General features: G+C 52.2%; 5 protein-coding genes across 5 annotated transcripts in view; 2 read left to right on the top strand and 3 right to left on the bottom strand.

Annotated features, from left to right (window-relative positions):
- The window catches only part of Srrm3 (serine/arginine repetitive matrix 3), a 24,851-nt gene extending 9,310 nt beyond the window's left edge, over positions 1-15,541 (bottom strand). The window contains exons 1-10 of the mRNA XM_042686906.1: positions 15,309-15,541; positions 14,097-14,198; positions 8,795-8,926; positions 8,639-8,719; positions 8,369-8,398; positions 7,910-7,972; positions 7,731-7,766; positions 5,694-5,744; positions 4,717-4,821; positions 4,348-4,525 (exon numbers count right to left, since the gene is read on the bottom strand). Coding sequence (XP_042542840.1) covers positions 4,348-4,525; positions 4,717-4,821; positions 5,694-5,744; positions 7,731-7,766; positions 7,910-7,972; positions 8,369-8,398; positions 8,639-8,719; positions 8,795-8,926; positions 14,097-14,198; positions 15,309-15,541 — 1,011 coding nt within the window. The remainder of the gene's footprint in view (positions 1-4,347; positions 4,526-4,716; positions 4,822-5,693; positions 5,745-7,730; positions 7,767-7,909; positions 7,973-8,368; positions 8,399-8,638; positions 8,720-8,794; positions 8,927-14,096; positions 14,199-15,308) is intronic.
- Positions 15,542-42,050: 26,509 nt separating this feature from the next.
- Positions 42,051-53,058, bottom strand: Mdh2 (malate dehydrogenase 2). Its single transcript, XM_042686907.1, has 9 exons — positions 52,911-53,058; positions 49,884-50,052; positions 48,425-48,508; positions 47,684-47,793; positions 46,017-46,142; positions 44,222-44,299; positions 43,786-43,885; positions 43,428-43,579; positions 42,051-42,325 (listed from the first exon to the last, which is right to left on the bottom strand). Exons 1-9 carry the CDS (start codon positions 52,974-52,976, stop codon positions 42,194-42,196), a joined length of 1,017 nt encoding a protein of 338 aa, XP_042542841.1. The 5' UTR covers positions 52,977-53,058; the 3' UTR covers positions 42,051-42,193.
- Positions 53,059-53,214: 156 nt separating this feature from the next.
- On the top strand, positions 53,215-79,935 carry Styxl1 (serine/threonine/tyrosine interacting like 1). The gene is made up of 10 exons (XM_042686936.1): positions 53,215-53,219; positions 62,375-62,484; positions 64,623-64,684; positions 65,667-65,775; positions 65,938-65,988; positions 71,288-71,433; positions 72,847-72,992; positions 74,872-74,969; positions 76,980-77,092; positions 79,797-79,935. Exons 2-10 carry the CDS (start codon positions 62,379-62,381, stop codon positions 79,923-79,925), a joined length of 960 nt encoding a protein of 319 aa, XP_042542870.1. The 5' UTR covers positions 53,215-53,219; positions 62,375-62,378; the 3' UTR covers positions 79,926-79,935.
- Positions 79,936-81,600: 1,665 nt separating this feature from the next.
- Positions 81,601-87,909, top strand: Tmem120a (transmembrane protein 120A). The gene is made up of 12 exons (XM_042686607.1): positions 81,601-81,773; positions 83,066-83,184; positions 83,325-83,441; positions 86,300-86,359; positions 86,476-86,571; positions 86,703-86,792; positions 86,864-86,929; positions 87,018-87,079; positions 87,168-87,260; positions 87,344-87,408; positions 87,520-87,588; positions 87,654-87,909. The coding sequence occupies exons 1-12, from the start codon at positions 81,693-81,695 to the stop codon at positions 87,765-87,767; spliced, it is 1,032 nt and encodes a 343-aa protein (XP_042542541.1). The 5' UTR covers positions 81,601-81,692; the 3' UTR covers positions 87,768-87,909.
- Positions 87,910-88,035: 126 nt separating this feature from the next.
- LOC122113577 (NADPH--cytochrome P450 reductase) lies at positions 88,036-133,813 on the bottom strand. Its single transcript, XM_042686606.1, has 16 exons — positions 133,716-133,813; positions 105,968-106,160; positions 95,917-95,965; positions 93,675-93,803; positions 92,875-93,024; positions 92,508-92,632; positions 92,021-92,110; positions 91,703-91,801; positions 90,617-90,733; positions 90,426-90,544; positions 89,703-89,884; positions 89,273-89,422; positions 88,901-89,171; positions 88,681-88,826; positions 88,523-88,608; positions 88,036-88,439 (listed from the first exon to the last, which is right to left on the bottom strand). Exons 2-16 carry the CDS (start codon positions 106,111-106,113, stop codon positions 88,295-88,297), a joined length of 2,004 nt encoding a protein of 667 aa, XP_042542540.1. The 5' UTR covers positions 106,114-106,160; positions 133,716-133,813; the 3' UTR covers positions 88,036-88,294.
- Between the last annotated feature and the right edge of the window lie 5,382 nt (positions 133,814-139,195).

The raw sequence follows: 139,195 nt of genomic DNA, 5'->3' as shown, positions 1-139,195 counted from the left end.
CTGTTTACTTTTGTTTCCTTTTTTTTTTTTGATTTAAATTTTGAACAACAGGCTCCAATAGCAAAGCTTTCCTTAATTCTTTACACAACCAAAAACAAAACAAAACAAAACAAAAAACCCTCCAGAGGGCATGCAAGAAGCAGCTGATGAGAGGCAGAACTACAGGGTGGCTAAAGAGGGACTGGTAGCATGGGAGAGAGGCCCATGGCAGGAGGGAAAGAGATGGAAGGGGAGAAGGACAGACAGACACAGAGAGAGACAGACAGAGATGGAGACACAGAGGGAGAAAGAGGAAACAGAAGGACAGGAAGCATGACAGAAGGAAATAGGCATAGAGAGGCAGGAAGACAGACAGGTGGATCCAGACAGAAAGAAGGAGGCAGTTTAAATGAGGTCAGGGAGAGGGGAAAGCGTGTGTGTGTGTGTGTGTGTGTGTGTGTGTGTGTGTGTGTGTGTGTGTGTGTGTGTGTGTGCATGCGCGCGCTCATTTAAAAGGGAAGGCAACCAAATGTACAATTTGGAAAGGAGGAAGGGCGGAGCCATCCCCCTGAGTGACCCTTGTGCTACTACTTCAGTCACTGTTCTTGCCTGGGGAAGGGAGTGTGGAGGCCTGGGGCAGGACAGGTCAGGAGTGTCTCACTTCTGAGGCTGCTTCTTGGGTGAGCAGGAGACAGCCGAAAGGGGAGGAGACCTGGTATCCTGTCTCAAGGGCCTACCATTGAGTCTGCTCAGTGAGGCTGGAGGAGCACTGAACAGGGAGTCACAAATCTAAGGACCAAAGCTAGGTTCTTCACCAACCTCCTGGAGGAGATCCTGGACCCTTCGGGTCATCCTAGGCTGCTCATTATGTTAGGAAATTTGGGTCAGAGAAGGGCTTTGCTCATAAGCCATCTCTGCTGCTCTTACCAAGTGTCTTACCACTGAGTTATAACAGCCCTTCCTTGGCATTGCTGATGCGAGAGCCAGGACAGGTGGGAATACTGTGTACCCTTTGGTGTGGCCAAGTGCTAGGCTTCAAAAGGGCAAAGCTAGCACCAGCCTGTGCTTGTGGAGGCTTGCCAGGAGGCCAGCCAAGGTTCCAGGTGACACTGCATTTAAGAACCTGTTCCATGAGGTCTGCTGGTTAGCAGCTCATGGCTGTGAGGCTCCTTCTAGTAGGGACCCCTCAGAGTCTGTGCTTGCTCAGTGCTAGTCTATCACAGTACTTTTGCCATTTTATCTGCAGATGCACACAGGTGGGGTGGGGAGACTGCTCAGAACCCCAGGGCCATTATTCGTTTCTCCAGATGGATTTCCCTGCATGTCTATTTTCCCACAGGTCTCTCTGCTTCACAGTAATAACACCATAGCATAAGGACCACCAGTAATTTGGACTTCAGCAAGGAAAGGTCCTGGCCACAGGGAATAGGGAATAGGGATTCATGCATGGGCTTCTGGAGGGTCTCTGTGGGGAAGGAAGGCATCTTCTCCTCCTCTCAAGTCCTTGTCTTTCTGGATGTCTTCCCTTCATTTGCTATCTCTTTAGAGAGGGTCTTCACATCTGAGGGCTGGGGTCTACTTTGCATCTTCCTCTTAAAAAGCTGTGCAACCTTGATTGAGCTGGTCACTGTGTATCTCTGGACTGTAGTGCACCCTTCTGTAATCCCAGAGGGATTTGCTGGGAGCCAGCACAATACAGAGCCAGTCTTAACACTAGGATGCTGAAGGGCATGATTAGCTGACCCCTTCACCCATCCCCATCATACTTAGCCATATTTTATTGAACTGAATTGAGGAGTCTCAATGAGTGGCTTTTGGGAAGTTCCCTGGGTGAGTCAGGAAAAGTCTCTTCCCCTCTCCTGCATGTCCTGGCTTCTTTCAGGGTTCTGCACAGACTCAGAAGCAAGGAATTTTGTTGATTTAAAAGTTGAGACAGTTCCAGGGTGCCCCAGGGTTGAGGAATTTCTAGTGGGCAGAGTTATCTTCCCTTTTAAATTCTGATTCCAAAGAAGGGAAAGTTAAGTATAGAGAGATGTGTATATGATTAATGGTCACTTGAAACTGAAGGAAAATAATCATCTCTGCATTAGGAAGGAAGGTTCCTATAGTAACACACACAAAAGCAAAATTCTAGAACAACACAGAAGATGGGGGGGAGGAACTCAAGAGAGTTTGCATTTCTGTACATAAAAAAGGGAAAAATCATGGAAAGAAAATGCCAACAAAAACAAAATAATAGGAAAAATGACATAAATGTCCCCACCCTCTTCCCTTGCCAACTAAACAAGAAATGGAATCACAATATTACCACGTTTCAAATGGGAGGCTAAAAAACAAACAAAAACATAGACGGGGTTAAAAAAATGTTGAGCTTTTCTTTTCTTTTTCATTTGTTTCTTTCTCTCTCTTTTTCTTTTTAAAGGTAGCATCCACCCCCAATTCTTTTGCCCAGACATTTTTTTTGTTAATGGCCAAGCCTGTGACACCCCAGTCCCCTCCTCACCTCTCTAGATATGAGAAATCAATCTGATTTAATTCTTCAAAAATCTTTTTTTTTTGCCAGTCTGAGCACTGTCCCTGAGCTTCTTTTTGCTCAAGGCTAGCACTCTACCACTTGAGCCACAGCACCACTTCCAGCCTTTTCTGTTTATGTGGTGCTTAGGAATCAAACCCAGGGCTGCATACATGCTAGGCAAGCACTCTACCACTGAGCCATATTCCCAGCCCCTCTTCAAATATCTTTTTCAGGCAAAGAAGAGGATCTGAGTGCATCTTAGTGACTCAACATGTTCAAGGCCCAAGACATCCCAGGGCCTGAGGGTTTGGCATAGGATTTACATTTGTAGGCAGGTTCCATTTTGGGAAGAAGACACAATAAAGGTGCTACGGAGGTTCCTTACCCCGAGGAGGCCAGATGCTAGGTGCTTTTCCCCAACTGATTCTCATCACCAATCTATCTAGATGTCTTTGCTGTTTTTGTCTGATCCTTGCTACACTGAGGGGACAGAAAGGAACCTACTTTCAGGCCTGGCTTGAGAGAACCTGTGATTCTGGGTCCCTCTGGAGGCCCTAGAAAGGCGTGACACTCAGGAGAAGATGTTCGCAGCATCCAGCTTAGGGCTCTGCGTTCAGGCAGGCAGAGGGTGGCCACACTCTTTGGGGTTGGCCTGTGGGTTCTCTTCCATTCCCAAGACAGACCCAGGGACATCAGTGTGATCCTCCCCAAATGGCCAACCACACAACAACCCCCCGCAGCCACCCCAGTAACCTGGCACCCTTTCTAGATGGGAGGATATAGAGACAGATCATGCCCTACGAAAAACTCGAGACCAAGAAGCCTCTTGTCAGCTGCCCTGGACTTTCCTCTCTCAGGCCAGGAGTAAGGGTATTTCAGAAAAGAAAGGGAATAAAGGAAATAGCCAAAAAATAAAAATGAAACTGACCAACACATACATGTCTGCTGGTGAGGCCTGGCCTCAGGAGTGGCAGCTCCCCTGCTCCTGGCTAATGGTTCTGGGGACAGTCTGCAGGACTCCCCATCCCACTCCCAAGCTCATCCAGTGCCCTGGTGCACGGCAGCTCTCTCTCTCTGATGGGCCTCGACCCCATACGTCATGACCAACAGACAAAAAGGGTCTGAACCCCCAGCCGCATGGGGAAAGGCTGCTTTATCACCACCACTGCCTCTGTCTGCAGGTCTGGAGGCTAATGTGTCCCCCTGGGGTTTTGAAGACGATGGAGGTGTGGAGCTCCTGAATGAGGGCGCTGGGAGGCAAGTTGGGGGGGGCAGGCTTTGGGAAGTGGCCGAGGTGGGGGGCACCGTCCAGGTGTGGGCAGTGCCTCAGGGCTGAGAGACAGGGAGGGGAAAGGCTTCGAGAGGGGTGAGGGCTGTGTGTGTGTTGGGGGTGAGGTGCTGAGGGCCTACGTGGCTGCTCGCCTCCAGCTCCTGTCTGCCCATCCTAGCGACGTCCACACCCAGACCCCCCCAGTTCCCCTGGGGGAAGCAGGCGGCCTCGGTTCCTCCCCAACTATGGGTCCCCCCACCCCGTCGGCCGCCCTCCACTCTTCACTTCTTCACCAAGCGCGAGGGTGGGCCAAGTCTGCAGCACCCCTCACCCTGCCGCAAAAACTAGGGGACCCCCACGACCGACCAGGGACTATTGCAGCCACCGACGCCCTCCTCGGGTGGGCGGAGGCTGAAGCCCCGCCCCCACGACGCAAAGGCCCCGCCCAGTGATGTAAGAACCACACCCACACGCTCTGCCCCGCCCCGTGACGCGCCCGAGGCCCCGCCCCTCCCCGTCCCCGCTCGCACGCGCGGCGCCCACCGGCGCGGACCCTCTGCGAAGCCGAGCGCGGCGTACGTACATCGGGCGGACTGTGCGCCGAGTCCGGGCGGTCGCCGTGCGCTCCGCTTCGCTGCCTGCCGCCGCCGTTCTGCTGCGGCGATGCCCATCCGCTGCCGCCCGACGGGGAAGGCGACCGGCTCCCGCTAGACCGCTGGCTGCCCGTCCTCCGCGCGTAGCCTCGGTGTTTGGGGCTCAGCCTGGGGTGGGGCGGAGGGGCGCCGGCGTGGGACGCCCCTCCGCAGACCGCCCCGTCCCCCACTGCCCGGCAGCCCCGGGCCGGCCCGCCCAGACCTCCACGGGGCTTCCTCTGCGAGCTCCCCACCCCAAAACAGCACAGCGATCGAAGCCCAGCCGGGGCACCCCGGGCCCTCCGGGGGGCCCATCCTACCTGCCCGGCGATCCGGAGTCAGTGCAGGGAGAGGACCCCGAGGGGCTGTGGGAGCTGCCGCTGCTGCGCCGGTGGAGTCTCCGGCCCGGGGACTGTGGGTGAGGCCTGGCGGGAGCAGGGGGAGTCAGCCTGAACATAAGCTCTGCTCACCTGGCTCTGGGGTTGCCCAACCTGCCCGCGGGCATCCAGTGCAGGCCTGTGTCTCCTACAAAAATCATCTGAGCAGGGCCAAGGCCAGGGCAGCACCTGGGTCCCTAGGCCTGGTGAGAGTTTGGAAAAGGGCTTTCTCTTCAGACAATCCCAGCTTCCAAAAACATGCTCACCTCTCACCTGCTGCTCTCCTGACAGGTGTGGGAGTGGGGTGGGGGTGGGGGGAGAGGATGTGGCTGGGAGTCACAAAGACCCCAACTATAAAGAGCCCCAGACTAAGAGAGAGGTAAGGGTCCTGAGTTCCAATTCTAGCTCTGCCACTGGTTCACAGAAGCTTCTGGCTTCCTATCCAGGTCTTAACGCTTACTCTGGGCAAATATTTTTTGTGTGTGTGCCAGTACTGGGGCTTGAACTCAGAGCCTAAGCTCTGTCACTTAGCTTTTTCGCTCAAGGTTGGAGCTCTGCCACAGCTCTGATTCTGGCTTTTTGGTGGTTAATTGGAGTTAAGAGTCTCATGGACTTCCCTGTCTTGGCTGGCTTTGAACCATGATCCTCAGATCTTAGCCTCTAGAGGAGCTAGGATTACAGGTATGAGCCAACTGTACCTGGATTTTTTTTTCTTTTCTTTTCTTTTTTTTTTTTTTTTTAACGATAAGGTCTCACTATTTGCCCAGGCTGGCCTGGAACTCTCCATCCTCTTTCTTCAAGTGTTGAAATTACAGATGTGGTCCACTATGCTCATCCTAGGGAGTTGTGTCTAAAGGCCTCATTCTGGGATGCTAAAAGGCCAGGTTTGCAGGGAGGAGATGGGGTAGGAGAGTGCTCACCTCTTTCTCTCTTTGTTCTTTTCTTTTCTTTTGCTCTTGGGACTTCGAGATCTACGGAAGCAGAGACCAAGTCTGATTAGGGCTGGGTGGATAGGGCCTTGGCACCCAGGAGCCATGCTGTGTCCAATGTATGGACCTGACATTTGTTCTTTCAGGCCTAAGCCCTCTGATTGGCAGGCATCTGCCCATCCCTCCCTGTCGAAGAGGGAGGGATTTGCAGGTTGAGCAGCCTAAGTCCTAAGCTCTGGCCAGATAGGAAGATGACTGGCCCTTACCTATGACATCAGTATTGCGACAGACTCCTGTGTGTCCTGGGCCTCCTTCTCTCACACTGACCAACCCAGGGCCAGCTCACCATGGATTTAGGGAAGAAATGTGTTCTTTCTTGGTTTTGTTTTTGTTATTTTGTTGGTAATAGAGATTGAACTCAAGGCTTCCAGCTTCCTAGACAGGCACTCTAAGGCACTCTACCACTTGAATCATGCCTCCAATTCTTGAGTCATTTTTCAGATAGGGTCTAATACTTTTTCTCAGGTTGACTTGAGGCCTAGATCCTCCTACCTACTACTTCCTCAGCAGCTGGGATTACAGATATGTGCCACCATACCCAGTCCTATCTCCCTGCTTTTAAGTGATTCTTCTGTATACATGTCTGGGGCTGCCCCTCTTCCCTTACATCTGTCTGGGGGCAGATTCCAAAGCCTCACTCTTTCTGCCTTTGACAGAAGGATGGTGAAGCTTCTGATTAGGCCTCAAGAGCCCCCCCCTTCCCTAACCCTCTCACTAGGCCCTGGTCCCACCAGATTTCTTTACTCCTTCTGAGCCAAAATAAGAAATTCAAAGATGCACTGACATGTTCTTTTTACTGGAGCAGAATGTGTGGGGCAGGCCTGAAAGGCTGAGGGTGTGGGCTCTAAAACTGGCAGCCTTTTTCTGGGGTTCCCCAAAAGGCTGTTCGAGCTCCGGCCCTTTCTGGCAGAGGCTCTGTGCAAGCAGATGGCCACCACTGGGGGGCAGTAGAGACCCACATCAACTCAGACACTGGATTGGGGAGGGGGGGAGAAGGGGATGATCTAAACTGAGGAGACTGGAAGGCAAGATTAGGTGTTCAGTCTCTGCTTCTACCTAGCAGGTGGCCTCTAACAAATTCTCATTACGGGGAAGGGGCTTTGGACTCTGCCCCTCTTCAGGGCTAATGGGAGGTGGACTAGAGGGTCCAGCTCCAAAGCTGTTCCTGAGAATGTGATTGGTCCATGACTGTCTCCCATGCTGGGCTTTCTACTCTGGAAGCATCCATCTGCTCCACTCTGCCTTGGTGTCTTCCCTCTCCTCTACCTCCGTCTTTCTTTCCTCCTGCTCCTCCTTCCTCTGGTATGGGGCTTGAACTCAGGGTCTTGAGCTCTGGCTTAGTTTTTTTTTTTTTTTTTGTTCAAGGCTGATTCTCTACCACTTGATCCACACCTCCACTTAGAAATAAAATAAATGAGAAATTAAATTAGAAATAAGGGTCTCAGATTTGTCTGCCCCACGCTGGCTTTGAGCCAGGATCCTGAGATCTCAGCCTCCTAAGTAGCTTAGAATTAGGCATGAACCACTGGGGCCCAGATCCCAAAGAGTTCTGAATAAGTCACAGTCCTGCTTGGGGCCTCTTGTGGTCTAGCCCAACTTGGGTGAAGGCCAGCTCCAGGCCTGGCCATCAGGCATGTTGGGGTCTGGCACCTACCTCCAGGAACTCCATCACTAACTGTAGTCTGCTGGCCCTGTCTCCTACCCAGTGAGACTCAGCTCTGGGAGGCCCTGTCTAGCATGTCCCTTTCTCTGATAATTCAAGGCCCTTCTGTCTGGGAAAAGGGCACCCCCACAGCCACCCCCAGACAGTGCACTAGAAGTTGTCTAGAAGTTCTTAGGGCCACCTAAGACTCCTGGGGCAAGGCAGCGTTTATAAACATGGTGTGTGAAGCTCTACTTCCCCCACCTGGAACGGAGACTCCACCCTCTCCATCATCAGCCTCCCCCTGCTCTGCAAGCTCCACTTACCTGTGCCGTCTTTTCCTCCGAGACCCAGAATCAGACCTGGAGGGTGAGAAAGAGGCCTGAGCCTGCCTGGGGTGGCCTGGCGGGGTGGGGTGGAGGTCACTGATGGGCACAGCCCAGGACCTAGGCCCAGGGTGCGGAGAGGAGGTGGCAGGGCAGGAGGGGGAGGGAGGAGGGAATACCTGTCTCTGCGGTGCTTCTTCATGCTCTTCTTCTTCTTGCGCAGGGGTGAGGTGCTCCCACAGCTGCGGGCACAGGGGTAGCTCTTGTGAGCTAGCAGGGCAGCTGGGAATCCCTGACATGGAAGTTGGGAGGGGCTCCTGCCTCCCCCATTGTATGGGTGACCTGAGGCCATAGGTGAGACTGGCAGGGAGTGGTTGATGGTACTGCCCATGTTGCCCCTTGGCACCTTTCCCGAGCCCCTTGGCATCATGAGCCATGGTGGTTTCAAACCTGAAGGTTAGAGGCCCTAGTGGTGGGATTTCTGGTCTTGGTAAGCAAGAGCTGGGCCCCTGTCTGTGTCTAGAGTCGATGCCCTGGGGTGCCCAGGTCTCTTGCTCCTGGAGGTGGCCCTGGCACCCTGCCACGCACTGCCACCCTCTCCCAGGGCCCCAACATGCCCTGCCACCCTCCTCACTGACCTGCACTCCGACTCTAGTCTCTTCTTTTTGCTGAGAATGGATGCCAGGGAGGAAGGACAGAAGGACAGGGTTAGTCGGGGTTCTAGAAGGCACACTGGGACTGGGAATGGAGGAAGTTGAGATGGGGTAGGTGCGGATGGGGCCCAGTGAACACCACCCTCGGGGAAGAGGGCACTGTCGGTGGTCCCTGGAGGGCTTGCGGTGGGGAGGGGGAATCGACCTTGGTGGAGAGGGGCTGGGCTGGGGCTGGGAGGCTCGGGCCTGTCTCACCGGCTTCTCCGGTGGCCGCCCTTCTTCCTCTTCTTCTTCTTGGGTGGGGGCGAGGTGGAGCTGCTGGACCAGTGCTTGGTCCTGGGGAGAAGGGTTTGGGGTGAGCGGGCATGGCCCACTCTGCCCGCCCCACCCCTGGCCGCGGCAGCCGCTCACCTGTACCCCCGGTGCCCGCGGTAGCAAGCGGCCGGGCAGCCGCAGTCCTCGGGGCCCTCGTCCTCCTCTTCGAAGGCCTCGTACCCCAGGCTGGGCTCGGCGCCTTCGGCCAGCCGCGGGGTCTCCGCCAAGCTGCCAGCGACAGGGACGCTGACCACCCGGCACCCTGGGCCGCCCTGCACCCAGAGACCTGCAGGGGGAGCTCTGGGGGGCCGGGAGGGAGCGGGGATCTGCGGGACAGTGCCCACACAGCCCCCAACCTTCTGCGGGGGAGGGGATGTTTTGCAAAAGGTAAGAAGGAGCACCCACACAGCCATCTTGGCCTTCACCCTTGGGACTCCTCCTGACTCCCCTCCCTGCCCTCCATCCCCTTCTGAGCCCTCCCAGAGCCCCGATTCTGACCCCTGCATCCCTAGGTCCCGCTGCCCTTCCTGTCCCCCTTCCCATCGCTAATCCCTTGTCTCAAAGAGCCTCTTTCCCCTGCCTTAGGGCCCCCAGCTTCACCCTTGTTCCCCATTTTGTCCTCTTCCACTCCTTCCCTCTGGTTCTCAGCCTCTGAAATATTCATAGCTTCTCCCCTCCTCACCCTGCCCTCCCTTCTGCAGCCCGCGGCTCCTTTCCTGATGCCAGCTGCCTCCATCAGTCACGCTGGTGGCAGGGGGTGCAGGAGGGTGTGGCCCCTCCGCATCCATCTCTGAGCTTCCAGTGTTCTCCGCAGGGACCCCCACCTCCTGCCCTGTACCTCCTGGCCAGCCTCTGTCATGGCTGTCTGTCCCAGTGGCTCTTCTTGGTTGCTCCCTCCCTTACTGGGCCTAATGCAAGAGCTTCCAAGCCCCAGAGCAGCCTTTACCCCATTCTGTATGCTGCGTGACCTGAGTCTGCCACTCCCTCCCTGAGCCAACCTTGCAGTTGAGTGGGGATTGAGAGGTGGGAGGATTTGCAGAGGTAGCAGGTGCTGGGCAGCCTCCTTTTCTATTGTACAAGTTTAGAAGTGACCTCCACAGCCCAGGCTCGGGGGTAGTAGGCCCGAGGGTGGTAGCCTCCATCTCCCAGGTCATTAGGGCTGGCTTCAGGAGAAGCCCCTCCCTTCCAGGGGCTGGCCCCCCATCTCACCCTTCCCTAGACCTAGGAGGGAGCCCAGGGCTTGGAAGGCCAGGTGTCAGGATACCAGCTTTGGAGCACACAGACTGGTGTGAAGCCAGGCATGACCAAGCTGGCCGAGCCTCAAGGTTCTTACTCTACAAGGAGGAGGATATCCTAGCTTTGGGCAGAGGATTAAGGGAGATTGTTGTGAAGCCCCTGGCCTAAGGCCTGGCTGTGACTGTCATCACACACATGGTGGCCGTTATCGGGCAGCTGGCCTCTGACAGCTCTTGAATACCACTAACTCCTCTTCTAGGGGAAAAGAGGCTGCACTTCAGAGGCAGAGACTCTGCAACCTCTGCCTGGAAGACCCATTCTGGCCTTCGAGGAAGGTCACAGCTGCAGAGTAAAAAACCAATTACATCAGAGTGGTAGGGCTGGGAACGTAGCTTAGTGGTAAAATACTTGCCTGGCATACATGAAGCCCTCAGTACCACATACACAGAAAAAGCCAGAAGTGGTGCTGTGGCTCAAGTGGCGGAGTGCTTCCCTTGAGCAAAAAGAAGCTCAGGGAGTCTAGGAAGGTGGCTTAATGGTAGAGTGCCTGCCTTACATGCATGAGGCCCTGGGTTCGATTCCTCAACACCACATAAGCAGAAAAAGCCGGAAGTGGTGCTGTGGCTCCAGTGGTAGAGCGCTGGCCTTGAGCTGAAGAGCTGAGGGACAGCGCCCAGGCCCAGAGTTCAGGCCCCACGACCGACAAAATAATAATAATAATAATAATATAAGCTCAGGGACCAATGCCCAGGGCCTGAGTTCAAGCCCAGAACCGCCCCGACCCCCCACCCAAAAAAATCGGTGTGGTAGTGCACACCTGTAATCCCAGCATTTGGGAGATGGCAGCAGGAGGATCATGAGTTCAAGGTCAGCCTGTGCTATATCCAGCTGGGGATGTAGCTCAGTGGTAGAGCATTTGCCTAGCCTGTGCAAGACCGTGGAGTACCAGGGAGGAATTTCTGGAGTGATGGAGAGATTCTATTCTCCTGCCCCCACAGGACCAAGCCGCCCCTACCTGCTTCAAACCTTTTTTATTTTTATTTTTTATGTTTTTCTTCTGTCTACTGGGGCTTGAACTCATGTCCTGGTCACTTTTTCACTCAAAGCTGGCACTCTACCACTTGAACCACAGCTCTACCTCTGGCTTTTGTTTTTGGGTCCAGTCGTGGGGCCTGAACTCTGGGCCTGGGCGCTGTCCCTCAGCTCTTCAGCTCAAGGCTAGCACTCTACCACTTGAGCCACAGCGCCACTTCTGGCTTTTTTTCTTTTTGCTCATGTGGTGCTGAGGAATCAAACCTAGGGCCTCAGGCATGCAAGGCAAGCACTCTACCACTGAGCCACCTTCCCAGCCCTTTGTTTTTACTGTTACTTAGAGAAAAGAGTCTCATGGACTTTTCTGCCTAGGCCTGCTTCGAACTGCAAGCCTCAGATCTCAGCCCTCTGAGTAGCTAGGATGACAGGCGCGAGCCGCCTGTGCCCAGCTTACATTCCTCTTTCTGAAGCCTGAGACCCACCTCCTGTCCCTGTTCTGGAATTTCTAACTCCCTTGGCTGACATGTCCAACCCCCATGCTTCCACACACCCTCCCCATAGCTCATCAGCTACACAAATGCCTGACACATAAAATATAGCCTGTGGCAAAATGACAAAGTGTATGGACAGTAAGGAGTGTGTAGGTGAGCGGGGGTGGGGGGGGGTGGGGGAGGGGAGGGAGCCTTAGCTGATCCAGACACAAAAAGACCAAAGCTATTTACAAAATAAAATCGCTTCTTTGTGAGTAGCGTCTTCTCCCTCCAGGACCTGTTCTGGCCTGAAAAATGTTCTTTTCTTTTCCACTCCCTCCATTCCTCTCTCCTTCTCTCCTCCCTTCTTCCCTCCATCCTGTCCTTCACAGGGCCTCCTGTGTGCTAGGCAGATACTCTGCCCTTTGAGGCACACCTGTAGCCCAGTCCTGGCCTTCTGAGTTCCCAATTCTGGACTTGGCTGAATTTCTTTCCTTATTTTCCCTTTTTCTTTTTTTGCCAGTCCTAGGGCTTTAACTCAGGGTACTGTCCCTGAGCCTGTCTGTGCTCAAGGCTAGCACTCTACCACTTGAACCACAGAGTCACTTCCAGCCTTTTCTGTATATGTGGTACTGAGGAATCCAACCCAGGGCTTCATGCAAGCTAGGCAAGCGCTCTACCACTAAGCCACAGTCCCAGGCTGAATCTCTTTGACGGACCACTTTCTCCCTGTTCTTCTTTCCCTTCTCTGAACCTTCCAGTCTGTTCCCATTGACTGGAGCATACCAATTGGCAGGGGGTAGAGTTTGGAGAGGAGGGGGGATTCCAGGTGAGGGGTCTTCCCTGTCTGCCTTGCCTGTCACAGGTCCCCGTGCTGGTGGGATCAAAGATTACCCAGACCTTGGAGTCACTCATCTAGCATCTCACAGTGCAGGGCAATATGGCTATGTGACTAATGTGGCTTGCCAGGCAATATTCTAAACACTTTATGTGAATTTATCTCACTTAATCATGGAGCACTCAGAACAAGCCTAGGACATCATTAATATTTCACATGTGAAAAAGATGAGAAAATGAGCTTCTTGCTGGGTTGGCACTCTACCTCCAGCCCAGTTTTTGATTGTTATTTTGGAGGTAGAGTCAAATTTTTCGGCCTGGGCTGGCTTTGAACTGTGATTCTCTGGATCTCAGCCTTGTGAGAAGCAAGAATTATAGGTGTTTCACTGGTGCCCAGCACATTGGTTATTATTATTTTTGTCAGTTGTGGGGCTTGAACTCAGAGCCTGAGAACTGTCCATGAACCTCTTTGTGCTCAAGGCTATGGTTCTACCACTTGAGCTACAGTACCACTTCCAGTTTTTGAGTAGTTAATTGGAGATAAGAGTCTTACAGAGACATTTCTGCCTGGGCTGGCTTTGAACCATGATCCTCAGATCTCAGCCTCCTGAATAGCTAGGATTACAGATGTAAGCCACTGGTGCCCAGCTATATTGGTTTTTCTTTTTTCTTTTTGTCAGTTATGGGGCTTGAACTCTGGGCTTGGGCACAGTCCCTGTGCTCTTCAGCTTAAGGTGGGCACTCTAGCACTTGAGCCACAGCACCACTTCTCGTTTTCTAGTGTTTATTGGAGATGAGTCTCACTGAGTTTCCTGCCTGGGCTGGCTTTGGACCGTGAGCCTCAGATCTCAGCCTCCTGAGTTGCTAGGATTACAAGCGTGAGCCACTGGTGCTCAGCTCAGTTTTTCTTATAGCATAAATATGGATAGGGATTTGGGATGTCAACAAGATTACTGCTCTCCAGGCTGGTTCTACTGCTAAGGCAAAAGACCATCAGCCTTTGCGTTGGCATCTCCTCTAGCCTGTTTTGCTTCTAGCCAGAACAGCATGGGGCATTTGTGCTGGGGGAAACAGGTCTAATTCAAGGACAGTTCTTCTGAGCTGGAGCCAGCAGCAGTCCCTGAATGCATGCCACCTTCCAGGCATGGAGCTAATCCACCTCCTGTAAGGGTTGGACCAATGAGAGAACTTGGCACCCCTCCTTCTAATGCAGCCTTGCTCCACCCCCCCCTCACTCCCCCTTTGTGTGCGCCTGGGTACTGTCCCTCAGCTGCTTTTGCTCAAGGATAGTGTTCCACTATTTGAGCCATAGCACCACTTCTGGCTCTTTCTGTTTATGTGGTACTGAGGAATTGAACCTAGGGTTTCATGCATGTTAGGCAAGCACTCTAGCACTAAGCTACATTCCCAGCCCCATCCTGTGTTTATTTATTGTTTTGATGGTACCAGGCTTTGAACTTCAAGCTGTATTCTTGCTTGTTAAGCACTCTACCACAGTCACACCCCCATTGCCAGTGGTGTGTGGGTTTCTACCTTTCAGGACATATTTACAAGTGGGAATAACAGGTGTAGAAGGAGCTTGATTGGGGTCCGCTGTAATGACAATGTTGGCATCCTGAGCTGAGATCTGAACAGTCTTCCCTCACCCTCTATTGCTAAGCCACAGACAGAACCAAGGTAGGCCACAGGAGATGCTCAGACCCTGGCAGTGGGGCTGATAGTTCCTTTCCTGCATCCACCCTAGTTCCAACTATCTGACAGAGCACCTAGAGAGACCTGTGGTTGTGGACTGCTGCCCTACCCCCACCCAGGGGAGCACTCACGAGTGGGCCCCGGGCCGGTCCTCCCTGGTGAGCACTCCCTCCTTTTCCATCAGCATCTGCCGGAAGGTCCCCACCTTCTGCTGGATCTCCTCCTCTGAGTACCTGCAGAGAACCAGGATTGTGAGGGCTTCTGTTCCTGCCCACAACCCCCTCCCTTCCTCCTAGCCCACTCCAAACCCCTCCCAGCACTGGCTCAAAGGCCCACACCCAGATTGTGATAACTTGGCTAATCCTCATTCCTGAGGACCCTCAAGGCCTGTCTTTTTTGTACCAATTCAATGAACCAAACAAACGAATACACAAACAGCCAGAAAATAAACAGCTTGGATGCAGAGGCAGGAGGATCTGGGGTCTCTAGATCCTCAAACAAAACAAAAACAAAATGAAGGCTGTGAAGCCTGGACACTGTTCTTAGTTGTTTTTTTTTTTTTTTTTTTCTGTTTTTGGCCAGTCATTGGGCTTGAACTCAAGGCCTAGGCACTGTCCCTGAGCTTCTTTATGCTCAAGGCTAGCACTCTACCACATCACCACTTCTGGCTTTTCCTGAGTTTATTGGAGATAAGAGTCTCATAGACTCTCCAGACCAGGCTGGCTTCAAACTGTGATCTTCAGATATCAGCTTCCTGATTAGCTAAGATTTCAGGCATGAGTCTCCACACCCAACCTTGTGTTAATTTTGGTTTTCCACAGCAGCCATGATTGCTGGATTGAGACCCCTACTTTCCTGAAGGCCTTTGCCTATCTCTGAGCCTCAGTGTCTTCCTGAGCTTTGGGAGCCCAGGAGTCGGGATGGACATATGCAGAGGTTATTCAGGACAACTGGGCGCAGGTTGTATTTCAAATCCTTAGGGCAGGTGCAAGAGAACCAGCAATCTCTAGTTTTCTCTGAAACTACATGAATGGGTTCTGCCTTGTTCTGTTTCTTTGTCTCCATTTTCCAGTGGTCTTGAAAAGAAGAAGAAATGTCCCTAAATCTCTACTCAGCTCCATCACACCTGCCCCACTCCCGACCCCAGCCGGCCCTACTCCCAGCCACAGCCAGATCCCGCCCCCAATCCGCCAGTTCCCTCCCTACACACGTCCGTACTGTACCTGCTCGGGGCCATAGCCCCACCCACATCCAACCGCGTCCAATCGAGGCTAGGCCACGCCTCCATTCGTAGTCAGGTCACGCCCCCGCAATCTGTGTGGCGCCAGGCTCCGCCCACTCACCCCTGCTCCTCCATCATCTCCTGCAGCTCCATGCACTTGAGCTCCACGCGCCGCTTGCGCTCGTGGTCCAGGATCTCGCGGTGCGCGCGCTTCGCCAGCCCCGGCTCGGCGGCGCGCAGCTCCTCGTCCGCGCGCGGCCAGGCCCCGGACGAGGCGCCGGGCTGCGGGAAGCCGTTGGCGGCGTCGGGCGGGGCGGGCATGCCGGCTGCCCCGTTGTTGACGGTGGAGGACATGGCCTGCGGGCGACACCGACGCTCTGGTTCACCTCCCGCCCCGCCGGCTGAACGCCGCTCGCCCCCGGTTAATCTCGGGGATTTGAGGCCGGAGTCGGCGCTAATCCGCCGCAGAGCCGGGCACGCCGTTGGCCCTGGGCACACCCAGGTGCGGAGGCCGTGGCCTGCCTGGCCTGCGAGGGGGTGGCTGCACCGGGGTGCCCCGAAGGCCCGGCCGGCCCCGCCGCCGCAGCCCGTGCTGCGGGAACCCCATGACAGAGCTGTTATGGCCTTCAGGCTCACTCCCACCCCAGCCTACTGACCTGCCTGGTCCAAGGGGTCACGGGTGCTTTTGCCTCTTGATCAACACCGGGCAACCCTTCTCCACCCCAGGGTGGTTTCCATTCCCATTGCGATCTGGATGGCTTCTCCAAAAGCCCAAGTTACGGTGGGTCTGACCTAGATTAAAGCCCGCAGGACTGTGCCCTCCTTAGTTCAGGAAATACTGCTTTTCATGATAGGACCAAAGCGGGCACTGACACTCTTCAGGTGACCAGGCCCCACTGCGGGCTGGGAGATGGAGTAGGAGTCAGCATAGCTTGTAGGAAAAAATGCCCTGCCTCTGGGTTAGGCCCTAAGTAGAGCAGACTGACAGATGGACAGACAGATAGATACACACGTGCACAGCACACACACGTGCACACCAAAGACCTCTAAACAGAAGGAGATGCCTCTTGAGCTATTTCTATTCCTTTCTCCAAGGCTCTGTTAGTTGCTAAGCAACAGGAAGGCCTCCTTCCCAGGGAGTGGGCTGGGAGGGCCAGGAAGGGAGGAAGAGAAGGGATGGGGCTTGTCTGGACTGGGTAACACTAGCCAGACAACACTCCCCACCCCCATGCCCTTCCCTCTCTGGCTTCAGAGTGTTGGGATTGGGGGCACTTGAAACCACAAACTGAAAGGCAAGAAAAGGCTGAGAGACACAAGAGGTTTGGGAGATGACAGAGTGGCAGTGATAATGGGGACATAAGCTCCTTGCATGTATTCTTTCCATGAGTTCCAGGCCAGGCCACTCCATGCCTAGCTGTGTGTCCCTGAGGATAGCTGTGCCCCTCTCTGAATGTCTGGTGCACCATCCTGACTCCCCAGGAGAGGTGAACTCACATGGGAAACTCTTATGCCAAAGCTGCTGGCCTAAATCCAGTCTCTCCACCTCCAAAGCCTTCTGTCTTCCTGCCTCTGTCCCTAGACTAGCCCTGTATTCCTCTTCTGCCAGAGCTCCTCCTGAGATACTTAACAGGCATTGCTCACTCACAGTGCCTCAGGCTTGGTGAGCGGTTTGCTACTCTATTGGGGTCATGGCCTGGCTGGTGGGAAACCCCTCAGTCTGTTGGTCACCTGAGTCAGGCAGGTGTGGAGTATGGAGACTCTCAACGCTAGCCCTAGGTAGCTCACTTGTCAAGTTTGATTGCTAAACTTGATGTGGTGGTAGCCACCTGTAATCTCAGCACTCTGGAGAAACACAGCCAAGAGGATCAGAGTTAAGTTCTGCCTGAGCTACATCTTCCGCTTCCCTGGCATCTAGGCCATCCAGTTGTTGGTTGCCCCCTCTCTGGGATGCTCTTGACCTGGTTGTCTTCCAAGTCCTGGCTCATAAGCATCACCTTCTAGAGGCTTTCCTTCACCCTTCTGGCTGGTGCCATCTCCCAGATCATCTTCCTTTAGTTTTAAGATAAGAGCTTGCTTTTCTTTTGGTGGGGGGAGGGGTTGTGGCATGACTTTAGGCCTTGACCCTTCTAAGTGGCTAGGATTATCATTATAAGTGTGCACCACTATTCTTGGCTGATAGATGGATCTATATTCACAAGGTTTATTAACAGGTAATCTAGATGGAAAGCCACAGTACTCCAGCCTCACCCATCCCAGACCCAGTATGGATCCAGTAGCCTGAAGGTCAGAGTCACAAGAACACATCAGAGGCTTATGGACAATAGAGTCCGAATCTATAAGAGTTCAACAGATGGGAAAAAAATGGAAAGACTACGATGGTGGGAAGGACAGAAAGAAATACCACATGCTGAAGCTTCTTCCCAAAACTAATGCTCTAAATTTGGGATGGTGGAGACATAATTTAGAAGTGGTCTATTTAGGAAGGATTTAGGGATTTTCAAAGACTTGGTTTGAGTCAATGCCATGGTGTGGGTGCCTTCAGTTACGTCAACAGAAGCAGGATGCCCGGAGGAGAGCTTAAACCATACAGGATGCTCAGAATCCCTCTCATCTGAAGGACTGAGAAAGGGTTCGGATTACACCTGCTTGAGACTTATGCTGAGAACTTCATTAAGCATAGAGATCTCTGACTGGGCGTGGTGATGCATGCCTGTAATCCTAGTGACTCAGGAAACAGGTGGCATATCTTTTATTCAAAAGGATGGGGGAGGTTTGAAGCCAGCCTGGGCAAAAGTAGGTAAGACCCCATCTCAACCAACAAGCTGGGGGGGTGGTATGTGTCTGTAATCCCAGCTATGGGGGAGAAGGAGGTAGGAGTTTACTCTTCTTTCTGCGGGCCTCTGAAGTGTCCTTTCCCTCCCTGGCTACGCCTCGGGGTCCAGCACCACGGACAGCTCCCCTCGCCGCCAAGCCTTCACCGCTTCTCTTGGCCACGGCTCTGGGTTTCAGAACCACGGACAGTACCCAGCTTCCCCAAGCCCAGGGACTTTTTTCTTTTCTTTCCTTTTTTGGTCCGGTCGTGGGGCCTGAACTCTGGGCCTGGGCGCTGTCCCTCAGCTCTTCAGCTCAAGGCTAGCGCTCTACCACTTGAGCCATAGCGCCACTTCTGGCTTTTTTCTTTTTGCTTATGTGGTGCTGGGGAATCGAACCCAAGGCCTCAGGCATGCAAGGCAAGCGCTCTACCACTGAGCCACCTTCCCAGCCCCCCCCCCCCACTCTTAAAGGATAAGAAGCCTTAGGCAAGAAGTACTGGACAGAGAGAAGACCCATGTGAATTTCAGCTCCCCCACTTCTGCCCAGTGTGTCCGTTTTCCCGTCTGTAAAATGGAGATGGCCAAGTGGGACTACTTATTCTTCACTATTTTAGCCACAAGCTGGAGATGGTGACGGGTCCTATACTGCTCTATCCACGCTCCTGCCCCATGCTGCAGGACAAAGGAGGGTACCTGCCTTTGCCTGGGCTGGCAGGAGAGGTCTTACAAGGGGAATTGTGTTTGAATGATGAATCTTCCCCAGGTAAAGCATGAAGTCCAGAAGCAGAGCTGCTCAGGCTAAGCCCCAGGGTGTAGTAATCTCTGGAGGGAGAGTATGAGATGCTCTTCCCCATCCCCTCAGGACTGGGTTTGAACTCAGGGTCTTGTACTTGTTAGAAAAGGGCTCTGCCATTTTAGCTATACCTCTAGCTCTCTTTGCATCTCTGTGTGGGAGTGCATGTGACACACGCACGTGCACAAGTGCACTATGCAGGCGTATGTCCTGCTTTTTGCCTGGGGGTAGCCTCAGACTGTGCTCCTCCAATTCTTTTTCCTCTCGAATAGCTGGGGCTGGCTACAGATGTGCACCACCATGCCAGGCCAGGAGGAAGGCTTCAGGTTGGAAGCTGGGACCATGGACATTGGATGAGACCCTTGTAATGGCAGAGAGAGAGAGAGAGAGAGAGAGAGAGAGAGAGAGAGAGAGAGAGAGAGAGGTGGGGGAGGGAGAGAGAGGGAGAGTGCATGAGTACAGACACTCAGCCTACTGAATTTCCTGGAGAGAAAATATTCTTTGTACCTGTCAGGAACGTGACAGAACTGACAAACACAATACAACCGGGTACTTAGGTGTGAAAGGGAATCTGGGTCTTGTAAAAACAAAAAACCCAAGTCTGCAGTGACAGTGGTTTGTCACGATAGTATATCAGACTGGAAAAGGAGAACTATCTCCACCGAGGCCAAGGAATGTGGGCGAGTTCCCTATGCCCAGTCCTTGGCATGGAGGCCAGGCTATGCCAAGACATGGTCATGTTCTCTGAGGGATGCCCCTGCCCACACCCTCTGCCAGCCTGTGAGAGGGAGTGGGCCCAGCCAAAGCCATGTGACTGGAGCCAGGGCACATTGGCCTTCCCTACATCCCCAGCCAAGAGTCAGAGGCACAGCACCTGGAGATGGCCCGTGAGCTCAAGGCTGAGGCTGACACTCAAGACACGCCTGTACCTCAAGTGAATGAAAGATGCAGGGGAGAGGCACTGATGCTTAAAATTCCAGACTGGGGACATGTGACGGACACTTTAGACTGAGCTGGGATGAGTGAGGAGGAGCAAGCTGGTGGGTCTTCTGGAGCTTGAACTCAGGGTCTTTTACTCTTGCTTGGCTTTTTTTTTTTTCCAGACTGGTACCTTACCACTTGATCCACACCTCCAATTCTGGCTTTTTGGTGGCTATTTGGAGATAACAGTCTCAGACTTTCTTGCCCGGGTTGGCTTTCAACCTTGAACTCAGAGCTCAGCCTCCCCGAATAGCTAGGATGACAGATGTGAGCCATGGGTGCCCAGTTTAGAGGAGAGATTTTTGAGTCAGAGTAAGTGTTGGCAGGACAAAGAAGGAAGAGGAGACATTTTGGCAGAGGGGGCGGGATGTGAGAGGCAAGATGGCAGCATGGTTGTAGGGCAGCTGAGCTCAGGGCCAGCCAGGAGGGGAGGCAGGCACGAGGTGTTCAGAGCCAGTCCATCCCCAGCAGACAAGAGGGAGGGAGCCAAGGAGGGTGTTGAGCCAGGGAGGTCATGAGTCTGGTGCCCTTGCCTTGGGTGGCTCCTGCCCTGTGGAAAGAGGTCAGATCTCATATAAAGCAAAGTCCACAGCAGCGAAGACAGCTCTGTGCACATCAAGCAGCCAAAGAGCCAGCCCCACCTCCCGAGGGCCATAACACCACCTAGGTGCTCTGACTTTACCCCTCAGTTTCCTCATCTGCACAATGGGTTGCTCCCTAAGCAGTGAATATACATACAATGCAGTGTCCCGGCACAAAATATACCCTATGTTCTTGTCACCTATAAGCTATGCCAACCAGTGAGGCCAGTGTGGGTTAACAACACAAGAAATACAAATCTCTAGCCAGCATCGGTGGCTCATGCCTGTAATCCCAGCTACCCAGGAGGCTGAGATCTGAGGATTGAGGATCACAGAAGAAAAGCCATCTCCAAGTTAGGCAGCAAAAAGCTGGATGGAGAGCTGTGGCTCAAGTGGTAGAGTATCAGCCTTGAGTGGAAAAAACAAAGGGACAGTGCCCAAGCCCTGATTTTAAGCCCGAGGATGGGCATGAGCCATGCACCCACACCCACAACAGAATGGAAAAAAAAAAGAAAAAGAGCTACAGATCCCAATAAATCAGGTCGGGTCATGGTGGCATCATTCCACAGTGGCACAAACGCATGGAAGCTAGCCGACCAACAGGATCACCTTTCACAGACTCCAGCCAGCCCAGTCCCCTGGAGACCAGTCTCTGTTTAAGACTCAGCCACGGGAGGCTGGAGGCTGGGGCAGGAAGGCTCCAGTGGCCCGTCCGTCTCCTGGGAGGCGCTGGTGCTGTTACCCAACACTGCAGGAGATGTAGCGGGCAGGCGGCTGGAAAGGGAGAAGCACTGAAAGCCTTCCTTTAAATAATTCAGCATCTGGAGCTTCCGGCGCCCCTGCTGGAGCCAGAGGAAGGCCTTGGAGGGAGCCCCTGAGTTGAGCTGCCTGAGCCAGGCTGGGGGAGGGGGGCGGGCGAGCAGGAAGTCCTGCCTGTGAGCGCATCAGCACCGCTGCTTCACCTCATCCACTGTGACTCCCCCTCTCCTGTCTGCCTCTGTCCAATCTAGGGCTGGCTCAGCTGGCCTGTCCCTTCTTCTTGGCTGAGCTAGCAGGTTTCCCAGAGCCAAAATGGGCACTCAGGGTTGGCTTGCATGGAAGAAAGGCTGTTTTGTTGGCATGTGTGTCCGGGCAACCTGTCCAGCCTCAAGCAAATTCCCATCTCGTTCCACCCAGGAATCTGATGGCCCATGCTGTTCCTTGTGCCCAGAATGCCCTTCCTCCTCCCATCCTTGCAAGACCTCCAGCATCACCTCCTCCCAGAAGCCTCTCCTGATTTACTGGAAAGACATCTGCAAGGGACGCCTCACTCACTGACTGCCATGGGGCTCCTTGGCTTACTTTATTCTGCTCTGTTCAATCCCAGATGGACTGAGGCCATAACTGGGCTGGTCTATGTTCCTGCTCCTAGCACCATGGCACAGGGAAGCCTTTTGGGACTGTCTGCTCAGATGGCAATCTCACTACTTGTGTTTCCCACACCATCTCCAAGGTTCCCAGTGGGAAACCTTCTTAGTTCCTGACCCCAAATATGCCCAGTCTGTTGTGATTTGCACAAACCACATGGGGGCCCAGCTTCATCTAAATAGTAGGAGGGAGGGAGGTTTTGATTTGAATTCCCAAGCCAAAAATCTGGGTGGCAGGTCCCCAGGGATAAAACCCACTGCTATGCACTGCTTAACGAGGCCCCAATGCCAGGAAATGTAGCCCAGGTGAGACCAGCACAGGCCCCAGCAGCCTGGACAGGCCACCGAAGCCTTCGGTTGGCCAGGCCCAGCCTGCATCTCAGATGAGCTACAGCACTGGACAGCAGCACTCCTGGCCCACTGAGTGGGTGGAATGGACCAGAACAGGCAGTACTAGCTACTGAAAACAGACCAGTTGAGGCAGAAGAGCGCTGGGAAGCCAGCATCCATACCACAAGAGCGACTTCCATGCCCCCCTCCCTGCACTCTCATGGGACAAAGGGACCTAATCCATAGCCAACCCACCCTGTTTCTCCTAAGAGCCTTTGGTTGCCTTCCTGGAGGCTTCCAGAGCTAGAGGGGGTTTAGGGATGGGCTCCTGGCCTTGGAGGAAGGTCTGGAGATGCTGAACTGAGTCCAGGAGGCAGCATGCATGCCAGAGGCCCTGGCACAGGTCCCTGAGTTTCCTGAGGCCCAGCCATGCTGGCCTCTGGGGCTGACCCTGTCATCAGAGGAGCCATGAACTCTCCCAGCTAATACAGCCCCCTTCCCCTCTCCCCAGGACCAGCTCTCCCAGGCAAGATGGACTAGATACTGTATGTCCAGGTCTCTTTTCCTCTTCAGCCTCAGTTTTCCTCATCTGGACCCAGTGTCAGGACCTGGATTAGGGATTCATGACTCTGAGTTCCTCAACAGCTCAAGATTGAAAAGATTCAAGTTGAAAGGCACATGTGTCTACTCATGTGCTAGGAGCAGAGAGGTTGGGGGCCAGACAGACAGCTCCCTTCCAGCCTCCAGCAAAGGGTGCTGGGAGAAGCCAGGGACACAGCTCTCCAACAACTATGCCATCTCATTCTGGAAAATTCCTTCTATTGACTCAGCTCTAATCAGGCAGGCTGCCTTGGGCATCTCCCCCCAGGTTCCTGCTGGGCTGGCTGAGATCAAAGAGAGACAGAGAGAGCTGGGCTGGGGGCTGGAGCATTGCCTGTTTTCCCTATCCATCCAGATGTGCCTCTTGTTGCTAGGCAACAGCCTCTAGTCTCTCTCGGTCCTTCCTCCCCCCAGGGGCTGCAGGATTGGGCAGTAAAGGGGGAGAGAGAAAGAAAGGGGGGACCCCATATTCATCCGTGTGTCTTTTCGTAGCACACTAAAGGCTTCTGTCACCAAGCTGGGAGCCTTCCTTGCTGAGAAATCACTTCCCTCCATGTTGGGGCAGGGAGAGGGTTGACCCTCCCTTCCAAAAGGACCACTTTCTTTCTTCCTGCTTGTATGTGTCTCAGTATACTCAGAACTCACCTCCTGTGTCCCATGCACACACATCACTCTCTTAGGAAGAGAGACAAAGGACTTGTCACTTGGGGGACACAGAGGCCTAGCCAGGGGAAGGGACCCCAGGGGGTCACTGGGAGAGTCCAGACAAGATTACAGAGTAAGCTCTGGAACCCATATGGGAACCATTTGGTTTTGAGAAAATGGCTCTGAAGATATTCGCACTCTTATTTTTGAGTGGGTTGCCTTTTTTTTTTTCTCCTAAAACGTAGGATGCGTTTCATAGTAGTTTTTTTTTCTTTCTGTTGTTGTTTCAAGTGCTATAATTTAAAACTGTAAGTTGTGTTTTAAAACAGGCATTAAAATGTACTGTGGGCTGGAGGGGCTGTAACTGACTAAATAATGCAAATGGAATCATTTGATCACAGTTTAATATTTGCATATTTTATCAACCCTATATTGCTCATCTCTCTCTTCTGTTTTTGGACTGAATATGTGTACTGCAACCCAGCCATTGTTATGTGGTGACCTACTTACATCACAGCTTATTTAGGATTTTAAGATCTCTCCCCACTCAAAAGGTCTTTATGGCTTTTGGGGATGTAGGACAAAAATTCCCTCCCTCCCTCCCTCCCTTCCTCCCTCCCTCCCTCCCTTCCTCCCTCCCTCCCTCCCTCCCTCCCTCCCTTCCTTCCTTCCTTCCTTCCCTTTTATCTTTCCTTCCTTCCTCCCTTCCTTCCTTCCACAGGGTTTTGCTATGTAACCCAGCCTGTTCTGGAATTCAGGGTTTTTCTCAGTGCTGGGATTACAGGCCTCCACTACCACACCCAGCTGACAATCTTTTCTTTTTAAGCACAAGGGCTCATCTCTGAGTGCTGCCCTTAGATGGTCAACCTTCGGCAGCAGCTCTGTTGCCCTTGGTCCTGCCTCTCTTGCTAACTGCTCACTGCCAGCTACACTGCAGCTCACTGAAGCTCCTCCTAACCTCCCTGGCCAGCACCCCCTGGCACACACTTCAACTCCAAGAGGCACAGCTTTCCAGGGTCCTTGACAAATGGCAACCAATTAATGTCAATTAATCTGATTAGCCTAAATAGTTAATTAAGCAGTTAATTAACAACATCATTGACAATAACCCATAGCTCCTGAGGGATTGGGGTGATGATTTGGTGAGGGGAGCCCTTCAGGTTGCACTGGGAGGGGAGACTTCTTATGTAGAGTGGTCTCTCCAAGCCTCCACCGGCACTGCCATCAGTTCCAGAGTCTCCATCTGGGAACTGAACCCCACTCCAGCTAGCAGCTCCTCCCAGGTCCCTGGCCAAGGGGGACAGGCCCACAGAGGAGTAGGGCCTTCCATCTGAGGCACGCAGATCCTGGAGTGGAGCCCCTGCATCTGCTGCCACTGCCTCTCCAAACCAAGCACCTTCTAGTGTACCCCTCCATCAGGGCCACAGGACTTCTGCAGGCCGCAGAGCAGTGCTAGAAAGGAACGGCACCTGAGCATGCACTGTGACCTCCCACAAAGGGCAAGGCAGATCCCTCATACGCAAAGAGCAACTGGCCCCATGGCAGCACCACTTCTGAGCTGAGAAGTGTGGAAGACATTGCGGGGGGGAGTATCTCTGTGCCTCAGTTTCCCTCTGCTGTGGCTTTCCACTTCACAAGATGCCCTGAGGAAGAGTGAGATGTGTCAACGCCCACAGCAGAGTCTGACTCTGGGAAGATTCCAAAGGAGATCAAAGTCAAACATCGAGTCAGTTGCCGGTGCTCATACCTATAATCCTAGCTAATGAGGATCCCTTTGAACTGAGAATCTCAGTTCAAAGCCAGCCTGGGCAGGAAAGTCCACGAGACTCTTATATTCAATTAATCAACATAAAGCTGGAAGTGGAGCTGTGGCTCAAGTGGTAGAGCCCTAGCTTTGAGGGGAAAAAAAGCTAAGGGATAGTGTTCAGGCCCTGAGTTCAAGCCCCAGGATTGGTGTGCATGAGTGTGAATGCACATGCACACGCACACTCACATACGTACTCGGAGGACAAAGCTTGAAAAAGTGCAGACCTCCAGACCCAAGCTTAGATCCTAAACCCATCCTTAGGAGTATGACCTAGGAAACTGCTTATCACAGATTGTTGTAGAAATACAGAAGCAGGGATTCTGCATTTTCAGATCAGGGCTGTAGTGGTTTCTAGATGTCCCGGGTTGGTCCTGGGCCACGTGACCTGTGTCCTGAAAACACACCCCTGCCCCCCCTCCCATTCTCTCCATCTGTTCAAATCACGCTCACCCTTCGGGTGTGACTGTCCTGAAACAGCTCTGTGCCAGGAACATTCTTTGTCTTCTAAGCTGTCTGCGGGAGAATGAGGTTTGCCTGGCACACATGATCCCCATAAGGCCTTCCTCTCCAGCTGGGTCCCTGGATCCTTGGCCCCACCCTTGACCCTCCCATGCGGCTTCATTCTTCAGTGCATGATGGTGATCTCTCCTCCTCTCTCTGCTCCTTCTGTCCCCTTGCCAGACATGCTCCCCTCTCTCGCCCCCCAGCTCGGAAGTCACCCAGGCAGACAGCCCTGGCCCATGCTCTTGCACATTGCACATTCCCATACAACCCGCACCTCACCCACCACAAGTGTTGTCAGTGTATCAGCCTCATTTCCATCCTCCTTCCTCTACCCAGTGTCCAGCACCGGCCAAAGAAATGACAATGGAGGGTTTTGGTTTTTTTAGTTCAGAGTTTGATGAATCACCACATGAAGCTATGAAGGCCCATACATGCTTTCTGCTGTCCAAAGAGCAGAGGACAGACAGTATTCAAGAGGAAGAGCTGAGAAAGTACTCTGGGAAGAATAATGGTGGGTCACAAGAACCAAGACCCATGTGTCCAGGTCAGATGAGGGAGGAGGCGGGACTTCCTGACAATGGGACCACTGAGAGTCTCTCAGCTTAGCTCCCGCCCCTCAGAAGCCCCCTCTAGAGCCCTGATTGGGTGGACTGGTGACTCCTATAAACATGACGACCACTCTGCCAACCTGAGGCCTCAAATGGGGGTGGGCTAGAGGTCAGGTTGCCATCTCCACCCTACGCCTGCCCTTCCTTCTGGCCCCACGCTTGGGTTGTCCTTCCTTCCTGGACACCCTTGTCTGGAGCCCTGCCTGGTCAAATCTCCCAGGGGTCCATCTCTTCCCGTCTTCAGTTGTGCCACTGCCTCCTGTCCTGGGTGTCCCTCTTGTTCTGTCTCCCTAACCTGGCCACTTATGACCTTGTGACTTTCTGTGTGACTTTGCTCACTTTCCAACTCACTTTTCCCAGCTCCAACAGGATTCTCAGTGTCCTTGGAGGCCCACCCCAGCCTGCTGTCCCCACCTGCTGCCCTCTATACCCTGGCTTTTCCCTGCTCTAATGGCATTAGATAATTCATTCTCCCCTGCATCCAGCTTTTCTATACTTTCCCACAGCCTTCCATACCACCTCATTCATTTATTAATTTTTTTGTGGTACTGTAGTTCTTGAGCTGCCTGGCACTTGAGCCATGCCCCAAGTCCTCTTGGTTTGCTTTTCACATAGGTTCTTTTGCCCTGGCTAGCCTTGGACCAGATCCTCCTACCTCCATTTCCCAAACATCTGGGAGTACAAGAATGTACCACCATGCTCAGCTGGTGGGATTCTTGGTGGGTTTTATTTTCCTCTTGGTTTTTGTATGTCTCAAGTCTTGTACAATGAAAACCTCTATCTTGCTCCCCCCTCCCTTCCTGTGTTTATTTCTTCCTTTCTCCTGTACTCCTTGGAATTGAACCCAGGGCCTCATACATGCTAGGCAGTTACTCTACTACTTGGGCCATATCCTAGGCCCTTTGGTGGCTTTTCTTTGTGTTAATCCCAGGGCTTGAACTCGGGACCTGGGTACTGTCCTTGAGCTTCTTTTTGATCAAGGCTAGCACTCTACCACTTGAGCCACAGCTCCACTTCTGCCTTTTATTTTTGGTGGTTAATTGGAGATAAGAGTCTCATGGACTTTCCAGCTTCTGCTGGCTTTGAACTGTAATCCTCAGACCTCAGCCTCCAGAGTAGCTGACTGCTGCTGAGTAGCCAGAACCTGACTGCTGTATTTTGTTTTTGAGATAAGGTTTCCCTAACTTTGGACTATCCTCAAACTGGCAATTCTCCTGTCTCTGCCTCTAAGGTAGCTGGGATTATAGACATGACTCTCTCCCTCTCTCTGCCCACCCTCCCCCTTTTTGGAAACAGGATCTTGTTATGTAGCCCAGGCTGGCCTCAAGCTCATGACTGCTGGGATTTCAATCATGTGCCACAACACCTGGTCATCTATAAAATCCGAAAGAATTCAACACACCTGCTTTGGCTTGCCTCTGTCCTGGGAAGTCTGGGAACCGAGGGCAGGAAGGGGGCTCAGTGCCGTAGATCCCTGCCAAGGAAGCTGCCTGGACCCCAGGGCTCAACCTCCTCACAGCCCTCAGCGGCTCTGGCAGATGCTGAGGGAGCTGGGCACTGCCTGACAGCTTCTGCTGGCACAGTGGCCTCTGCAGTGGGCAGGAAGCCAGGGTGAGGGCGGAGGAGGTAGAGGCCAGGCTGCCTGCTGAGGAGGCGGCACTGCAGACCAGACTGGCAGGCTGGTGGCTTCTAGCTACAGGGCCATCTCTGATGTCAGCGCATATGTGGCTGCTGAGGTCTTTCTCCAGAGCCAAGAGTCCACCTGGGCCTAGATCCCTTTAGAGAATATGGGCACAAACATCGCAGTCACCTCCTGTGCTTGTGGACAGAGGAGAATGAAGGAGGAGGGCAGAGGTGTCGTCGCAAGAAGAACCTAGGCCAGGCTGGTGAGGGGCTTCACACCCTTTTTCTGATCCCCCCTCCCTGGCATGCTCAGCTCCCACCCCTTCCCCCTTTCACTTCACCCCAACCTCTAACCCTAGTGCTCCTCTAGGTACCACCTCTCTGAGTCCTTTCTCCTCACCAAGCCTCTTCTGTCTCTTGAGGGTCCCTGTACCTCTGGGATTCCAGCCCTTTGCTGGCCTCAGTGTTGGGACTAGGCAAGAAGCTCTCGGTTGCCTTCCGGTCATTCCCAATCCTCTGGACCAGCTTCCCTGCCAGCTCTACTCAGGCCCTGTGTCCCCAGACAGACCTGCAACATCCCCTTTTATCCTCCATCTGTGCCTCAGGCCTGTCTGCCCCACCCTGCTGCTCCTGCATTTGTGCATGCAGGCAGATGCCCTAGGCCTGGAAGGCACCTTCAAGGTCCCCACAGCTCACCCAAAGACAGGACCATGGAAGATCTGGTCTTGGCTCAGCTGGAGGGCTTTCTCAGACAAGTCCCAGGCCCTCTCCCATATTTCCCCCTTTCATTGGAAACCCAAGTCAGCCATTGGGAGGGACAAGTGAATTTGAGATCTCAGTTGGGACAAATCAAAGCTTGAAACACTGACTCAGATATCTGCTGAGGAAACCACAGGTTTCCTGAGGTACAAATCAACAGAGCAAAAAATCTGGAAATCTAGGTGCTGACAGGGACTTTGGGAGGATTGAGGCAAACCCGATCACCTGAGAGTCAAGCACACTGGGATCATTTAATGATAGACAGGGACATATTCAAGGTCAAACAAGAAGTCAGGACTGGATTTCTGCCCTAGGACCACTCAGGTCCCTATTACATGCCTACTCTGACTCCCATTGGCACGGGTGGCTGCCGCCCCAGAGCACCTGCAGAGCTGAGGTTGGGGGGAGAGGGGGCCCAGTATTGTGGAAGTCACCTCAGGGGGCCCCTGAGGCAAGAGGCTTAGGCCATACCCAGACTTTGCTCTGCGACCTTTGGAAAGTCACATCACACCTCTCTTTATTTTGTTTCTCTGTGAAGAGGAGACAGGGGCACCTTGGCACCAGGTCACATGAGGACAAGATGAGAGCATCGTTGTGAGAGTCAGGCTGTGGGCAGCTGGGCAGGGCTAAGGAAGAGGAGCCAGGCTCCCCTCGTCTCCTCATGGCTTCTGGGACTGGAGCTGCTCTGACTCTATCCTGTGGGCAATAAGATGTGGCCAGAGAGGTGGGCAGGGAGGGAGGCTCCAGTGGCACTAGCAGCTGCTTGTGACCATGAGCCATTTCAGGGAGTGAGGTGGAACCACTCAGAAAGGAACAATCAGTCACCAGCTTGTGCGGGTCAGCAAGAGGCAGCCAATCACAGGAGGTGGGGTGCAGGTGTGGCAGTGAGCAGATGGGCCTACCCACACTCCTCTTTTGGAGGGGAGATAACAGCAGGCATGGGCATCCAGATGCCAGTGCAAAGCTCTTTCTACCTTCAAGTCTTCCAGTGACCTTGTGGAGAGCCATGGCTGCGCTCGCTCTCCTGTGTGCCTCAGGCTCCCCACCTGTAAAGCTGGCGCCATGCATCAAGAACATGACACTTAGCTGGGTCTTGATACCTGCTTGGGGCAGGTTATCAGAAATACTTCTGACCCCAGGGGAAGGCAGCTGGGCTGGCTTCATGACCTTGAAAAAGTCACTCAGTTCTTGGTTCCTCAGTTCCAGAGAGAAGGGGGGAGGGAGGGAGGGAAGGAGAGAGGGAGGGAGAGAGAACAGTATCTTTTGTGGGAAAGCTTTTGTGCGGACTCATAGAACCAGCCCATGCCAGCAGTATGCCTGGTGTGGAGGCTGGTGTGATGCCCTCAATCAGTGTCAGCCTCCTCTGGAAAGAGCAATGGTGTGCTTCAAACAGTATCCCAAAATTGCGGCCTTTGCCAGCTCCAGCTCCTCCTCTTTCAGGGATTTTTGTTTTTAAGACAGGATCTCGCTATGTAAACCAGGCTAGCCTCAAACTCATGATCCTCCTGTTTCAGCATCTGAGTGCTGGGATTATGGACATGTACTACCATACCTGTCAATAAGGCCTTACTTGTATTCTGTTTGCTAAACTTACCAAGCATCTTACAGCTTACAAGGAGTTTCCCACCCCTCATCTGGGTGATGTGTTTCCACAGCTAGGTCTCTCTGACTTCAGAGTTCATGACTGTCAACCCACCCACCCACCCCTACCTCTGCAAATGCAGCCCACTCTTTAGTCATTCTTCAAGCATTCCTCCTCCACCTGGCACAGAAGAGTGGATGGGGTGTAAAGTTAAGGCATCCAGAAGCTGATGTTGTGTGGGAGCAATTTCCTAGCCAACTTGATCCTATTTCTGGCTCAGGAAGAATCTAGTACAAGCTAGGGCCATGACCTTAAGATGCCCCTTGGACTGGAGAACTCTCCTCTCCATCAAAATACCTGCCTTTTCTCTTGACACAGAACAAATGACCAGCCCAGACTGGCGTGAATGCAGATATCTCATAAGAAGTTATAGCTGGAAGTTTTACTTGAAATACCAGATCGGCCCTGGGTGTCTTTCCCTCGGCTTGAGCCCAGAGCTGTTCTCACAATGGATCTGCTTCCAGGGACAGAGGCTGCCAGGCAGCTTCCACACCGTCCAGGCAGGAGCCCTAGGAGGGCGGGAGGTAGGAGGCGGCAGCAGCAAGGCCCAGGCTGCCTCTCTTCGCTTCTGAGCCTTAAGAGAACCCTTCTCCCCAACTTGCACTGGCAATCTCCGCATCTGCGTCCCTCGCTCGGTTCTCTTGGCCCTCTCCCGGCTCCCCGGGGGCGTTCGGATGGCTGGGAAAGGGGCCAGACTGTGCCCTATTGCGGGCACCCCCTGCTGGACAGAGGCCCAGCATCCAGGAGGGGCCGGCTCCCTCCTCCCTTTCCAGAATATCCCCAGGATCCCTGCATCTCTCCCTCCCTTCCCTGGGGAGCAAGTGCTCCCCCTTAGCTGGAGGAGAGCCTGGATGGAAGCTGGGGTTCCCTTGGCACCCCGCGGGCTAGACTGGTGTCATTCACACCAGGACCGTCCTGTCCCTCACCGCGCAGGGCTGCCACTTTATCCCTCTAGTGAAAAGAACATCGGTCCTCGTCTCAGTTCCCCAAGTCCCCCAGCCCAGGTCCCCGGGAGCCCCTGACGCCCCCGCAGCCCCCCCCCATACCCACCCGCAGCTCCGGGGCCGCGGTCCGCACTGCTCCCCCCCACCCCCCGCAGCTCTGCGGCCTGCAGTGTCCGACCCGGCTCCCAGCGGGGGCTCTCACCTCCCCTCTGATCGCCGCGCTCCACCGGGCGCCGGAGCTGGGTACTTCGGCCCCGCTTCTCCGGGGCGGCCGGGCGGGCAGGGCAGCTCCGCGGCCCCGCGGCCCCACGGCCCCACGCCCGTCTTCCCGCCGCCGCCGCTGCTGCTGAAATGCTGGACAGCGCACCGCCACCGAGACGGCCTCCCGAGCCTTCGGAGGGCCAGAGAGGCCTGGCAAGCGGCGCCCAAAGCACCCACAGCGCCCCCGCCGGCTTGGAGGACCGCTTGCGGCCAGGCGCTGGGCCGACTCGGCCTCTCCCACCCTTTGCCTACCTAGGGTCGAAGGAGGCCGTTAATTTGGGATTGGGAACGACACTATACTGAGTCTCTGGTGGGACTTTCACAGCCTGGACTAGAACACCTAATTGGGACCGGATGGTGGTGGTTCACAAATGTAATTCTAGCTGCTCTGGAGGCTGAGATCTGAAGATTACAGTTCAAAGCCAGCCCAGGCAGGAAAACCTGTGAGACTTATTTCTGATAAACCAAACAAAAAGCCGGAAATGGAATTGTGGCTCGAATGGTAGAGTTTCAACCTTGAGCAAAAGAAGCTCGGTACAGCATCCAGGACCTGAGTTCAAGCCCTAGGACCGGCAACAACAACAACAAAAACATTGCATGATGCTGAGTGCCATTCCTGGGTCTGAGTGCATTCGCGGTGAGTCTTTGCATGCAGGTCTGTGTCCAGCTGTGTGTGTGTGTGTGTGTGTGTGTGTGCGCGCGCGCGCGCGCGCGCGCGCGCAAGTGCACGCACGCACGCGTGCTCCTCTGCTTCTGCAGCTGTGACTTCTTGGAATCTCTGTGCCCTCCTCTCCTCCCCTCTTCCTTTCCCCAGGTGTCTTTACCCAGAGGCATCTTTGGAGCATGTGTGCGTGTATGGGCACATGTATAGCTGGGATCTCTCTACACAGTTGCAGAACAAAGGTTGGGGGTGGGTTCCAGCTGCTGCTGCAAGCATTGCAGCCTCACAGCCCCCAGGGCAAGGCCTCTGCTGGTCTTTTGCCTTCGGGCTACATGAATATTTGATTTGTTGGGGCTTTGGGCTGGCCAAGCACCAATCAATTTGTCGCCCCCCTCCCCCCTTCCAGAGAAGAGGGGCTGCCCCTTCCGCCTGGCTGAGCCTCTCAAGGCAGAGCAGAGGAGATGTCAGGCAGATCAAGGGCTTGGAGAGGGCTTCCAGAAGGCCTGCAGCCTGGTTGTGTGCAGAGGGCTGGCGGAACGCCAGGGGAGGTGCACACAAGGGGCACCCTTTTATCCAACACTGGAAACCAATCCTTAAGTGAGAATGACTTTATGAACCCTTGCCCCATGAACTCCATTCCTGACTCTCCTTGACTTCAACTCTCTTTGGAACTCCTGCCTGGAAACAGTGTCCCAGCTTGGCCTTCTTTCTCTGGCCTTCCCTTCTTCGGCCTCTGCAGCCCCCCGCAGCCTCCTGCCTCCTCGGCTTTGCAATGGGAACTGTTTCTGGGGTCCAGAAAGCCGCTGCAAGCAAATTTTGCTAGCTAGAAGCCCGGGCGGTATCTCAGTCCTCAGTCTTTCCTGGCAAGCCTCATCCTCGCGCTCCTGTCATGGGACCTGAATAGAAACTGGCTCCCACAGGCTCCTGGGTTCCAGCTAGATCCCCAGCTGGTGGTGCTATTTTGGGAGGTGCTGGCAACATCAGAGGCTGGGGCCTCGCTGGAGGAAGTGGGTCACTTGGGGCATGCCCTTGGGGACTGGGTGTTGCCCTGGCCCCTTCCTCCTGGACACCAGGAGGGGCTGTGCTTGGCCACACACTTCTGCCGCCATGTTGCTCTACAGCAACCACAAGCCTGCTAACATCCCCCAAATCACTCCTGCCCCTGGTATTTTGGAGTTTGAACTCAGGGCCTGGGTGTGGTCCCTCAGTTTTTATGCTCAAGGTTTAGAATTAAAAAAAGAAAAAGAAAAAGAAAGGCAAAGAAAAACAAGCTAAAAGTCAAAGGAGTGGAGGGTGGCTCAAAAGACAGACTCAGTGTGAGGTCCTGAGTTCAAATCCCAAAAAGTCTCTTTTATAGCTAGCTAAGGAGGCTGAGATCTAGAGAACTGATGTTCAAAGCCAGCCCCGGCAGAAAAATTCTGATCTGCCTTATGGAGGCATGGTTCAAGGGGAAGAGCACCAGCTGAGCAACCTTAAGGCCCTGAATCAAGCCTCAATACCAGAAAAAAAAAAAAAAAAGAAAGAAGAGGGACTTTGCTGCAGGGCCTGCAGAGCATTTGCACTATGAGTGAAAGACTAGTAATTTGGTGCCTTATATCTGGAGGAGCACAGAACTGGAGCTCCCAGGGTCTCCCGGTACAGTTCCTGCTGCTGGCCTCCCTCTCCTCCTTCAGTGCCCAGCACCCCGATGGTACACATTGTTCTGTTCTCCAGGGCCTCTAGGCACACATTGTCCATTCAGCTCTTTTGCAGTGCTGGGGATGAGACCCCGGAATTGCACCTGCTAAGTAAGCCCTCCACCATTGAGCCACACCCCCAGCCCTTGTCTCTGCGCCTTGTCTCTGCTTAGCCCCATCTGGCCTCTTCCTCTCTCTTCTCTCCACTCTCCTCTCCCCTCATCTCCCTTGCCCCCTCTTCCCCTCCCTCCCCGCTCCAGGACCTGGGAAATTGAGGAGTCCCTTGTGACAGCTGTTCAGGGCTGACCTTGAAGAAGATCTTTAATAAAAAATGAGCAGAGGCGGCAGGCTCCCTCCGCTCCCCTCCCCTGCACTCCCCTCCTCTCTCCCTCCTGCCCAGCTTCATCCTCTTCGTTTAAAAACTCCTCATGGGGGCCCTGGCACTGGGTTAAGATGCCCTCATTAGGGTTTTGGAATGGTGTCAATTTTTCGGACAAAGGAATGTAAGGATCCAAGGATGGGGTAGGAGGGAGGAGGCTGCTGTGCCGGCTGATGCTTTACATGTTTTCTGGGACCCTATTATTCTCCTCTGGACACTCTGTCCCCACTTCTGGTTTTGGGGGGAGATAAGAGTCTCAGACTTTTCAGCTCTGGCTGGCTTTGAACCACAATCCTCAGATCCCAGCCTCCTGCATAGCTAGGATTACAGACATGAGTCACTGGCAAGGGGGGGGCAGGGATGCCAAGACCAGCTTCTTGGAGAGGTGTTGAATTCTAGAGGTCCTGAATCATCTTAATCACTGCAGATCCTCACAGAAAGCCCATAATGAGGGACCACCCCTCCATCTTACTGATGAGGATACTAAAGCCAGAGTGGCTCAGGACACAGCCACACAGCCGGAAGCAACCAGAGTAATGCCTTGAACAGGATCTGCATGACTTAACAACCACTGGCCTTGGAGTTGTGCATAGCTCTCTTTTCTCTGAGTCCTAGACCTCTACCCTCAGCCTGGCATGAAAATCCCTCATCCCTTCAGAGCCTGGCCCTCAAAGATGCTAGAGAAGTGGGCCTCTCCAAACCATATCACCAGTTGCCTTCCTGCCCCTTTGTCTGGACCTGCGAGCAGCCACCCGTGTGCTGTTTGCATGGTGGTCACAGGCCTCTGCCTGGCCCAGCTGTGACTGAGATTGAATGGGTCTTACAGGAAGTGCACAGGTGAGTGTACACAGATGGGTGAATAGATTATGTGTGAGACATAGGGGGAAATGAGCAAAGGAAGAAATTCTTGAATGAAATTACAAAAAAAAACACATAAGACACAGTATGGTGTATAACATGTGAACACCGTTATATGTTATAGACTGTGATAGACAATTTGCTCCAGGAAAGTTAGAATGAACTTGTGACTTTAAATGAGCATCATTATTCCACAATACTGTGAAATTCGGGAAATTATGTAATCACTTAATCACAATAATAAAAAAAAAAAAGAACCTCGGGGAAGGTAGGGAGGGAAGGAATGGTAGGGGGAAAACAATGGAGGGGGTAACAATGTTCAATAGGAAGTGTACTCATTACCTCACTCATGTAACTGTAACCCTCTGTATAGTATCTTTACAATAAAAAAAAAAAGAGAGAAAAAAAAAGAAAAAAAAACACATAAGAATTTACTCAAGGGGCTAGGAAGGTGGCTCAGTGGTAGAGTGCTTGCCTTGCATGCTCGAGGCCCTGGGTTTGATTCCTCAGCACCATATAAGCAGAAGAAAAAAAAAAAAAGCCAGAAGTGGCGCTGTGGCTCAAGTGGTAGAGTGCTAGCCTTGAGCTGAAGAGATGAGGGACAGTGCCCAGGCCCAGAGGTAAGCCCCATGACTGGACCCCCCCCCCCCAAAAAAAAAGAATTTACTCAAATAAACAAGCAATGAGGTATTTTTTTTGGGTCAGTGAAGTCAGCCTGCTAGGCATGGCTGACAAAGGGACTGTGCCTTTCCTCAGACAGGGATATTAAGGTTCCTATGCTAGACATATCCAGCTTCCAGAGGCCTAAGATGTCCATGGGACAAGAATGGCTGTTCCATTCCAACCACATTCCTGGTGCAGATGAGTATGGGGTCATGTGACTAATTCTCACCAATGGGATGAAAGAGGAAGTGAGGTACTCTCTTTACTTTCTTCCCCTGCCAGCTACAAAATGGAAGGAGCCTGGGCTCCTGAATCCTCGTTGAACTATCCATGTTCAACTGCCACTATGTGAGGAGAAATGTTATCATAAGTCCCTGAAATATCAGGGCTTATTTGTTATAGCAGCTAGCATTCCCTTAGACAGAACTCATCAGTGAGGTCTGAAGTTGAGAGGAGTAGTCCTGAAGTTCAAGTGTAGCCCCTAAAAAGGGTCACATGGATGGCTGATACATCCTGTCTTTATGATTTGTTTGTTTTTGGCAGCACTGGGATTTGAACTCAGAGTCTTGGTTTGCAAGGCAGGTACTCCTGAACCATTTAAGGGTGTACCCTTAGTCCTTTAGCAATTTTTTTTTTTTTGGGCCAGTCTTGGGGCTCTAATTCAGGGCCTGGGCACTATCCCTGAGCTTCTTTTGCTCAAGGCTAGTACTCTACCACTTGAGCCACAGCACCACTTCCTGATTTTTCTGTTTATGTGGTACTGAGGAATTGAACCTAGGTCTTCATGCATGCTAGGCAAGCACTCTACCACTGAGCCACATGCCTATCCCAGCTTTTTTTTTTTTAATTGTATTATCTTTAAGTAGTTGTGCAAAGGGGTTACAATTCAATATGATTAGTTTATGAGTACAGTATACATTGACCAATATCACCCTTTTCTGTCCTCACCCATCCCTGCCAATCCCACCCATCCTTGCCCTTCAGCTTTTTTTTTTTTTTTAGGTCCAGTCGTGGGGCCTGGACTCTGGGCCTGGGTGCTGTCCCTCAGCTCTTCAGCTCAAGGCTAGCACTCTACCACTTGAGCCACAGCGCCACTTCTGGCTTTTTTTATTTTTGCTTATGTGGTGCTGGGGAATCGAACCCAGGGCCTCAAGCATGCAAGGCAAGCGCTCTACCACTGAGCCACCTTCCCAGCCCTGCCGTTCAACTTTTAATTTGTTTTTAACATAGGGTCTCCTGAATTTTGCCCAAGCTGGTTTCCGATTGTGATCCTCCTAACTCTGCCTCCTGAGTAGCTGGGATTAAAGATAGGCACTACCACACCAAGTACTCTCTGGTTACACATGTGGGCTCCATCTAAAATCCATTGATCCATGTATGTTCTGGGTGACTTTGATACTTTCTGCTTGTATGATTTCCCTCGATGAATGTCTTCAAAAATGCCCTCAGAGGCTGGGAAGGTGGCTCAGTGGTAGAGTACTTGCCTTGCATGCCTGAGGCCCTGGGTTCGATTCCTCAGCACCACATCAGCAAAAAGAAAAAAGCCGGAAGTGACACTGTGCTCAAGTGGTAAAGCTCTAGCCTTGAGCTGAAGAGCTGAGGGACAGCACCCAGGCCCGGAGTTCAGGCCCCATGACCGGACCACCCCCCCCAAAAAAAATGCCCTCAAAAGTCAAAATAATAGTGAGGAGATGTGATGGTGCTCCCCTGTAACTCTACCACTTAAGAGGCTGAGGCAGGAAGATCAAGAGTTCAAGACATGGAGCTGGCCAAGTGGCTCAAGTGGTAGAATGTCTGCCTGGAAAATGTAAAGCCCTGAGTTCAAACCCCAGTACTGAAAAAATAAAAAAGCGAGAACATTCAAGCGGGGTTTTAGTGGTATCCAGTGTTTTTAATCCTAGCTGCTCTGAAGATTGAGATCTAGAGGATCATGGTCTATTCAAGGTCAGCCAAAGCAGAAAAGTTTGTTAAATTCCATCTCCAAAACCAGCAAAAGGCAAAGCTGAAAGCATGGCTCAAGTGATAAAATAAGCCAGAGTTCAAAACCTCAGTATTGCCAGGAAATTAAAACCAACAACCACCAAAAATTGAGTTAAAGAGCAGCCTGGGCTACTAACCAAGGCCCTACTTCAAACAAACAAAGCGAAAAGGCAGGATGGAAACAAGGTAGGGAGTTTGCTGGGAGGAGAGGGGCGGGGTGACCCTGTCCTTGCCCCATACCTCCCCTTCCTTGGCAGGTTCCATGTCAGGTTACAGACCACCTGGACTCCCCTTATCCCACACAGGCAACTCAGCACACAGGCCCACCCACTGGGCAGGTTGGCCTGGCTTGGGGACCCTGGAGGCTGAGCAGCAGCCTCTATTTGGAGGCTGGGAGAACAGGGCTGGGACAGGACAGGCAGCTAGGGAGGGCTTCAGGATGTGACCCATTTTCATCTCTAGATTTATCTGCCAGCAGAGCAGATGCCAGTCCCCTTAGGCCCCAGGGTGCGGGCGCATGCATGCACGTGCATGCACACACACACACACACACACACACACACACACACAATGTGCACATGCACACAGGGACACACCCTGCCCTGCTCTGTCAAGTGCTCCCTCCTTAAGCCCCTCCTGCTCCATGTGCTTGTAACTCCTCATCTGCGCACTGCGCACTCCTCTGTGAGCATGGGCCTTTAGTTGCCCCTTTGACCAGGTACCTAGACGGTTGTGGCTGCACAGAGGGTTTCATCATGGGGTTCTATGCTGGCTCCCATTTTTTCCATGAGGCCTTCTGTGACAGGCCAGGAGCCAGAAAGCAGCTGACCCCAAGCTATAGAAAGCCCACCTTGTATATGTTGGTAGATTGTGCAGGGCCTTGTGTGGCCACTAGAACTCAGGGCTGGACCCCAGGATTAAATGCATCTTTCCATGTCCAGGGCTGATCTTTCCAGGGTACACCAAGTGCCTATGAGAAGTTAGCAGCCAGAGAACTGAGGTGGGGTCAGCCCTCTCCTCCCCCCCACCAGAAGTTCAAAGAGCCAAGACTCCAGTCCTAGGCTGTGTCACCAAGAGCTTCACCCAGAAATCTGTAATGGATGGTTGTAGTAAGCAGTGTAGCCCATAATGGTGGAGAGAATGTGAGCATGAGGGATCAGCCCAGCAACATGTTTTTTTTTTTTAACCTTTTTCTTGTCTTTTTTTTTTTTTTTTTTTTTTTGGTCATAGGGCTTGAACTCTGGGCTTGGGTGATGTCCCTGCATTCTCCAGCTCAAGACGAGCGCTCTACTACTTGAGCCACAGCGCCACTTCCAGTTTTCTGGTGGCTTATTTTTTTTTTTTTTTTGGGGGGGGGTCCGGTCGTGGGGGCCTGAACTCTGGGCCTGGGCGTTGTCCCTCTGCTCTTCAGCTCAAGGCTAGCGCTCTACCACTTGAGCCACAGGCCACTTCCGGCTTTTTTCTTTTTGCTTATGTGGAGCTGAGGAATCGAACCCAGGGCCTCAGCATGCAAGGCAAGCACCAGGCCCAGAGGTCAAGCCCCATGACTGGACCCCCCCCCCCCCAAAAAAAAAAAGAATCTCACAGCTTTTCCTGCCTGGGCTGGCTTTGAACCAGGATTCTCAGATCTCAGCCTCTCAGTAGCTAGGATTACAGGCATGAGCCACTGATGCTCACCCTTTTTTTTCTTTTTGTTGTTTAAACTCACTTAGCTAACTTGATAGGCTAGTGCTCTACCACTTGAGCCATGCCTACAGTCCAGCTTTTTTGCTGGTTATATGGAGATAGAAGCTCAGAGTTGTCTATTCTGGCTAGTCCTTAAACCCCAGTTCTCCAGATTTCAGCCTCCTGAGTATCTAGGATTACAGGCGTGAACCATTGGTACCTAGCTCATTTCTTTATTTTCAGATAGGGTCTTACTCACTTTTCCCAAGCTGGCTGTGAACTGAGTCCTTCCACCTGTTTCATGAATAGCTGAGATTATAGGTGTGAACTAACGTGTCTGCAGAACATCAGCTCTCTGCAGGAGAGGTACTGCTCTGGAAGGCATCAGTCTGTTGCCAGGATTCACCCCTTTATCGTGGGGTGACTCAGGAGTCTCCAGGGGAAAGGCTCCCCCTGGCAGCAACTGGTGATTAGTGGATTTAGCTGTATCTCTATCTCACTGCTAGATTTGCTGTTCTGATGCCAACAGGCCCCAACTCACCCTCCCAGCCCCTCCTTTTCTGCATCTGGTTTTGCCTGCCCCAGGGTGACCCTTTGTAATCTAGAAGATAATTAAGAGGAAAAAAATATATTCCAGTTGGCTGGTTCTGGTTGCTGTCAGGCGTTTGTCCCAAGCAGCCAAGACCATCCATCCGTTGTGTAGGATTCAGGCAGTAGGACATGGTGGCCTCTCCCAGCTGGTTGAGGGGATCCATTTCTAACCCAGAAAGGCAAGAAGCAGGCGGCCCAGGCCAGCGTCTGCCAGAGCCTGTCCCAGGAGGCTCAGCCCAGGCCAGACCTCTGCCAATGCCTGCAGACACTGCAAGGCAGGCCTAGGCCCTTCCTCCTTGCCACTCAGTACTTTCTGGCTTTGCATTCATTAACCTTCCTCCTTTTGGGGTGTCAAGCCTGTCCTTGTTCATTATCCAGGACACTAGGGACAGGAGGAACGCAAGATTACCCAGTTAACTTATTGTGAAGTGCCATCTTGCTTTTTGTGGGCAAGGCTGACAGGGTGCATGGGGTCTCCTGGCCCTCCTCCTCCAACTCTTGCACTGATATTGAAGCCTGGGCCTTGTTCCCCAACCTGGAAGCTGGCTTCCACAGCTGTCTCTGCATTGGCTTCTGTCTGCATTATCCCTGTCTGGAAGTGGCTGTCAGCTCCCGCCTGGAGAGGAAGACCAGACAGCACCGGGAGCAGGATTGGTTCTGGAATGCTAATATGGCTCCATGGTGACCTAGCCGGGTCTGGGCATCTCAGGCACCAGCCTCTGGCTCCCTCTCCAGGCCACAGGGAGAACTGCAGGAAGGCTTATTCCACTGCAGGTCCAGGCCTGAAGACCGGGAAGTCAGGCTCTCCCGGGCAAAGCTGTCCATGTCCTTCCTGCCTTTGCACAGATGAGTCACTTCTAACTCCCACCTCTTTCCTCACAATTACACAGCTTGGCTTTGGCCACCTAAGACTTAACAGCTTTGTTGCAGTCCTGGCTCTTGTACTAATTGCTAGCATTGTCCTTTCCCACTGTCTCCATGTGAGTTCCCCTCTGCTCGCTGAACACTGCTGCCTCTAGCAAACTATAGCCACCACCCAGGTTGATCAACATCACACACACACACAACCTCTGGATTTTGTGGTAGGGAAGATGACTGACCATGGGATGACAGGAGCTGGAGAACAGGTAAGGCAGGGTAACCTCCAGGGGACAGGAGACTGAGGGCTCCAGTCACCCCAGCCCTCCCTCCTCAGCCTCTGCAGTAGCATGCAGGCTTCTGAGTCCTGACTTTGTTGAAGCTGAGGCTTCAGCCTAGGATCAGGTCACTATTTGGAGATGCCCTCTGTGCCCAGGACGTGCAGACCTTTCAGCTGGGCATGACACCTCAAAGCTTTTCCTCAATGCAGACCTCGGGCAGTGTCAGCCATTGCTTAAGCCCAGGCTGTGCCTTGTAGCTCAAAAGGCTTCTCTGGTGAATTGATGGATGGGGGCAAGTTTACTTTTTTGGTGGTACTGGCAACTGAACTCCTGGACATTTGGGCCACAAGGTCCATCAAATAGGAGCCTCCCTTGCACCTGCCAGCTTAGATGAACTCTGTACACTAGGACACCTGGCCTGAGTTAGAGCCTGGGTCCTGCCTGTCAGGGCTGATCTTAGGATCCATGAAGAATCTGGGGCCTGCCAATGGTTGTGGCAATGTTACCACAAGGGCAAAGGCCACCAGGCACCATGGCTGTCTGTTTTATCAGAGCTGCGCGGGGGTGGGCGTTAACAGTGCAGAGGGCAGTGGGGAGAGGTGGGAGCGGGGAGCCTCTGTCCTACTTCATGCTACCCACTGCTCTTCCTAGTATTTAAATCTGGTGACTCACTCCTGCAATCCCAGCAACTCAGGAGCCTGGAGAGCCAAGGATCGTAGTTCCAAGCCAGCCCAGGCAGGAAAGTCTGTGAGACTCTTATCTCCACTAAGCTACCAAAAAAGCTGGACATGAAGCTGTGGCTCAAGTGCTAGACTTGAGCAAAAGTCTCAGCAACAGTACCCAGGCCCTGAGTTCAAGCCCCAGGATGGGTACATGTGTGCACCCCTCTGCATGATCTGTGAGAGGACAGACACTGCAGAGTCAGCTTTGACAAGGACAGCATGCATGCAGGGGTAACTTGAAAAAGAAAATCAAAAGTCTGTTTTATTGTTGAACCAACAGACCAGCCACAATCTTGAAGGGAGGGCCATGCTAACAACAGCCCTCATCAAGCAGTAAGACAGAGGCAGCGCCACGTCTGATCTCCAGTGCCAGGCTCACTTCATGTTCTTCACGAAGTCCTCCCCCTTCTTGATGGAGGCTTTCAGCTCAGGAATGGCCTCGGCAATCATCTTCTCCTCAAATGGGGACACCTTGCCGATGCCCAGGTTCTTTTCCAGGCCCTTTTTCTGCAAGAAGGAAGGAGCAGGTGACAGCTGGAACAAGCCCCACAGAGCCACCCACTTATGTGTACCCACCAGAAGCTCCAGGAGAGACCACTGGCACTAGCGTTCAGGAGCGCCAAGGCACATGAGATTCCATCTCAACAAAGTTTTAGGACTAGGAGCATGGGTCAAGTGGTAGAGCCACTGCCTCACAAGTACTTGGGTACTTAAAGAAGTCCCAACCCAAGTAAAACAGCTTAAAATAAAAACAAAGGGGGTTGGGAATGTGGCTTAAGTGGTAGAGTGCTTGCCTAGCATGCACGAAGCCCTGGGTCCAATTCCTCAGTACCACATAAACAGAAAAAGCCAGAAGTGGTGCTGTGGCTTAAGTGGTAGAGTGCTAGCCTTGAGCAAAAGAAGCTCAGGGATAGTGCCCAGGCCCTGAATTCAAGCCCTAGGGCTGGCAAAACAAAGAATGTCCTCACAGACCTCGCCTGCCCTACCTCCCCTGGGCTTGGGTTCCAGCCAGGCCATCCCATGTGCCTTGAAAAACTCCATTCCCTGAGTTTCCTCATCTACTTCCCAGAAGGCTGTGTGCTTAGTGCAGCAGCTGGCCAAAAAAGTTCTTGTCATTAGCAGCACTTCCTTTCTCGACTATACTTATGGCCCTGGTCCCTTTCCTAAGCAGTTTAGAACCTGAAATATTTTTTTCCCCTAGTTTTGACCAAGGGTCTCAAATTATAGACCAGGCTAGCCTTGGAGATCCTCCTGCTCTATATCCTGAGTGCTGGGATTATAGGTATCTGTCATTATGCCCAGGTAGAAGAAACACTTGTCACCTCAAATGGAATATAATTAAGCAGATAAATATTTGGGCACCCATGGGCAGCTGCTGAAATCAGCAAGGGCCACCCAGCCTTTCCTATGAATACTGATGTTCCTCCTTAAAGTATGGCCCCGAGACAAAAGTTGTCAGAAAGCCATCAGTGGCTCTTAGTCATTGTCACTTCCCCCACAGAACCCCAGCTTGGTCAACAGCCCCAGCAGAGCTCCAGGGCGACTGCCTTGATCTTGGGTGTAGCCCCAGCTCCTCCCCATATTGTATGGTACATGGGATGGTACGCACCCCCAGCAGCAGGGGCGTGGAGAAGTAGGTGCAGTCCGTCTCCTGTGACTTCACGAAGGAGCACTCCACAACTCCTTCCTTCCCGTTCATCGCGTCCACCAGGGAGAAGACGAAGCGGGCACCAGCGTAGGCCATGGACAGGGTGGCAGAACCTAGGGAGCAAGGTGTCTCAGCCCAGCTGCTCCTGGGCCCCCACGTCACCCCTCCACCCCGCCCCTGGGACGGGTGAACTGCCTTCTCTAGGGCCTTCAGTGCCGGCAGATGCAGCATAGCCAACCCCGCCCTCAACAGCCAGGGATAAGCAGCCCTTCTGCCGCTCCCATCCCCCAAGACCCCAGACGTCTAGCTGAGACTTCACCTGCCCCTGCTTTGGCCTTCACCACCTCTGTGCCCGCCTCCTGGATCCTCCCAGTGAGTGCTGCCAGCTGGTCTTGAGGGAAGTCCACCTTGGGAGTACACTGGAAGCCAGGCAGGTCATGTGAGCAACCTGTTCACCCTGGGGCCACACCCCAGGCCCCCCTCAGCCCTTCTCAACCCTGATGCCACACCTCCAGAGCCCCCTCAGGGATGCAGGGGAGGGGGGCCGGGGAGGAGGGTGCTGGGGATGGAGCCCTGGCCTTTCTGACATGTGCTAGGCAAGTGCTCAACCTGAGAGCTCTACTCCAAAACCTACACAGGGGTCCAAGACAAGGCAACCCTGCTAATTGGCCTCAGTGAGCAGTCACTTTCAAAGAACTTTTATTTTGGAAAGTCTGGAGGGAAAACATAACGTATGCAAGCATGCACGCACACACCTGGGAGATGAGGGGGATGATGGTCTTTCCAGCATGGCCACCGATGACAGGAACGCTGACTCGAGCTGGATCCAAACCCTGCAAAGAGAAGTGACACTCTGCTGAACTGTCCACATGTTCCAGGTGTTAAACCAGAGCCACCATGCTCCCAAGTGTCTGTGGCTAGGTACTTCTAACCATGAAAAAAACTCTGGTTGGATGAGGGCAGGGAGGTGAGCAGCCCCGTCCTCTGGGCTGAAGAGGCCAGAGGAAGGGGCCAGGCCTGGTCTGAGGGAGGGAGGGTGGGAGGGAGGGAGGAGAGGGAGGGAAGGAAGGAAGGAAGGAAGGAAGGAAGGAAGGAAGGAAGGAAGGAAGGAAGGAAGGAAGGAAGGAGAGACGGAGAGAAGGAGGGAGGGAGGGAAGGAGGGAGGGAGGGAGGGAGGAGGGTGGGGCATACTTTGGAGAGCTAAGGACTGATGCCAACTGGGGGCAGTAGTCACCTGATCGGCAGACCCTGTCTCTGTGGCATGAAGGACCAGCCCTGTGCTTAAACAGTGGCTCAGGGAACACCTAACTAGCTGTGAGAAGTAGGCACAGCCAGCCAGAGAAGATTCTAGATTGAAAGGAGTGGGGAGGGCGGAGTACAGCACACACTAGAATGTCAGACGGTGGTAAGACCACACCAGAAACTTGAAGACACACAGTCACTCTGTTTTGCCAGTCCTGGGGCTTGAACTCAGGGCCTGGGCACTGTTCCTGAGCCAGTGCACTACCACTTGAATCCCAGTGCCAATTTTGGCTTTTTCTGTGTATGTGGTACTGAGGAATCGAACCCAGGGCTTCAGCATTCAAGGCAAGCACCCTACCACTAAGCCACATTCCTAGCCCCCCCGCCCCTCCCAGTCAGCTTGACATGGCTCAGAAACCTTCTAGAACATCAGGTGCCTTCTGCAAGCACACTGGTGCGCCTGTGGCCACCAGACCTGCAGCATGACTGGTGTGATGCAGACACAGTTTTAATGGGCCACTAGCAGCCCTCACATAAGCTGCACAGCTGCTAGGCCTTGCTCTCTGCTCTGGGCCATCCTGGTCCTTCCTTGAAGATTCCAGCACATTCCAGACGTACCTGCAGGCTCCTGGTCTCTCAAGTAAAGCCCCTTTACCACCCCAGCCGCATCCTAGGGGCGTCCACTGCCCAAGTTCAGGTGGGGTCAGTACTGTATGGCACACATGGCACCAGGCATGTGCAGGACATTTACTCCCTCTTCCCAAAGGCATCAGAACAAAAAGGCCCAGGGCTCAAGAGTAGAGCCCACCTTTTGGTCCTTGGGGAAGTGCTTCTGCTGGTTTTGTGAGCAGGAGTAAAAGGTAGCAGGACTCAGACTAGGTGCCAGTGACAAAGCAAATCCACCTCCACACAAACTAGCAGCTGAGTTCAGCAGCCAGACCCAGGCAGCTGGCAGGCCCAGAACCCGCAAGCCCAATCTAATGACCAGGTGGGGACAACAGCTGGGATCTCTCTGGACTTCCAGCTTGCTAACTGCATGGGCCTTTGTCTAGGGACCAGCGGGTGCTTGTTTGGGGGTCCAGAGCATGGGGAAGAGGGGGAGCCCAGGGAAGTCAACCAGGCTGAGGCAGAGGGTTCAGGCCACATAGCAGCTGGGCAGGAGTGAGGCACTGATTCTTTACAGAATGCAGGACCCCTTTTCCATGGTGGGGCAACAACCCCTGGGTCCCTGTCCTGCCATCTGCTGTGCCTCTGCCTGGGCAGAGGAAGCTAAGAAGCCACAGGCAGCAAGGATACCGCACAGCTTACCTTCAGCTCTGCCACGAACGTATTGGCTCGCACGATGTCCAGGGTTGTCACGCCAAAGATCTTGTTAGGGTTGTACACGCCATGCTTCTTGAACACCTCAGCCGTAATTGGGATGGTGGAGTTGACCTAAGATACCCGAGATAGGCATAAGAAACTGAGCAACAGGGGGCATCTGCTGAGACTGCTGGCAAGCTGGGTGCCACGGCCACCTCACATGGGCAGAGTCAGCTTTATGCCAGGACATGATCCCAGGGAGCCGTTACCTTCTGATATGTCACCACACTCCAGGGCACCTCTGGCTAGATGGAGGCTAGCCAGGCTGAACCAGGCTTTTGATTCACTAGTTTTCCTATATGAAAACTCCATGCTGTAGCTGCTGGAGCCTGGGCTCCACTATGACTTTCCCTTAGAATCTGTGAGAGTTGAAAGGGAACTTTAGAAACTGCTTCCCGGAGGTCAGAGCAGAACTGCAAGGTTTCTATGATCACTACTGGCTCCCAGCACAGACTGCTGCCATCTTGCAAGGTAGGCAAGTGGGGTATGACAGGACCCCTTCTGAGGCCAGGAGCAGGTGTACACTCAGATGGCTGTTCTCAGTCCCTTCCCTGCACTGTCTTACAGACCCTCATTGCACTCCGGGAGCCATAAGCTGGGGACCACAGCTGTCCTCTACATGTGGCATAGCCCAGGCACTTCCATAGGGGCCAGGGCAGCTGTGTGTTAAGAGATCTCTAGGTGTAAAGAGACAGGGATAGTGGGGTCTGAACTGCGCACCCCAAGTAGAATACAACACAAAAGGATTCCACAAGGGCTGGGAATGTGGCTTAGTGGTAGAGTGCTTGCCTAGTGAAGGCCTGGGTTCAATTTCTCAGTACCACATAAACAGAAAAAGTAGGAGGGGAAGGGGTGGTGTAGTTGAGGAGGTGGGAGGGAAGGGATGATAGGGGAAAGACGAAGGAGGAGGCAACAATGCTGGATAAGAAATGTACTCATGGGGCTGGGAAGGTAGCTCAGTGGTAGAGTGCTTGCCTTGCAAGCCTGAGGCCCTGGGTTCGATTCCTCAGCACCACATAAGCAAAAAGCCGGAAGTGGCACTGTGGCTCAAGTGGTAGAGCACTAGCCTTGAGCTGAAGAGCTGAGGGATAGCGTTCAGGCCCAGAGTTCAGGCCCCACAACCGGACACCCTCCCCCCCCCCCCCAAAAAAAAAGAAATGTACTCATTACCTTGCTCATGTAAGTGTAACCCCTCTGTATTTTCACAATAAAAAACTTATTTAAAAAAGAAAAAGCCAGAAGTAGTAGTATGGCTCAAGTGGCTGAACACTAGCCTTGAGCACAGAGAGGCTCAAGGACAGAGCCCAGGCCCTGAGTTCAAGCTCAGGACTGGTTAAAAAAAAAAGTCAACAGGCTGCCACAATCATGACTGAAAGGACAAATTTTAGCCAGGTGTAGTGGTACCTGCCTGTAATCCCAGCTCTTGGGAGGCTGAGGAGGATTGTGACCTCAAGCTAGCCTGGGATACAGGCTGGTGAGACCTTGTCTCAAAACAAGTTAATCTCTTATCATAACATTCACTTGGTTCCTGTCACTCAGGACATTCTCAGGTGGCTCCCTCCCACTCCCAGCCTGAGCATGGCCCAAGGTACACATGCCCTGCCCACACTCACAGGATTGGCAATGATGCAGATCATGGCTTCAGGGCAATTCTGGGCACAGGCAGCAGCCAGGGTGGCCACGATGGTGGCATTGGTGTTGAACAGGTCATCCCGAGTCATGCCTGCAAAGATCAGCAAGATGCTCATTTGGGATGAGCACTACCAGGTGCCTAGGGCTGCTGCTAGCTGGTACTGGCAATTCAACATGACCTAGAGGCCATGTGAATCTACCTTATCTGGAAATAACAGTGTGTCCAGTGACTGGCAGGTGTGTGGGCAGGGGAAAGAGGGAGGAGGGGATGGGGCCAGGACCAGGCAGGTGGCTAAGGATAATCAGGGATTAGTGTATGCTTGTAGGTGTGGCCGCGCGCGCGCGCGCGCGCGCGCGCACACACACACACACACACACACACACACACACACACACACACACACACACACACACACACACACACACACACACACACACACACACACACACACACACACACACACACACACACACACACACACACACACACACACACACACACACACACCCCCCCCCCCCCCCCCAAAGGGGACCAGTGAAATCCAGGGTATGGATGAGACAACAGGGCATGGAGACAACAAATTTAAATGTCAGGCCAATGTGTGACCCCGTCCCTGGACAGTGGGGAGCCTTTGGATGTTTTCTGTGGCTGAGCGTGGGATGGGATTAAATCCTTTCTCAGCACATGTGCAGGGAGACTAGGGCAAAGCTTTCTAACCTACCAGGTTTTCTGGGGACTCCGGCCGGGATCACCACCACGTCACATCCTTTCAGGCAGTCTGGCAGCTGCTCAGGTCCAAGGAAACCTAAAAGCACCCAAGGGAGCAATCTCACCTTTCCTGACCCGCAGAGGCTCTGCCTCCAGGGGAAAGGCTGAGAAGCACAGCCTCGACCAGTAAGGTGACAGCTCCTGCCTGAGAAGGAACTGACCCCAGGCCACATGGAGGGCCCTCAGTGAGCCTCCAGTCCCAATAAAAGCAAAGCCAGGCAGTCATTTGCTCATCCTAGCTGGCTTGCTTTCATTGCTGTCTAGGCCAGCTCAGTGCTCCCCTACAAACCTCCTCAGACCAAAAAAGCCAGATACCTTGAAATGTTTAGGCTGATAAACAAGGACTCGAGTTTTGGGGGGGTCTATTTTGTTTCGTCCCATTTTATCAGGGAACCTACTGTCTAAAATCTACTTGGTTGTGACTTTTTCATCACTACAAGTGCTCTAAGAAACTAATAACTTGGGGCTGGAAGGTGGCTCAGTGGTAGAGCGCTTGCCTTGCATGCATGAGGCCCTGGGTTCGATTCCTCAGCACCACATAAGCAAAAAGAAAAAAGCCAGAAGTGGTGCTGTGGCTCAAGTGGTAGAGCGCTAGCCTTGAGCTGAAGAGCTGAGGGACAGCGCCCAGGCTGTCCCACAACCAGAACCCTCCCCCCCAAAAAAAGAAACTAATAACTCAAAAGAAAATGGGAGAATGAATTTGAGGAGCCAGGAGAGGCTCAGTCACCCCAGTGAACCCATGGGAATGAGCAGCTCAGTCTTCTCACCAGGGAGGCGCTGCCAAACATGGCTGTCATCCTCTTGGGGAAACAAAGGCACCAGAAGGGCCTTCCCAGTGCAGTGCAAGCCCAGAGACCTCCCGCAATCAGCATTCCAAGAAACAAGTGCACAAAGACATTGATCGCAGCTCACCAGCAGCCCAAAGGTCAACAGAATGTGTAAATAAATAGTAAAGTAGAAGACCCTTTAAAAATGGTTTTACCTAGATTTTGGAGATCTGCAAAACTGACAGACTGTGAAGGCTGCATTACCTGGACTTCTACCAAGTGGCCTATGACTAGTGGTGGCGATGCTTTGGGGTACCAGGGGTAAAGGAAAGGCAGCCTATAGCATGGGAGGGAATATCACCTTACCAACTCCAGGGAGCTTCTTGAACTTCCCCTTCCTCACACTACTTTTCAAATCAGACAAAATACAATTGGCAAGATCAGACCCCCCTTGTTTTCTAAAAGATAATGCTACTTACATTTCTGTGGACCCAAGTCCTAAATATTGTAGTCCTTTGTAAAATTTAATTCTACAATTAACACGAGAGCCCCATGTTCTTAAACCTCTGGTCTCACCTGAGATCTAGAGCTGGGATCTTGTTCTACAGAGGGAGGGCAGGGTCTCAGGGGAAGTGAGCCCCATACCTTTCACTTTTGCTCTGGTCTCAATGTGGCTCAGGTCTGCGGCCACCCCCGGCGTGTGAGCGATGTCGTAGAGGGTCAAGCGGCTCACTAAGGGGCTGTTCTTCAGGAGGAGGGAAAGGGGCTGCCCGATTCCTCCAGAAGCTCCGAGCACAGCTACTTTAGCATTGTTCTAAAAAGAGGCACAGGGAAATACTCAGGGCAGAATCCTCATTGAAAAGGACCCAGATGGTAGCCTACAAAATCTGTCACTGGGCTTCTTTTGCTAAGTGGTGTCAAAACAAGATACACTTGTGTGTGCACCAATGTTACTGTGGAAGAATTCTGGTCATTCCCTCCAGAAGTCCAGTTCCAAGTGGGGAGAACTCAAGTGAGGGGAAGCTGTGACACTTGGATCAGACATCCAACATTCTGTGGAGATAAAGCAGCAGCTTCATCCAATCAGGCATCTGGCCTGGCAAGAGCATCCTCACCTTCAAAGTGCAGCTTTAAAAACTAAACAGAGAGGTGGGAATGTGGCTTAGTGGCAGAGTGCTTGCCTAGCATGCATGAAGCCCTGGGTTCAATTTCTCAATACCACATACACAGAAAAAGCCGGAGCCAGGCACCAGTGGCTCATGCCTGTAATCCTAGCTACTCAGGAGGCTGAGATCTGAGAATCGCAGTTCAAAGCCAGCAATTAACCACCAGAAAACTGGAAGTGGCTCAAGTGGTAGAGCACTAGCCTTAAGCTGAAGAGCTGAGGGACAGCTCAGAGTTCAAGCCCCACGACCGACAAAAAAAAAAAAAAAAAAAAAAGCTGGAAGCATCGCTCAAGTGGTAGAGTGCTATGGATAGCCCCTCACTTAGGTCTATAAGTGATCAGTCCCACAGGGGCCATGAGGGGATAGACCAGGAGGGCGAGCTCTCCTCAGATCTTGTTTCTACATGGTTAACAGCTCACATTTACAACAACAGGGGCCTTAAGCAGTGGGACCTACACAATGCACTACAGAAATCTGTATCATAGCTGTTAGTTCTTAGAGATCTCTAAAGATTTCCAAAACTGCTGAGTTGCAAGTACCAACTGTTTAGCCACTGTTGAGAAAATGCCCACATGAAAACTATTGCTGCATTTATAAATTTGCTTTAAAAAGTTAGGCCTGTGCTGGGTATTAGTGGCTCACACCTGTAATCCTAGCGATTCAAGAAGCTGAGATCTGAGGGTCCTATCCAAGCAGGATAGCCCATGAGACTCTCATCTCCAATTGATGCAAAGCTGGAAGTGGAGCTATGGATAGTACCCAGGTCCTGAGTTTAAACCTCTAGGACTGGTGTGTGTGCAAATATACACACACCAAAAACAAAAAAACACCCGTGACGGTTTCTTCTTCTGCATTTCCATTACTAGCCTTGACTGGGAGATTGCCTCCTCAGTAACCAAGTTCACAGGTGTGTGCTCCTCTTCACACATCTTTTAAGGAAAAGGCCTAACTATGTAGCCCAGACTGGCATGGAACACACAATCCTTTTGCCTCAGCTTCTGAAGAGTGCTGAGATTGCAGACCTGTACCACCACACCACCTCTGTTCCCCCATCTGCCTGGAAAACTCTGGAGGATGCGATCTCTGCTTCCTTCTGAGCTACACTCAAAGGTCATGTTCCTGATTGAAAATTATAACCCTCTTTACTTTTTTTCCTTCTGTATACATCACTAAGACACTTTATTGTTTGGGGTTTTTTTAATTGTATTTTTTTTAGTACTGGGGATCGAACCCAGGACTTTGCACATGCTAGGCAAGCGCTTTGCCACTGAGCTACATCCCAGCCCACACTAAGACACTTTATAATGAAGGATACAGGAAGATAATTAAAATGTACAGTTCTATGTTTTATACACTGGACATTAGTGCCTAGGTGAGATGCTTCCAAAATTAAACCATTCTGGGCTGGACATGCCTGGAGTGGAAGAATGGTTTTGATCATGAAGTGTTGCCCTTCCTCAGCACTGAAAAAGGCAAGAATCCAACCATCTCCCCACTCTTGCTTCCTTTCTTCCCTCTTCTCTCTGTTCTGCTGCCCCTCTTGCTCAGTACTAGTCCTCATCCCCTCCACCTGACCTCAACTCATTCACTGCTTTAATTCATTGCACCTGAGCCTCTTCTCACCTCGGTAGTTATTCCCTGCAAATAGTTATTTATATATTTTTCAATTGAATGGGCTGTATAGAAAACTGAAAGACATCACCTAAGCCATAAGAAACGTGGTGGTCTCCTTAGTAATCTTTGGGCATGGCAATTTAGAGGCAATGCAGGCACCTACTGGGTGCTCAAAACTCTGGCTGTACTGAATTCACCGGGAGCACCTGGTGAGAATTCCGGGGTGCACGAAGGAACCCCGGGCCACTGAAGGAACATTATCACTCTCCTAGAAGACGGCTAAAAATAGCCTAGGTTTCAGTGGTCCTAGCCTAAGTCGGGAACTGTCAAAACACTTGGGGAGCACGCTCAGCCCCCTCCCCCCCAAAAAAAACCAGGAAAGAGTCACCAAAAGGTTCTTAATTGGAAGAAGACTCTTGAGGCTCTTAAAGGGAAGGCCACTGACAGTTGTGATCCCGCGGGACGACCCTCACCCCCGTGACTTCCGGACCCTCGCGACTGTGGCGTCCGCACCACACATCCTCCCACGGCCGCACAGCCGTCACGGAGGCTGCAGGTCTAATTACAGTGAAAGCGGCGGCAACCGCGGAAAAACGTCGGTCACTCGAGCGGCGAAGGCCCAGGCCTGTCCACCCCGGGGCACGCAGGCCGGGAGCGGACCCCACGGGGGGGACGAGCTCCCCGGAGCAGGGCGGCCTCGCTCCTCTCCCGGGCTTTGCACCCAACACTTGTGAGGGGCACCGAGGCTGGCCTCGTGCGCCCCGGCGTCCAGCCCGCGCCCCGCGCGGCCCAGGCTGGCTCCGGGAGTCCCCGCGGGGGTGCGCGGGACCGAGACACACGGGAGCCGGGCCGGGGACGCCCGACGCCCGCCCGCCTCTCAGGCCTCGCCTACCTGGGCCGAGGTGCTGAAGCCGCGGCGGAGAGCGGCGCCGGCTGGCCGGGCGAGGGCGGACAGCATGGCCGAAGCGAGCAGCAGGCCGGTGAGGAGCGGACGGCTGGGCGGTGACTCCAACGACCTCCACGCTGAGCCGGGCCGCCAGCTTTAGCTTCGCTAAATCTCGCGAGAGCAGCCCGCCTTCCGGCCCCGCCTGCCTCTAGTCTCGCGAGAATACGGTCGTTCGCAGTCTCCGCGGTTGTAGTTGGAGACCGTCGCTCCCGTTTTGAGCTTCGGGGTTGGCGGCGTGGCCCGTGGGGAGCCGCGGTACGAGCGGGGCTCGGGGGAAACAGTCCCCCGCACCCAAGAGCGGAAGAGGACGGTCTTTAGACAGGCAGCGCCTTAGACATTTCCCAGGTGGGGCTCTAGGCCGAGGCCCCGACGCGGAGCCCGGTAGGGGTCACGACCCCCGACCTCAGCCAGGCTCCCCCCCCCTTTCCTGGAGTGAGGCCGGAGGGGGTTCTGGGCCAAGAGTCTCTGGACTCCGCTGCAGCCTAGCTTCGAACCGCCATCCTCGGATCTCGGCCTCCTCAGTGGTTGGGGTTACAGGCGTGAACCTCTGGTGCCCAGCCGAGCTCAGTGAATTTGCGCCGTCGACCCAAGCAACGTAGAACTAGCGCTGCGGCGCTGAGGAAGTTTATCCTCAGTTAGGAATCATAAGGTCCACCCCGCTCTTCTGCCTCCTGGGCATACAAAGGCATTTCTGACCCCGTCTTTGCTGTTAAAAAGTTCAGAGTTAGGGGCTCGGAAGGTGGCTCAGTGGTAGAGCGCTTGCCTTGCATGTATGAGGCCCTGGGTTCGATTCCTCAGTACCACATAGGCAGAAAAAGCCAGAAGTGGCGCTGTGGCTCAAGTGGTAGAGTGCTAGCCTTGAGCTGAAGAGCTGAGGGACAGTGCCCAGGCCCTGAGTTCAAGTCCCAGGACTGGCAAAAAAAAAAAAAAATTCAGAGTTAGAGCGGTGCGTCTGTGGCTCATGTCTGGAATCCTAGCTTCTCAGGAGGTAGAGATCTGAAAGGGACTGTGCTTCAAAGACACACAAAGGACTGGGACCATGGCCCCAGTGGCAGACTTGAGGCCCCGACTTCAGTCGTTAAGTCGTTCAGCGTTGCCTGGGCCAAGGCATAGCATAGCAGCCCGGAATCTCAAAAGTTCAGAGTCAAGCCGGGCACTGGTGGCTCACACTGTAATCCTAGCTACTCAGGAGACGAAGATCCGAGGATTGCAGTTCAAAGCCAGCCCGGGAAGGAAAGTCTGTGAGACTCTTCAACTAACCACCAGAAAACCGGGATTGGTGCTGTGGCTTAAGTGGTAGAGTGCATGCCTTGAGCTAAAGAACTGAGGGACAGCACCCAGGCCCAGAGTTAAAGCCCCATGATCGACAAACAAACAAAAATTCAGAGTCAAGTGTAGCAATTACTTTGAGCAATATGAAACCCAGATGAACCAGGGACAGTGATTGGAGAAGCAAGATTGGAAATATTATGGCTGCCTTGCTCTTCCCTCCCCTGCACTTGTTAGTGAGTTGTGAAGATTTTTCCTGCCTAATCTTTATCTATGAAAAAGAGCCAAGCCTGGCACTGGTAGCTCACAGCTATAATCCTAGCTACTCAGGATGCTGAGATGTGAGGATCACAGTTCGATGCCAGTCCAGCCTGTAAAAGTCTGTGAAACTCATTTCCAATTAATCACCTGAAAACCAGGAATGGCATTGCAGTTCAGAGTGGTAGAGCTCTAGCCTTGAGCAGAAAAGCTTAGGGACAGCACCCAGACCCTGAGTTCAAGCCCCATGATTAGCGACAACAAAAAGATCCAAACCTATTTGGCTATCAAAGAGCGCAGTCTAGTGGGAGTGACAGGCAAACCATAAACACCTGTTTGGGTAGCAGTAGAAGAACTGATGCTGGCTGTGAGAATCCCGGAGGTGAATCTAACCTAGGGTGGAGGTGGAAGCTGGGAGAGGACCTTCTACACAGAGAAGAGTGGGTGGTATTCTAGGAGCCCCAGAGGTGGGAGCAATCGCATGCCTAGAAAGCGGAGTTCTCAAAGGAGGCCTGAAAAATCTGGCCCTTTACAAGGGAAAAGAGGAGCCAGGTGCAGGTGGCTCAGGCCTGTAATGCTAGCTACTCAGGAGGCTGAGATCTGATGAGGATAACAGTTCAAAGTCAGTCCAGGGAGAAAAGTCCATGAGACTTTATTTTCAGTTAACCACCAGAAAGCTGGAAGTATAGATGTGGCTTAAATGCTAGAACACCAGTCTTGAGTGGAAAAAGCTCAGACAGCACCCAGGATCTGCCTTTAAGCCCTGGTACTGGCACAAACAAAACCAGTTTTGTTTTTTGTTTTTTTAAAGAGACCCAGGCAAACCTGGAGGTGGCAAAGCATAGGCCTGTATTTGGATGCAGATAATTTCTGTTGTAGCAAGACACTAGCACATGCAGTGCCCTTGCTCTTATCACGATATGTGTTCTCTGGTAATCTTTTAACTTTGTATCTTGGGGTCAGGAACTGTACTTTCCACTGTCTTTAGTGTCCAACTTACGACTGGCCTAAGAGTAGACCTCTGAAAGAGCTGGTTTTAGATGAGGTTAGAACAAACAGATGGTGCAGGGCAGGGAGACTGTTTAGGAGACTACCATGAGATGGTGAAGCTCAGAGTGGTGGTGGTGGCCACAGAAATGGAGAGGGTGGAGACCATGGGGGCAGGTCTCAAGGCAGAATGGATAGGGGTCTGTGCTTATTCGGGGTGGAGGAATGGAAGGGATATGGAGCCCCCAGGCTGGGAGAAGTAGTCAGGGGCTTTGTGGAAAGGGGTCTGGCCAGAGAAAAAGAAAAGCCTATTTTAGATGGGCTGAATGGGGGTGGAGGGGTGGTGATTTGGCATATAGAAGTATGTGGGCATGGCTGGGACTGTGGCTTAGTGGTAGAGTGCTTGCCTAGCATGCATGAAGCCCTGGTTCAATTCCTCAGTACCACATAAACAGAATAAGCCAGAAGTGGTGCTGTGGCTCAAGTAGTAGAGTGCTAGCCTTGAGCAAAAGAAACTCAGAAACAGTACACCCTCAGTTGAAGCTGGGGACTGGCAAAAAAAAGCATATGGGCAGTTGGACAAACAGATGGGATTATTCCAAGGAGATGGGATTGAGACTAGAGGGGTTGGGGCTGAAGTCATCCCTACATATTAATTGATGTGTAAAGTGCTGGTGGCTCATGGCTGTAATCCTAGCTACTCAGGAGGCTGAGATCTGAGGATCACAGTTCAAAGCCAGCCTGGGCAAGGAAAGTCCATGAGACTCTTATCTCCAATAAACACTAGAAAACTGGAAGTGGCGCTGTGGATCAAGCGGTAGAGAGCTCACCTTGAGCTGAAGAGCTGAGGGACAGCGCCCAAGCCCAGAGTTCATGCCCCATGACCGACCAAAAAAAAAAAAAAAAAAAGAATTGAGGCTCTGGGAGAGAAACTGGGGCCACTCCAGCACCCCAGTTCAGTTCCTTTTGCATGCATGCCTTCCATGTTGCCATCTCCAAGAGCAAGCACTTGCTACCTCCGAAGTGCTCTTCTTGGGCCACCTTGACTGAGAGACTCACACTCCGCTCCCACCCACCTCCCTGTAAATCTCAACATTATCTTCATTGCGTTAGCAGCTGCCATATCTAGCACCAGCTTCCTGGCAGGTGCTGTACTTGGAGCTTTGCATGGATAACTGACATGGAGCAGCAAGGCTGCTGGACGTCACAAAGCAGCATGTGATCATAAGCAGCATTTCGTCTTCATACCATATTGACACACTTCAGTCATGGTTCTGGGGTTGACTTGGCCTCACACTTGACAAGCGAGTGCTAGACCACTTGAGCCACACTCCCAGGTCTTATGCTTTTAGCTTCTTTTCAGTCATGCTTTTGTCTAGGCATACTTTGGACCTTGATTTCTCCTGCTTCTGCCTCTCCCAGTAGATGTGATTACAGGCATGCACAATGACTTTTAGATCTTTGCCCTTCGATTCTGCCTGGTTACCAGGATGTCCTCACCTCAGTAGTCTACTGTCCCATTCGCCTAAATAAACGGAACTTAATTCCTCAATGATAGCCTCCCTTCTTCCTGTCTCTAGCTCTCTGCAGGTTTCTGCACCTGGAGAAGAGAAATTTGACGTCTCTATTTCTTCATCTCCCTCGCTCCTACACCCCCAGTGGCTTCTGACCCAGCTGGTGCTAATAGACTGGGGTTGTAAGTAGAGATGGGGGTTAGAAGGTTCCCTTTGTCATCTGGTGTTAGTTCTTTTTGAACTCGATTGGAGTTTGAGCCAGTTCATATTGCCATGCTGTGCTTTTGTGAGTCATATCTGCAGTCCTGACCTCATTTATACCTGGCTTCCTCATCTGCATGCTTTCCCCAGCCCTTGGTTTTTAGAATTCTCCACTGGAAATAGAGCCTTCATGGGCAAAGTCCCTCTCCTCCTCCCCCCTTTGCCTTACTGAGGTTTGAACTCTGGGCTTCAAGCTAGCTAAGTAGGCCTTCTATTGTCAGGTAGAGACTTGTGTTTTTCTCCCAGGGCTATTAAGAATCTCAGTTCTGGGGTTGGGAAGGTGGCTCAAGTGGTAGAGTGCTAGACTTGAGGTGAAGCGCTGAGAGACAGTGCCCAAGCCCAGAATTCAGGCTCTATTACTGACCAAAAAAAAAAGAATCTCAGTCCTACTTACAGCTCCCAGGTAGCTGGGATCACAGGCTTTGGCCTAAGTTCCATTAAGATGATTTCTAGTTGGCCTCTCATTCCTGGCCCACATATTGTTTACTGAAAACACTTAGAGATCCTTGCCCCAGCCACTTGGAGTGTGGGCCACTTCCAGTGCAGAGCCACTGGGCCAACATCAACGTGTGCCTGCAAAGTTCCAGTGAGGCCAAGTTATTCTAGAGTTGTATTCTGGTTTCTTGAGTTGGCCCAAGGAAATGGAGATCTATGAATGCTAATGGAGGAAGGTGTTGAGCTGGAGAACTCTGCCTGGAAAGTACAGGAGGGTGCCCAAGAGCAATGGCTCCAGAACCCTTAAATGTGGCCTAATTCTAGGCAAGAACTAGAAAATAAGAGAAGTTCTGTGGGGACTGAGCAGTTACAATTCACAACCTGAAGCACATAAACACGCACATGTACAAATTAGCAATTCACTCTTTTTAATTGACTTCTGATTCACATAAAGTGTGAAATGTTCCCTTTCGTTTATTTTTGTCATTCTGGGGTTTGAACTCATACTTGTTAGGCTGGCTCTCTACCACTTGAGTCATGCCTCCAGTCCAGATTTTTTGTGTGCTCCTCCTGGGACTTGAACTTAGGCCCTGGGTGCTGTCCTTGAGCTTTTATCCCCAAGGCTAGTGTTCTACTACTTGAGCCACAACTCCACTTTGGGCTTTTTTGGTGTTTAATTGAAGATAAGAATCTGATGGAAGCCGGGCGCTGGTGGCTCACGCCTGTAATCCTAGCTACTCAGGAGGCTGAGATCTGAGGATCGCGGTTCAAAGCCAGCCCGGGCAGGAAAGACCGTGAGACTCCTATCTCCAGTAAACCACCAGAAAACTGGAAGTGGCGCTGTAGCTCAAGTGGTAGAGCGCTCGCCTTGAGCTGAAGAGCTGAGGGACAGCGCCCAGGCCCAGAGTTCAAGCCCCACGACCGACAAAAAAAAAAAAAAGAATCTCATGGATTTTCCTGCCTAGGCTGACTTCAAATTGTGATCCTCAGATCTCAGCCTCCTGCGTAGCTGGGATTACAGGTATGAGCCACCGATGCCCCTAGCCTCTTTGTGACACAGCATTTCACTAGCTTTGTCCCAGCTGACCTCCTGCTGTTACCTGTTGAAGAGCTGGGGTTATAGGCATGTACCACCACACCCCCCTGACTCAGAGCCATATTTAGATAAATAAGTCTGACTTGTACTTGTGACTCAGGAAGTCCACAGGGTTCAGTCCTGTTCCAGTGGACAGGGGCTCCCAAGCGCTGAGCGTGGCCCACGGCAGCTGACTAGGGTGGCAGGAAGTGCGAACAGAGCCAGGTACAAAGCCAGGTCAGGACCAAGGACCTGACAAGGTGCGCTGAGCCTGGCAGCCTGCAACCCACGCTCAAGGCCAGCAAGGACAAGTTTCAGGGCGACCTGCCAAAAAAAAAGAAAGAAAAAGAAAACAAATGTGGGCCAGGTACCAGTGGCTCACACCTGTAATCCCAGCTACTAAGGATGAGATCTGCGGATCTCGGTTCAAAGCCAGCCCAGACAGGAAAGTCTGTGAGACTCTTATCTCCCATGAACCACCAAAAAGCTGGAAGTGGCGCTGTGGCTCAAGCGGCAGAGCACTATCCCTGAGCATAATAGCTCAGGGACAGCACCAAGGCTCTGAGTTCCTAGGACAGGCACCAAGGGGAAAAAAAAAAAGTTGGATGGGGCCTAAGCTCACCACAGGAGAAGCCACACTTGAGGAGATGAGCCTTGTGGTCCAGGGAGATGGTTGCTTTTCCCCAGTCCTCTTCTCCAGTAGTGGAACTTGGGGACCCACTCCCTCCAGGACCGCAAGGGCACCTCTGATAGCATGTGCGCCTGAGTGTGTGTTTGTGAGGTGGGGGTGGAAATGAGAGCTGGATCTAAGAGAAGGGACCGTGATGCAGACAGCTGGCTTCAAGTCTACACATCTGTCCACAGAGGCAATGCTTAGGACCTTGGCCTCTCCCCCCCTTCCTCCTTTCTTCCCTTCTTTTCTTTCCTTTTTCCTCCCTTCCTCCCTATTTAACCCAGGCTGGCCTGGAACTTGCAGTCTTTCTGCCTTCCATGTCCCAAGTGCTGGGACTGCAGGAGTGCATTACTGCACTCAGCTCTTCTTTTATCAGAGGGATACCATGTCCCACTGATACAGGTTTCAGGTCATCTAGCCATTTTTTTGTTTTTGTTTTTGTTTTGCCAGTCATGGGGCCAGAACTCTGGGCCTGGACACTGTCCTTCAGCTCTTCAGCTCAAGGCTAGTGCTCTACCACTTGAGCCACAGTGCCACTTCTGGCTTTTTCTGCTTATGTGGTGCTGAGGAATGGAACCCAGGGCCTCATGCATGTAAGGCAAGCGCTCTACCACTGAGCCACCTTCCCAGCCCCATCTAGCCATTTTTTTTTTTTTTTTTTTTGGTAGGTCGTGGGGCTTGAACTCTGGGCCTGGGCGCTGTCCCTCAGCTCTTCAGCTCAAGGCGAGGGCTCTACCACTTGAGCTACAGCGCCACTTCCGGTTTTCTGGTGGTTTATTGGAGATAGGAGTCTCACGGTCTCTCCTGCCCGGGCTGGCTTTGAACCGCGATCCTCAGACCTCAGCCTCCTGAGTAGCTAGGATTACAGGCGTGAGCCAACAGCGCCCGGCTCCGTCTAGCCATTTTTATAGAGGTTCAGGTCACATGGACAGAACTGAGATCAAGGCTCCAGGGCTCACACACCTTATCAGCTCCTGCTCTGACTGGGCTGTGGCCTGAGACTCCAAATGGTGGTGTCTGCCATTGGGCCTGTCACTCTCAAAGGTCCTAGAGGAAACTGGAAGGAGGAGAGGGGAGGATAAAGAGAGGAATCAGTCTTTCCTCATCTCTGCGTGTCATGTCCAAGCACTCAGGAAGTGTTGTCTTGGTGTAGCCTGCGTTTCCCGGTAGAGAACAGGGTGCTGGAGAGAGGGGCTGGTTCAGTCCCATCCCTCCCAATCCTGGGGACCAGGCGTGGGGGTGTGGCATTTCCAGGAACAGTGGGCCAATGCTTCACCAGAAGTACAGTTGTAAGGGGCCCAGGTCTGGCAGCTGAGCACTGGCCCAGACATGCCTGGGCCTGGAGCTTCTGTTGGTGAGCCAAGTGTAGGTCCTGGGAGGCAAGGAGAACAAATGGATCTGGTTGGCGTGGCAACCCCTAATCAAACATCCCCATTGGCTGTTTTCCTTAAATCCAGACGCATGCCCTGTCTAGAAGGCTACTCCACCACCCAGTTCCTTCTGCACTGTCCCAGACAGAAGAGGAACTCAGAAGCCCCTGGGGTAAGTGGACCTGAGGCTCCCATAGCGCCTGCGCTGACAGGTAGGCATCCTCTTTTCTTTTTTTTTTTTTTTTTTTGGTGGTGGGCCTAGGGTTTGAACTCAGGGACTGGGCACAGTCCCTGAGCTTTTTTTCTCCCCTCTCACAGCTTCACTTCTGCCTTTTTGGTGGTTAATTGGAGATAGGAGTCTCATGAGCTTTCCTGCCTGGGTGGGTTTTAAATGGATCCTTAGATCCCAGCCTCTTGAGTTTCTAAGATTGCAGGCTTGAGCCATGGTTCCTGGGTAGGCTTCCTCTTAAAGATACACTTCCTACTTCTGTTACTGTATGGTGGGATGTCTGCACCTGCAACCCCCATTAGGGTAGGTCATGTCTGTCTTGGTTATGTCCAGTATATATTATATGGTAGTTGCTCAGGAATTAGTTGGAAAATGACCAGTGAATTGGTGGTCCCGCCTAGTATTATATGAGATAACCTGTATTTCATATAATATGTCTGTGGTATCATACTTTGTACTCAGTACTTCATTCTTCTCTGCACACTTGCCCAATGTTTTGAAACCTTCCTGATTACTTACATTAAGAAGATGAAGTAAGCCAGGTGCCGGTGGCTCACGCCTATAATCCTAGCTACTCAGGGGGCTGAGATCTGGGGATCATGCTTCCAAGCCAGCTCGGGCAGGAAAGTCTGCGAGACTCTTATCTCCAATAAACCACTAGAAAACCGGAAGTGGCGCTGTGGCTCAAGTGGTAGAATGTTCGCCTTGAGCTGAAGAGCTGAGGGACGGTGCCCAAGCCCAGAGTTCAAGCCCCACGACCGACAAAAAGAAGTTGAAGTATATTAAGATTTCAATTCAGTGTCTTATTCTGTGGGCATTCATCTTAAATCAAAAGAAGCCTACTGAGCCCGGCATTGGTGGCTCACACCTGTAATCCTAGCTACTTAGAAGGCCGAGAGCTGAAGATTGTGGTACAAAGCCAGCTCAAGCAGAAAAGTCCATGAGACTCAGTTCCAATAAACCACTCAGAAAAAGCCAGAAGTGGGGGCTGGGAATGTGGCTTAGTGGTAGAGTGCTTGCCTAGCATGCATGAAGCCCTGAGTTTGATTCCTTAGTACCACCTACACAGAAAAAGCTGGCAGTAGCACTGTGGCTCAAGTGGTACAGCACTAGTGTTGAACAAAAGAACCTCAGGGACAATGCCCAGGCCCTGAGTTCAAGCCCCAGGACTGGCACACACAAATTAAAGTGGCACTACAGTTTATTTGGTAGAATGCTAGCCTTGAGCACAAAGAGGCTTAGGGGCAGGGCCCAAGCCCTGAGTTCAAGTCTCAGGACCAACAAAAACAAAAAAACCCAACCCTGCTGAACCTGACTGTTTACTCTTGATTCCCCCTAGAAGGATGGCTTCTGAATTGTTATTTTGTGAACCAACAAAGCTTTATAACATCTTGAATCAGGCCACAAAACTGTCCAGGTTAACTGAACCCAACTATCTCTATTTATTTGGTAAGTACAAAAACAAAAGCAACAGCAGATGTGCGGCAAACTCTGTGTGTGTGTGTGTGTGTGTGTGTGCGTGCACGCATGCAATCATGCATGTGCACACATGTGTGGTCCTGGGGCTTGAACTCAGGGCTTAAGTGCTGTCTCTGAAGTTTTGTGTCATAGCTAACTTGAGCCACAACTCCACTTCTGACTTTTTTGGTAATGGAGATAAGAGTCTTATAGACTTTTTTGCCCTAGCTGGCTTTGGACAACTTTCCTCAAATTTCAGCTTCCTGAGTAGCTAGGATGATGGGAGTAAGCCACCAGTGCCTGACCCATGTGATTTTTAATTCTTGGTCGAGAATTCATCCCTCCATGCGAGTGGTAAAAGTGGTCACTGGGAAGGCTAAATTCTTTCTTTCTTTCTTTCTTTTTTTTGGTCACTCATGGGCTTGAACTCTGGGCTTGGGCGCTGTCCCTGCGCTCTTCAGCTCAAGGAGAGCGCTCTACCGCTTGAGCCACAAGGCCACTTCCGGTTTTCTAGTGTTTATTGGAGATAAGAATCTCATGGACTTTCCTGCCCGGGCTGCCTTTGAACTGTGATCCTCAGATCTCAGCCTCCTGAGTAGCTAGGATTACAGGCGTGAGCCACCGGTGCCCGGCTAGGCTAGATTATTTCTAACGAGGCTTTCACACCTTCAGTGGCCCTGAACCCATTTTCTCACAAAACACAGGTCTGATTTCAGTCTTCTGTGGGTAGTTTGAGTTTTTTGTTTTGTTTTGTTTTTGCCAGTCTTGGTGCTTGAATTTGGTCTGGGCACTGTTCCTGAGCTTCTTTTGCTCAAGGCTAGCACTCTACCACTTGTGCCATAGCACCACTTCCGGCCTTTTCTGTGTATGTGGTACTGAGGAATTGAACCCAGGGCTTCATGCATGCTTGGCAAGACTCTACCACTAAGCCACAGTCCCAGCCTGGTAGTTGTTTTTTATAACCCTCCACCTCAAGCTGGTGGACTACAATGTGTTTGTCCTTTTATGCCCACAAGTCAAGAGAAAATCATTCTGGTTTTAGGATTTATGTTTAACATTTAGTGTCTGTTCCACATTCTTCTGTCTAGCCTGGGCATTGTCCACACCTTAGATCTTAGCTTCAAGAGCCTGTGTTGGGTCTACATTCATGATGCCCTCAATATGAGTTCCCTTAGGCTTTGATATCTCCCCAACTCTCCTTTTGTAGCCTCAAGAGAAAGCTCTCCATGTCAGAGATCAGGGCTTCACTGCTTCCCGAGGGGCTGTGAGAATTAGGGAACAGCCCAGAGCCTTGAAAACACACAGGCAGGATCCTACATGCCAGACAAATCATACTGCTTAGTGAACTAAGTGGACACTGCTGGTGCAATGCTAAGCAGTATGGTCCCTTTTTTTTTTTTTTTGGTCCGTCATGGGGCTTGAACTCTGGCTTGGGCGCTATCCCTCAGCTCTTTAGCTCAAGGCAAGTGCTCTACCACTTGAGCTACAGCGCCACTTCCGGTTTTCTAGTGGTTTTTTTGGAGATAGAGGTCTCACGGTCTTTCCTGCCTGGGCTGGCTTTGAACCGTGATCCTCAGACCTCAGCCTCCTAGGTAGCTAGATTACACGTATGAGCCACCGGCGCCCGGCTAGTGTGGTCCCTTTTTAAAAATTTTTTTCCAGTCCTGGGGCAGTGCCCAGTTCCAGTGCTTGAGCATTGTCCCTGAGCTTCTTTTGCTCAAGGCTAGCACTCTACCACTTGAGCCACAGTGCCACTTCTGGCTTTTTTTGCTTGTGTGGTACTGAGGAATCTCACCCAGGGCTTCATGCATGCTAGGCAAGAACTCTACCACTAAGCCACATTTCCAGACCCATAGTCCCCTTTTTCTTTGCAAATTAAGATTTTATTTTGTTTTTGTTTTTGTAGGTCATGGGGCTTGAGCTTTGGGCCTGGGCACTGTCCCTCAGCTCTTCAGTTCAAGGCTAGCACTCTATCACTTGAACCACAGCACCACTTCTGGCTTTTTCTGCTTATGTGGTGCTGAGGAATTGAACCCAGGGCCTCATACATGTAAGGAAAGCACACTACTACTGAGCCACCTTCCCAGCCCTGCAAATCAAGTTTTGAGCTGAACATTTTTCCTTTCCAGATGTTCGTTCCAAAAAGGAATATGATGAGAGTCACGTGATCACGGCCATCCTGGTGAAGAAGGTATCCAGCTGCGGTCAGAGCCTTGGGGTCCGGCTGGCGGCCTTGCAGGAGGGTGGGAAAGGGGGATGGGTTTTGCCTTTAGTCCAGGACTCAGCACCTCCTGTGGGACACTGCATCCACGGTGGCAGTCCCCCCCCCCCAGCAACCTCCCCCCATTTCCAATGGTGCCACCACTTCCTTCAGGGTGAGCAGCTCCTGACTCCCTGCGGGGCAAGGCGCTGTTACAGGCCCTGAGGATTCCCACAGTGTGTCCCTGCCCTCACCCGGCTCCCACTGACGCAGCAAGCTACCACATCCCTAGCACTTTTTGCTTTTAGTTTACTTTTCAGTGAATGCCTCATAGTTTTTGCTTAGGGCTGACTTTGAACCATGATCTTCCTATCTCTGCCTCCTGCCTAGCTGAGATTACAAGTATGATCCACATGCCCAGTTTTTTGTTGTTGTCTTGTTTTTTGTCAGTCCTGGGGCTTGAACATGGCCTGGGCATGAACCTCTCTGTGTTCAAGGCTAGCACTCTACCACTTGAGCCACAGTGCTTCTTCTGGCTTTTTTCTGTGTATGTGGTACTGAGGAATCCAACCCTTGCTAGGCAAGCACTCTACTATCAGCCACCTTCCCAGCCCTGTTTTTTTTGTTTTGTTTTTTTTTGCTGATATTCTGTTGTTTTTATGAGATATGTCTGGCCAACATTTTCCTTCCCAGGCTGACCTTGAGCCCAATCTCTATCCTCAATTTATGCTTTTTCTGTGGCAGTGTGTTTTCCTCTAGAGGTAGGGAAAGGCTGCTAGGCCCTTGATGTAGCAGCCTTTCAGTAGCTGTGCTTGTCTTGCTGAGAAGATGGTTCGGTTGTGGGAGACAACCGAATGCAGTAGAGGTACTCCCAGCTGCATGCCTATGAAAGTGAGCATGGCCTTTTGGGGCGCTGGTGTGTGGGGAATGTGTGTTCAGCCAGACTCCACCACACACCTTTCTGCTTCCCTAGAAGGAGAACCAGTATCTCATCCCTGAGTCCGTGGATCTGGAGTGTGTGAGATACTGTGTGGTGTATGATAAAAACACCACCTCGCTGGAGGTATGCCTCAGACCCAAACAGGGATACAGGAAAGACAAGCTCAAGGCCAAGCTCAAGAGACACAGCCAGCAGCATGGCTGCAGCAGCCAGGACAAGGGCAAGGACAGAAAGGATAAAGAAGACAAAGCAGATGAGGACAAAGCCAATGAGGTGGATGAAGCAGAAGAGGAGGGTGAAGTAGACGAGGAAGAAGAGGAGGAAGAGGAAGAAGAGGAGGAGGAAGATATCCTAGGTGGGTATTTTTTAACAGCAGACAACAATAATACTTAACAGCCAGGCATGGTGGAGCACATCCATAATCCCAACACTCAGGAGGCAAAGGTAGGAGCATCAAGAGTTTGAAGCTTGCTGGGCACCAGTGGCTTACGCCTGTAATCCTAGCTGCTCAGGATGTTGAGATCTGAGGATAACAATTCAAAACCAGCCTGGGCAGAAAAGTCCCTGTAAGACTCTTTTATCTCCAACTAACCACTAAAAAACAGGACGTGGTACTGTGACTCAAGTGGTAGAGGACTAGCCTTGAGCACCCAGAGGCTCAGGGACAGCGCCCAGGCCCAGAGGTCAAGCCCCAGGTCTAGTTAAAAAAAAACCAAAAAAAGTCAGTTGTAGCTGCTGTCACTGGGGCTTTGGGCCAGGACTGATAGCATTGAAGTGACTCCCTCCCTCAGCTCCCGGGGAGGCCTTAGTTTCATTCTGGCTGGAGGCTGAAGGCCTCAGCTCCTCACCACTCCACAGTTCCTAGGAATTGCCTGGCTGACTTGAAATCATAGCAGCTGGTTTTCCCCAGGCTGAGTGAGCCCAGAGATAAGGGGGAAGCCATGGCCTTTATTTCCTGTTCATCTGGGCTGTTTTAGTCCTTACAAAGTCTAGCCCACCCTCCAGGGAGGCTGGCAGGCCTTTCTTTCTTCTCTCCCTTCCTATTGAACCCAGATGGCCTTGCCCATGCTGGTCAAACACTCTGCCACTAGAGCCACACCCTAGCCCTCCCCTGGTTTTATACAGGTACTGGGGCTTGAACCCAGGGCTTGGAAGCTATTATCTCAGCTTTTTCTTTTTGTCAGTTGTGGGGCCTGAACTCTGGGCCTGGGCGCTGTCCCTCAACTCTTCAGCTCAAGGCTAGCGCTCTACCACTTGAGACACAGCACCACTTCTAGTTTTCTGGTGGTTTATTGGAAGTAAGAAAGAGTCTCACAGACTTTACGGCCCAGGTTGGCTTTGAACTGTGATCCTCAGATCTCAGCCCTCTGAGTAGCTAGGATTACAGGCATGAGCCACCTGCACCCAGCCTCAGCTTTTTCATTCAAGGTTGGCGTTCTACCTCTTGACCCACAGCTCCATAGACTTTGCTACCCAGGCTGGCTTCAAACTGTGATTCTCAGATCTCAGCCTCCTAGGTAGCTAGGATTACAGACGTGAACTACCGGTACCCAGTGTCCTTTTGCTTTTGGAATAGGTTCTTATGCTTTTGCCAAGTTGTTTTCTGATTTCAGTCCTCCCACTTCCTCTACTCCAGTGGCTGGGACTACCATGTGTAGCTGCCATGCCCAGCTTGTTTTCGGATTTGGGTCTTGCTAACTTTAGCTTTGGGATACCCTCAAACTCTGGAGCCTCCTGTCTCTACCTCTGAGTAGCTGGGATTACAGGCATGAGCCATCACACTGGGCTGTGGCCATATTTTCAAGCTTCCTCATGGGCTTGGTGGTGGAGTCGGGATGGGAGCCAGGCAGTTTGACTCTGGTCTGTCTTTCAAACCCAGGCAGTGAGCTGGAGGGGAAGTCACATGGGGCTTGAGTGTTCATACACTGTCACTTCCAAGGTGCTCATTTGGCTGGGGCCCCTGAGGCTGGGGCATATGCCGTTCCAGGGTGCAGTCCCAGCGCCTGCCACTGGGTGGCGCCAAGGCTCTGCCTGTGCTTCCCTCTCTGGTGCCCTCTGGCTTTAGAGCCCTTCCCTTGGGACTCCCACTTGCAGTCCTAGGGTCATAGATTGGACCCTGGGATCCTCTATCCATTCCATCACTGGCCTTGTAGGGCCCCATTCTCACTTGATAGGAACCCCCAAACCACACAGAGAATACCAGGCATTTTCCTCAGTTCAAATGGCATGTTTTGAGTAAATGCAACATCTGTTAGGCCCAAGACCATGTTGGGGTTCCTCTGACCACTGCCCTTTCCCCATTGTTAAGCACCCGTGGGCCTGGGGGAAGCCTGTGGCCTCACAGCGGGTGTGCCGTATAAGCCACCAAGGAGGTGGCACCCCATGGGCTCTGGCTTTGCTGTGTCAAGAGCCAAAACTCCCTTGACTGCTGGGAGAGGTGAGTGGGCCTGTACCAGGGGGTGCAGTGCCCTTGCCCTTGGGAACCCCGCCCCCTTCCCTCCTTCCCGGGCTTCACACACCACTGCCTACCATGGGGGCTGCAGAATTCCTGGGGAAAATGGGCGCTAGAAGTTTTCACGTGCTACCTGTACACATGTGTGTGCACACAGATGCCTCACCTGGTTCACCTGGCGTCTTAGGAACCAGGAAGTAGCTTCCTTGGTCTTGGTTTCTGGAAATCTTTCTCCAAGCAGTGCTAAAAAGCACCCCCCTTTTTTTGTTTCTTGTCAGTTGTGGGGTTTAAACTCTGGACGCTGTCCTTGAGCTCTTCAGCTCAAGGCGAGTGCTCTACCACTTGAACCACAGCACCACTTCCAGTTTTCCTGCCTGGGCTGGCTTTGAACCTCCATCCTCAGATCTCAGCCTCCTGAAAAGCTAGGATTACAGGCACCATCCACCAGTGCCTGGCACCCCTTCTTTCTTTTATGAAATACCCTGTGTCCATCCTTCCTTAAGCAATATGGGTCACAAGTTCCCAATCTGTTCAAGCTGGGGTGTTTTTGTTTTTGTTTTTGTCTTTTGTGTCAGTACTGGGGCTTGAACAAGACCTCAAGCTCCTACTCAGTTCTCTCTTTTTTTGGGTGGGTGCTGTACATTGGGGATAAGAATCCCATGGACTTTTCTGCCAGGGCTGGCTTTAAACAATTCCCCAATCTCAGCCTCCTGAGTAGCTGGAATTGCAGGCATGAGCCACCAGTGCCTGGCCTTGCCAAGTTTTTGACATAGGAAAAGAAGCTTGGGAAATCTGGGAAAACATTATCCCTCTGTCAGCAAAGCCTGCCTTTCATGAGACCTGGCTAGTCAGGAATCTCAAATCTGACTTAAAGCCGTGTGCCAGTGGCTCATGCCTGTAACCCTAGCTAATCAAGAGGCTGATATCTGAGGATTGTAGTTTAAAGCCAGCCCCAGCAGGAAAGCCTGTGAGACTCTTACCTCCAATTGACCACCAGAAAACCAGAAGTGGCACTGTGGCGCAAGTAGTAGACTGCTCACCTTGAGCTGAAGAGCTGAAGGACAGCACCCAGGGACCAGAGTTCAAGCCCCACAACTGACAAAAAAAAAATCTGACTTAAATGGCTACATACTAGAGTGCTTGCCTAGTATGATGAAGCCCTGGGTTCGATTCCTCAGTACCACATATACAGAAAAAGCTAGAAGTGGCACTGTGGCTCACATGGTAGAACACTAGTTTTAAGCAAAAGAAGCTCAGGGACAGTGCCCAGGCTCTGAGTTCAAGCCCCAGGACTGGCCAAAACAAAACACAACAAAACCACCTGACCTAAAGTCCCCTCCTCCCTTAAACAGGGCCTCCTTGCTGTTTTGTTTCCCCTCCTGCTGAAGTAATGAATGCAAGCTCCCAGCAATGAAGAACTGGCACTCAATGGGGGTCAAAGTGAGCAAATTGAGAAGGACGAACTTCATTATTTCTGGTGATGGGTGGCTACTGCTGAGCCTCCCCTTGGCAGATGGCAGGGCAGGGCCTAGGAGGCTGGTCTTCCTCCACTCCTGTGCTGTTTTTCCTCCTCCTGTTCCTCCTGCCCCTCCTCCTCCTCCTCAACCATGCCACAGGTTGGATCCAGGGTTGTGGGCTGATGCTTAGCTCTGCACACTTCCCACCACAGGTATGGAGTTTGTACCTAGTCTTTGGAATTCTACAGATCAGGGAAGGCAATGACCAATCCACAGTGAGATGCAGGATGCAGTACACGCCTGTAGTCCCTGGTACTCTAGAAGTTGAGGACAGAGGACCACAAGTTCAAGGCTAGCCTGGAAGACATAATGAGACCCTTTTGCAAAAACAAAACAATGAAGCAACACTTTACCCCTCCTAGGTTGGGCATAATAAATTTTTTTTAAAGATGCTAACAATTGTTGGAGGGAGTGTGGAGATACTGGAACTGTCCCAAGTTGCTGGCCAGCATATGAAATGGTAGATCCACATGGAAAATGATGAGGTATTGCTGGGCGCTGGTGGCTCACACCTGTAATCCTAGCTACTTAGGAGGCTGAGATCTGAGGACTGAGGTTCAAAGCCAGCCCAGGCAGGAAAGTCCCTGAGACTCTTATTTCCAATTAACCACCAGAAAACTGGAAGTGGTGTTCTTGCTCAAATGGAGCACTTGCCTTGAGCTGAGGAGCTCAGGGCCATTGCGCAGTCCCAGAGTTCAAGTCCCATGATGATAACCACCACCAAAAAGATCTGTGGTTAACTAGAACATGACATGAAGAGAAGCTGGGAGCTCAGGGAAAATGGAGAAGGGCCTGGAAATGCTGGCATTTGTTTGTTTTTGTTTTTGTTTTTTTTTGGGTCCGGTCATGGGGCCTGAACTCTGGGCCTGGGCGCTGTCCCTCAGCTCTTCAGCTCAAGGCTAGCGCTCTACCACTTGAGCCACAGCGCCACCTCTGGCTTTTTTCTTTTTGCTTATGTGGTGCTGAGGAATCGAACCCAGGACCTCATGCATGCAAGGCAAGCGCTCCACCACTGAGCCACCTTCCTGGCAGGGTTGTTTGTGAGTGTGGCGGTTGGTGACTAGATAAATGCTCTGACACTGAGTATATTGAAGAGCACAGAATTGTATGCTTGATTGGCATACAGCATATGGTATATGTGTGTACATGTGTGTGGGTGTGTGTGTGTATGTATGTATTTACATGGAAAAATCTCCATCTACTTGTTAAACTGTTGTTGGAATGTTTATTTCTCTATTGACAGTATCAGAGTTTGAATTCAGTTTCCCCATGCCAGGCTTTGGCTCTACCACCTGAGCCATGCACCCAGCCCACTTTTTTGTTGGTTGTAGAACTTGAACTCAGCGCCTGGGCACTGTCCCTGAGTTCTTTTGCTCAAGGTTAGCGCTCTACCACTTTGAGTCACAGCACTACTTGTAGTATTTGAGTGTTTAATTGGAGATAAGAGTGTCACAGGGACTTTCCTGCCCAGACTGGCTTTGAACCACAATCCTCAGATCTCAGTATCCTAAGTAGCTAGAATGACAGTTGTGAGCCATCAGCTTAGCTTACTTTTTTACTTCAACTGTAGCATGTCCCTCTCTACCTGCCGGGCTCCGGCTTCCTAAGGAATGCTTTTCAGGAAGAGGTGACAGGAACAGCTCTGGGCACATAGGGATGCTGGCCTCTGTGCTCTCCACTCTTAGAACTGGAGCCCGGGCCTGCTGTGCAGTTTGGTCGGGTCCTCATTCACCTTACCCGCTACCCGGTCTATGTCCTGAGAGGCGGCTATGAGCACTTCACAAGCCTCTACCACTTCCTCCGTACCCAGAAGATCATCTGGATGCCCCAGGTGAGCACAGGCTGGCTTGGCTGAGACAAGGGCAGGGGTAAGGTGCAGCCTTGGCAAGCCCTGGGGACAGCGGGGGTCCGTCTCACCATGGTGGACTCAGAGCCTGAGGACTGAACCAGAGATGGAGCAGGGGGTGGGATGTATGCCAAGGCAGGTGGGGGGCCTCTCTATGCTCAGCTGTGGATTTCCCTAAACCCCAGCTGGATCTAGAGGATAACAGCCTTGTGGTGACTGGGGAGCCCTGGATCTAGGGGTGGTCAGAGGCTGTGTCAGATAGATGGATGGATGGATGGATGGATGGATGGATGGATGGATAGATAGATAGATAATCTGACACAGCCATATATATGGCTGGAAATATCCTGGGTTTGATTCCTCAGCACCACATAAACAAGAAAAAGGTGGAAGTGGTGCTATAGCTCAAGTGGTAGAGTGCTAGCCTTGAGCAAAAGAAGTTCAGGGACAGTGCCAAGGCCCTGAGTTCAAGCCCCAGGACTAGAAAAAATATATATATATATATCCAGAATGAAATATTTATAGATGGAATTAGGATTTCTAACGAAACAAATTTGGCCATGAATGAATTGGCAGCTGGGAAGTAGAAAGAGGGATTGTTATACTGTGCCATGTAGTATTTATATGGAATATACATATACATGTATATGTATGTGCATATACATATATATATGTAGTTTTTTGTTTTGTTTTGTTTTGTTTGTTGGTCGTGGGCTTGAACTCTGAGCCTGGGCGCTGTCCCTCAGCTCTTCAGCTCAGGGCTAGTGCTCTCCCACTTGAGCCACAGCGCCACTTCTGTAGATAGGGTTTTTGAAACAGGCTTAATTTCTACCCAGGTTGGCCTTGAACTCATTACCACCTGGCCTCACTTTGCAAGCCAGTGGGGCAGAATCAGGCCAAATCCCTCCTCTCGTCCCCCAGAGCTAGCTCTGGGCTCACTGGGAGATGTGGAGTTGGGGTGGGGGCGGTGTCAGCTGTAGGTGTCCCTCCTGTAGGACCTCTCCTCTCCTCTTCTAACCACTTCAGTGTTGGGGAGCCCAGCACGGGGGTTCTGTGTGACTGGCTGGGGTGAAGAGAAGGTGGAGGGCTGTGCTCACTCTAGTCCTGTGTGATTCTGCGCAGTGCTGTTGGCCCCTCCTGGGAGTTTCTCTGGGCCCCACTCATGGTTTCCCTTGTGCCCTCTGTTGCCGAGGGCTCTGGGAACAGCCAGGCCTGCCTCTGGGCTGACCTGGACCCCTCTACACAATGATGTTCATCAGAAGTCCGCATCTGACATGCTCCAGCCCTGGACCAGGGCACTGTGGAGCGGGCCCTGCCCTCTGTGGCTCAGCACCGCTCTGAAGCATCCTCTGCCTCCCCACATCCCTGGCCCAGCAGCCCTCATCCTTTCACACCCAGGAGCTCGAGGCCTTTGAGCCCTACCCGATTGAGATCATGCCTGGCCACATCTACCTGGGCAGTTACAAGCAGGCCTGTGACCCCAAGATCAAGAAGGACCTGAAAATCAAAGCCCATGTCAACGTGAGCATGGAGTCCACACCTTTGTAAGTGGAAGATCAGCTGCCGGCTTTTATCTCAGAGTGTATTACTCCTTCCCACCCAGCCCCAGCCCTTCTTAAGGGCCCAGTCAGCACGCGCTGGAGCAGGCTTTACTGGTCATCACCTGTGCCAGTCTGGGATTGGCATCCTCCCCCGCTTGTGGGACCCTCCTGCACTGAAGAGCATGGTGCCAGTCACCCTGAAATGACCTAGTGTCAGAGATACATACGTACACAGAGACACAGACATGCACACAGAGATGCACAGACACATGCACACATAGACATGCACAGAGACAGGGCTGGGAAGGTGGCTCAGTGGTAGAGCACTTGCCTTGCATGCCTGAGGCCCTGGGTTCCATTCCTCAGCACCACATAAGCAAAAAGAAAAAAGCTGGAAGTGGCGCTGTGGCTCAAGTGGTAGAGCGCTAGCCTTGAGCTGAAGAGCTGAGGGACAGTGCCCAGGCCCAGAGTTCAGGCCCCAAGACCGGACCCAAAAAAAAAAAAAAAAAGACATGCACAGAGACACATAGTCAGACACAAACACACAGAGACAGAAACACAGAGACAAATAGAAACACAGAGACGCACAGAAACTTGGACATATTCATAGACATTTGTCACTGTCTAGCATGCAGGAAAGCCTCTGCCAGCTCCTGCTCAAAGCTGAAATGGCTTGCTTCAGGCAGAACTTATGAAAACAATACAAGAATTTAGGGAGGCATCTGGTAACAAAATAATACTAGGATTACAGACATGAGCCACCAGCACCCGGCTCTGTGAGACTCTTATCTCCAAGTAAACACCAGAAAACAGGAAGTGGTGCTGTGGCTCAAGTGGTAGCACACTCACCTTGAGCTGAAGAGCTCAGGGACAGTGCCCAGGTCCAGAGTTCAAGCCCCACAACCAACAAAAAAAGAACAAAAAGGGGGCTGGGAAGGTGGCTCAGTGGTAGAGTGCTTGCCTTGTATGCATGAGGCCCTGGGTTCGATTCCTTAGCACCACGTAAGCAGAAAAGGCCAGAAGTGGTGCTGTGACTTAAGTGGTAGAGTGCTAGCCTTGAGCTGAAGAGCTGAGGGTCAATGCCCAGGTCCAGAGTTCAAGCCCCACGACCAACCCAAAAAAAGAAAAAAGAAAGAAAAAAAAAGACATGTGAGGATGGCTCACGCCTGTAATCCTATCTACTCAGGAGGCTGAGATCTGAGGATCCCTGTTCAAAGCCAGCCCGAGCAGGAAAGTTCGTGAGACTCTTTATCTCCAATAACCCACTCAGAAAACTAGAAGCAGCACAGTGGCTCAAGTGGTAGAGCACTAGCCTTGAGCTGAAGAGCTAAGGGACAGCGTTCAGGCCCAGAGTTCAAGCCCCATGACCAACAAAAAAAGAAAAAGAAAAAAAAAGAAAAACCACAATCACTAACAGAAAGTAGAGATGGAAGTGGCGCTGGAGCTCAAGTGGTAGAGCGCTCGCCTTGAGTTGAAGAGCTGAGGGACAACGCCCAGGCTCAGAGTTCAAGCCCCACGACCAACAACAACAACAAAAAAAAACTATATAGAAAGTAGAGATAATTTGCAATGAGAAAGGGAAAAAAGGAGATTCCTAGAAATAGAAGAAATAAGAAATACATAGTGTCTAAGGAAAGAGAATAAAATTTTAAGGAGGGAGATTAATGAGAATATAAATTCTGGGTGCTTGTGGCCCATGCCTGTTAGCTACTCAGGAGGCTAAGATCTGAGGATTGCTGTTCAAAAACAATCTGGGCAGGAAAGTCCGTGAGACTCTTATTTCCAATAAACCACTCAAAAAAAGCCACAAGTGGAGCTGCAGTGCAGAAGACAGGGTGGGCTGTGTGCAGGTCCATGGGCCAGCATGTGGGTCTCTCTGCAGTTTCCAGGAGGACCCAGATTACCTTCTGCATGTGAAGATAGAAGACGTTCCAGAGGCCAACATCATCCCTTTCCTGCGCCCCATCTGCCATTTCCTGGGTAAGGAGAATTTCCGGTCCCCTGTCCACGCCCATCCCTGACACAGCCAGGGCCCAGAGTGGCCATGCCCTGCATGAGGCTCACATATGTAGAGGCAACCGTAGGTCTACCATGGGAGCAATGGGGTCCAGGTAAGCACTGCCCGGGGGCTGAGCGCCCTGTGTTCTGGCCCCCACTAGACTGCCAGGCTCTTCAGAACCTGTGATAAAGTGAGGGCATTGGCCAGTCCCTGCCTGAGCCCTGCCCAGCTGGGTGGGGTGAAGGACCCTAAATCCCAACCCCAATTCCCATGATTCTCCAGGCGGACACTCTCTTCCCCCTTTTCTTCCCATCACACAAGTGATGCCTATCAGCTGCCTAACAAGGGTAGGATGGTGAGGCAGAGCACAGTGGTTCACGCCTACAATCCCAGCTACTTGGGAAGCAGGGATTGGGAGGGTGGCCAGTAGAGGCCAACCCAGGCAGGAGGTTATGAAGGCCCCATCGCAATCAATACACTCAATGTGGTAGTTTGTACTTTCAGAATCCAGCTAGATGGGAGGCAATAGATAAGAGGATCATAGTCTGAGGCCAGTCCAGGCAAAAACACAAGACCCTACCTAAAGAATAAACAAAAGCAAAAGGGCTGTGTGTGACCCAAGTGGTGCAATCCCTGCCTAGCAAGTGTGATTTAAAATCCCAGCACCTCACAAAGCTGAGGCAAGTTAGCCCTGGTTGGTGACCATGAGATCCCTTGGCCTGAGCCTTACGGGAGGGGCTGGAGACGGCACTGGGGCCCAGCCACCCCTTATTTGCCCAGCAGATCCCCACAGTCACCTGCTTAAGACGAGAAGCTGAGACTACTTTTGTCTTGTTTGAGATGGCAGGGCCTGAGGCCTGAGGCCCTACCCTGGGCCCCAGCGCTGGGGCTTGGAAGCCAGTGCTTCCATGCTTTGTACCTCAGTTTCCTCCAGCTCAGACAGTCTGTGACTTTGTGTGTGGCTTCCGTTGCTGGGGATTACCCGGCCAGCCTAAGCTTCCTACCCTCTCAATGGGCAGCATAAAGCCTGGAGATTTACATGGTTATGGCAAATCATTCTCTTCCTTTTTCTCCCTTTCTCCCTTCCTGGGATTGGGCCTGCACACTTGCTAGGCAAGTACTCTGCCACCTTGAGTCTCACCATAGCCCTGTCGTGGATGTATCTGTGCCCACCAATAGGCTCAGCGTCCAGCCCCATGGGGAAGGAGTGTTGCACCGTCCCCCCGCCCCCCAGGTGAGGACTGTGGCTTAGATACTTTGCTGTTACCTGCCCCCCCCCCCCAGTAACGAAGCCAGTATGCACCAGGCTGCACACAGCCTCTGCCAGTGCCTGAGCACCCTGTGCAAGCCAGGAAACACCCCAGCCTGGACTGCTGGAAGCCTGGCAATTCTCTGGAACTGCCCGTCAGGTTGGAAAATCTTTCTTGTTGTTCTTGTGGTTGAACTCAGAGCCTAGGGCTTGCTAGGCAGGGGCTCTACCACTTAAGCCACATTCCTAGCCTTTTTGGTTCCGTTATTTTTTTAGGCAGGGTCTTGCATTTTTGCCTAGGGCTGACCTCAGACCAAGATCTTCCTACCTGGGCCTCCCTTGTAGCTGGGATTACTGCCATGCACAACCAGGCCTAGCTCCCAAGGACCCGGTTTTCCAGAAGAGGGGCACGTGGCTTGCCTAGCACTTGGTGAGCTGGTCATAGATTCCTCTCTTTTTTTGTGTGTAGTTCTGGAGATGCCAGAGGGCCTTGTACACCATACAAAGTGCTCTACCACTGAGTTCCAGCTCCAGCCTGAGGTTTCTGAGACTCTTGCAGTATTGCTGGCTGTTCTTGAACTCTGTCCTCTGGCCCTCAGTCTCCTGAGTGCTGGGACTACAAGTATGAGTCATTGCACCCAGTCCCGTGAACCCCCTCTCCGTCCAGACTTCTGCTGACCCACCATCCAGATCCTCAGGGAAGGGGGCCATGTATAACCTACCCCCTTCCTTCCTTCTGCAGAAATTCACATTCAGCTTAAATCTGCCATTCTGGTCTTTTCTACCCTGGGCATCAGTCGCAGCTGTGCAGCAGTGGTGGCCTACTTAATGCATCGGAATACAGAGACCTTGAGGGTATGTGTTCGGGGATGGCCCCACAGCCACACCCAGGAGGCAGAGTCAGAGCCAGGCCTGGGGGAGACAGGCATCAGCATGAGGGGGGGAGACTCCAAAGTTAGCCATTACCCAGCCAGGGCACCCTAGGCCAGGCCCATCTGCATGGCACCACATTGCTTGTCTGCCACCAGGCAATCCCAGAGAGAGCCCAAGGAGCCACAGAATTGCGGTGCCATCTGTAGAGCAAAGGAGGAGGGGAGCAGGGAGCTGGCAACTGTGAACCCAGAGGGACCCAGGCCTCCTAGCTCCTAGGAATTGCTCTTTCAAGGGCTTCTTTGTGATCTCAGAGGGCTCAGGTGGGACCTGAATGGCTTCCTCAGTTTCCAGGAGGTATGTTTAAAGGGAAGGAGAGAGAGAATAACCACAGTCAGAAGCTGGGCCTGGTGGCCCACGCCTGTAAACCCAGCTACTCAGCAAGCAAAGATAGGAGAATCTGGTCTAAGGCTAGTTCTGACAAAAGCACAAGGTCCTATCTGAAAAACAAAATAAAGTAAATGGAAGGGATGTGGCTTAAGCATTAGAGCACATGACTGGCAAGAGTGAGGCCTTGAGTTCAAACCCCAGTATCACCAAATAAAAAGAAATAAGCTTCTTTACAGCCTACTGATGAAAAGTTTGGGAGTGCTGACACCGTGTTCTCTTGGAGGGAGAGTCCTGGAGTAAAGAGTCCCAGATGTTTGGTCATTCCACTTCTGGTGATACACTCCACTCCCATGACACAAGGCCCCATTTTTGGCCTGTGGCAATCTCCTATCTTCCTCTTTCCTTCTTCCTTCCTCCTCCTTCCTCCCTGCTCTCTCCTCTCTCTTGCCTTCCTTCTTCTTCCTATTATTATTATTACTACTTTGGCTTTTTGAAACAGGGTCTGACTTTATAGCACAGGCTGGCCTCAAACTTTCTGATCTTCCTGTCTCCTCCTCCTGGGTGCTGAGATTAAAGGTATGCACCACCTATATGTCTTTTGCCTCTTGGTTAAATATTTTATTCATTCTTTTTGTGTGTTTTCCAGTACTCAGAACCTCTTGCTTGATCTTGCTTAGCCACCTCTCCACTTCCAGTGTTTTATTCTTTTCTTTTTTTTAAAAAAAATTGCTGTTCCTAGGGCTCAAATTCTGGGACTGGGCACTGTCCTTGAGCTCCTTTTTTTTTTTTTTTTGCTGGTCCTGGGGCTTGAACTCAGGGCCTGGGCACTGTTCCTAAGTTTCTTTTGCTCAAGTCTAGTACTCTACCACTTGAGCCACAGCACCACTTCTGGCTTTTTCTGTTTATGTGGTACTGAGGAATCAAACCCAGGGCTTCATGCATACTAGGCAAGCACTTTACCACTAAGCCACATTCCCAGTCCCCCCGAGCTCCTTTTTACTCAAGGCTAGTGCTCTACCACTTGAACTACAATACCACTTCTAGCTTCTTTCTGTGAAATTAGAGATGGGCTGGCCTTGAACTGTGATTCTTAGATCTCAGCCTCCTGGATGGCTAGGATTACAGGCATGAACCATCAATCACTGGTGCCAGGCTCTAATATTTTATTCTTTTTTTGGGTCTGGTCGTGGGGCCTGAACTCTGGGCCTGGGCGCTGTCCCTCAGCTCCTCAGCTCAAGGCTAGCGCTCTACCACTTGAGCCACAGCGCCACTTCCGGCTTTTTTTCTTTTTGCTTATGTGGTGCTGAGGAATCGAACCCAGGGCCTCAGGAATGGAAGGCAAGCGCTCTACCACTGAGCCACCTTCCCAGCCCCTTTTATTCTTTTTGATAGAATCTTTTTTTTTTTTTTTTGGTCAGTCATGAGGCTTGAACTCTGAGCCTAAGTGCTGTCCTGAGCATTTCAGTTCAAGGCGAGTGGTTTACCACTTGAGCCACAGCCACTTCCCATTTTCTGGTGGTTAATTCGAGGTCTCACAGACTTTCCTGCCAGGGCTGGCTTTGAACTGCGATCCTCAGATCTCAGCCTCCTGAGTAGCTAGGATTACAGATGTGAGCCACTGGTGCCTGGCTTCTGATAGCATCTTAATGGATGAATTCACTTGTTTCTGTGTGGACAGTTTGTCATTTGCATATAGAAATGCATTGATTCTGGGCTGGGAATGTGGCTTGGTGGTAGAATGCTTGTCTAGCATGCATGAGCCCTGAGTTCTATTCCTCAGTACCACATAAACAGAAAAGGCCAGAAATGGTGTTGTGGCTCAAGTGGTAGAGTGCTAGCCTTGAGCACAGAGAGGTTTAGGGACAGAGCCCAGGCCCTGATTCAAGCCCCAGGACTAGCAAAGAAAATAAAAAAGAAATGTGTTGATTCTGTTATCCTGCAACCTGGCTGAATTCCTGTGTTAGCTCTGACATGTTACATATCCTTTGGAATTTGGACATGCATAATCATGTCATCTTCAAACAGTGACAATTTTTTTCTTTCTGATCTGGAATCCTTTTGTTCCCGATTCTTGTCATGGAGGCTGTTCAGCATAGGGGTGCAGCCATGTCCCAGGCAGCTCCCCCTGCTCTGCCTTACTTCACTCCAGGCTGTGGCTCTTCCCGTCCCTAGCCCTTCAGCCATCTGGGGACCCCTGGGCAGGGCCCTCCCCGCCTTTTCCCCTTTCTCTCCCCCATACTCCTGAGCCCTCCTCACCCCAAACTGTGCTGAAGTCTCTTTTTTTTTTCTGTGCTCACAGAGGTCCTGGAACCATGTCAAACAGTGCAAACCCACCATGAGGCCCAACCAGGGCCTGGTGACCCAGCTGCTGGAGTGGGAGAGTACAATCCTGGGGGTCTTCATCACCGACATCACTGAGTTCTTCTGAGGGCTGCGCCCTGCTGGGGGCTGCGGGCCAGCAGACTCTGGGCAGCCTAGGTCCAGGGTTGGTATGGAAGAAGAGCCTTTGCTGTGTGAAGTCTCTGTGGGTGTCCTGTGGCCTTTTTTTCCGTTCTTTCACAAGCCCTTCTCTAGAGTGACAGGTGCAGGTGTTCAGGCTCTGCAGAAACACACCTGCACAGGCATTCCTGGGGATGCCCCGGGCTGGGGCCGCTGCCACACTACTAGGACCTGGAAGCTTTGGAGGCTGCTACACGGGGTGCCTTGTGTTTGTACACAGAGGGGCAGTGCTGGGGTGCTTGGCCCAGGAATGTAGGTATTTGCCCTGTCCTCCCAAGCTGTGTGCTCTGAACTTGCCCTTGATCTACAGGCCAAATTTCCTTTCCCTGCCCACAACTCATTGTCTGGGGGTGTTTTACCAAGAGGAATTCCCTCTCCACTACCCCCACAAGGTTTCTAGAAATTCCTCAGGGTTGGTGGTTGTTGTTTTTTGTGTTTTGTTTTTGTGCCAGTACTGGGGTTTTGAATTTAGAGCCTGGGCGCTGTCCCTGAGCTTTTTCACTCAGCTCTGCTTCTGACCTTTTGGTGGTTAATGGGAGATAAAAGTCTCCCAGACTTTCCTGCACAGAATGGTTTCAAATGAAATCCTCAGACCTCATGAGTAGCTGGGATTACAGGCATTATCCCCATTGCCTGCCTGGCTCCTCAGATCTTAAAGGGAGTTGTTTTCCTAAACCTAATTCCTGAACACCAGCATCTCCACAGAACAACCAGAAGGCGTGTGGGGTGGGGCACAGATAGGAGATTGGCAGGGAGTTTAGTTTTGAGGTCCCTCCACCTCCCGGTGAGGCTGGCACAGGACATGGGGTAGGACCCCTCCCCCCAATATGTGCAGTCTGGGTTGAATGCACACTAGGGTAGCTGCGGCCAAGAGTCCAGGCTCTGTGGGGAAGTAGATGGGGGGATGGAATGCTGGGCTGGGCAGAGCCCCTGAGCCCCTGAGCCGTGCAGAGCAGGGACAGGGACAGGGTGGGGAATCTGCCCTGTTTTAGGAAGGGCGGCGAGTGGAGGTGCGCCCCGGGACAGGGCTATGGAGGACGCTGTAAAAAGAAACGCGGGAAATTTGGCTCAGTGGTAGAGTGCTTGTTTCACAGTCAAGAAGCCATGGGTTCGATTCCTCAGCACCACATAAACAGAAAAAAGCCGGAAGTGGCACTATGGCCCAAGTGGCAGAGCGCTCGCCTTGAGCTGAAGAGCTGAGGGACAGCGCCCAGGCCCAGAGTTCAAGGCCCACGACCGACAAAAAAAAAATAAACGCGGTGGCGCAGGAGGCTGAGGCAGGAGGCTGCTGAGCTCCGAGCCGCCCGGCAGCACAGCAAAACTGTTTAAAAAAGGAAATCTGCAGAGAGGGGAAGCCCAGGACCGCTTCCCCACGTCCCTGGGAGGGAGCGCAGAGGCAGGCGTGGCCTGGAGGCCGCCTTGGCCTGGGGGCCCAGCGCCCGCCGCGGAGAGCCCCGGAGAGCCCCGGGAGCCTCGGGCCGCGGCCGCTCTCGTCTGGGTCCGCGCGCTGGCCCCGCCTCGCGCTCTGGTTGGCTGTCTCTGGGGGCGGGGCCTGCGCGCGCCCTGCGCCGGGCCTTTTCCCGTTGGCGGCGGCGCGAGCCCGGAAGCGACGGGGGCGGTGGCGGAGGCGCCTCGGCGGGCCGGGTTTCGGCGCCGTCCTGGACTCGGGAGCCTTGCGGCCCGTGGAGTGGCAGCCATGCAGCCTCCGCCCCCGGGTCCGCTGGGCAGCTGCCTGCAGGACTGGGAGGATCTGCAGCGGGACTTCCAGAGCATCCAGGTGAGTTCCCGCTGCCGCCGCTCAGCGGTCCCGAGCCGAGTGTCTCCGGCTCGGGGTCAAGGGTCGGGCAGTCCCTGGGGCAGGTGGCCGGGCTCGAGGTACGGTGTCACCGGGGGCACGGCCCAGCCCCGGGGCAAGGGGCCGGGCTTGAGGTCAGAGCTCGGGGTCCGGTGTCACTGGGGGCACGACCCGGTTCTCCTGCCCGTCCCGGCGGGACCCCCGCGATGGCCCACCCTGCACTCTGCACCTCCATTCACCCCGGACCCCGACACTCCTGGAGAGCCGCCGCCCGGGCCAGAGCCGGCCGGGCACAGCGTTTTGGGTCCCTTCTGGCGCTGTCGGCCTCCCTCGGGCCATCTCGGGCCGGATTAGGGGAAGCGGGGCCTGGAGAGGGGCCGGCACCCCCGGGGGAGAAAAACGGGGGACCAGGCTGGCTGTGTGGCTCCTGGGGAGTGGACAGGGCCGGCCCGTAGAGACCCGGGGAACTGTCTGGAGAGGAGTTGCGGGTGACCCTTCTGTCCCCAGCCCGCAGGGGACACACTCCTGTCACCATCCCAGGAGAGGGTGGTGGCTGTGATGGCAGAGGTGCCACATGCAGAGTGCCAGGGGGTGTGGTAGTCTCCTGGGCATGAGGAACGAGACCCAGAGAGCGGAGCCAAAGCCAGCTGGAGACTGGGTCAGACCTTTGCCTCTCCTGGGCTGGTTCCAGCCCCTTGGACTTTCCATGGCTGCCCCCTTGTCCTGCCCAGCCTGCTACCATTACTGCTCCCTGGAGGCCTGAGCAGCTGGCTGCCCAGACATGGAGCTGTTGAGCTGAATGAGGCCCCTGCTGCGCTGCCTGTATTGCCCCTTGCCCCATCTCTATGCTGTGCCTGGTGGAGATTGGCCCACCAGGGCAAAGTGCCCAGGGTGCATTCAGGCCAAAGGTGCTATGGTGGAGGAGGGGAGGGGACTTGGGGCAATGACCTTTAACCTGGGAGGAAGCCTGAGGAATGCTGGAGTAGAAGGGATCTTGGATGACCTGAGCCACTACCCCCTGTTCTCACCCCATTGGAGAGCAAGGGATGGTTTCAGGCAACCACTCTGTCCAGAAGTGGACCTGTGGGCCTAGCAGCAGACTCAGATGGGGCAGTATGAGGGGCCCTGAGCTCCCAGGAGGATGCCCCACTCCTTGTCTGCCTGGAGCCAGAGCAGCTTCAGGGAGGTCTCTGGCAGGCTCAGCAAGTTCTCCCCCCTGGGGAGCTGCCATCTGCCAGGCTGCCTGCCCCTGGCACATCCTCCCTCCACCCCAGGAGGCCCACCGGCAGTACCGCCTGAAGCTGGAGGAGCTGACCAAGCTGCAGAACAACTGCACCAGCTCCATCACACGCCAGAAGAAGCGGCTCCAGGAGCTGGCCCTGGTTCTGAAGAAGTGAGACACCTCGGGCTGGGGGGAGGAGCCTGGTGGGATGGAGCTGGCACCACTGGGCTGGACTCTTCCAGCCTGGCTCCTGCCCTCAAGTGGAACTGAAGGGGTGGGCAGGACTGCACTGACTTCAGCCCCACCTACAGATGCAGACCGGCCCTCCCGTCAGAGGCCTCAGAGGCCGTGCAGGAGCTTGAGAATCAAATAAAGGAGCGCCAGGGCCTCTTCTTTGACATGGAAGCCTATTTGCCCAAGAAGAATGGGTAAGTAGACTGGTGTGGCGCCACACCACACACTGGTGTGGCGCCACACCAGTGATCCCAGTTACTAGAGAGGGAGGCATAGGTAGAAGGGTCATGATCTGAGGCCAGCCCTGAGAAAAAAAATGTGTCAAGACTCTTATCTGAGCAACATCTAACAAAAAAAAAAAGGTGGGGGTTGGGTTACTATGCCTGTTAGCTCACACTTACAATCTTGGCTACCCAGTAGTCTGAGTGGGGAGGATTGCTGTTGGAGCCAGCCTGGGCAAAAGGTTCATGAGATTCGCCTATCTCAGCTAATAAAAAGATAGGTGTGGTGGTTCTCACCTGTCATCCCAGCTAAGTGGGAAGCATAAATAGTAAGATCATGGTCCAGGTTGGCCCCCAGAAAAAGTGAGACCTATTTGAAAATTAACTAAAGCAAAAGGGCTGGGGTGTGACTCAAGTGATGAAGTGCTTGTCTAAAATGTTTGAAGTTCTTAACTGGGTGCCAGTGGCGCCTGCCTGTAATCTTAGCTACTCAAGAGACTGAGATCTGAGGATCACAGTTTGAAAACAGCCCAGGCAGGAAAGTCTGTGAGACCCTTATCCCCAAATAATCACAGAAAAAGCCAGAAATAGCACTGTAGATCGAGTGGTAGCTCTGAGCAAAAGGAGCTTAGCCCCACGATTGGCAAAAAAAAAAAAAAAAAGTTTGAGGGGGCTGGGAAGGTGGCTCAGTGGTAGAGCGCTTGCCTTCCATGCCTGAGGCCCTGGGTTCGATTCCTCAGCACCACATAAGCAAAAAAAAAAAAGCCGGAAGTGGCGCTGTGGCTCAAGTGGTAGAGCGCTAGCCTTGAGCTGAAGAGCTGAGGGACAGCGGCCAGGCCCAGAATTCAGGCCCCACGACTGGACCCCCCCCAAAAAAATAAGTTTGAGGTCCTAAGCTGAACACCAGTGGTTCATACCTGTCATCCTAGTTCCTCAGGAGGCTGAGATCTGAGGACCATGGTTCAAAGCTAGCCCAGGCAGGGAAGTCCATGAGACTCTTACCTCTAATAAACCACCAGAGAATGGGAAGTGACACTGTGGCTCAAGTGGTAGAGCGCTAGCCCTGAGCTGATCACTGAGGGACAGTACTCAGGCCCAGAGTTCAAGCCCCACGACCAACCAAAACAAAAGGCGGGAAGTGGAGCTGTGGCTCAAGTGGTAGAGCACTGGATTTGACCACAAAAGCTGCATTCAAGCCCCTAGTACAGAAATAGGCAAACAAACATACCAAAAAACAGCTGAGTCCATAGCCCAACTCCTGTCATAGACAGGGAAACAGTCTGAAGCGCAGGGCTGAGTCATTGAGTTCCGTGTCCTCTGAGCAGCACGGTCCAGTCCTGACAGCTCACAGTGACAGAGGCTTTGGGAGGAGGGAGGACACAGTGAGGACCATCCAAGCCTGCACAAGAGGCCAGAGAAAGCTCCACATCTTCAGGGCTGAAGAATGAGCCAGACTGAAGTGGAAGGAAGAGCAGTAGGGACTTGGAAGATGGGACAAAATGTAGTGACCAGGGGCCAGTGTGTTGGCACATGTCTATAATCTCAGCTGCTTAGGAGGTACACATGGATAAATTGTGATTAGCCCAGGCAGAAAAGCTAATAACACCCTATCTCAGAGAACACAGGGCATGATGGTTTATATCGGTAATCCCTGCTACTTGGGAAATGTAGGTAGAAGAATCATGGTCTGAGGCCACCTAGAGGCAGAAAGCACAAGATGCTATCTGAGAAGTAAGCAAAAAGGACTGGAGGTGTGGCTCAGATGGTAGAGTGCTTGCCTAGCAATGTTGAGGCCCTGAAACTTCTTCCCCCTGCTCCAATAAGATGCCCCCAGTACTAGTAGAGCTCAGGGAGAGGGGTGATGAGACCAGAGGTGGCACCAGGTGGTAGAGCTTGGCTGGGTACAACAGGCAAGGGGGGCAGATGCCATGTGCTCGGAGAATGGCCAAGGCTGTCCCTGAGCAGAGGAGAATTGCAAATGGCAGTCAGATGAGGGCGGAGGGCACTGTGAGGGATGGGGTAACTTCTGGAGGTCAGGGATAGGGCGACCATTTGGGGAAGGGAGCAAGGGGACACTATATGAGGCAAAAGTAGAGAAGTAGCCCAGTTTGGATGGCCATTCTCTCCGTTCTGGGTTTTGAGCTCAGGGCTCATGCTTGCTAGGCAGGTGCTCTACTGCTGGAGCCTCTGGGCCATCCCTGAAGCTCTGGAGAATCCACTGTGTATGGAAGGGGACAGGTCACTAGAAGTGGTAGCGGGGGCGGGGGGGTCAGCTTTCATTAAGGTGCATGTGTCACTGCACGTGGCTGTCACTTCTGTCTGTGGGCAGTGGGGGTGGAGGTGGAGAGGCAGGAAGGTGCAGGCTGGAAGGTTTGGTGGCGGATTTGAGCTGCCTTACTGGGACCAAGTTGGGGCTGCAGCTTGGGCCTATACTGGGCTTGTGTGGTCCTGTGTGCTGTGGCCTGGTTACCTCTTTGCCTGGCTGAGCAAGAGGCTCCACATGGACGGAGTGGAGCAGGTGGGAGCTGGGCCCCAGCTCTGCCATGGCTCCCTGGTGTTTCTCAGGCAGAGGCCAGGAACTTGGGACCAATGCAGCCGTGGGTGTGGGGCGCCTGGCAGGAGGTGATGTGCATTTAGAATCCGGAGCCCTGCACACAGATGTGGGGGCTGACGAGTGGGAGGCCAGAGTGCCAGGGAGCTAGGGAGAGGCCGGCGTGCACAGTGAGGCCACAGGAAGGCAGCAGGAGCTGAGGTCAGCAGTGGGGTGCCGGGGTCAGGTTGGCCCTGGGGTGGGGTCAGCACCAGTGCCTCAGCTTGTCTCCACCCCCTAGGTTGTACCTCAGCCTGGTTCTGGGCAACGTCAACGTGACACTCCTGAGCAAGCAGGCCAAGTATGTCCTGGGCTGTGCCCTGTGCCCCTCGCCCCTTGCCCTTCGCCCTCGGTGCACTGCAGGGGTGCCGGGAAGGGAGGGTCCTCCAGGCAGCCCAGCCCACTGCTGTACCCCAGGTTTGCCTACAAAGACGAGTATGAGAAGTTCAAGCTCTACCTCACCATCATCCTCATCCTCTCCTCCTTCACCTGCCGCTTCCTGCTCAACTCCAGGTGGGTGTGAGCCCTGCTGAACCCACCCTTCCCAGGCCCTGCCCAGCCCCGTCTAGGGACCCGCCCCTCCTGGGCCCAGCACACATCTTGTCTCCCTCCTGAGCTTGGCACCCACCCACGCCTCCCTCCAGGGTGACAGACGCAGCCTTCAACTTCCTGCTGGTGTGGTACTACTGCACGCTCACCATCCGTGAGAGCGTCCTCATCACCAATGGCTCCCGGTACGCAGGGCGGGCGCTGGGCTGAGCCCCGGCCTGCTGGGGACTGGGGTGACAGTGGCTCCCTCCTCCAGGATCAAAGGCTGGTGGGTGTTTCATCATTATGTGTCTACGTTCCTGTCAGGCGTCATGCTCACGTGGTGAGTGTGCTGGGGGGTGTGGGGCGCCTGTGTGGAGGGAGCCTGGCAGGGCAGGACAGTATCCCCAAACCTCCTCCCTTCCTCTCAGGCCCGAAGGGCTCATGTACCAGAAGTTCCGGAACCAGTTCCTGTCCTTCTCCATATACCAGAGTGAGCGTGCAGAGGTGCTGGGCTGGGCAGGGGTGCAGGAGTAAAGGCACACAGTGCAGCGCTGAGGCTACCCCTGCCCTGCCCCCAGATTTTGTGCAGTTCCTGCAGTATTACTACCAGAGCGGCTGCCTGTACCGCCTGCGTGCTCTGGGAGAGCGCCACACCATGGATCTCACTGTGGGTGAGTGCGCCAGGCCCGTTTTCTGTGCGCCGGGCCTATGTGCTGGGGAACGGTGTGGTCACTGCCTGGCCTTGTCCCCACAGAGGGCTTCCAGTCCTGGATGTGGCGGGGCCTCACCTTCCTGCTCCCCTTCCTTTTCTTTGGACATGTAAGTCTGGCCTGGAGTTCCCCTGTCCATGCTGTGCCTGTTTGTCCGTGCTATGCCCTGACTCGGGCGTGAGTGGGCACAGGGTCACTGAGCAAAGCCCTTTCTGCACAGTTCTGGCAGCTCTTCAACGCCCTGACGTTGTTCAGCCTCGCTCGGGACCCGCAGTGCAAGGAGTGGCAGGTGAGCCGGGCAGGGCCGGGAGGACACGGGCACCCTGACCACGTCCTAATGCCCGCTTCCAACAGGTGCTCATGTGCGGCCTCACCTTCCTCCTCCTCTTCCTGGGCAACTTCTTCACCACCCTGCGGGTTGTGCACCAGAAGTTCCACAGCCAGACGCACGGAAGCAAAAAGGAATGAGCCGGATGTGTTTGTTAGCTGAGAGGGGCTCTGCCTACGTGGGTGGGTTCTTGTGCCCCTGGGCTCTGTGGAGGACCTGAGCCTGATCCCGGCTTGCAGAAGCCAGGCACCAGCTCCAATAAAGAGGCACAGACACACCTGATGGCTGCTGTAATCCTTGTGGAAGGGCAGGGCTCAGCCTCCCCCACAGCACACATTCTTGGGGCTCCTGGTTCCCTGGGCTCCCAGTAAGGGGAGCCCTGGAGACGCACAAATAGCACCAGGCACATACAGAAAACAGAACTTTATTCTAAGGGCCAGAGGTTATTTAAAATTATTTACACTCATTCAAAAATCATGTGGCAGGGCCAGGCCCCTGCCCAGCCAAGGACAGCCTCATCTGCACACTGCTGAGGGCCTGGGTGTCCCGAGTGCAGGGCCCTCGGCCGGGTCGCCTGAGGCTCACCCGAGGAGTCTGTGGCTGGGCCTGCCTGTGGCAAGGCCAGCAGAGGGAGTGAGGATGGCGGGTGGGGCGGACACGTCGGCTCCTAGCTCCACACGTCCAGGGAGTAGCGGCCCTTGGTCATGAGCTTCTTGACGTAGTCCACGGCCTGGCTGTGCTCCATGGCCCCGAACTCAGCCACAATGTCGTAGAAGGTGTTCTGCACATCCCTGGCCATGTTCCGAGCATCCCTGGGGACAGAAAGGGAATGGGTCCCCCATTTCCCTGGGCAGGGGTTGCCCTAGGAGACGTGGCCTGCCGGCCCCCCACTCACCCACAGACGTAGATGTGGGCACCCCCCTCGTGGATCAGCTTCCACAGATGCTCCCGGTCCCTCTTGAGCAGGTGCTGGACGTAGACCTGAGGGGAAGGGGTGTCAGGGGTAGCAGCTTCACGGCCCGCCTTACCCAGCCCTCAGCGCGGCCCACTCACCTTGTGCGCCTGCTCTCGGGAGAAGGCCACATTGAGCTGTGAGAGCGCGCCGGCCTCATGGAAGCGGGCCAGCTCCTCACGGTACAGGTAGTCCTCATCTGAGCGGCGGCAGCCGTAGTAGAGCAGTGTCTCCCCCACCTCCTTGCCTGGGCAGCAGCAGTGGGTCAGAGGGGCCAAGGGGCCATCTGCTCCCACCCAGTGCCCAGGCCTGCACACTCACCCTGCTCCCGCAGCCATGCGCGCTCCTGGATGAAGCCTATGAAGGGGGCTACACCGGTGCCTGGGCCCACCATGATGACTGGCGTGGTGGACTTGAAGGGCAGGCGGAACTGGGACTTGCGCACAAACATGGGCACCAGGGCCCGGCGGCCGTTCTCCCCGGCAGGCTCCTTGGACCGCAGCCAGCTGGTGGCCACCCCTTTGTTAACACGGCCTGACTTGGCCTCATATTCCACAGCCACGGCACAGATGTGAACAGAGTTGGGGTGAACCTAGAGAAAGGGCGGTGAGAGTGGGCTCCAGTCCTGCTGTCCAGCCCCGTCCTGGCCTATCCCAGCCCACCTCCTCCCCCAGACCATCAGGCAGCGCTCACCTTGGAGGAGGAGGCAATGGAGTAGTACCGGGCCTGGAGGCGCGGCAGCAGCTCACACAGGTGGTCAATGGGCGGCCGCAGGGACGGGTAGTCCTGCAGGATGGCCAGGATGTGCCTGCGGGCCTCCACCACCCAGCTCAGGTACAGCTCCTGCAGGGACATAGATGTCCAGAAGAGGGGTAGGCGGGGTGAGATGGGGTGGGGTGCTGTGGGCGTCTCTATGTGAGGGGTGGGCTGGGCAAGGTGTTACATTGGAGTGGTGTGCAGAGGCCTGGGGGTGGTGGGTGTGCCTACAGTAGGTATGGGCAGGGCGTGAGGTAGGCTGGGCACAGTGTGGGCATGTCTGCAGCATGGGTAGGACACATCTACATGGTATGGGTGTGAAGTGGGTGGGGCACAGGTGTGGGCAGGGCGTGGACAGGATGCTCACCTTGCCATCGCCAGAGGAGGAGGCCATCTTGCGCAGGTGCTCCTGCTCGGAGGGCTCCGAGGCATACTGTGCCAGCTCATAGAGCACGTTGGTGCGTGGGGGGTTGGTGATGTCCAGGTAGTAGGTGAGGGCCGTGCGGTAGGTGGTGGGGCAGGGGAACGGGTGCTTCTTGTTGGACTCCTCTGCAGGGAGGTGTAGGATTTGGGGTGGTCAGCCCCAGGGAGCAGGTGGGGTACCGTGGAGGCGGGGCCACCCAGACCTGCATAGCTTGGTGCCAGACAGGAAGGTGCCGCAGAGGGACCCGGGCAAGCAGTGCAAAGGTCGGATGGCACCACCTCTTTCCTGCTCTGCTTAGGCTGACTGTGAGAGTGGGGAGCAGGGTTAGCCCTGCCCTGGACTAGAACATGAGGTCGGGCTTCTTGGCACCCAAGCACCCTGGAGGGTACTTGGTGGGCGGCAAGCGTTGCTGATTTGCCTCCCGCACAGGAGGCCCTGAAGCAGGGAGGGAGCTGAGCCTCTTCCCCAGCCATACAGGGTGGCTGGCTTCCCACCTGACAGGCACAGGACTAGTTCTGCCTCTAGGCCTCAGGCATCCTCTCCCTTCACCATGACAGGTACGAGGGGGATGGGGTGTAAGGGACAAAGCCAGACCCAAGAAGTCCTGGAGGAAGTACCCCGGCACCTGGGCGGCAGGCCCAACTAGTGGCCAAGACCTAGGCTCACCGTCAAGGTTGTTGAGGGACATGACCACGTCCAGGTCAGCGCCCAAGATCTCTCCGATCTGGTTGACGAGGGCAGAGTCGTTGGCCGGGTAAACAGCCACATGATCCCCGGATTCGTACCTGAGGGAGGCACAGGCTCAGGGGTGGAAGACAGTGGTGTGGAGCAGGGAGGCGGGCAGGGGCAGCAGGTACCTGATCTTAGAGTCTGAGATGTCCAGTTCCAGGTGCATAAGGTGCCGTTCGGTTCCCTGGTTCAGCTTCCGGTTGGTGGTGACTGCAGCCAGGAATGGATTCTTGGCATCAAAGGGCCTGGGGGGTTAGGAGGGAAGGGGAGGAAGGTCTGTGACCCCAGTGCTCTGGTCTGACTCTCTCCCTGTCTACAGGAGACACTGCAGTTACACAAAGCACAGGGACCAGAGCTGGCCGGGCTCTCTGGGTCTCACCAATACGGCAAGGGCTTTCCCGGGTCAACCAGTACAGCAATGTGACAGAACTAGGTGACCTAAGTCCCCATTCTCAACTAGGGATGCTGAGGGTGGCCCTGAGCTGCCTGGGTCCTTGACAGTCCACATAGCTGAGACACTGGCTCTGGACCAGGAAGGCTTGTGGGCTCGACTCAGGTCCCAGGATGCCTGCAGTGGCTCAAGCCAGAGTGTGGGCAGCACCTAGGGTTCTGGGCAGGACTTCGGGGCTCATGGGAGGTACGTCATGTTTTTTTTTTGTTGTTGTTGTTGTTGTTGTTTTTTGGGTCCGGTCGTACGGCCTGAACTCTGGGCCTGGGCACTGTCCCTCAGCTCTTCAGCTCAAGGCTAGCGCTCTACCACTTGAGCCACAGTGCCACTTCCGGCTTTTTTTTTTCTTATGTGGTGCTGAGGAATGGAACCCAGGGCCTCATGCATGCAAGGCAAGCGCTCTACCACTGAGCCACCTTCCCAGCCCCTACGTCATGGTTTTGAGGTAGAATCTAAGCAAGGAATCTTTGTGCCAAAGTTCAACCTAGACCTAGATCCAAGTTTGCTGGCTTTGCCCCAGACCTGGGGGGCATCAAAGTATGCCCAGAATAAGATGTCAGATAAAGGACATACTGCCAGGGGCTGCTGTCCCAGGCTGGCCATGGTGGGGCTCCTGAAGGGCCAGCAGGCATGGTTGCCTGTCTCTGGAAGCTCTGAGCTGTGCTCATGCAGTGGACATGAGAAGTGTGGGTCCTGCCACCCCTGCCCACTTGGGGGACAGGCCACCTGAGATGACGCACACATCACAGGTGCTGTTGCTACTCACGGTTTCTGGTTCTCATAGCTTTTCAGGCGGCCCATCTCGCCTGTGTAGACCTTGGCGGTGTCCATGTCCGTGTGGACCACAAGCTCATACTGGCGAATACTGGGGAGGGGGAGAGAGAGGTTGGGGTTGGGGGCTCAGTCCAAAGAGAAGGGACTGGCCTGGCGTAGGGACTGAGGCACACCCTGTGGCAGGGGAACCCTGTGGCAGGCACGTGGGGCAGGCAGCTTCCGGCTGACCCGCCTGGCTATGATGTAGCTTCTGCCTCTTATCCCCACCATGTTCCCAGGGCTGCCCAGGCCAGGTCCCACCTCTACTCACCTGGACTCCTCTCCAGTGGCTTCCACACCAAAGAACTCGCACACGGCTGGCCAGAACTGCTCTCGCCACGTGATGAAGTCCTCCTCCAAGCTGGGGAGGGACATGACGAGCAGGTCTGGCACCAGACAGGGGTGAGGCACACTTGGGCCCCAATGCCCAGCAACTCCCCCAGTGTCTAGGGCGCACTCCTCAGGACCTACCCGGTAGTGTGGACCAAGACCTCAGGAAGGAGGTCCATGAGCATCTGGGACCATCGCAGGGCTTGTGTGAGGCTGATCTGGACATAAGTGTGTCCCAGGTGCTGGGGTGAGGGTGAGGGATGGCGGGGCGGGGGGGATGGAGGGAGGCCTGGCTTTGTTGATGAGGTACATCTCTGAATTTCTGCTGGTGTGGAGTTTGTGCTCCTGCACCCTCTTGCCCCTGACCTATGATCCGGCATACCCCATGTACAGGCTGGGGTCCTGTTCATGTGGGGTATGATACTTACTTGCCATCATCATCGCCCATGCCCAGCTCAAAGATGCGCTGGGCGCCGAGCTGCTCCAGCCGCTGGTCCACGTACTTGCCCATGGCATTGAAGTGCTCGTACGTCTTGTTTCCTAGGCCAAACACCTGTGTGGGCAGGGGTGTGGATCTGAGGTGTGCTCTTCGGGCTGGCCACTCAGAAGGGCCTGTGGTGGGTGGGCGCCAGTGACCCGCAGGAGGCACTGCACCCTGCCACACCTTTCTGTCCTTCTGTCTCCAGCAAACATTCTCAGTGGCCAGCTGGGGAGAAACTTCCTTGGGGCTGGGGGCCTGGGGTCTGAGAGAACTGGATGAGGAGCGGGGTTCCTCTCTGACATGAGGCCACTCACCGCATACTTGACACCGCTGAGGTCCGTGTCTGTCTCCTGCAGCCAGTCGTAGAAGTCCTGGGCATTGTCGGTAGGGTCGCCCTCGCCATATGTGGCCATGCAGAACACTACCAGCGAGTTGTCAATCTCTGGCAGGCTGCTCAGGTCAGCCTGGAGACACAGGGGCCACCCCCCTGTCATGACCATGCCTGCTGGAGCCAGGCCCACCACAGACCCTGGGGCAGCTGGTGAGGGAGGCCAGCTGGGCAGAGGAAGGGTGGTGAAAGGTACACTGAGGGTTGAGTATAGAGCCAGGCAAAACAGGACAGAGCTATCTTCCAGGTTGGTGGGATGGGCACTTTTCTACAAAAGGGATAGCCAACACGAGAGCTTGGGGAAAGCCAGAGCAAGGAGGCCAAAGGCTAACAGAACATGGTCACTCTGCATCAGGCCCTGGAAAACGTCCCCACCCCTCAGGACAATGGGGACACAGCTCAGCCTGGGCATTTGAGAAGGGGAGAGGTGGATGAAGACCCCAGGAGCAGAAGGACACAGGAGAGGACGAGGGGCAGCTGGCCTATCCTAGTCTCCCTGCCAGAAACAGGCAAGAAACAGGCAGGTGGCCAGCTGGTAGCTTCCTGCCAGGGGGTAAGTGGAAGAGCCGGGGACAGCGAGGCTCCTTCTCAGCGATGTAAGCTCAGGGCTGAGCTCTCCCGGAGCCCCCGACCCTGCTCTCACTCAGGCTTCCACACAGGCTGGCTGTGGGGCTCTGCCTGCGTCCGACGCCCGCCTCCACGCAGCAGGGGCTGCCAGGGGCTTACCAGGTCGTACTCCTCAGGGTCCGCGGCCATGCCCCGCATCCCATAGCGGTGGGCATCTTTGGACAGCCGGTTGGCAAACTCCTCGGCGGTCCCCGTCTGGGAGCCGTAGAACACAACGATGTTCCTTCCCTAGGGAGCAGATGTGCAGGTCAGCGAGGAGTGTGCCGCTCTCCTTCCCAGCTCCCAGTCCCCAGTCACTTGGGCTGGCATCTCGCTACTACAGCTACGTGGTGGGGGAGGATGAATCGCACTCCAAACACTCCTGTGGGAGCCATCGCTCTTCTGACACTTGTGCGCATGCCTGCTAGTGCCAGCCCTGGGCTTGAACTCAGGGCCTGGGCACCATCCCTGAGTTTTTGTGCTCAAGGCTAGTGCTTTACCACTTGAGCCACAGCTCCACTTTCAACTTTTTTGCCAGTTAATTAAAGAGTCTCATGGACTTTCCTGCCTAGGCTGGCTTTGAATTGTGATCCTCAGATCTCACATCTTCCTGAGTAGCTGGATTATAGGCAGGAGCTACCAGTACCTAGCCTGACATGATTTAATGATGTGTGAAAAACACAAAATGATGTTAAGTAAAACTCTGGAAAGTAACCAAGAAGTCTTGTTGTTGTGCCAGCACTGAGCCTTGGACTCAGGGCCTAGCTCTCTTCTTTCACATTTTTGCTCATAGCTGGTTTTCTACCACTTGAGTGAGTCCCACTTCTACTGGCTTTCTGCTACTTAACTGGAGGTACAAGTATCTGGGATTTGTCTGCCCAGGCTAGCTTCAAACCATGAATGGTTCTCAGATTTCAGTCCCCTGAGCCACTGGGGATACTTGTATCTTGTATTCCTATGTGTTTGGATCAAGAAAGTGAATGATCTCCTCCTCAGTCCTGGTGGGGGTGGGTTCGAGGACTGCTGCAACCACCCACAGAAATATGAATGGGTACACGATTTGCTGCGCCTATACACAGCATCCTGTGACCTCAATCACTTATATAGCTGGCTCAATGTACATATGAGGTAAATAAATAACTCTGGTATTGTTTAGGGAATACAAACTAAACAGTCTGCACGTGCTCAGACTTTGTGTTTCCGCTGGGGCTGGCTCAGGGTCAGGTGCTGAGGACAGCACGTCACACAACCAGGTGCAACAATCGCCTAGCACGCACAAGCCCTGGGCTCCACACCAGTGCCAGGAAAATAAGTGATTATGATGACAGCTGAAAATGTTGTGATTACTTTAGAGTGGACACTCTGGCGAGGCATGAGTGGCTCACGCCTGTAATCCTAGCTACTCAGGAGGCTAAGGTCTGAGGATTGTGGTTTGAAGCCAGCTCTAGCAAGGAAGTCTGTGAGACTTTTATCTCCAATTATCCACCAAAAAGGCAGAAGTGGAGCTGTGGCTCAAGTGGCACAGCGATAGCCCTAAGTGAAAGAAACTCAGGGACAGTGCCCTGCTCCAGAATTCAAACCCCACAACTGTCACAAAAATTTTTTTTTAATACATACACATATACTTTGTTTTTTGTTTTGTTTTGTTTTGTTTTTGGGTCCAGTCAGGGGGCCTGAACTCTGGGCCTGGGTGCTGTCCCTCAGCTCTTCAGCTCAAGGCTAGCGCTCTACCACTTGAGCCATAGCGCCACTTCCGGCTTTTTTCTTTTTGCTTATGTGGTGCTGGGGAATCGAACCCAGGGCCTCAAGCATGCAAGGCAAGCGCTCTACCACTGAGCCACCTTCCCAGCCCCCACACATATACTTTGTGTGGCAGATAGACTGCATCAATAAAGCTCAACATATATGTAAAATCATGTACAGGACAATTCCTGGAAACTAAGATCACTGAAGACAGAGCATTCAAATGAGTGCTGGAATCTGAGAAGAGAATAGCAGATTTGTCAGCCAGGCCAGACCACCCCATCACTCTGTGAGCAGGGAGAAAAAGCAGAGCAGATCCATACTGTATCTCACACAGGATCAATTCCCAATGTATCCATTTTTGTTTTGTGAGACAGGGCCTCACAATGTAGGCCAGGCTGGCCTCTATCTCTCCAGCCTGGGTATGAGCTACCATGCCCAGTGAGTTTTTTGTTTTGTTTTGTTTTTAATTAAAACTTCAAACTCCAAATTTTGGTAGGAGGAAGGGCTTATTCTTAGACCTTGGTTTATTCAAGCAAAGCGAGGAGAGCAGAGCTGCAGGGCTCAGGTTGGGGGAGGCGTCCATCTACCCCTCACCCACCAGGGCTACGCAACTTACTGTTTTCTTCATCTTTTCCACGAAGCTGCTTTCTTTGACAGAGGAGGTCCTGAAACACAGGAGAGCACAGTAGGAATGGGTGCAGGTGTCCCAGGGTGAGCATGGGTCCAGGCCTGGATAGCCACACTTGCACAGCCCACCCATCCCTGATCCATGGGAGCTCGTGAGCCCCTCGCCCATGTGACTGGTAGAAGCATTTCCACGCTGCCTGGGCCTCCCATCCCACAGGCCCTACGGGCCGGGTCACATTTTTCAACCTGACATAGTCACACCTGTGAGTCACCTAGGCACATGCACCGCGTGGCCCAGGACATGGCCCAGTGAGGGGTCTGGGGCTATGGTGCACACAGGACAGAGCTGTGGCCCTGGGGGAAGCTGGGTGCTGTGGTAGAAGACTGCCGCCAATGCGCCATGTTGTGTGCCTGGCCACACTGCCACCTATGAATGGCTGTGAGAAGCAGCATGATGCAGGGCCCTGCTGTGCCCTGAAATCGCCGAAGCCATACCCCAGCACTCCCACTTCTCTGCCTTTACCTCCCTTCAGGAGCACGCAACACTTCTTGCACCCCCTACCTCCCCAGACTGGTCACATTGGCTACCACACCATGAGTGGGTACAGACTCGCTGCTCCTGGGGCCCCACTGCCGTCCTCCACCCCTCCAGCCACAGATACTCTACTCCAAGCAACCCTGTCTGCCACAGCTCTGTGGTCAGGTGGTCACCACACACACCACTGCTTTCTGCCGTGGATTCTAAGTCCTTCACTAGAAGCCTGGGTTTTATAACTGTGGGGGGCCCTGGGTGTCTCCAGCCATCAGCACACACTGGCTTCGTGGGTGGTTAGCAGTGGAGGGTGTGGTGGGTGAAAGCCTCCATGGATCCGCCTCACTTCCTATCCAAGACCAACTCTTGTCTCTTGCCAAAGGACAGACATGTTCACAGAAGCCACATCTCAGCCAGGCACTGGTGGCCATGCCTACAATCCCAGTTACTCAAGAGGCTGAGAGCTGAGGATGGAGGTTTGAGGCCAGTCTTGGCAGGAAAATCTGTGAGATTCTTATCTCCAGTTAACCATCAAAAAGCCCTAAGTGGAGCTGTGGCAAGAGGTAGAGCACTAGCCCTGAGCAAAAAGCTGAGGTACAGTGCCTAGGCCATGAGTTCAAGACCCAGGACTGGCATACATGTGTGCGTGTGTATGTGTTCACGTGCACACAGGTGCGTGTGCACGCGCGCACACATGTACACACACATGCACACACACACACAGAGTCATAGAGCCACAGAGCCCTCCCTCTTCTACAGGCAGTAGGAGCCACCCAGGTGGGGTAGGCCAGGCTCCATGCCAGGCTGAGAGCAGAGACCAGAATGCCTAGCTTGGTCTTCTGGGAGCCCATCCTCTGGCTAGAGGAGGACAGGCACCAGGAGAATCACTGCAGGAGGGGCAGAAGCACACGGCAGAGTTGGCTTGGCAGCAAATTCTGGTCCTGCCACCCAGTGGCCCTGAAGCAGACCAGCACCTTCTCCAGAGCATGATTCCCTATTGACTGTCTGACCTCCGCAGTCAAAGAGAAGCAAGCAGCTGCTTGGGTCAGTTTGTGATTTGGAAGATACCCAGGCTACCAGCTGGCAGGTGCTAAGGCTCTTGCCATAGGGCACAAAGGAGCAGTGGCTATAGCCAGAAGAAAGGCCTATGGGGAAAGAAAATGGTTCCAAAAAGAAACCATGGGGGGAGGGGAGGACCAAGGGGGGCTGCCCAGGGCCCCAAATGAGAACCATATAGCCACTGGGGGCTCAGGCCCAGCTCTGACCGCCCAGGGATGGCCAGCTGGCTTGGTCACTATGGCAGTCACCTGGGCAGGCCTGGCTAGAGACATCCCAGTGTAGCAAAGGTAGGTGCCCTTCCTGCCACTAGAGCAAGCGTCTCAGGAGGAAGTGGTATGTCCCTCGTTGGCCTGTGGGACAGGAGGGGCTCTCCTCCCCAGCTGTACTCAGGCTGCCTTCTGGGGATCGGGCAGATGTGGGAAGAAGCGGACCCTGTGTCAGAGCAGTGCTGCTGAGTCCCGGGTTGTGACCAGCCTACTCTCAGGCCTGCATGGGCCCAGGGGAACAGCGCCCAACTGCTCTGCCCAGGGGTCTAGGCCGTAGGTTGCTTTGCCATGGTTTTTCTCTGCCTAGAGCTCCAGACATGGTTCACACCAGGCCCTTCAGGCAGAGGTCAGCAGGGCCTTCCTGGCTTCCAGGAAGCAGGAAATGCAGCCTGTGAACACAGCCCTGGCTGTGTCCTGGGAACCTGAGCCCTCTCACAGTGGCCCTGCCCAGGCCACACAAGGCACGCAGGCCAGCACTGACCTTGGGTGGAGTTCGTCCAGCGGAGATGAATAGGTGCACCCCATGGCTTCTCTCTTAACCCCAGCACTTAAGGGAAAGGGGAGGTCACATGGAGATCCGGGGCCCAGGCGGCAGAAGTTCAGCCCTGTCCATTCTCAAGAGTGGGCCTGAGACACTAAAAGTGCTGCCAGATGCCCCGACTCCACCTCAGCAGTGTCTGTCCCGTGAGCTGGAGAACTCTGCAACATCTGGCAGGGATCGGACGGCACTGCGGCCTCCCGTGATTCCCCGCGGCTGGCCGCCCCCCCTTGTATGGACCGACTGTCTCCGTGGTAACTGTTCCCATCGCAGCCCAGCTCCCACCCTCCCCTTCCCAGTGGGAGAAGAGGAAGTCCTGTCTGCAGAACAAAGCTCTCCCAGCACAAGGCGGCCAGGCTGCTACAGCTGCTCTAAGAAGGAAGCTGGCGTGGGGAGGCGGGGGAGGGCGGGATGGACTCATCAGGGGTCTGGTTCCTATCATCTTCCCATGACAGCCAGAGGCCTGTGACCCTGGGCATGTGGCACCTGGGCCCCACATGCCACCCCTTCTTGTCACGCAAACGGGACAACCGGAGAGGTTCTAACCAGGCCCAAGGCTGGCTCTCCATGCGCCGGCTGCTGCTACCCGGCTCAGGGCCAGATGCCACGTGGCTCCAAAATGGAGCATGAACGTAAGGTTTCAATTATTCCTCTCCAAGGAGAGCAAAAGTCCAAGACAGAAGACGGGAAGGGAAGGAAAGCCAGGATGCCCTGCACTCTCGGCTCCATTCCCACCCAGGTCACGCTGTGGCTCCGACTTCCTCCTCTGCACTGACTGGTTCTCCCAGGACAACCCAGGAGCTGCTTTCCACAGCAGCAGGCAGTGCCTAGGGTTTGGTGACCAACACTCTAAGCTCTAGGGAAACGACACAGTGGGGCCCAGACATGGCCACCAGATGGCAGAGATGGCAGCTGAGGCGAGGAGACTGGTGTGGCAGGATGGATGGCAGGAGGCTGGCTCTATGGGGTCCCACCCTTGGCTACCTTCAGAGCCATGGGGTATAGGGTAGCCTGCACCTCCCTGCAGACAGTGGGGGCAGGTGGCGAGATCTGAGGTTGAGGACAGAAGAGGAAATGGGTACAATTGTTAGGGAGCACTTGTAGTATGGCAGCTAGCACAAGTACTCAAGGAACTTTGTGCTTTACTCCCTTTAAACTGTGCTACCCAGAAGCAGGCGGGATGTCCAGCCCATCTCAACCAGCTCCAAAGTGCTCTTGCTTAATCCCAGAATCTTAGGTCTGGTCCCCTAGCCCATGAGGGTCAGATACCTGAACCAAAGCTGTACACTTTAAATGTGGACTCAGGGGCTGGGAAGGTGGCTCAGTGGTAGAGCGCTTGCCTTGCATGCCTGAGGCCCTGGGTTCCATTCCTCAGCACCACATAAGCAAAAAGAAAAAAGCCGGAAGTGGCGTTGTAGCTCAAGTGGTAGAGCGCTAGCCTTGAGCTGAAGAGCTGAGGGACAGCGCCCAGGCCCAGAGTTCAGGCCCCATGACCGGACTCAAAAAAATAAAAAATAAAAAAATAAATGGGACTCAGTGAAGGTGGCCCCTCAGAGCTACTCTGGCCTCCACTCTCACCTCAGCTTCCTCCATGACCTCGACTCTCTTGGCATGCACACCTCAGTTCTCCCAAGATATGCCCTTCCCAGGGTGAGCCCTGCTGCTTCTTGCCTGGGCCTGGTCCTACACAGCCCCGCCCCAACATCTTCCTCTTCTGGCCTCCTCTGGGCGTCTCACTCATTCATCCCTGCCATTTCCTGTGTGTGTGTGTACCTAGCACTGCCACTGTCCTGGCTGTCAGAGGGCTGTCACTCTGTATCACACCCTCCCCCGCAGTGCACATAACCCCAAGGCTACTCTGCTTTATCCCTGTGCCCTCAGACCTGGCACACAACCAGAAACACCAGCAGCCTCCAGTGCCCTGCTGATGCCCAGAAAGGCTGGTGACAGCAGGAGGGACAAAACCTCATCAGGGACCTGCACAGGCAGGTGAGGCAGAGCTTGCAGGGGCTGTGTCCCAGCCACTGACCCAAAGGAGGAGGAGACCGCATCCGCCCCCAGCGCCTGCAACCTCAACATTTCTCTCCAGTGAAAGTCAGCTATGGTTCTCTTTTCATACTCAGCAGCACAAGGTCATCTCTATAGAAAAAGTGACTTTACTGGAAGAGGCGGCAAGACCCCCGGTCTCCTCCCCCAGGCTCCATCGGCCAAAATCAAAGGATAATGCCAGACTGCTTGTGTGTGGCTGCAGCCTTGACTCCTGGCTTTGCTGGGCTTCCTGATAAGAGCCAGCCCCCGCCCCCCCCCCCCGCACCCCACCAAAAAAAAAGGTCACGGAGGGAGGAGATCTTTTGTAGCTCTTCCCATTGGGGTTGGATGCTGCCAGGGGATGGGGACCAAGAGAAGCAGAGAACTGATGCAGGGAAGGGGCTGGGCACATAGGGGCATGGCTGCAAACGCCATAGGCCTGGCATTGTGGAGGAAGCTTAAACAGAGCTGCAGAAATAAGGTCCATGGTGATGGGGACTGAGGACCAGAGGAGGGAATGGACAAAGGTCAAAGGGCAGGGGACATGACACTGAGACACTCACTGTGTGATTGAACACATCTGTTAGGATTCAACTGTACAGTTAAAAAGTGGAACCTGAGGGCTGGGAAGGTGGCTCAGTGGTAGAGCGCTTGCCTTGCATGCCTGAGACCCTGGGTTCGATTCCTCAGCACCACATAAGCAGAAAAAAAAAAGCCAGAAGTGGCGCTGTGGCTCAAGTGGTAGAGTGCTAGCCTTGAGCAGAAGAGCTGAGGGACAGCGCCCAGGCCCAGAGTTCAGGCCCCATGACTGGAAAAAAAAAAAAAAAGTGGAACCTGAGAATTCATACCTGGAATCCCAGCTACTCAGAAGGATCTGAGGATCATGGTTTGAAGCCAGCCCAGGGCAGCAAAGTTTGTGACAATTAACCACTAAAAAGCCAGAAGTGGAGCTGTGGCTCAAGTGGTAGAGCACCAGCCCTAAATGAAAAAAACTAAGGTACAATGCCCTGCCCATGAATTTAAGCCCCAGGGATGGCACCAAAAAAAAAGAAAGTGGAACTTCAAGGCCTGGCATGTGGCTGGTTGGCAGAGCACTTACCCAGCTTGTGCAAGACCCTGTGTTTCATCCTTGGCACCAGAAAAAAAAAGTGGGGTTCTGGGAATGAGGCCTGGTGGTAGAGTGCTTGCCTAGCATGCATCATGAGGCCCTGGATTTGAGTGTCCTCAGTACCACATAAACAGAAAAGCCAGAAGTGGTACTGTGGCTCAAGTGGTAGAGTGCTACCAAAAGAAGCAAAAGAAACTCAGGGACAGTCCCCAGGCCCCAAGTTCAAATCCCAGGAATGGGGGGAAAAAAAACAAAACAAAAAACCACAACAGGGTGTGAGGGGATTTTGCTGTATGTAAGTTAAACCTTATATACCTAAAAATGCCCTCTAAATATATGATAGAAAGAACAATGGATTTATTAATTGCAGTACATGGGTCTTATTTAGATCGTGATTTTTTTTTTTGTTTTCTTTTTCAATATTGATCTAAAGTAACAATAGATATTTGTTACAAATCCCTACCAAAACTGTGAGCACTCTGGCCGAAGGCTGACTCTGACCAAAGGCTAGAAGTGTTGCTTGCCAGCACCAGGGTGGCACTGGATGCTATTTAAAGATGAGACCTTTAAGTTTAGAGGACATTTTCAGATAAAATGTGACTTCTGGGGACTGCTTTAAAATAACCCAGAAGTGGCAGGGTAGAGGTGATAAAAAGATACGAAATAGGCTGGGAACAGGCTCTTGCTGAACTGGGTAAGCCGCCATGCAGGGACTCTGGAGCTCCTATCATCTAAACTGTGATGTTTGTTTGAAAAGTCCAAAAAATGAAAACCTTTTTCCTTAAAGCACCTGCTGGTGGGGGGTTGGAGAGGCAGCACAGGCAGTTTCTCAGGGCCAGCTATGAGCAAAGCACCCTGGGGTGACTAGGAGGTGGGCTGCCAGGGGCCAGTGACCAAGTGTTTGATTTTCCTCCATTTCCAAAGAAGCTGTAAGTTTGGGGATTCATATGATGCTATCAGATGGTTTAACATTCCAATTAAAATATTAAAGGACAATACTTCATAAACTAAACCCAGCCAGTGGCCACAGTTTGACTTGGAGATAACCATAGAGAGATTTAGCATTTGCTCACTCAATAGCCATTCTGGGTAGCTGAGAATAAAGCACTGCTGGGAACCCCAGTGGAAGGGGTGAAACCTCTGCACATAAGGCCCCGCCCCCAAAGAGAAGACCACGGGAACGAACTATGGTAGTCATGGGAGCAAACTTTCCTCTGGGCTTTCCTACGACCCTTTGGAGGCGGAGCTGCAGCAGCAGCCATGGCTCAGGTGGTAAAGCTCCTGCCTATCAATCCACAAGGAGACAGAGGACCCAGACTCTAGAACAAGACTTTCACCCAAAAGGGGTCTCAATGGCCAATGAAGCTACAGAATGGGAGCAAATTCATGGATCACAAGAGAAATGGGAATTAACACTGGATGTCATTAGACAATTAAGATGAAAGAATTGAGCCCAGTGCAGTGATGCACACCTATAATCCCAGGCATGTGGGAGGCACAAGCAGGAGGAGCTCAGTCCCAGCCTGGCCTGGGTAAAAAGAGTGAAACCCTATCTGAAAAAGAATGAAAGCAAAGATGCTGGGGATGGGACTCAAGGGGTGAAGTGTTGAGTTCACACACCAGTACCGAAAAAGCCAAACATACCAAAAGAGGGTGGGCAAGGCTGTGGTCAGGGGCAATGCAGGCAGGTGGAGGGTTGGAAGCCCAAGCCCGACACGCTGAAGCCAGCCAGTGGCAAGTGTTTTATGACTTAGACTAAACTCATCGGCTCTGAGAAGTCACGGTGACCCTGGAGGGGTGGCTTGTGGGGGGCGATGGCTCCCTGGGTGCCAGCTGGTTCTGATGTACGTACAAATGCACAAGCCACGCTCCTTGGGGGAGTTTACAGACACAGACAGCGAGGCTTTCCAGAGACCATCTGCCTCGTGAGTCTGCACACCATACCTGCCTATTCCCCAGCTCCACCTTGAGGCAGCCAGGCCCACTACCTACAGTTCTGTAAGTCTTAACCTTTTTTTTTTTTTATTTTTGAGTATGCATCTCTATGCCCCAGAATGGCATAGGCCTCACAATCCTCCTACCTCCACCTCCAGAGCACTGGGACTGCAGGCTTGTATTACTAAGCCTGGCTTAACATTCTTTTTAAAAATTTGATCTCATCACTTTTCTTCCAACAACCCTGATCTCATCTCTCCAGTGAGCCCCATCCTGCCCTGTCTGCAAAGATGTTTAAATCTCCTCAATCACCTGATCAGCCTCACCTGGTGGCTCTGGGGAAGCACACACACTAGAGACTCCTTCCCCAGCCTGTCTGGCCTGCCTGGGTGCCCCAGCCCAGCCCCACCTTCTACTGCTTTCACCCAGGCCTCATGTCAACCTTGCCCTACCGGGTTCTTGCTGGATGTTCTAGGGCCTCACATGATCAGGAACACATCCTGGATGTGGTTCCCGCTAGCCGCCCCCACACACCACCCAGGAAGGAGCAGAGATGAAGCCAGGGTTGGTCATCCCAGCTCACAATTCCATCCACACCCTCTCAGTATGAGCCACAGCTCTGAGATCAGGTTAAAACCTGTACCCCTAATTGCGCTTCCCATATTCTCCATCAGGACACACCCCTGCAAACCCAAGCCCATCATGACACAGCCCTGAAAACCAGAGCCTGCCACCCTGGGCCTCCTGCATTGCCTAATGCAGCAACATGGCTCCTCTAGGCTACATCAACTGAAAACAAAACAGCAAGGAACACTGAGGTAGCATTTATGATAAGAGGTCCAGACCAAATGATGTCTCTGAGACAGACACAGGACCAGTGTCCTCAGAGACTGAAGGCCACTGGCAAAGGAAGAGCTGGGTTGTGGAAAGTGCAGACCTCAGGGCCCCAAGCAGACTCCACATCTGCAAAGTGGGCCCAAAGGCCTTCCTTGAAGGGCTCTTCTAAGTAAGGGTGGAGAAGAATAGAAAGAAGAATAGAGATGGTAAGCAGGACCAGGTTTGGTGGTACACACCTGTAATCCCATCACTCCAGAGGCTGAGGAGGCCAGGCTGCGCTGTGGCAAGACCCAGTCTCACAAAAGACAAAAAAGTAAATGAAATGGCAAACAAGCAAGGAGGAGAACAAAAGAGAGCAATGGCAGGCAAATATGTACAAAGTATATTTACAAATGTATAAAAAAAATCATGAGGACCAGGAAGGTAGCTCAGTGGTAGAGTGCTTGCCTTGCATGCATGAGGCCCTGGGTTTGATTTCTCAGTACCACATAAGCAGAAAAAGCCAGAAGTGGCGCTGTGGCTCAAGTGGTAGAGTGCTAGCCTTGAGCTGAAGAGCTGAGGGACAGCACGCAGGCCCAGAGTTCAGGCCCCACACACACACACAAAAATAATCATGAGGCTTGGGTGCGATGGTTCACACCTATACTCCTAGCTACTCAGGCGGCTGAGATCTGAGGATTGCAATTCAAAGCCAGCCCAGGCTGGCTTTTATCTTATCTCCAATTACCCACCAGAAAACTGGAAGTGGCACTGTGGCTCAAGTGGTAGAGTACTTGCCTTGAGCTAAAGAGCTCAAGGACAGTGCCCTGACTGAGTTCAAGCCCCACAACCAACAACAATAACAACAACAACAATCACGAAATCCATTACTTGCCAGGCATCATGGCTCAAGCCTGTAGTCCTAGCTATTCAGGAGGCTGAGATTTGAGGGTCAAAGTTTGAAGTCTAGGTCCTGGGGCTTGAACTCAGGACCTGGGTGCTGTCCCTAGCACTCTGTCACTTGAGCCACAGCACCACAGCACCACTTCCGACTTTTCCTGTGATTAACTGGAGATAAGAGTCTCATGGTCATTCCTGCTGGGGCTGGCTTCAAACCTGGACCCTCAGATCTAAGCCTCCTAAGTAGCTAGGATTACAGGCAGGAGCCGCCAGCACCCAGCTTTGACTCCAATTTTGAAACATGTAAGACGTGTTAAAAATGGAAAGCAGTGTGTGGGTAGGTGGTAAAGGAGTGCCCACTGCAATCGTCTGCTAGAAGATTGGGCCCGTTCTTTCTCTCATTCTTCCTTTTGTAGTTTATAGCACTGGGATTTGAACTCAGGGCCTTGTGCTTTACCACATAAGCCATACCCTCTGTCCTTTTGTGCTTTAATAATTTATCAGGTAGGGTCTCATGATTCTGCCAGGGGCCAACATCAGTGCACACAGGGATCTTCCTACCTCCGCCTATAATCAGATAGGCTCATAGGTAGGTATGCACTCACTGTGTGTGCTGGAAAAGGCTTTTCTAGGAGGGAAGGCTGTGACCCAGGACTGACTGTAATTTTAGCAGTGCTGCAAGCACTTAGGAGCATGAGGCCCTGGTTAGATCCCAGCACCCCAATAAAAATGAAAAAAGGAAGCTGCTACCAAATTGGAATAGGGAACTCCGACCCTTCCTGGAGCCCCGCAGGCCCAACCATGGCCGTTTCAGTGGCCCGCAAGAGTGAAAAGGGGACACAGGGCAGTGTCACTTACGTTGTCTGAATTTTTGTGAACTCAATTGCTTCTTCTTTTTTCTTTCTGAAGAGAAACCAGTAGGTCAGGATCCCCACAATGACGGAGAAGAGAATTATGTCTGTCATGCTGAAAAGCGACACGTCTTCAGTTGCGGCCTCGGGCATGGTGGCACTGGTGTCCTCGTGGAAATTTCCCTGTGTCGATGATGAAACTGTCAGGAGAGAACAAAGTCAGATGTGAGCAGAAAGGGGTCCCAGGGCCCCAACGCCCCGGGGGTGTGGAATGGCAAATGTGCTATGTGGCTGGTGGCTCTGGTGCCATCAAGCCTCAGAGGAGGCCTGTCCTGCAGGGTAGCCCCAAATCAGGCACACCCCAACATTCTTCAGCATTGGTCCCTGAGCTGCCCTGAGAAGTGCCCTGAGAGGGCCGGAATGCGCTCCTGACAAATGTCTGTCTACCTGGGACCCCTGGTATGGCAAGCCGGTACTGCTGGTAGTTGAGATGTTCAATGAATGCCTGGGAGTTGGGATTCAAATCCCTCAGCAGGGTAACATTCTGGATGGCTGGAGCCAGAACCAGAGCAGGCAGCTTCCAGACACAGCCGGCCAGCTCTCTGTAACAACAGGACCCAAGTCCAGGCTGGTTTCACAGAGGCTGCCCACCCAAGGTTGTCCTGATAATTCCACCCTAAATCACAAGTATCACTGAGCCAAAGTGTACTCAACGTACCGAGCACTTAGCATCCTCCTGAGGCCAGGCCTCCATCAAACCCCTCCACCAGCATGGTAAACCATCGCACATAAAGCCATTTGGTACTAAAGTCTTGAATACCTCCTCCCTACCCCCACGCAATCCTGGGAAAACCTGGATGTTTGTAGAGCTGTTCTCCCCACTCCCTCTCCCTTTATTGGAAGTACTGGGGTTTGAAGTTGGGGCCTCTACCACGGGAGCCATGTCCTTGGCTACCTTTGTTTTAGTTTTCCAGATAGGGTCTTACATTTTTGCCTAGTCAGACTTGGGCCATGATCCTCCCATCCCTACCTCCCACGTGGCTGGGATTACAGGTGTGAAACACAACACCTGGCCCTTCACATCTTTTCTTTTGCTTTTTTTTTTTTGGTCAGTCGTAGGGCCTGGGCCCTGTCCCTCAGCTCTTCAGCTCAAGGCTAGCACTCTACCACTTAAGCCACAGAACCACTTCTGCCTTTTTCTGCTTATGTGGTGCTGAGGAATTGAATCCAGGGCTTCGTGCGTGCAAAGCAAGTACTCTACCACTGAGCCACCTTCCCAGCCCCTTTTGCTGCCTTTACTCTGCATTCTCTTGCTTCAATAAACTGCAATTCTATGTAAAAATCTTCAGAGTTTGTGAATCCTGGCAAGTCACTGAACTCAAGGTGGACTTAGGGGAACCCCCACCTCTGCTTGCTAGAAAGAGGCTCAGGTGTCCATCCCCAGCTGAAGCCTGGCAGATTTGACGCAATCAACATGTGCCTGTATGGGAAGTCCTGAACCCTGAGCAGGATACTTCTTCCCTTCTGCCAGACTTAGGAAACCGTGTCACTCCACTGAGCAGCAGTGTTGTGGCCAATAAGTACCTTGCACCCACATGGCCTGACACACCCAGCATTTCAGGTGTTACACGTGTATGGGGAGGTGGCATGTGACTTCCACTTGATACGCTGCCTCCAGGAAAGTTCAGGGCAGGGGTTGGGGTCTGGGCTCAGCATTGCTGGTCCATCCTCCACTCAGAACCACCCCATTCTTGGCTTTCAGAGGTACTCCTGCCACAGCCAGCATTAATTTCATCTGCATGAGTGCACGTGCACATGTTAGACTCAAAGCTTTACGCAGGCTGAACAAGTACTGATCACTGGGGTCATGTCCCAGCCCTCATCCTTATTGATGTCTGGCTCTGAAGAAGAATTGAATGGGTGTATGGGTGTGGCTCCTACCAGATGGCCCCACCCATCAGAGTTTGCAGGCTTCTACAACCTGACCTGCATTTTAGACCTACTCCTAAGGATTCTGGAAGGACCTGACCCACAGAACTGTGATGCGAATGGTGCTTGGAGCAGTCTGCAGCTATTTTGCATGTCTGCTCTGTGCAGGACAGGCATGTGGGGCAAGCCCACGCACTGGGTAGCCCAGGCCCCATATTTCAGGAAAGGCACACAAATGCTCACAAAGCCAAGTCAAGGTAGATTAAGCAACTCAGAAGAGGAAGTTCATGGTGGTTTCTAAGTTGGGGTTGGGGGGGGGGGAGGGGAGGAGGGAGAGAGGAGAAGGGGTGGTAGAGATCAGGGACAGCAGAGCATCTGTACCCACAGAATCATGTCCTGGCACATGCTGCAAGAGACTTCTGGTGGCCACCTCCACACAGCAGCCAGTGAGCACTTGACAAATTAGTCAGGTCACACTACCTCCCTAACCAAAACCCTCCCATTTAGCAGAAAATCTAAAGTTGATCCTGGATTCTTTTCTCCTAGACAGACACTGGTTGCTCATTCTTGTTACTTCAGCTACTTAGGAGGCTGAAAATCAGAAGGATCAAAGTTCAAGGCCAGCCTTGTCTAGACCAAAAGTTTAAAAGACTCCCATTTTTGCTCAAGCAAAAAAGTAAGACCCTATCTCAGAAACAACCAGAGCAAAAATGACTGGAGATCTGTGGCTCAAGTGGTAGACTGCCTTGCCTAGCATACGTGAGACCTGGAGTTCAAACCCTAGTCCTGCCGAAAATTTATACACACACACACACACACACACACACACACACACACACACACACACACACACACACACACACACACACACACACACACACACACACACAGTGAAGGGCAAAGCCTACACAGTTGTCCTTGAGTACTAAGCCAGCCATATAGGAGATTCTTATCTCCAAATAACCAGCTCAAAGTCAGAAGTGGAGATGTGGCTCAAGTGGTAGAGTGCCAGCTTTGAGTAGAAAAAGCCAAGTGAGAGCATGAGGTTCTGAGTTTAAGCCCCAGTACCAACACACACACACACACACACACACACACACACACACACACACACACACACACACACACACACACACACACACACACAGTCTACTATACAATTAAGGAACTCCCACCTGGCCCTCAATTGCAGTAACTGATTTCCACTAAGAGTCAGATATGAGGGAAATCCAGCAGCCATTTGTAAATGCACTTCAGCCTCACATCACCACATCTCTTTTTTGTTGTTGTTGTTGGTCGTAGGGCTTGAACTCTGGGCTTGGGTGCTGTCCCTGCTCTCTTCAGCTCAAGGCAAGCGTTCTACCACTTGCGCCACAGCGCCACTTCCAGTTTTCTAGTTATTTATTGGAGATAAGGGTCTCACAGAGTTTCCTGCCCAGGCTGGCTTTGAACTATGATCCTCAGATCTCAGCCTCCTGAGTAGCTAGGATTACAGGCGTGAGCCACCAGCGCCCAGCCTGGCCTATCACCCCGTATCTTTGAAAGATACTTTCTTTTGGGTCCGGTCGTGAGGCTTGAACTCTGGGCCTGGGCACTGTCCCTCAGCTCTTCAGCTCAAGGCTAGTGCTCTACCACTTGAGCCACAGCGCCACTTCTGGCTTTTTTGTTGTTGTTGTTGTTTATGTGGTGCTGAGGAATCGAACCCAGGGCCTCAGCCTCAGGCATGCAAGGCAAGCGCTCTACCACTGAGCCACCTTCCCAGCCCTTGAAGATACTTTCAAAGACTGCCCACACCACCGGTGTGGCTCATGCCTGTAATCCTAGCTACTCAAGAGGCTGAGATCTAAGGATTCCAGTTCAAAGCCAGGCCAGGCAAGAAAGTCTGTGAGACTCTTATCTCCAATAAACAACTAGAAAACTAGAAGTGGTGTTGTGGCTCAAGTGGTAGAACACTAGCCTTGAGCTGATAGAGCTGAGAGATAGCGCTCAGATCCAGAGTTCAAACCCATGACCGACAAAGAAAAAAAAGATTGCCCACAAAACTGCAAAGAGCCTCACAGGTAAGTGATGTGTGATGTGTATGTGCACACGTGTGTGCCTGTGTGTGTTTCCACTTTGTTGCTCACAGCTGGTGCTCTACGACTTGAGCCATGCCTCTGATTCCAACAGGTGAGTATTTGCAGGTCATTTTGATGATGGGAAAACTACCCTGAACCCTACTAAAGCAAAATGTTATTCCAAAACGAAATCCACTCTTCTTATTAGTCAATCCACATTTAAATTGTACTTAGAAACCCCAGTACTACCCATAAAAACACTGTACTCAGGCCAGGTTGTTTGTTCTTCTAACCCAAACTACGTGGGAGGCAGAAGTAGGAGGCTTATAGTCCAAGGCCAGCCAAAGGGAAAGTCAGCCAGACCCTAGCTGAGAAACAACTAGGACAAAGGGACTGAAGGTGTGGCTCAAGTGTAACCCTGAGTTTAAACCACAATTCTGAAGAAAGAAAATGATGCTCATGTTATTACTTTAATTCTATCAACAAAAAGTCACAGAATTTGCTTCATCTGTTGTCCCCTTAGTACCTATGTGATATCCTAAATTACACCGAGGCTCCCTGGCCTGCAAGGCCTGAAATACTTTTTCCCAGCATCCCAGGGAAAACAATTCCAGCCCCTGCTGGACAAGTGAAGTGCCTCTAGTTAAAACAAAAACCAGTCAAGTCTGGATTCTGCTATGTGCACAGGGCCTGGTTATTCAACCTCCCTGGGCCTCAAGCTTCTTCGCACTGCTCAGCTTTAAACCCTGGTCTGCTGAAGATACTTCTAAACCCTGTCAGCCCTCTCCCTGCAGCCCCCTGGGGGCATGGGGCACCCTTCTAGACTGTGTGAGGGAGGGAGAGGTGTGAGGACCCCCAGTCTAGGGAACCCTTGAGGCTCCTTTCTAGTGGGGTCTGACTTCACCACCAGGGCTCCCTTAATCCTTCTTAAGTGTGTCCTGCACTAACTCGCCACTGGATCTGCACAGCCAGGAGGGTAGGGTGCAGGCTGAGTCTGCTCTAGGTTCTTGGAGAGGCTTCTGGATCATTATAGCATCACAGCTGCCTCTGCCCAGTGCCCATGCTGCTAAGCATTCCTGCCAAAGGGCCCTGGAGCCCATATCCCTGCCATGCACCCCAACACTGGTTGTAGTGGGGGAACACACATGGCAGGCACATTCCTGGGCAGGTCACCTCTCTGTCCATGCATCCCATCAGCCCCAGGCCAGAATCTGCACAGGTCCATAGAGGCACCATATGGCCTGGGAACAAGCACAACCCAAGAGCCCCCACACAAGTGGGGGGCATTGAGAAAGCTCTGAGGACAAGGGAGGATGGGTGAGAGGCAGGAAGAGAACAGGCCCATCATCAGAGGGGGCCATGGAAAACAGCCAGAAGAGGATGGGGTGTCCCATACAATAGAGGGGACCCCAGGGGGACAGGGAATGCATCTGTAAGCACAAGTGGGTGCAGAGCAAGCAAGACTTCAGCTCTGAAAAGGAGCCAATACCAGGCAGGAGCCCTGCATGGCTCTGCAGACAATTACCACACGAAGGCCACCTTGTGCCCAGCCCGGGCAGCACCAGTGTAGCCACGACGTTGACTACATTCCCCAGCAGATGGCCACGACCAGCCCTCCCCCACATAAGTAGCCATGTGTCCAAGGCACCCTGAAAAAGGGGAAAGAGGGCTTCACTCACCAGGCCCCAGGGGCTACAACTTCTAGCAGGCTCCCTGGCCAGACCACAGTCCCCCCCAAGCCTTGACAACGTGATCCAAGTCGTTTCCCAGATATAATTCAGTAACCTAACTTGGGGTTCAAAATACTTCACACAGGCTCACAGAGGAACATCGCCTGTGCACAGTACGTGTGCATGTGCACATACAAACACACACAGAGCAGCCTCTCTACCCTCTAGAGGGGACAATGGGGGAAGTGGATGCCAAGAGCCCCCCTCCCTCCTCCGCCAAAACCCGCAGGTATGCTAAGACTCACTAAGGGACCCCAAAGGGACTACACGGAGGTACAATGGCACACAAAACAGAATGAGTCATAGAGGGAAAAAAAAAATCAAGGTGAAACACTTAGGATACTAGGTAGCATAGCCTTGGTGACAGAAGGTCCCAGCATCATGGAGGCCTGGGGCACAGACCTCCAGATTAATGGTCACTAGTGATAAATAATCTGAACTGACACTTGAAGAACCTCAAGTCTCTGGCCTAAGATCCATTCCTAGTGAAACATGTGCAACCATGCACGCGCATGAGTGCGTACATACACATACACTTTAAACAAAAGCTAAGGAAAGACCAGCAGACATTACAGACACAATGGTGCAGTGGCTCCTAAGACTCAGGAAGGAGTCAGTACAGTGTAGCAAAAGCAGCAAGGAGAGACTGCTCACTCCGTGAAGACCCTGGGGCCTGGAGCAGTGTGTGCTGTGTGGGACTGAGCTGTTGGCTGACAAGGACTTGTCTGGCAAATGAACACATCCTGTTCCTGGCTCTGCAAAGCATGCCATTGTTGTGTCTGCCCAGGGCTTTGCAAACCTGGCTTCCTTGTCCCTTCAGGCTGGAGGAGGGCAAGCATGGGGGAGGTGTGGAGGAATAGAATCACAGTTCAGGCCCCTCACCTATGCCCTTCAGGGGACAGGAAACTCACCACTCCTGTCTACATCTTGCTGTGTGTGTTCCAGGGTTCTAGGTCAAAGGATGCATGGGACTCCTACAAGCTAGATATTTTCTACACGTGTTCTTTCTATTTGTTTTTTGTTTGTTTTTTGTGCCTACCCTGGGGCCTGGGCATTGTCCCTGAGTTTTTTTGCAAGGCTAGAGCTCTACCACATGAGCCACAGATCCACTTCCAGCTTTTTAGTGGTTAATTGGAGATAAGAGTCTCACATAGACTGTCCTGCCTGGGCTGGCTTTGAACCCTGATCCTCAGATCTCAGCCTCCTGAGTAGCTAGGATTACAGGTGTGAGCCACCAGCACCTGGTCAGCACCTGGCTTCTTCCTATTTTCCTACACATAATTATAACCCTCTATACATACATATACAATTCTTACCAAAAGCTGACAAAATATGTTCTATTTACTTTCTTTGTATATTTGAGGTACTGAGGATTAAATTCTGGACCATAACTTGCTAAACAAGTGCTCTATCACTAGAGCCAACCCAGATCCTTTTGCCTGTCTTTCAAATAGGGTCTTTCCTTTAGCCTAGGCTAGCCTCAACCATGATGCTCCTATCTTTACCTCCCTAGTGGCTGGGATTACAAAGTGTGCCACATCCTTCCTGCTGCTACCTGATCCTTTAGGATGTCAAGCTGAAGGACCATTATTTGCTATATTGTCTCCCTACTCTTCATATGGTACAGTATTTTGGATCATCTAAAAATAGGCTAGGCTGTGAGCTAGGCTGGAAGAAGAAGGGTGAACAGAACACCACCTGCCCTGCACACTTTCAGACAAATGAGGGAAATAGCTAGGTGCTGGTATAATTACACCTGTAATCCTAGCTACTAAGGAGGCTAAGATCTGAAGATCCCAGAGCAAAGCCAGCAGGGGCAGGAAAGGCTGTGAAACTCTTTTTTTTCTTTCTTTCTTTCTTTTTTTTTTTTTCAGTCATAGGCCTGAACTCTGGGCCTGGGCGCTGTCCCTCAGCTCTTCAGCTCAAGGTTAGTGCTCTACCACTTGAGCCACAGCACCACTCCCAGCTTTTTCTGCTTATGTGGTGCTGAGGAATTGAACCCAGGGCCTCATGCATGCAAGGCAAGCACTCTACACTGAGCCACCTTCCCAGTCTGGCTGTGAAACTCTTATCTCCAATAAAACACCAGAAAACTGGAAGTGGTGCTGTGGCTCAAATGTAGAGCGCTAGCCTTGAGCTGAAGAGCTGAGAGACAGCACCCAGGCCCAGAGTTCAAGCCCATGAGACCCACAAAAAAAAAAAAAAAAAAAAAGGAAATGCCATAGAATAATTCCCCCAGCACTGTGGGAGGCGGAGGCAGTGGGAACATTCCCCACTGGACTATTAACTCCTTCTCAATTGGAAAATAAAAGCTGAGGGTTTTGGGTTTAGGTTCTTTTTTGGCCATACTGGGTTTGAACTCAGGTGCTCCACTACCTGAGTCATTTCCCCATTCCTTTTTTTTATTTTTTTTATTTTTTGGGTCCAGTCGTGGGGCCTGAACTCTGGGCCTGGGCACTCTCCCTCAGCTCTTCAGCTCAAGGCTAGCTCTCTACCACTTGAGCCACAGCGCCACTTCCGGCTTTTTTCTTTTTGCTTATGTGGTGCTGAGGAATCGAACCCAGGGCCTCATGCATGCAAGGCAAGCACTCTACCACTGAGCTACCTTCCCAGCCCTTCCCCATCCCTTTTTATCTCTAGTTATTTTTCAGAGTCTCAAGCTTTTTGCCCAGGCTGGCTCTCAGACAACCATCTTCTTACCTCTGCCTCAAGAGGATTATAAATGTACTCCACTGCACCCAACAGGTTGGTTAAGATAGGGTCCTGATAACGTTTTCCCCTAGGCTGGTCTGGAACTTAAATCTTCTTGATCTCTGCCTCAAGTAACTAAGATGACAGCTATGTGCCAATGTACCAGGCTCAGAGTTCAGAAGATTTAAATAGTTTACTTAAAAGTCACGCCATTGCTAAGGGGCAGAGCTTGAATTAAGTGTTTGAGTCTGATTCTGACCTCTTACCTAAATAACACTTTAAAAAGTATCTTTAGGGGCAAAAAAAGCCGGAAGTGGCGCTGTGGCTCAAGTGGTAGAGTGTTAGCCTTGAGCTGAAGAGCTGAGGGACAGCACCCAGGCCCAGAGTTCAGGCCCCACGACCAGACCCAAAAAAAAAAAAATTTTATCTTTAGGCTGAGAATGTGGCTTAGTGGTAGAGTACTTGCCTAGAATGCATAAAGCCCTGGGTTTGATTCCTCAGTACCACATAAACAGAAAAAACTAGCTAGGCGCCGGCTGCTCACACCTGTAATCCTAGCTACTCAGGAGGCTGAGACCTGAGGATCATGGTTCAAAGCCAGCCTAGGCAGGAAAGTCCGTGAGACTCTTATCTCCAATAAATCTAGAAAACCGGAAGTGGTGCTGTGGCTCAAGGGGTAGAGCGCTCACCTTGATGAAGTGCGCAAGGACACAGCCCAGGCCCAAAGCTCAAGCCCTATGACTGACAAAAACAAACAAACAAATAATTAAAAAAAAAAAAAAAACAACAGAAAAAGCTGAAGCAGTGCTGTGGCTCAAGTGGTGAAGTGCTGCTAGCATTGAGCAAAAGAAGCTCAGGGGCAGTGCCTAGACCCTGAGTTCAGCCCCAGGACTAGCAAAAAAAAAAAGAAAAAAAAAGTATCTTTAGCCATGCACCAGTGGCTCATGCCTGTAATCCTAGCCACTCAGAAGGCTGAGATCTGAGGATGATGGTTTGAAGCCAAACTGGGTAGGAAAGTCTGTGAGTCTCTTATTGCCAACTAACCACCAAAAAGCTCAAATGGTACAGCACCAGCCTTGAGCAAAAGAGCTCAGGGATAGCACCCAGACCCTGTGCTCAAGCTCCAGGACTAGCACAAACAACAACAAAAAGTATCTTGAGAAAACAGCTTTTAGAAAAAAATCTTTACATCTTCAAATAGGTTTGAATCTTTGGAATGGATACAGGTGGGGAGGTGACTAAGGCCTCACCTTGTTAAACAAGAACTCTAGGACTTGAGTTGTGTCTACAGCCCTGAATTTTTAAAATTCTTGACCTCTACATTGCTTTCACATAGGACCTCTTCATTACCTATCCGACATCCTCAGATTCTACAGACCCAGGAAATCACCAACAACTTTTGGCCAGAACTCAGCAAGTTAAATAAGGTGGACTCGAACTTATGAACTGGGTGCTATCCCTTAGCAATTTTTGCTCAAGGCTAGCACTCCACCACTATGAGCCAAAGCACCACTTCTGGTTTTTGAGTGACTAACTGGAGATAAGAGTATCACAGTCTATGAGCTGGGAAGGTGGCTCAGTGGTAGAGCGCTTGCCTTGCATGTGTAAGGCCCTGGGTTTGATTCCTCAGCACCACATAAGCAAAAAGGAAAAAGCCAGAAGTGGTGCTGTGGCTCAAGTGGTAGAGCGCTAGCCTTGAGCTGAAGAGCTGAGGGACAGCGCCCAGGCCCAGAGTTCAGGACCCACAACCGGACCCCACCCCCCCCCCCCAAAAAAAAAAGAGTATCACAGTCTTTCCTGCTTGGGCTGGCTTTGAATCTCAATCCTCAGATCTCAGCCTCCTGAGTAGCTAATAGTATAGGCATGAGCCACCAGTGCCCAGCATGGACACTTTTTTAAAGATATAAAATACCCAGAAAAGCTCAATCACAAACGATAAATAACTTGAACAATTCTTTTTTTGGGGGGGAGGAGGGGACGGTCAGCCATGGGGCTTGAACTTTGAGCCTGGGTGCTGTCCCTCGCTCTTCAGCTTAAGGCTGTACCACTTGAGCCATAGCGCCACTTCTGGTTTTCTGGTGGATAATTGGAGATGAGAGTTTCACGTACTTTCCTACCCAGTTGGCTTTGAACTGCCATCCTCAGATCTCAGCCTCCTGAGTAGCTAGGATTACAAGCATGAGCCACCCGTGCCTGGCTTGAACAATTCTTTTTTGTTGTTGTTGTTGGTCGTGGGGCTTGAACTCTGGGCTTAGGCACTGTCCTTGTGCTCTTCAGCTCAAGGCGAGCGCTCTACCGCTTGAGCCACAGCACCACTTCCTTGAACAATTCTTTATTGAAGAATTTTAGTAAGTAGAAGAAAAGTCTTCCCCGAAATAGGATCAGATGGCTTCATCAACAAATATGATGAAACGGTTATGGAAGAAATAAACTGCTACGGAGGCTGGAGTCCATACTGCTGCAGAAGGAAGTTAGTTAGGGGGAAGGAGAGGAAAGGACTGGTGGGGTTGGGTGAGGTGAAGGCCCCAGTCCACACATGGTGTAGACTATAAAGGTGGCTATGGGGGCATGTGCAGGGTGTACCTAGTGGCAGTAACAAAGCTCCCTCAGTGCTGGGTCTTGGTTTCCCGATCTAAGGGAACCAGGGCTTCACCAGGGCAGGAAACAGGGGGAAGAACAATATTAACCACACTGAGCCAGAGACTAAGGAAGCATTCAAGCATGAGGGAACTGTCCCAACTCAGCAGTGTACCTAGGGAGCTTCCACAAGCCCACACACTGGAACCCCAGCATTAAAGCAACATTCCTAGTGTACTGTAACTCACCAAATAAAAGAATAATTCAGTTAGTATAAATAAGTCAACAGGCAAGGCAGGATAGCTCTTCCATACAGTAGAAAATTAACTAGTAGGGCTGGGAAGGTGGCTCAGTGGTAGAGCGCTTGCCTTGCACGCCTGAGGCCCTGGGTTCCATTCCTCAGCACCACATAAGCAGAAAAAAAAAAGCCAGAAGTGGTGCTGTGGCTCAAGTGGTAGAGCGCTAGCCTTGAGCTGAAGAGCTAAGGGACAGTGCCCAGGCCCAGAGTTCAAGCCCCACGACCGGACCCAAAAAAAAAAAAAAGAAAAGAAAAGAAAATTAACTAGTAAGTGCAGAAAGATGAAGGTCTTAGAAAATCACCAATTGAGCAAAGGTGTAATCCCAGCATTTGAGGCTAAGGCAGGAAGATCACGAGTTTGAGGCCAGCCTGGGCCATACCATGAGTTCAAGGCTAGTCTAGACTGTGCACAAGACCCTGACTGGATGAAAAAAAAAAAAACAAACAAAAACCATAACAATCACCACAGTAGTTATACAAGTGTGCTTTCTGTTACTGTAATGAAATCTCTTAGGGCAGGCCCTTTATTTGATTTAAAATGAAGTCATTGTGCAAAAGTCCAAAGGCCTCAGCTTTACAGTAGCAAGGGCAGCCTGGGCTGCATTATGTGGCATGGTGTGCATCATGTGGCATGTGGCCTGGTGGTCACGAGGCAAGCTAGGACACCTGAATGGCCTGGTGGTTACGTGGCAAGCTAGGACACCTGAGGGCAAGTCAGTTGCAAGACCAGTTTCTTCACAGCCACTCTTTCAGAGGAGCACCCAGGGTGCCCTCAGGGCCTGGGAACTTCCACAAGGCTCCACTACTAAATGCTCCCAGCACTTCTTGATGCAAGCCCGCATCCTAAAGCTTGGACTCTTATGGAACAGGGGCCATATCAGAGACAAGGACTAACAAGATCATGAACTCATAAAGAATTCACAGGAGACACTGACAAGAAAGGGTAAACAACTCTTCAGGGAGAATGTGGCTAAGATGGCCAGGTGACACAGGTCATGAGGCCTAGTATGGGGACAGAAGGACATCACAGGCCACTTGCTATGGTGCACATGGACATAGTACCACTCTGCCACATTCCACCCAAAGCACAAAACACAATTCTTATATTGTGAGAAAACATCACACAAACTCAAACTGAGGAACAACCACAAAGAAATGGCCCAGCTTTCTGGAAAATGTCAAGGCTATCAAAGACAAAGAAAGAATAAAGACAGCTCCAGGTTAAATGCAGTATGTGATCTTGGTCTGGAAAAGAGTTTTCCTTTGCTATAAAAGGAATTACAAATGGCTATGGTGGCTCATGCCTGGAATCCCAGTTTCTGGGAGGCACAGGCAGGAGGATTGCAGTCTAAGGCCAGCTTGGGCAAAAATGCAAGATTCTGTCAGAAAAAAAATAAAGCAAAAAGAGGTGGCGGGGTGGGGGGCGGTGCATAGCTCAAGTGGTAGGGAGCTGGCCTACCAACTGTGAATCCCTGAGTTCAAACACTAATACTAGAGGGTAAGGAAGAAAGAGAGATAAGGACAGAGAAGGACTGGGAGAGACAAGAGGAAGAGAGGATAAGAAGATATTATTGGGGGGAGGGGGGAGGCTGGGAAGGGATGTGAAGGGTAAACAAAGGAGGAGGCTGCAATGCTTGGTAAGAAATGTACGCATTATCCTGCCCATGTAATTGTAACCCCTCTGTACAATATGTGCACAAATAAAATTTAAAAAAAAAAGAAGATATTATTAGCAAAATTTGAATACATTCTTCAGCTATTTTTTTTTTTTTTGTCGGTCATGGGGCTTGAACTCTGGGCCTAGTCGCTCCCCCTCAGCTCTTCAGCTTAAGACGAGCACTCTACCACTTGAGCCACAGTGCCACTTCTGGTTTTCTGGTGGTTAACTGGAGATAAGAGTCTTAGACTTTCCTGCCCAGGCTGGCTTTGAACCATGATCCTCCAGAGTAGCTAGGATTACAGGAGTGAGTCACCAGTGCCTGGCTCTTCAGCTATTTTATTTTATTTTTTTGGTCAGTCATGGGCCTGAACTCTGGGCCTGGGCACTGTCCCTCAACTCTTCAGCTCAAGACAAGGGTCTACCACTTGAGCCACAGTGCCATTTCTGCCTTTTTCTGCTTATGTGGTGCTGAGGAATCCAGGGCCTTATGCATGCAAAGCAAGCACTCTACCACTGAGCCTACTTCACAGCCCCTCTTCAGCTATTTTTGAGATATGATCTTCCCCACTATGCTCTGGCCAACCTGGACCTTGATCCTGTCAAGCCAGGATGACAGGTATGCACCACCACACCTAGCTTTCCTTTTATTGGCTGAGATGAGGTCTTACAAACTTTTTGTCCAGGGTGACCTTAAACCAAGATCCTATTGATCTTTGCCTCCCAAGTAGCTGGAATTACAGGCTTGATCTGCCAAGCCTGGCTTTGAAAAAAATTTCTGATTAGGTAATATACACCTTTGTTACCTTCCTAATGCTAGTCTTTGTGTCTGGTTATATAAGCAGGGCTGATTTCTTGTTAAAACAACAGTTGAGCAGTGGGCAAAGAATTCACCATCTTTACAAACCAGGTCAACAAAGTAGTCTCCACCTGGGCGTTGATCTCACTGCATAACACTGATTCCCATGAGAGCTCACTTTAGTACAATTATGTAAGAAGTTTGCATTATGGAAGCTTGGTGCGACACAGTTCTTTGGGCTATTCTGCAGCTTTCCTCTAACTATAAAAAGGTTAAAACAAGAAGGGCTGGAGATGGTATGTCTAGTAAGTCTGAGGCCCGGGTTCCACTCTCAACACTAATCTAAAAACCAAATTACATAAGGAAAATAGATCAGATAGAAAGTTAAAACAACAGCAACACACCCAGCATCAACATCTTTACCCTGAGGTCTCCTCCTTGTGCCCTGCAGCACCTCCCATGGGCCCAACTGTTTGCTCCCAGGTTTGGCCACACATTTTCCTGTAAGTATGGCACTGGGTACTCTTCGTGAAAGTTAATGGGCACTGAGGGCTGCAGGTGAGGGAAGCAGGATCTGCCTAGACCAAAGCTGCACTGTGCCGCTTGGCTCTTTAACCAAGAGCCAGGAGTAGGGACCAAGTTCCCCCCACCCCAACACACACACACACACACACACACACACACACACACACACACACCACACACACACCAAGCAACACACACACACACACACACACACACACACACACACCAAGCAACAAGTGGGGCATTACATGAGTCCTGGCCTTCTGTTCTCATAACTAGCCTATGTAGAGACATTCAGAGACTGACGGTGCCCCTGACAGCCACTCACAGAGAGAGCTGTGAGGGCATTGAGGGGCCCTGCCTGCCACTTCTGCGGCTCCCTTAGCTGCCATCTTCTACCAAGACAAGGAAGGGTGACACCACCTCTGGTCACAATGGTCCCAGGGGTTCTTGTGCTAGTCCATTCACCCGCAGCAGGTAGGGACATTTAGCAAAAAGGGTGCTTCTAGGACAGAAGTGGTGGCTTACGGTTGTAATCCAAGCTTCCAGGGAGGTCTAGATCAGGAGGATCAGTGTTCAAGGCCAAACTGGACACCTTGCAAGAACCCCAAGTCAACCAATGAGAGCTGGGTGTGGTGGTGCACATCTGTCATCCCAGCTCTGTGGGAAGTAGAAATGGCAAGATCATGATTCACTCTGGCCCAGGAACAAATTGGAAACCCTATTCAAAAACACTACAAGCCAAGTGCTGGTGGCTCATGCCTGTAATCCTAGCTAGTAAGGAGGCTGAAATCTTTGGCTCACAGTTCAAAGCCAGTCTGGGGAGGAAAGTCCATGAGACTCTTATCGCTAATTAACCACCAGAAAACCAGAAATGGCACTGTGGCTCAAGTGGTAGAGTGCTCACCTTGAGCTGAAGAGCTGAAGGACAGCACTCAGGCACAGAGTTCAAGCCCCAAAACTGACACACACACACACACACACAAAAAAGATAATTACAGTAAAGAGGATGGGTCCAATGGTAGAGTACCTGTCCAGCAAGCACAAGGCCCTGAGTTCAACGCCCAACACTAGTGAATCTCAAGAGTCAATACCTTTCTTCTATCTAACAAGTGGCCTCTTCAGAAAGCTGAGAAATTGGTGGAGCCAATGAGGGTTATACAGGGTCAGCCCAGATTAGATGGAGCTGAGGCTTTCGATAGCACCATTTTAACCCTGCCCTGGCTCTGCTGTGTTCCACCTTGGCATGAAGCCACTACAGAGGCTGTTCTCAACCAAATGTGTACTGAGCACAATCCTTGGGTGACCTCTGCAACCTGAGTATGGACAGTCACGTGATCTGCAGGAGTCACCTGGTATTCCATCCACAGCATTCTATCTCTCCCAGTGGGACAGAGCTGGGTATGGTGATGTCTGTAAAAGTCACAAAACTGGGGGCTAGGAAGGTGGCTCAGTGGTAGAGCGCTTGCCTTGCATGCCTGAGGCCCTGAGTTCGATTCCTCAGCACCACATAAACAAAAAGTAAAAAGCTGGAAGTGGCGCTGTGGCTCAAGTGGTAGAGCGCTAGCCTTGAGCTGAAGAGTGGAGGGACAGTGCCCAGGCCCAGAGTTCAGGCCCCACGACTGGACCCCCCCAAAAAAAGTCACAAAACTGGGAGAGATCGAGGGAAGGGGTGACACTGTCCAAAAAGAAATGTATGCTGGGGCTGGAAAGGTGGCTCAGTGGTAGAGCGCTTGCTTTGCATGAATCAGGCCCTGGGTTTGATTCCTCAGCAACACATAAGCAGAAAAAAAAAAAGCCAGAAGTGGCGCTGTGGCTCAAGTGGTAGAGCGCTAGCCTTGAGCTAAAGAGCTGAGGGACAGCGCCCAGGCCCAGAGTTCAGACCTCATGACGGGACCTCCCCCCCCCCCCAAAAAAAAGAAAGAAATGTATGCTTAGCTGGGTGCCAGTGGCCCACACCTGTAGTCCTAACTACTTGGGAGGCAGAGATCTAAGGATCACAATTCAAAGACAGCCTGGGAAGAAAAGTCCCCATAAGACTTTCTCCTTGGTATAATTTGTGGAGGGGAAGGGTAAAAACGAATTGTTTAAATAGGGATACAGGTGGACCCATTGCAACAATGAGATGTACAAGACATTATCTTGGAAAACGAACTTTACTCTTTACAACTTCGGTGGGGGGCAGGGGAGACAGGATGGAAAGGGGAAACAAAGGAGGAGGCAACAGTGCTTGATAAGAAATGTACTCATTCGGACTGGGAAGGTGGCTCAGTGGCAGAGCGCTTGCCTTGCATGCCTGAGGCCCTGGTTCGATTCCTCAGCACCACATAAGCAAAAAAAAAAAAAAAAAGCCGGAAGTGGCGCTGTGGCTCAAGTGGTAGAGCTCTAGCTTTGAGCTGAAGAGCTGAAGGACAGTGCCCAGGCCCAGAGTTCAGGCCCCATGACTGGACCCAAAAAAAAAAAAAAAAGGAAATGTACTCATTACCTTGTTCATGCAATTGTAACCCCTCTGTATGGTTTTTTCACAATTAAAAAAAAAGTTATATCCTTAAAAACCTAAGCCCCTTTGTGTTCAAGGTTAGTGCTCTACCACTTGAGCCTCACGGGAACTTTTCTGCCTGGACTGGCTTCAAATGGTGATCCTCAAGATTTCAGCCTCCTGAGTAGCTAGGATTAGTCAGGAACCACCAGTGCCTGGCCCCAAGAGACTCTCCAATTAACCATTCAAACCCTGAAAGTCATACAATGGTTCAAAGTGGTAGAGTACTAGCCTTGAGCCAAATAGCTCCTTGAGCTCAGAAACAGCCCCCAGGCCCTGATTCAAGCCCCACAACCAACAAACCAAAAAAAAAAAAAAAGATGTAAAGATGTACTCTTGACCTGACTTACGTAACTGTAAACCATCTGTATATCACCTTTATTTTTTATTTTTATTTTTTTTTCTGGTCGTGGGGCTTGAACTCTGGTTCTGGGCGCTGTCCCTCACTCAGCCCTTCAGCTCAAAGCTAGCACTCTACCACTTGAGCCACAGAGCCACTTCTATTTTTTTCTGTTTATGTGGTGCTGAGGAATCGAACCGAGGGTCTCATGCATGCGAAGCAAGCGCTCTACCACTGAGCCACCTTCCCAGCCCCATCTGTGTATCACCTTTTTTTAATTAAAAAAAAAAAAAAGCCACCACAGCACAGCATTCTCATTTGCCATGGCAGGGAGACAAAACCCTCCCATGCTTCCCACACACAGGATAGAGACATGAAGCCACATGCGGTGTTCCTCTAGGCTGATGGCTTCCTTTTGCCCGGGACAGACACGGTCAAGCAGCAGGCAAGCTGTAGGGGCAAGCTGGGACATGAGAACCCTGCTTTCCGGTCCAATGATGGTAGGAGATGTTACTATATGGCACCCCTGCATGGAGGGGGCTGCTCCAAGCCCCGTGCCTTAGTCCAATTCTGTTACTGCAACAAGATCCTAGAGGCAGGCTAACTTTATAAAGAAGAGACAGAGAACAGTGGTGGCAGCAGGCTCAGCTCTGATAGGAAGAGTTACGTATGCTAGAACGAGAACACATCTCTATGTGGGAGGCCAGAGAGATACTGGGGTCCCAAAGTCTCTTCCCGGGACAGGTCCCCAATTGATCTGGGAACCTCCAATCAGCTTCCCCTCTTAAAAGGCCTACACCTGCCCATGTGGCCACCCCAGGCACCAAGCTACCAAGAGGGGATGTTTGGGAGGACACACCCAGAACATGGCAGTTCTAGGGCCTCTCCTTTAACTTTTTACCCAGCTGCGGCATGCTGGTTGGGTGTCAGCACGCCTGCCACCTTTGCTTTCACTCCACCTTGCTCCACCTTGCAGGCTAAGTATGGGCTTCAAAGACTGTCCTGCCAGCAGACTGACAGCTCAGTCCTTCCAGAGGTAACAGCACTGTTCAAACTAAATAACCCCGGAGAAGGACCCAGTGAGGGCTGAGCTCTGGCCACACCCTCTTAAATGCCTGTCCACAGTGGCAGACATCACTGAGGTTCAGTCCCAGAGGACTCATAACAGCAGCTGCCGGCTGCAGGGTGTGGGGCCTGCTCAGGTGCTGCTGTCAGGGAGGGAGCTTGGTTACTCAATAGCTCTTGACCTGTCAACCAGATTCCCAAATGCTGACAAAGCCTGAGGTCACCGCAGGAAGCTCCTCAGGTCCATGGTGCACTCCAGTTCTCAGGGAACTTGCCAAGGAACAACCTCAGGGCTGGTTCATCCCTCCAGCACCTCCTGCCCCATCCTGCTTTGCCTCAACTGAGACACAATGACCTGGCATGCGACATCCTCCCTCTTCCCTGGACATCAGGAGCTTCTTAAGGAATCTGCAGGGCCTCGGGCAGCTGAGCAGCCTACCCCAGCTCCCCCCTCACTCCTAGGTGCCCTGTTACCTATTTTCTTCTAAAGAAACCCATTGAGCTGGGTATCAGCGGTTCACACATATAATCCTAACTACTCAGGAGGCTGAGACATCTGGATCATGGTTCAAAGCTTCCCAGGGGGCTGGGAAGGTGGCTCAGTGGTAGAGCGCTTGCTTTGCATGCATGAGGCCCTGGGTTCCATTCCTCAGCACCACATAAGCAAAAAGAAAAAAGCCGGAAGTGGTGCTGTGGTTCAAGTGGTAGAGTGCTAGCCTTGAGCTGAAGAGCTGAGGGACAGCGCCGAGGCCCAGAGTTCAGGCCCAGACCGCAACAGAAAAGTCTGTGAGACTCTTTGCTCTAATTAATCAGCCAAAAGCCAGAAGTGGAGCTGTGGCTGAAGTGGTAAAGCGCTAGACTTGAGCAAAAAGGCTAAGAGACAGTGCCCAGCCCTGAGTTCAAACCCCAGGACAGGCACACCTACTGAAATGATGACACATTAAACCACTATCATATGACACTCTACTCATTCATCTCCTCCTAGTAACCCTGGGCAGATGAGGCCTTGGGTTCAACACCAGACACCACCAAACCCTAACCCTCAGAGACAAGCTATAGTTGGCACAAAGGTTTGATGACTTGGCCCACATCAGATATGAAGCAAGAATCACACGTGGCCCCCTGGAGCTCCAGCCACTGGCAACTACCTGCGCTTTCAGAGCAAGGCAAAGATGGGGGACAGGACCTGCTTTAAATGCCAGCAGCTTGCTAGCTCAGTCCTTCCACAGTAACAGCACTGGCCCTGGGGAAGGACACATGGAGGGTGAGGCTGCTGCTGCCTTCTCTGTAATGTCCTCAGGCCCTGCACAGCATAGGTGCTCAATGTTTCTGCGCTGAGTTCTAAAGGAGCAAGATGCCAGAGCCACAGGTCCTCATGTACTGCTCATAGCACAGCACTCACCAAGTGCTAGGAAGGCCACTCAGGCTTTCCTACTTGGCAAGACAAGCACACAGGAGTTATGAAGCACCCAGCACTCCATCCAGCACTGGCTACTTGCTACTCAGGCAAAGCACCTCTTCCTATACCCTGTCCCAGATCCCCAGGCCTTACCCCTCCTTGCTGCTACACCAGACCGGGGCTCTGTCTTCTTGCTCCCATCTCCAGACGCTGGACCCTATAGTGAGGGGACCAGCTGAGCCTGAAGCCCAGGTTCAGGCCCAGGCGGGTCCAGGGAAGCCATTCCTCTGTTCTTCCTTTTTAAACTCAAGGCCTCACTATTCTTACCAATTGAGTCACTCCTCCAGCCCTTTTGCTTTTTGTTTTTCAGATAGGACCCTTTGTTAATTTTGTCCAGACTGGCCTTTAACCATGATCCTCCTACCCCTGCATCCTGAGTAGCTGGGATTACAGGCATGCACCACCACACCCAGCCCAATCCTCTATTCCTTCCACCCAGGCCTCTTTCCTTGTTGTTGGTCCACACACAGAGAACCTAGCCCGGCAGAGAACCTGGCACATGTGAGGGACTCTGATAAGACTTGCAGAGCTCCAGGCTGCTGACTGCTTTGCTCAGTGAACCCCAAAGAAGGGCCAGGGGAAAAGCACTTCTTGTGAAGAATGGTTTCCTTCCTTCCTTCCTTCTTTCCTTCCTTCCTTCCTTCCTTCCACTGACCTCAGCTGTGCAATGCCAGGCTTCTTGGCCTCACACACAGGAAGCTGTGTGCTATACTTGGCACTCACAACCTCCCTGGTGACTGGTTTTGGGGACAATCCTGGGCTTACCTCCCAAGATCCTGCTCTTGGTTTTTTGTACTCCCCTGGATGCTCGTTTCACTGGGGAACGAGGGGGACTTAAATCCAGCTGAGTCGCTGGGCACTGGTGGCTCACGCCTGTAATCCTAGCTACTCAGGAGGCTGAGATCTGAGGATCACGGTTCAAAGCCAGCCTGGGCAGGAGAGACCGTGAGACTCCTATCTCCAATAAACCACCAGAAAACCAGAAGTGGCGCTGTAGCTCAAGTGGTAGAGCGCTCGCCTTGAGCTGAAGAGCTGAGGGACAGCGCCCAGGCCCAGAGTTCAAGCCCCACGGCCGACAAAAAAAAAAAAAATCCAGCTGAGCCAACCCAGCTGAGCCAAAACATTGGCCTCACAGGTCAAGAGCTCCGTTCAAACCCCAGACTGGTCACGTCCACACTACATTACCATCCTGGCATATTACCATTGTCACTCACCTCAAGAGGCAGCTAGCCATCCTTGCCTGCTGTGTCCACTCAGAGCCTCAAAGGCTGGCACACACCTTTGCTTGCTTTCACTTGTGTCTTTTTTTTCTTTTGCCAGTTCTGGGGCCTGAACTCAGAGCCTGGGCTAGCACTGCTCAAGGCTAGCACTCTACCACTTGAGCCACAGCGCCACTTCCAGCTTTTTCTATGTATGTGGAACTGAGGAATTGAACCCAAGGCTTCATGCATGCTAGGCAAGCACGCTACCACTAAGCCATGTTTCCAGCCCATCACTTATGTCTTTACTTGGTAGTACTAGGGTTTGAACTCAGGGCCTAGGGCTTGCTAAGCAAATGCCCTACCACATGAATCACATCTCCAGCCATCACTAATGTTTTAAATAGGCAAACTTACTCATGTATTTAACTGATGTGAAAAGATCTAGAAAAACTGAATTCTCTCCTCCGATGCCAAGATGATCACATTGCCAGGTAACTAGTGATGGCAGAAGGCACTGGAGGAAGCTGGAGCCTCCCTCCCCTGCTTCAGAGATGCAATGGAACCCAACCTGGCACCTGAGGAAAAATCAGCAAACTGAGATGGAAGGCGTTTGTTCACTCACTCACTCATCCAGTCAATACCCACAGAGTGCCCATGCACGCTTGACACAGTCCTCCAAAAATAAAAGAATTCCTCCATCCCCAGCCAGTTTTAAACTCTATTCCCACAGCAGAGAAGGGTATTACTCTCTTTCCTTTGGGGGATGGTACTGGAGTTTTAACTCAGGGCTTTATACTTGCTAAGCAGGTACTCTATTACTGAGACACACTTCCCAGCCCTAGACTACTTTCACTGCTTTATTCTTTTCTTCTGAGATAAAGGTCTCACTATGTGCCCCAGGCTGGCCTGGTACCACAACCTGCCTGTCTCTACATCCCAAGTGTTTAGACTACAGATGTATGCAACTGTGCTTAGCTACACACCTCTATCATTGGCCACTTTATATCTTTGAGAAGCCCACAGGAAAGAAGTCCAGGAGGTTGATTTGAAATTGAGTAAGCCTAGGGGCATAAGGCAGTTTTAGACAGTGTGTTTGGCACATGTGAGGTTTTGGGTTCAATCCCCAGTGCCACAAATACACACACACACACACACACACACACACACACACACACAGGTATACACAACTGCAAAGGGGTGAGTTAAGTCTAGCAGTGGTACCATGGAAGGGGGAGAAAGAATCCAGATGGGGGTGAGCTTGGCAGGGACTGACCAAGACCACCAACAGCAGAAAGAGAATGGAAGCACAGAAACTGGGAGGACTTAATGTGGTGAGGATGAAGGGGGAAAGAGAGCACTTTGGAGACCACAAAGATGGCGAGGCACAGCCCCTCCTCCTTTGTGGGGCTTTCATGGTTGGTGAGATATTAAATGACCTTTCATTAGCTGAGGATCAAATCAAGGTTAGGGGTATGCATTCCCACAGAGCTACACCCCCAGGCCGCAAATCCCATTACGTAAGGGGCCATGTCCAACATATCCGCACAGCATTGTGTGTTTCCACCAATGATCACAAACGTTCTGAAACCATAAAGCAAACAACAAACAAGTCAACTCCACCAATCAGGATGGGGTTGGAGGCCTGGAGTGTGTACCCACAGAACGTTGCATGATTGGCCAATGCATTGCCTGTGTATTCAAGAACCACAGAACTGTTTACAGTGTTGACAATATCCCCAAGTGACCCATAGGCACCTGTGTGCTGAGGCAGAGCAGAAGTTCATGTGTTCCCACCCAACCCTACAAACCTTTGCCCAGATCCAGTCATCAGTGCCACCTCTACACCTTGAGCGGGAAGGTGGCAAGATCACAGTGTTCTCACACACCAAGGGATTGCCACAAGAAGAGGAGGGCTGGAGGCTGAACTCTGGGAACAGGGCTGCAGGAAAAAGCACTGAGGATAAGACCAGGCTCTGGAAACTTTACCTGTCAGTGAATGATGTATGGCCACAGCCAGGTGGACAAAAATCAGCTTCTCCCACTTTCTTCTACCACAGGCTGGCTCAGGAAGAACTCCAGTCTCAGCACCACAGCCAATGGCACTGGTTTGGGGCGCCTTACGTACTAGTCTAATTTGTGGAGCCAGGTGTACAATTCTCTTAGCTATAGACAGATACTATACACAGATTGAGGAGTCTCAGTCCCCAGTACTCCAATAGAAGGACAATTCTCAGATCTGCTTTTACCCAAGACACCTCTTTAAAAGTGAAATAAGGCCAGGAACTGGTGGCTCATGCCTGTAATCATAGCTCCTCAGGAGACTGAGATCTCAGGATGACAGTTTGAAGCCAGCCTGGGCAAGAAAGTCTGTGAGACTCTTATCTCCAATTAACCAGCAAGAAGCCAGAAGTGGAGTGAAGGGTAGAGTGCCAGCCTTGGGCAAAAGAAACAAAGGATCTGAGTTTAAGTCCTAGTACTGGCATAAAATAAATAAAACAAAATAAAATAGGGGCTACTATGATCCCAGCTACTTGGCTCATGATCTAAGGCTACCCCAGATAAAAGCTAAAGACTCTATTTAAAAACCAAAATTAGACATAAAGAATAAAGGACTGGGACATGGCTCAAATAGAGAAGCAGTTGCTGTACATACAAGAGTCCTGGATTCCATCCCAGTACCACCAAAAAAGAAAAGACCAGAAAACAACTGAGGGTGGGGAGTGCTAGGTATGACTGCAGGTGGAGGGGATGGTGGACAGCAATAATGAACCATATTCTCAAAGGCTAGAAGGCAGGACATGAAAACTGTCACCATAAAGAAATGATAAGTACTTGAGACAGCTATGTTGAACATAGCACAATGTACACAAGTGCTAAAACATCCTCTTACCTGGCACCAGAGGCTCACACCTGTAGTCATAGCTATTCAGGAGGCTGAGATCTGAGGATCTCTATTTTAAGCCAGCCCAAAGGCTGGGAATAAGGCTTAGTAGTAGAGTGCTTGTCTAGCATGAATGAAGCCCTGGGCTCAATTCCTCAGTACCACATACAAAGAAAAATCTGGAAGTGGTGCTGTGACTCAAATGGTAAAGTGCTAGCCTTGAGTAAAAGAAGCTCAGGGACAGTGCCCAGGCCCTTGAGTTCAAGGCCCAGGACTGGCAAAAATAAAAATAAAGCCAGTCTGGGCAGACAAATCCAAGAGACTGCAATTAGCCAGGAAAAAGCTGGAAGTAGAGGACTCACTAAGACCCAACTCAAAATTGGCATGTGTTCAGGGACACTTGTGTGACAGAGGTGGGGGTAGGGGGGGGTGGTACCCACCATGTGGTCCCCTGCACATTGTGTTCCAAGAACACACTGCAGGCTCAGCCTAGGAGGCACTCAACACCTATCACCTTGAGTGAACTTGGCACACTCTGCCACAGTTTAGTTTTGTTTGTTTCCCTCCCTAGCAGAGTTCTCAAGGGCCTGAAGCAGAGCCCACACACAGGCACACCCTGGGGGCCAAACATGTGTTTTTAAGTGTCATTCTACAGGGACCTTGCCTTGCCAAGAACAGGCAGAATCAACTGCTAGAAAAGTAAATCTCAGCCAGGTGTTGGTGGCTCATGCCTGTAATACTGGCTACTCAGGAGGCTGAGATCTGAGGATCGCAGTTCAAAGCCAGCCCAAGCAGAAAAGTCCATGAGACTCTTATCTCCAATTAACCACCAGAAAACCAGAAGTAGTGCTATGGCTCAAGTGGTAGAGTGCTTGCCTTGAGCTGAAGAGCTCAAAGACAGTGCCCAGGCCCAGAGTTCAAGTCCCACGACCAGAAAAGTCAAGAAAAGTAAGAAAAAAAGACAAGAAAAGTAAGTCTCTTATCAGGGTAGAGTAGCTGCTCCTGTAATCCTAGCACTAGGGGAGGCTGAGGTAGGAGGATATCCCAAGATTCAGAGGGAGCTTGAACCACATAACAAATTTAAAGTCAGCCACCCCCATCACAAAAACATGAGGGAAAAAAATAATGCAAGCTGGGTGCACCTGTAATTGTAGCTATCTGAAGGATAGCAATTCAAAGCCAGCCTACGCAGAAAAGTCTATAAGACTCCATCTGAAAACAAAACCAGCAAAAACCAAGGCTGGAGCTGTGGCTCAGGTAGGGCACCAGTCTAGCAAACAAGCTGAGCAAGCTTGAACCCCCAAGTTCAAACTTCAATCCCAAGGGGGTAAATAAAAAAGAACAAAAAACAAAAAAAAAAACCAACAACAACAAAAAGAAGGTAATCTCCAGATACCAGGTAGCAACAAGAACAGGAATCTCTTTCAACTTTCCTGACGAAGAAATCAAGTCTGGGTGGGAGCCAATGGTTTTAAGAGCAGATAAGTTACCTCTGGTTCAGTGCTTCTCCACAGCCTAAATTTCTGTTAGATGTTAAATAACAGGACTACAGAAGAAAAGTTTTGCTTTATAGCCTGTGTAAAAACACTGATAAAGGGCTGGGAAGTTGGCTCAGTGGTAGAGTGCTTGCCTTGCCTGCCTGAGGCCCTAGGTTCGATTCCTCAGCACCACATAAGAAAAAAGAAAAAAGCCAGAAGTGGTAGAGCGCTAGCCTTGAGCTGAAGAGCTGAGGGACAGCGCCCAGGCCCAGAGTTCAGGCCCCACCACCGGACCCAAAAAAAAAAACACTAATAAAGGGAACTAGCACTTCCTGTCTTCCTAGATGTTCATTTGTGTTTCTTCTACTATAAGAAAATACTCAACTGGGCGCTGGTGGCTCAGACCTATAATCCTAGCTACTCAGGAGGCTGAGATCTGAGGATCACGGTTCAAAGCCAGCCCAGGCAGGAAAGTCCGTGAAACTCTTATCTCCAATAAACCACTCAGAAAACTGGAAGTGGTGCAGTGGCTCAAGTGGTAGAGCACTAGCCTTGACCTGAAGAGCTGAGGGACAGCGTTCAGGCCCAGAGTTCAAGCCCCATGACCAACAAAAAAAAAAAAAGAAAGAAAAGAAAAGAAAAGATGCAGTGCAACACATGATGGTACAAAGTTACTTGTGCTGGACCTAATAGTATTATTCAGACAAGATCTCAATATGTATCCCAGGATTGCCTTGAACTCTAAATCCTCCTGCCTCAGCCTTCCAAGTGCTAGGATCCAAAGACTGAGGGTGGCTCCAGTGGTAGAGCACCTGCCCAGCAAGCTTAAGGTCCCCAGTTCAAAGCGTACTACCACCAAAAAGTAAAATAAGTAAAAAAGAAGTTCTCTTTCCTAAGTACAAAAGACTTTCTTAATAGGTCTTGATTTTCACAGATTTCAGGAAATGAACATCAACTCAATCAAAGAAAGGCACGTTTGTATCATGTGGCTATTTATAAACTCCTACTGGCTACCTGTACTGGCCTGACTTAGGCAGGCTACTCTCAATCTGTAATTTCCAAGTGCCAAAGTACATCCCTCAGATTTGTTCCACTGCAATCCTACATACTACTCTTTATTTTTCAAGCGCCAGCCAGGAGGATATTTGGAAAGGTAAGACCACTGAACATAATTAGCAGCTAACATTTCATTCTCTCGCAGGCAACCCTTTTCTCTGGCCACTTTTGATGATGATGAAGTGGTCAGGTTAGAGGGAAAATCAATTTCCCACATCAAAGGATATTCATTCAGGTAAAGAGTCACCCTCAGGTAGACAGGATGGTCCACACCTGAAATCCCTGGATTGCACTCTGAAGGCTGAGGCAGAAGAATCACAAGTCTGAGGCTGACCTGGGCTACTGAGACCATGTCTTGGCATAGAGAAAAACAAACAACAAAAACATTCGTTTTTATCAAAAGGAACGTAAGGACTCTTAAGAGAGGCGGCAGAAAAAAAAAAAAAGAAATGAAACCCTTCTTCTAGTTCACAACAGCACTCTCCAGACCCCTCCTACCTCAGCCTGCCTCTCACGGAGAGGGGCAGCAGCCTGGGTGGCTACAAATAAAACAAAACACAGGCCCAGAGGAAGTATGTATTCTGCCAAAATGACGAGACTCGAACCCAGGACCAGCCACATCAATCAGGGAAGCCTCCCTTTGTGGCGGCCTGAGTCTCTAACTGAGCCAGGCCCAAGGCGAAGACCTGGCAGCTTCCGGGTACTAAGAGGGGAGGCAGTAGCTTGGTCCCGAAGTCCCCAAGACGGGGCCACTAGCTTACACAACGGTGACTCGGTGACTGGCCCTGAGAAGCACACAGCTGAAGACCCAGGCGAAGCGTCCTGAGCTCCCCTCTCCGACACCCCGAGGTCGGCCGAGGCTCGACCTCTCCCCCCCCCCCCCCCCCCCCGGCTGCTCCCACCGGGAGTCACCAAGCCGGACAACGGTGTGCGGCGGAGGCCGCCTGAGAGCGCGACGGTGCCCCGGCGATGCCTGGCGCCCGCGACGACGCCCACCTGATGCTGCGCGGCCCCATTCGGGTCCCGGTCCGCGCTCCCAGTGCCCCCCCCCCGCCACGCGAGTGACCACCGTGATTTCGCTGCCCGCAGAACCCCATCTCACCAATGGGGAAACTGAGGCTCGGGGAGGTTCAAGTGGCTTAAGTCTGAAGGAAGGGGCTGGAGCCTGAACCCTCAGACGCCGGGTCCTCGGGCTGGGGCTGTGGAAACCGCGGCCCTCAAATCGCGGCCAGAGGTTAATCCGAGGGGAGGGGAAAGGCCACCGGGGAAGGGCTGAGGTGGGCGCTGCGACTTCCGCGCCAGCGGGGGGCGGGGGGAGGGAAACGCACAGCGACCCGGAACGAGAGCCCATCTCCGCGCCCCAGGTCTGGCGGCCACAGCGGGCAACGCTGTCCCGCGCCACGGAGTGCCCCCCTCCCTATACCCGTGACCCCCAACCTCACCCGCCCGGTGCCCGGCACCGCGGCACTCACCGCCGACAGCCGGGCCGCTTCTCCCGGACACCTGAGCAGGACGCAGGCCCGCACCACCGAGGCGCTACCACTGCCCGCGCGACGGCGGGGGTGTGGGCGTAGCCAGAGCGGCCGCCGCCCCGCCCACCAGAGCCGCGCGCGCTCCCGAGGCGAGCCCGCTCCCCACCAGCGAATCCGTGCTCTTGGTTCAGTCCGCCTTATTGGTCGGAGGCCACGCCCCTCCTGCCAGACACGTTTTCCGGGGCGGGGCCTCCGCGCTGTTCACCCTCCTGACCCTGCTGTTGCCGAGTGGGGATTTGAAGTTTGGGGGGGCGGGAAAAGGCGAGGGCTGTTTGGGGGCGAGGACGCGGAAACTGAAAAGTCTGGCTGTCCCGATTAGGAATCTTAATCTTTGTCCTCTTCTGCTGTCATCCAAATATTGTGAAAACAGTATTATATAATAGGATTATTCCACGCCCCGGAATTCAGTGTACTGTGTCCAAGAACCAGTCCTGACCCTTGTAGACCAACAGGTCTGACACAGTCATCGGCCTCAGGCAGGGGCCGCCTGTCCACCTGGGGACTGGACAGGGGCCTTGTGACCCCCAGGCTCTATCGAGTCCTTTCTCTTCCTTTCTAACCTTAGTTGTCTGCCGTGTAGGTTCTGCTGGTTCTAACGATTTTAACTTCAACTCCTCATCCTGGCTTGTGTGAAGCCAGAAATCCTAACAGGACTCGCACATCCTTTTCTTTTTCTTTTTTCTTTTTGTATCACCAGGTGCTATGTTTTTATCTCCATGAGACAATAACTGATGTTTGGATCTCTGCTTCTCATCATTCTTACTGCCGGTGCCTAGTCCAGGCCCACCTGCGTTCACCTTTTACCTGGATGATCCCAGTAGCTTCCTGACAAAACTACCTCCAGTTTCTCCTGGCCTCCATGGCCAGGGATATTTCCCTCCCTAATTTATGGCCTTTATCACTTAAAAAAAAACAACACACAATAGCAGATTGTATAGATTAATAAATGATTTCCTTTAAAGGAGAAAGGGATGGGGAAAAAACACTAAAAGTCTGTGGGGGAAATTGTGTACAAAAACTCTGGGACTTTTCTGAGTGATGATCAAACTTTCAAAGTCATAAATGCACAGACTGAGAAATTAGCTTACATAAAAAACACAACTTGGAGCTGGGTGTGGTGGTTCAAGTTTCTAGTCTCAGTACTGTGGAGGCTGAGGCAGGAAGATCTTGAGTTCAACAACAGCTGCTTAACACCCTGTTTCACAAAACAAACTATGAAACGTGTAACATGGGACATCCTTGACTCACACCTGTAATCCCAGCTATTCAGAAGGCTGAGATTTGAGGGCCTCAGTTCAATGCCAGCCAGAACAGGAAAGTCGTGAGACTCCTAACTCCAATTAACCAGCTCAAAACCATTAGTGGAGCTACAGCTCAAATGGCAAAGCATTAGTTAGCCTTGAGCAAAAAAGCTAAGAACACACACTCGAGCACATGCACAGGCGCCTGTGCACGTACACACACACACACACACACACACACACACACACACACACACACAGGGCAAGATAACTTGTTTCTCAGCTTCACACTTTTTTTTTTGGTTCGTCATGGGACCTTGGCCCTGTCCCTGAGCTCTTCAGCTCAAGGCTAGTGCTCCCCTACTTGAACCACAGCCCCACTTCTGGTTTTGTGAGATTATTGGAGATAAGAGTCTCACAGACTTTCCTGCCTGGGCTAGCTTTGAACCATGATCCTCAGATCTCAGCCTCCTGAGTAGCTAGGATTACAGGCGTGAGCCACTGATGCCCGACTCTTTTCATCCTTATATCCAAATTGATACAGCAGTCTTTTCACAATTGATTTTGTCTTATGCCTAATGGGTTTTGTTTTTGTTTTTGTTTGTTGTTTTGTTGGTCATGGGGCTTTAACTTTGGGCCTGGGTGCTGTCCCTCAGCTCTTCAGCTCAAAGCTAGCACTCTACTACTTGAGCCACAGCACCCCTTCCGGCTTTTTTTTTTTTTTTTTCTGTTTATGTGGTGCTGAGGTATCAAACCCAGGGCTTCATGCATAAGAGGCAAGCACTGTACCACTGAGCCACCTTCCCAGCTCAGCCTGATGGTTTTTGTTATCTCTTGGGATCCTGCTAGTGACAAGGTTCTTGAAACCACAGCTTGCCTCCCTTACCCACACCTTCCAACATAATTATTTATATACCTAATTTAGTTCCTCTTGCTCATCCTGATAATTTAAGCAGCAGCTGTGGACCTTTAGTTTTTGGTCTATGAGCTGAAGACAGCATCTCAAATGTGCAATACAGCACCCCTGCCTTGCTAGCTTGCCACATTTGAACCTCTACAGTTGCATTATTGAATTTGACAATATTTGCATTCTTTGAGAGTGGTACTGGGGTTTGAACTTAGGGCCTGAGCTTGCCAAGGAGGCACTGTCACTTGCATCATAATCCCCTTAGTCCTTTATGCCTCTTTTTTTTATTTTTTAGGGCCTGGGCGCTGTTCCTGAGCTTTTGTGCTCTATCACTTTAAGCCATAGCTCCACTTCCAGTTTCAGGATGGTTAATTTGAGATAAGAGTCTCATGGACGGAAGTGGCGCTGTAGCTCAAGTGGTAGAGCCCTCACCTTGAGCTGAAGAGCTGAGGGACAGCGCCCAGGCCCAGAGTTCAAGCCCCACGACCGACAAAAAAAAAAAAAAAAAAAAAGAGTCTCATGGACTTTCCTGTACAGGCTGGCTTCGAATCACAAACCTCAGATCTCAGCCTCCTGAGTAGCTAAGATTACAGGCATGAGCTGTCTGTGCCTGGCCTGGCCTCTTGCTTTGAGACTCCTATCTCTGTCTCCCATGTAGCTAGGACCAGGTGTGTGTCAACTGGCCCAGCTTGTATTTGAAATAGGGTCTCAATTAATTGTTTTTGCTAGAATGGTCTTAAACCAAGAGTCTTTTTTTTTTTTTTTTTTGCTGGTCATGGCGCCTGAATTCTGGGCCTGGGCGCTGTCCCTCAGCTCTTCAGTTCAAGGCTAGCGCTCTACCACTGGAGCCACAGCGCCACTTCCGGCTTTTTCTGTTTATGTGGTGCTGAGGAATCAAACCCAGGGCCTCATGCTTGCAAGGCATGCACTCTACCACTGTGCTACCTTCCCAGCCCCTTAAACCAAGAGTCTTTAATCTGGTTCCAAGTAGCTCGGATTACAGGCATGCACCACCATGCCTACCTAGGAACATGGTACTTTTCTATGTTTATATGTCCATATCCTACCCATCCTGCCATTGTTAGAAAAACACATGGATTCCTGTCCTGGAAGTATGGCTTCCCTAGGGCCATCCAGCCTCTGGGGCCCAGTGTTTCTTACTTTGGGCAGCAAGAGGTAATGGCTGGGCTGGGAATGTGGGGATGTGGATAGAGTGCTTGCCTAGCATGCCCTGGGTTCAATGCCTTGAGCTGTGGCTCAAGTGGTACAGTGCTAGCTTTGAACAAAAGAAGCTCAGGGACAGTGCCCAGACCCTGGGTTCAAGGCAAAAATAAAATAAAAGTGAAAAAATAAATAAAGTGAGGTACTAGAGACTGAATTTAGGGCTGCATGCTTGCTAGACAATTGCTCTACCACTTGAGCCATGCCCCCGGCCCTTTTATTATTATTTGTTTTTATTTTTTTGCTGGTCCTGAGGCCTGGGCTCTATCCTTCAGCTTCTCTGTGCTCAAGGCTGGTGCTGTACTACTTGAGCCTCAGTTCCACTTCTAGCTTTTTCTGTGTGGTACTGAGGAATCGAATCCAGGGCTTCATGCATGCTTATTATTTTTTATTCGTGCAGTCCTTATTATTTTTTTAGTTTGGGATTTTTTTTGTTTTGTTTTGTTTTCTCTTTCAGATGAGGTCTCACCCTAACTTTCCCTGGGCCAACCTCAGCCCAAAATCTTCCAATCCTCAACCTCTGGAGTAGCTGGCAGAAGCACCATGTTTAGCCCTCCCTAGCTCTGAGATGACAGAATAAATACAGGCTTTTAGCCACGGGGGTGGGGGTGGGGGTGGGGAGTAGGGGGGGGCAGGGGGAGGAAGGGGAAGGGGGGGGTTTCACCCTGAGCCAAGCCAAGATCCAGTCAATTGTGTCTGTAGACAGTGCTGAGATCCCCAGAAGTAGTTGAGAGGAGAGGCCAGCTGGGCAGCTTAGGGAACAGAAGCAGAAGGAAGTACAAAACGCAGACCATGGGGGGGGGGGGAGGGGGGAAGGAGGGCCGTCTTCACCTCTGCCACTAGATCCAAAATCTGGCAGCATTGGAAGTTTTAAGTCAACTTCAGGGTGATTCATGGTCAAACCGGCTGGGCCCTGCCTGAGGTGGGAGCCAGGCCTGCAGTGGGAGCAAGCTGAGCCTGGAGGAAGGGAGGGTGTGTGGCTGGGATGGTGAACCATCCGACCTGGGTGTGGAAATCACTTCCCCAGATCTCTACCCCACACATATACACACTCCTCCTCAGGCCCAAGTCTGTCCAAAGTGCAACCAAGGCAACCCCAGCCACCCAGACAGTGCACACAGGGCCTTTGACACAGGAGACCCTGCTTCCAGTGTGGGAAAAGCTGAGACCCCCCCTGCTGCTTGATCTTGCAGAAAATTCTGAGGGGCTGGGAACTGGGGGGAGGAACAGGTGTTTAGAGGTGTCCAATGGCCCCCAGCTCCCCCCACCCCGCCCTCTCAGGTGATGCAACCCCAGTGGGGCTCACTGGCAGTCCCATGTCAAGCTGAAGGGGACCTGGCTTCAAAAGAAACGGGAAGATGTCCTGGGGGGAAAAGGGGACACTGGGAAAGCCACACTCAGCCTTCACTCCCCTCCCTTCTTTCCCTCCCTCCCCACGTTTGTATCCACGTGCCACATGGCCAGGACCTTTGCCTTCCTCTTGACAATATGACAAAGCCAGTGCCAGGGCACTGTTCCCCATCCCCACCCCTGATTTCTGGGCCAGCTCTGGCTGTTGCCATGGTGACTGGGGAGACTCACTGAGCAGGCCCTGGGCAGCAGTGGAAGGAAGCGGGTGGAAGCTGTCCTGGGCCTCCACTGGGGCTCCCAGGGTACAGCTGAGGAAACTGAGGCAGTGGTGTGCAGATTTGCTGAAGGCCTCTAGGGGATGGGATTCTCATATAGGAAGGGTGCTATCTCTCTGATCCAGTGAGGAGGTAATGACCTATCACCATTGCTTGATCTCTAGCAAACCGAGGCTCCCTTTTTATTTATTTTTCTTTTTCTTTTTTGACAGCCCTGGGACTTGAATTCGGGGCCTGGGCACTGTCCCTGAACTTCTCTTGCTCAAGGTGCTAGCATTCTACCACTTGAACCACAGTGCTACTTCCAGCTCTTTCTGTGTATGTGGTACTGAGGAACCCAGGGCTTCATACATGCTAAGCCAGCATTCTACCACTAAGCCACATACATTCCCAGCCCCTGAGACTGAGTGGGCTGAGTAGAGCCAT

This window comes from Dipodomys spectabilis, unplaced genomic scaffold, assembly GCF_019054845.1.
Source record: "Dipodomys spectabilis isolate Male_0828 unplaced genomic scaffold, ASM1905484v1 ptg000098l, whole genome shotgun sequence".
Classification (NCBI taxonomy): Eukaryota; Metazoa; Chordata; class Mammalia; order Rodentia; family Heteromyidae; genus Dipodomys; species Dipodomys spectabilis.
The sequence above is the reverse complement of the archived record's forward strand: the minus strand, read 5'-3'. Positions and strand labels throughout refer to the sequence as shown.

Bases quoted from the DNA above. Each gene is read 5' to 3' on its own strand.
- Mdh2 (XM_042686907.1), bottom strand. From the start codon at position 52,976: ATGCTGTCCGCCCTCGCCCGGCCAGCCGGCGCCGCTCTCCGCCGCGGC. The intron at 46,143-47,683 runs GTGAGTGTGGGC...CGGGTATCTTAG, and splicing joins TCTGCATCATTGCCAATCCT to GTCAACTCCACCATCCCAAT. The intron at 43,886-44,221 runs GTGTGTGCGTGC...CCTGGCTTCCAG, and splicing joins TCATCCCCCTCATCTCCCAG to TGTACTCCCAAGGTGGACTT.
- Styxl1 (XM_042686936.1), top strand. From the start codon at position 62,379: ATGGCTTCTGAATTGTTATTTTGTGAACCAACAAAGCTTTATAACATC. The intron at 62,485-64,622 runs GTAAGTACAAAA...TTTCCTTTCCAG, and splicing joins CAACTATCTCTATTTATTTG to ATGTTCGTTCCAAAAAGGAA. The intron at 74,970-76,979 runs GTAAGGAGAATT...TTCCTTCTGCAG, and splicing joins CCCCATCTGCCATTTCCTGG to AAATTCACATTCAGCTTAAA.
- Tmem120a (XM_042686607.1), top strand. From the start codon at position 81,693: ATGCAGCCTCCGCCCCCGGGTCCGCTGGGCAGCTGCCTGCAGGACTGG. The intron at 87,409-87,519 runs GTAAGTCTGGCC...CTTTCTGCACAG, and splicing joins CCTTCCTTTTCTTTGGACAT to TTCTGGCAGCTCTTCAACGC. The intron at 87,589-87,653 runs GTGAGCCGGGCA...CGCTTCCAACAG, and splicing joins CGCAGTGCAAGGAGTGGCAG to GTGCTCATGTGCGGCCTCAC.
- LOC122113577 (XM_042686606.1), bottom strand. From the start codon at position 106,113: ATGCCCGAGGCCGCAACTGAAGACGTGTCGCTTTTCAGCATGACAGAC. The intron at 89,172-89,272 runs GTGAGCGCTGCC...CCCTTTCTCTAG, and splicing joins CCATTGCCTCCTCCTCCAAG to GTTCACCCCAACTCTGTTCA. The intron at 88,609-88,680 runs GTGAGTGGGCCG...CCTTCCCCTCAG, and splicing joins CCCGAGAGCAGGCGCACAAG to GTCTACGTCCAGCACCTGCT.